The following is a 144,179-nucleotide window of genomic DNA, read 5'->3' as shown; positions in this document are numbered from 1 at the left end:
ACTTTGAATGGTACATGAGTCACCAATTTGTTTCATTAAAGCCTCAAATGTTGTGGATAAAACGGCGGAAGCAAAGTTGTACACCTTGTACAAATAACGGTATGTTTTCGAGAGCTCATCAGTGTGCTAGTGCTCAGAAACAGGGCATATATACATACTAGTTTCATCTGAAAGCCAATATGGCGCGGGCAGCCTAATATAGATTAGATTAGTACTTGTTCCACTGATCATGAATACGACACTTCGTAATGATGTGGAATGTGTCAGGTTAATATTTTTAATTTTTTTTGTGGGGGTTGGGGAAATTACCCACTTAGTATATCGAGACATTCATCTAATGAGTAGAAGAAGTTGCGATTAAGAAATTCTTTTAATTTCCTTTTAAATGATATATGGCTATCTGTCAGACTTTTGATGCTCTTAGGTAAGTGACCAAAGACTTCCGTGGCAGCATAATTTACCCCCTTCTGAGCCAAAGTTAGATTTAACCTTGAGTAGTGAAGATCATCCGTTCTGTTAGTGTTGTAGCCATGTACACTGCTATTACTTTTGAATTCGTTCGGATTGTTAATAACAAATTTCATACGCGAATATATATATTGTGAGGGTACAGTGAGATCTCTAGCTCTTTAAATAAGTGTCTGCAGGATGATCTTGGATGAGCTCCAACAATTATTCTGATTACACGCTTTTGTGCAATGAACACTCTTTTACTCAATGATGAGGTACCCCAGAATATGTTGCCATAGGAAAGCAGAGAATGAAAACAGGCATGGTAAGTTAATTTACTCAGATGTATATCGCCAAAATTTGCAATGACCATGATAGCATAAGTAGCTGAACTCGAACGTTTCAGCAGATCCTCAGTGTGTATTTTCCAGTTCAACCCTTCATCGATGCATAAACCTAGAAATTTTGAGTATTCTACCATAGCTACCGATTTCTGATCGAAGTCTATATTTATTAATGGTGTCATTCCATTTACTGTGTGGAACTGAATATACTGTGTTTTGTCAAAGTTTAATGAGAGCCCATTTGCGGAGAACCACTTAATGATTTTCTGGAAAACATTGTTTACAATTTCACCAGTTAATTCTTGTCTGTTGGGTGTGATAGCTATACTTGTGTATCATAGGTAAAAAGTACCAACTTTGCATCTTCGTGAATAGAGAATAGGAAGTCATTAATATATATTAAGAACAGCAGAGGACCCAAGACCGAACCTTGCAGCACCCCATTCTTGATTGTCCCCCGGTTTGAGAAATCACTAGTTTTTTGCATATTATGTGAAACGCTTATTTCAAGTTTCTGCACTCTTCCAGTTAGGTATGATTTAAACCATTGGAACACTGTCCCATTCATACCACAGTACTTGAGCTTATCTAGAAGTATTCCATGATTTACACAATCAAAAGCCTTTGATAGATCACAAAAAATCCCAACGGGTGACTTCTGGTTACTCAGAGCATTTAATATTCCGTTGAAAAATCGTTTTGGAAACCAAACTGACATTTTGTTAAAACTTTATTTTTACAAAGGTGTGAAGCTACTCTACAATACATTACTTTTTCAAAAATTTTGGATAAGGCAGTCAGAAGATAGATTAGGCAGTAGTTGTTGACATCAGTCGTATCTCCTTTTACATGCAGTGGTTTAACAATGGCATACTTCTGTCTATCTGGGAACATACCCTGCTTCAAAGAGCTATTACATATGTGGCTAAGAATCCCACTTATTTCTTGGGAACAAGTTTTTATTATCCTGCTGGAAATGCCATCAATTCCATGTGAGCTTTTATTCTTGAGAGAGTTTATTATCTTCCTAATTTCAGCAGGACAGATGGGTGGAATTTCAGTTATATCAAATGGTGTGGGTAAGGCCTCTTCCATTAACTGACCTGCTTCTTCTAATGAACATTTAGATCCAATTTTCACTACAACATTTAAAAAATGTCACGATGTATACACAAATCTGCTGCACAGTTGTCGACTAATCGAGATCTGTAGTCAAATCGAGTGAAGTGAAACTTTTTGGACGATACTGGAGTGTGTGTTAAGTGTTAACACGTCGCTGCTTGTCAACGGAATGATTTGGATACGTGTCAGATCCACAAATATGTGAGTGTAGTGCGAAAGAAGTGTGGATATTATTTTAATACGCTGTAGCAAAAAAAAAAAGAAAAAGAAAAAAGGAAACGTATTTATGAATGACATACAAATAAATTAGTTGTATGGAGTCTCACCTTATCGGATTTTATCCGTTTGTTGACCATGTTGTGAAATGTATATTTTATATACAGTATACACCTAAATAATAAATGCAGTACTTCTGTAACATGTTCCATAAACCGTCAAGTAGAACCATACAGAGAGGATAAACACTGTTACTGTATACGAAAATTAGCATTTGTTGTCGAATATGGAGCTCATATTAGAATAAAGAGTACAAGAAACATTTACGAAGAGAGTCGTGCTAAGGACATTAATTTTTGTTTGCTAGTACATATAAAATTCCTGTGCAGTTATAACGAAATGTTAGATTACTAACAGCTGTTACTTGTGTTAAAAATATATGTTTTCTGGGTTATGCCTGAAAGAAAGTTAATTAATACCTTTTGCAGTCTTCCCAGGTAATAACTAGGCTACTTTTCAGAAGGAACAGCCTTTGTTATACATTTAAGTTTTGGGTGTTTGGCTGCACACAGGTCAGCTTCTTTTTATCTTGTATATTAGTAATGGTTTCTGTGATCAGAAAAATGGCTTTAAAGGAGCTTTAAAGAGCACCATAAAATTCTTTAAAAACTGTGTTCCTCCTATGTTCATTCTACTGCGGTCAGATATGTTAAGAATACTTGTGTGCTGCACCTGAATAATGATGTGCAGTGTCAACACACACAAATTGTATACAGATGTAAGAAGAATGGGTAATTAACTTGACTGCACAAGCTACAAGTCAATCTTCTATTGCCAGCCACTGTGGCCGAGCGGTTCTAGGCGCTTCAGTCCGGAACCATGCTGCTGCTAAGGTCTCAGGTTCGAATCCTGCCTCGTGCATGGATGTGTGTGATCCTTAGGTTAGTTAGGTTTAAGTAGTTCTACGTCTAGGGAACTGATGACCTCAGATGTTAGGTCCCTTAGTGCTCAGAGCCATTTGAACCATTTTGAGCCTTTCACATTATTTCCACTTATTTGCAAATTTAACTATGCACACTCCACAGCTGAATGATATACTTCATTTTGTATATAAATCCAGTTCACGTGGACATTTTTCTCATGTAGCTGTAACTGATCAGTTTTTGAAAATTATAAATTTTAAGTTCAAAAAGCTAAACACTATGAAGCTTTTCTTACTCTGGTTTCCGGTTTGTAAAGCATTCTTATAACTATTCTACTGCGAGATCCTACAATTTTTTTTTTGCATCCTCTCTTTATCGTAGTACATCATCAATTTGCACAACATAATGCAAGGTCTTTGAAGATTTGATTCAGAGGTTCAAATGAGAAGAATATTGCGTATTTATTGTGCTGCACAATGTTGATTAAGAAATTGTGTCCAGGAACACCTATTTTTTGTGCTTTCAGATGTGTACATATAATACCAGTAATGTACCTGGTATCCTGTAAATAATGATGAAATAGGATACACTACTGTCTGACAAACATTAACTGTTTTTAGAAAGACAGGCTACTGTTTACCTTACAGATAATAGTGAAAGCAAATCGCTGCTTGTGCTGTCATTAGTAAAGTACATAGCAGTCTGATGTCCTACTGAGATGAGCTGTGTGTTATTTAAATATGTTTTTGATGCATAAAGGTTCTACATTTTGAATATTCCAGTAACAATTCAAAGTAAAATAAATTAGACATTGGTAACAAACGCATGTATCATTGTAAACTTCTTAAACAAGCACGTTGTTATTGTTACTGACAGCTTGGGGTTATCAGGTTCGGTACACAGTGAAATGGAATATCTGAGACCAGTTGCTACAAATAACTTCAGTAAAATTGAAATGACAGTCACTTCTCCCCAAGAAGTAGCATCCATCATAAAATCCTTAAACTCAAAGTATTCTAGTGTTTATTATAACATATCAACGAAGTTAATGAAAGACTTTTCGTATGTGTTAAGTTGTACCTTAAGTTATTCGTGCAATCAGTCTCTCATTAGCTGAATATTTCCAGACTGGGTAATATATATTGAAGTTAAGTCTCTTCACAAGGGGGATTAAGAGATCTTGGCAGATTATCGACCACTTTCACTTTTGCCAGCTTATTCAAAAATATTCAAGAAGTTTGCGTCCGACCATCTTCTTAAGCATCTGACTGCAACTAATATATTTTCCAAGTAAATGTTTGGGTTCCCTGTGCTTACCGATATAGAGAAGCCTATTTATACATACAATGTGAAGAACTTAATTCATAAGATAATAAATTAGAAGCCTACTGGCATTTTCTATGACCTATCAAAAGCCTTTGTCTGTGTGACTCTCAGCATTCTCTCAAGAGAATTAGAATATTATGGTGTCACTGGCAGTGCTGCAAAATGGTTCGAGTGTTACCTAACTAACAGGAAACAAAGGGTGTTGTTACATAAGACATGCGAATTAAGGATACACAGGGTATGTATAAATGGTGGAAAAACATATTTTTTTACTTTATTGAATTCTATAGGCTTTCCTGATTACATTGATATATACATTATAGGTTTTCAAGTGAAAAATGACCTATATATACCAAATTTTAAAATTATGGTCATGCATGCCACCATGTCCTCTTTATTTAAGAAACCAGTGTTATTTCGAATAGAACTGTGAAATTTCTGTTTCCAGTGATTATACGTATGATACATTGTACATGTTCATAACAGTGTAGGTTTCTAGTATCTGTAAATAATTATCTTTGCTAGTATTTACTTTTGCTTTGCTGAAGCGGTTTGTTCACTTGTTACTGAATTATTTTGCGCAAGTGCTACATATATTTGTGGAAATAAAACTATGCGATGCATCAAGAAATTCAGTAAAAGGAAGTTCCATGGTAACCAGTTCACAAACAAAGCAAACCACACTGATGAAAGTAACCTGTGTATCAGTTATTCAGGGAAGAAATTCGTACATGCCACACCTCCTAGTGATTCAAAATTTTGTGTTAACAATGATGCTGTTTGTAGTGGATTTGTTGTTGTGGGCGTCTTATCTTCTCTGATAAAGGAAGTGGTGAAATGTAAACAATGTGATGTTGTAGGCTGTCTGGAAATAACTTAACAACAAAGGAGCAGGAAGGGTTTAGCGTCAAAATTAGTTGTTCTGTGTAAATCCTGCAATAACTCTACCTCGAAAATTTACACAAACTAAGGTATTCACCTGATGTCTCCATCAGACTTTCATCTCTTCCCAAAACTGAAAATTTATCTTGGTGGACAAAGATTTACTTCAAACGAAGAACTAATAGGCGGAGTTGACAACTATTTTGCAGGCCTGGAGGAAACTAATTTTCGAGATGGGATCAAGGCACTGGAACATCGTTGGAGCAAGTGCATTGGTCTAGGAGGAGACTACATTGAAACATAAAAAAAGTTTCAATTATGTAAGTACTTTCTTTTCTATTGCATTCCAAGAACTTTTCAAACCACTCTCGCACTAAAAAATTAATTTTTTTACATATTTTAGCACAAAACATAACACATTGTATACAAAACCATATGAAGTTCATTCAGTTAGACAGCTCATATAATGTTCACCTATGCAAGAATCGGTAGTATACATGGTATTGGTTATTTCTATAAAGAAAGGTAATGTTAGAGGAGGGTGACCCATTACAATATCCCCTGAAAAAACTTGGAATCTGGGTGTCTACAACATTTTGTGACAAGACTATAAGGTTTGCGAAACAGTGAACAATATGATGCTCAGGATAGCATACAGATGTTTAGAAGTATCTGATACATGACATATTACAGAAAACATAAAAATATCTACTATACAAATCATAATCTATACATATACAAGGATATGGCATTTACATTGTCACAAGACAAATGATACAAGGTCAAAACTACATCATTACACCACTGAACTATAAAAATAATTACAGAGACAATGTAAGTTACTAGAATTTATGAATTTTAAGTCAATATTATACAATCAAATATTTAAAGAGAAGAGAAAAAATTTCAGACCCTAAGTGTACGACGAGTGCACTGACTAGAAAAACCCATAATGATGGGTACAAACCAGAAGAATATACTCAACTACGAGCAGGAATCAATCAGTGACATAAAGCATAGTATTCAAGGATAAGTTGACTCATGAAAGAACAAAATAATGGAAAAATATTAGGGCCAAAGTTTACGATGTGGGGACCAACCCATGAATCCAAAACTACACTGTGTACAAACCATCAAGAAAGTTCAGACACAAAAAACTGAATAAAGTTCATAATCATATCAAAAAGTTCAATTATATGCAAAGAGTAATTGTAAGAAGCATCTAGCCTCAATCAATGGCGCGTGCGCACACACACACACACGAGTCTGCTCACAACTCAAGGTCCAATCAGATATAATATTGCAATATTCAGGATAAATACAGTCATAAATAGCTTTGAATGATGACACAAGCCAGTAGAACCAAAATGAGTGTATGAAAGCAGACATTTGTACATCTTGCTGTATTGTTCATACTAGTAAATGTCTTCCATACTATCTGCCAATTTTCCATAGAAGCAACCCATGTACATAAAGACCTAGAAGATTCATTTACAATTGATTAAGAAAGTAAATACTGATTTAAAGTTACATAATGTTTTGGGAAGTCAATTCCTCCTACATGGATTTATGCTGAATAACAGTCTTTAGTAGTTTTGACTAACAATTCACAAATATCAGCCACAACACAGATCTAGTCAACAGATGTTCGAATATGTTACCCAGCACCCACAATCTCTTGCGCATTCAGTGGCCCAGCATGATGCAGCCATACAGCATTGTGGGGAGTGGATCCGCTGACAGCTTTCAGCTTCCTCCCTAGAGTTCTCATCACATGCTCCTACAGATACGTAACATTCTGTCTAGCATTCACACCAAATCCTGGAACATTGTTTTGTGTACTAAATATGCTGTCCAATACGCCCTTCACAGCACAAGAAATATGTTCTCCTTAGTAGCTTTTCAAACGCAATTAAATGGTATTTATGCCAGTTGAAATTAAAAAGGTGTTCATATATGAAACACAGATAAACAGAGGTAATGCAGTGAAAGCAATGGACTAATACGGTAATACACATAAATATGCTCAGCTACTATTCCTAATCTTTGCAGCACAAATTATTAACACATCCCATTTCAAAATTGCAAAAGGATCTACTCAATTAGTCTCAACGAATATACATATCAAATTCTAAAGCACATATCTATTACATAATATATTTATATAGTGTATCATAGATTTTAACTGTCAGTAGATAAGACATAACATTAAAAATCACATCATCTTATATACTAAATTCCAGGAAACAAAACACAGTTACATAGTCTTATGAATCTACAGATAGGTTTAAACTCAGTCAATGGATAAGCTAAAACTCTAGAAACCACTGATCTTATGTACTACATTTATGGAAATGAAAAAGACCAAAGAAACAAAAATTAGATACTTATGGATCATATCTATATGCTTTCAGTTCAGTGATATTGCATAATCCAAATGACTTCTTAGATTTTGGATACACAAGTCTGAATGCATTAGGATGTGGATTTTCATGAATTTTGAATGGTCCAATATAAATACCGAAAAATTTCTTTATCTTAGATGTCAGCACTTTAGATTTCTCTTTGGTTTTCACCAACACAGGATCTCCTATTTCAAACTTAGAAAATCTACTTTTACTGTAATATCTCTGCTTACTCCTGTCCCCCTGTTTTCTTCATCATCTCCCTCTCATTTGGTGACAGAATTTTACATGATGGAAACTCAACATTTTCAGAAATAAGGTTAGCTAATCTGCAATTAAACATGATTTCAGATGGTGAAAAACCTGTTGAAGGATTTTGTAAGCTGTTCATAATATCCTCAAAATCACTGACATAAAAGATTCAACTGGTATGATTCTTCCTACAATATTTTTTAAACAGCCTTCCAGTCTCTCTCATATCTTACTGCAGGGTTACTTGAAGGATGGTACACTGAGGTTAGAATATGCCATATTTTTGTGTGACAAACAAAATCTCTCCAAGCTTGTGATGTAAACTCAGAACCATTATCAGATAAAAGTGTTTTAGGAATACCCACCTGATGCAAATATGTTTTGAGACAGAGATGATTTGCTTACTGGTAGCATTCTTAAGAGGAAACATGTTTATGAACTTCGAAAATACATCAACCACAACAAAAACATAAGAAAATCCATTCTTAGACGAAATATCAAGGTTACTATCAGGCAGTATGTGTTACATTTAGCCTCTACTTGTTTGGTTACTTACCTTCACTCTTTAATGTCTGTCACAGCCGGTAATCTTCTACTTGACTATCCTTCCTATGCTATAAAAATAGTTTTCCTGAATCTTTTATGTGCATTTGTTGGATGCACAATGGCCAAAACTCTCATATGTATAAGTAATTAAAGTATCAATATGCTGTTCTGACCAACATAGTTTCCAATCATGTGAGTCAGTCTGTCTCTTGAATAAAATACCCTTGTGTACCTTATAATATTGTTCTGTCTTTTCTCCTCCTTTCTTAGCCAATATGCTCTTAACCTATTTCCACTTTTCATCATGATTTTGGTCGAAGTAGAGAGGATATAAAATGTAGACTGGCAATGGGAAGGAAAGCGTTTCTGAAGAAGAGAAATTTGTTAACATCGAGTATAGATTTAAGTGTCAGGAAGTCGTTTCTGAAAGTATTTGTATGGAGTGTAGCCATGTATGGAAGTGAAACATGGACGATAAATAGTTTAAACAAGAAGAGAATAGAAGCTTTCGAAATGTGGTGCTACAGAAGAATGCTGAAGATTAGATGGGTAGGTCACATAACTAATGAGGAAGTATTGAATAGGATTGGGGAGAAGAGAAATTTGTGGCACAACTTGACCAGAAGAAGGGATCGGTTGGTAGGACATGTTCTGAGGCATCAAGGTATCACCAATTTAGTATTGGAGGGCAGCGTGGAGGGTAAAAATTGTAGAGGGAGACCAAGAGATGAATACACTAAGCAGATTCAGAAGGATGTAGGTTGCAGTAGGTACTGGGAGATGAAGCAGCTTGCACAGGATAGAGTAGCATGGAGAGCTGCACCATACCAGTCTCAGGACTGAAGACCACAACAACAACATCATGATTTTGATACCTGTGGATTTCATTGCAAATTTTCAAGATCACTTTTTCCTCTTTCACACCTTTCAAGTACATAATTTTAAACTCTTTATCTCCTCCTCCAATGTTATTAGATGATTCACTTTCTAAAGATAGCCTAGACAAAGCATCAGCAACTACATTCTTTGCCCTTATTGTATCTGATTTCATAATTGCACTGCTGCAAAAACAAGGCTGAACAAGTAATTCTGTTATGGTATAGCTTACACGCCGCCAGTAGATAACATAATGCTTTGTGATCAGTATAGCTGACGACTTTGTGACTTAGTAAATAAATTTTAAATTTCTTTCATGCCCAATGTAGAGCCAAAAGTTATTTCCCAGGTGCAGTATATTTCTTTTCATATTTCTGCAATATTTACTAGCAAATGGAAGAGATCTATGTTCAATAACACCTCCAACTTCAACCTGCTGCAATAAATGAGCACCCAATCCAACATCACTAATATCTGTCATAATACAAAAAGGAAGAGACAAATCTGATCTGAACAATATTTGACTGTGACACCATTGTCGTTTGATCTCATCGAAAGCATCCTGACATTCCTGATTCCAATCCCAAATGGTATTCTTCTTCAAAATTTCAGACAAGCATCGAGCATTAAAAGCTTGGCTGCTAAAAAATTTTCTATAAAACCCAATTGACCCAAAAAATGATTTAAGCTGTTTTTTGCTGTGAGGAGTAGGAAAATTAGTAATCGCATGATTGAAGTTTCTCTTTATCAGGCGCAATTCTCTTTTCAGGTATAACATGTCCTAAACGTTTAACCTCTTGCACACCAAATTTACACTTGCCTGTTTTCAGAGTCATGCCTCCTGATTCTAATTTTGAAAACACATGTCTTAACAGATCCAAATGTTGTTCCCAAGTTTTTTCTGTGACCAGAATGTCGTCAACATACACAATTAATTTTGAACTCACTTCACTTCTTAAGACAGAATCCAGAGCTCTTATGAATTCAGCTACAGATACATCTAGTCCAAATGGCACCACACAATATTGAAAACACCTGCCTCCATACATAAATGCTGTACACTTTCTAGAATTAATTTCAAATGGGATCTGGTGAAATCCAGAGGTCAAGTCCAAACTACTCATGTATTTTACATAATTAAATTTGTGTAACAGCTCGTCTGTGTTCTCAGGATGGTCATTCTCCCTGATAAGAAATTTATGAAGATGCCTAGAGTCCAAAACAGTTCTCACTCCACCATTGCTCTTACTTACCACAACCAAAGGATTATTCTAAGCATTCCTACTTCTCTCAATTACACCCCATGTTTCCATTTTCTGAATTTCTTTCTCTACATATTTCCTTTTTGAAAATGGTATATTATATGGCGTGAGAAAGAAATGTTGATGATCTCTAAGGTAAAGTGTGCACTGATAGCATTTCACTTTCCCTGGTTTTTCACTAAATGCATTTCTAAACTCCAATAACATATTCCTAACTCGTTCCTTTTGTAGGTCATTAAGAGTTGTAGATTCCCTTACTTTAGAGTCTGCAACACTTTCAAAGTCTTGATCCTCAATCTCAGCAAAATCTATATCATCATCAAACACCTTGCACTCACCTTGGTTCACAATGTTTTGCAAATAGTTACAACTTTTCCCACAGTTTAAAATACAGAAATTAGTTTTCATGTAAGTATTACTTTTAGGTTCCAAAATAAAACATTCTTGAGCATTCCATCCAAAACAACCCTCAACTTTCGCTATCCAATCCATACCAAGTATTATACTTGCTTCCGGATGAGGATTCACTAATCATCCATGTTCATAGGTCTTACCTTATACACTAAGCATAACAAGTACCTGAGATTGTACCTATTTGCTTTGCTTACCCGTAGCTCCTCTTATCTTTACACCTACAATGGGCATTTCCACAAAATTCTTACTGTACTGGATCTTGTCTGACATACCACAAATTGGGCTACCAGTCTCAATCAAACAATTCCCTACCCACTAATCAATCTTAATGAAAGGACATCCAAAATCTGAATCCTCGTCTCTGTTATTAGACACTTCATGTAAAAAATTGATTGATTTCATCAAATGCTACATCTTCACTATTCTTACAAGGTTTTATCAACTTTACTGGTATCACAGCATTACTTTGGTTACTCATGCCATCAGATTGAACACACTGGAATGGTTCCATAGCTCAACTAACATTATTTATTACACAGAAGGAATACAAAATATATTACTGTCAAAATTACATTTCCTACTTAGATCTTTTTTCACTTCATTCCGCCAGTTTGGATACAAATTTTGACTAATCAGTGATAACTTATTCCAGAATGCACATTTATCTATGTTATCATCAATTTGGTCCCAAACAAATTTCAAAAAGTTTTTCACCTTTTTTATCTAAGCTTTACTGTTTGGATCATTACTCTGCATGATAATAATGAAAAACTGCTTTGACTGGACTGGTATTCCATGACTCTCACTTACATCATCACATACATTTCTTACCTTATCTGTATTCACAAATAACTCTGAAACTTCATTATTCTTAAACTCCACAAATACCTGATACTAATCATCATAATCGTAATTATCATAATATTCTTCCAAAATTACTTCATCAACAACATCATTCATAACACAGTTCTCGTCACCATCAAAGTCATATTCCTCACCTACATTCATTTGCAATAAGCTACCAGTCCCAGAGTCCAGCAGTTCCAACAGTGGCACGTATCAATGGTGAGCAGGTGCAGACACCAACAAGTGGCATCTCATCAGTGGTTGAGCAGTTCCAACAGTGGCACCCGGCAATGCTGAACAAGTGCAGGTAATGGTCCATAATATTCACCAGCAATAATTAAACAGTTCATCAGAGTTAATCAGCAGAAATTAAACATTTCCAAGTGGCACCCATCAATGATAATAGGTGTAAGCACGAACAACAGTTTGAATGCACACAATTTCTCTTACAAAATTATTATCAATGCTCTTACACTAAACATACAAATTATAATAAACACACAAATGATATCAGATAATTGTCATATTAACTATTACAAATACACAAATATCAGTAAACCTATAACATTTATGGGTGTCAGTGCAAGCCACAACAAACAAGTAAAATAATATTTAGGAGGTAGTTTGGTACCAATTATTTGGGATTAGGAAAAGAAAACACACTCACTCATCTTTCATCCACATATTAAGTACTATTGTGTAATTGAATAGTGTTAACTGTGTAAATATAATTCTGTAAAAATTTGATAATCAACATGTGTATCAAATAGTAGTGGCAGCAGTGTATAATAGTCAATAATAGTTAGTCAATGCCATAGTCATCATGTCAAGACCAATGTTTGCCAAGCCAAATCAAGATGTATGCTTGCTGAACAACTGTCAGTGTGCCAAGATATGCAAATACTTCCTCTCTCCAAAAAAAAAAAGTAAATATTGCTTATTGATTTAACAAAGTGTGTGTGTGCAGACAATCTTCCTTCCACCGGAGTGTTCTAGTGTGCCATCTTCATCCTTGTTCCATATAAACCAACAAAAAAAAATACGCTCCTCACTTACTTCCCTGTTATCCACCAAAACTCCAATAATCATCAGCATCACATAATCTCAATACTTCAATAATACCTCTTCAATACATTGATACATATAAACCTTATCACCAATATCATTTCAGTTCCATAACAACTCTTTCCTCTAGTCAGTCTCCCCGAACAAGTACAGATAAAATCCTAGTGCAAACTTCAGTTAATCATCCCATACAATCCGAAGACACAGTGTCCACACACAACCTCTGTGTAGTCAACCTGAGCCAAATCTTCTACTCATTATGAATTATAAAATACATTTTGGTTACCTTGTCCATCATAAAATAAAATGCGTACATGACCTCTAACAGCCTTAAGTTTGAATAACTTTCAGTAAGCAGGTGCGAGTACACAGTATTAATGATCATCTAAGAATTTGAATGAATAAACCGTAATATTTCACAGTGTGTACACCACTTCAAGAATCATGGCAAAACAGAAGCAAACATGTGGAGTATTTTTGTGTCAAGTGTCACTTGCTATTTCAATTGCTCACGAAGAATGCAGTGTAGTAACTGTCAATGGTCTAAAGCTACTGTTAGTATTTCATGTCGTCAGCTTCCTTTCTACTATAATGAATTTATACAGCTTCCATAAAACCTCCAGTTCGTGCGACTTCAATGAAGTTTCTCGTACGCATGTAGTTCATAGAATTATAACAGTTCATTTTCTTATCTTAAAATGTAAAGCACTGAGCATAAGCAAAACATGCAGTACCTAGTAAATATACCAGTAAAGTACAGAAAGTCAACAAGTGGATGCAGCACAATCCCTACAACGAGACTGCCAAGCGAACAGTCTATAATTAATACCATAGTGTAACCTAACTCTCCATGTTCGTACACAGTGTATAAGCATATCTATATACCAAATTAAAGAGCAGTTATGACAACAAAACAGAAATGTGTAAATATGCAATCCATACGCAATGCAGCAAGTATATATCTTACATAATAAATAGGTCATTAGCATCATATCAGTATAAGCCAATAAATGCTCATGTGTAATCTTAATAAATAAACATGAAGGCGCAAGCAGATAAATCACAAAGTGTAACTTACATACATAACCATATCAGCACAACTGATTAGGTGACAATTATAATTTAAATAAATAGGCACAGCAGGCACATAATAAAGAATATGACATCAGTGAAAAAGGCAGAGCAGCCAAGTGATGCATAATATACACAAGTAACAACCCTGTTCATTAATAAAACATTGTCAAAATCAGCAAATGTACGCAAGCATGTCGCTGCACAAGTAAATTCATAGAACATAAAATTTAGCACAAAGTGTAAATCCCGTAATTGCGAGCAGCAAATTACGTATAAAGTACATACCTAATTAGAAATATGCTACCTGAAAAATAAATTCAATTAATAGTTACATTTTTAGTTTATTACTTTCTTCTTCGAAATTACATTCTTCCTTAAATTTTCTCGATAGCAAGTGTTCTTAATGTCAGACACGCACAGAATTTACCTGAAGTTCGTAAATATTTTATGCAACTGTATCCTGGAAAAAACTGAACGTTAATAACATAAGTTATCAAGTCACTATACCTTTATACTGAATTTAATCGGAGAAATTAGACTGTGTATTTGTCTACGGCTGTCAGTGAGTGCTCGATCAGCTGTAGGTACGCGTGACGTAGGAAGTAATTGTTTGCGGTCAACGGCTACTTCGTGTGGCGCGCGGACTGACTGTCGCTCTGTGTATGTGCCGCCGCCAAAACACGGCGCGGCATCCCTGTATTCTCTGCGTGTTTACTTGTAACTGTTAATTTCTCAAAAGTATGTCATTCCACAAAAATTTTAACGTTCGATATATGATTCGATATAAATCACGGCCTTAGAGCGCCGTGATTTAAGAGTTTCTACTTCAACAGTGTTATCATGAATAATTTTGCGAACTCGATATGGACCGTTTTAAAGCAGAAAAAATTTGCTACGAAAGCCCTTCTCTTTGTGAGACAACCGATGAGACTTAATTAACACCTTTTGACCAACTGACAAACTTTTTAAACGACCAGGACGTTTGGCTGATTTCTCTCTTCTAGCAGCCGCAGATGCAATATTTTGGAGAGCCAGGTTCACAACTTCAGAATGCCGCAGTTTCCGTGTAGGCGGAAAAGGAACGATTTCAGAAATGCGATTTGTTGGTGCTTTATTTTTTAATATCAATATAGACGGTAAAGAAGTTGAATCATTAGGGAGGTCATTCAAAATGTTTTGAAAAATATGAAGATACTGATCCCACGTTCTGTGATTATGATGACAATAAAGATGACACAATTTATTGATTTCCTTCATCTATCTCTCTGAATCGTTAGATTGAGGGTGAAAAAGTGAAATGAAAATTGATTTAACTTACGACGCTGTAGAGTACGAAGCCAAATTTTAGAGCGAAACTGTGATCCATTATCTGATGTAACTTTATCAACATGACCCACTTCTTTAAGAAAATGTTTGATGAAAGCATTAGATACTGAACGAGTTGTTGCTTTGCGTAAAGGTGTAAAACACACATATTTTGATGTCAATCCTACTACTATCAAAATGTACGCAAAACCATTAGTACAACGAACCACTGGACCGAAAAATCGACTGCAGCCATCTCCTTTAATTTCGCTGGAATGATAGGAAACAACGGTGCTCTGTGAGAAATAGTTGGCGGCTTAGCCTTTTGACATAATTTGCATTTCGCAAGAACAAATCGAATACGTTTTTCCATATTACTGAAGTAGCATTTTCTGGGACCAAAGTGTGCATAGTAACAGTCAAGTTCACACTTCCTTCCTTAAAGTTTAAAATTGCATTATATGTATTAAGAAACTCCATACCTAATATAATTTGTGTACCGAGTAATGGAACAATAATAAAATTAGCAGAAAATTCATATCCTTGAAGAATGAAATTTAAGTTGGTCTGTTGTTTGAAATAGCTCCTCGAATTGTAGTTTTAGAAACAGGTAACACAGGACAAGCAATAGTTCTTACACATATACGAAAAACTCACTAATAACATTCAATGGGCTCTCAGAATCTAAAACCGCAGTGAACTTATTCTTACTCACGCATACTTCAATAACAGGATGTAAAAATGCGTCTACATTATTTTCCTTTTCGTCTAGCAAAATATCTGTCATGTCTTCCAAGCATACGTAGTGTAAAGTCGTAGTGTCATTACTTTCTGAACCGTCTATATTGCTGCCAGAAGCCGAAGCTACAAGTCATTGTCGATTGTTTGCGTCACGTCTTTGATTATTCGCGTCATTTCGCGGATCTATTTCTGCGATTTGGACTTGTCTCTCTGAATTTCTGTCATGTGGTGGATGCGAATTAGGTCCCTCCTGTCTGTTACATGTAAATTGTTGTTTGTGTCTGTTATTAAAATTTCTATTTTCCTGGCTATCTACATGACTACTTCTTGTGTAATTTCGACTGTCACTTCTGAAATTATTGTTAGATCTACTACCCTGGTTATTTCTGTAGTAAGAATTTATGTTGTTTTATGAATATTTCTGCCTTGATGATACCGATTACTGTTTCCGTATGATTGATCATTCTGGGAAGAATTTATGTTATTATACTTGTCTGTGTAATTTCTGTGAGAACATCTGTTATTGTTATAAGGCTGGTATCTATTGTCCTGTCTGTTTCGTCTGTCATTTTCAAAATTATCGCTATAACGTCCGTTCCGATCATTATCCCTTTTCTCTGAAAATATATTGTGATTACCGTTACTGAAAAAATTACAAGAAGTTCCGTCGTCGTTGTCATACTCAAGTTCTTGTAGCAAAGTCTGAAAAGTTTCAATGTCGTCTTTACATCTTCCGACTAAAGCAATGTGTCTTATCGAGTGTGGCAGCTTTGTTAAACAAATGTGAATTAACTCAGTCGGGCTATAAGGGTTGGAAAGGAATTGATTCTTTCAAATCATATCTTCAAAGTATTCTTCCGGCGTGCGGAACTCAGACTGTTTAATATTACGCTGCATAATAAGATTATGTTTGACTCCGTCTAGCGTGTTTTCGGACCAATATGCCGATAGAAATGCATGATAAAAATCATTTAAATTATTACAATCTCTAATAAGTGCCCGCATGCGCGTCGCCGTTTCGTTTTTCATCAATATCCTGAAAACTGCCACTTTTGGGTAAAATAGTCATATCCGGTTATTCTTTAGTGACTCCTTTTCTAGATAGAGTAATAGTAGAAGAGTTGTTTTGATAGATACAAAGAATAGTAAAAGAGTAGGCAGCAGTGCAGAAAACTAAAAGGGAAATAGCACCACTACAGCTCGGGGCCCTGTGCATGCTACGGCACATATTCACTTAGTGTAGTGAATCCCCTGAGGACCTAAATAACCACACATAAATTCCAGTGTGTGACATAGTGGCCAATTTGGCGGAAGTGCGCACATAAATTGATCTAACCATGAACATGAATGTATTTCATTATTAGATTTGCGAAAGATCCTAAATTCCGAACAGTTAAAAAGTGTTTGTAGTCAAAGTTTTCGCCTCGTGGCGACAAAGACCTACCGCGTCTGTCCCAGTCCGAATGTCGATTATTGTTAAGTTCGCGCGCCTGGCGCTCTCTTGTTGCATCTAGTAAATGAAATAAACTATTTTCTGTAAAACCTGCTGCTATCAGTGATTCTAAATTTCTTATAGTGTCTTTTCCTACGATTTCGCTTTAAATTTGTTTAACTTGCTTCGCAACGCTTCAAATTCCCTTTTAACACGTTCATTAAATTTTCCTTAATTTTCAACATGTTTATTTATGTTCTGGTACTCTTCTGTTTCTGCAAATGACAATGGAGCTGTATCATCTGAATCCCTGTCCCCATATAAACTAAGTCCTGTCAATTTATCTGAAATCTCCTCGACTCTTTCCAATAAGTCACCTATTTGTTCTTTCTGTTTATTTACGTCTTCTGTAAGTGTCGTGACTCGGGTTTCAGTATTGACACATTTAGTAGTTAACTGTTCATATTGTTGTGTTAGGTTATTTATTCTGTCATTTGGTACGGATTCCTCGATACTTTCAAATATTTCTTCCTTATCATGTGCACGTTGAAGATTTAACTCTGAAAATTTTTGTACTATGACACGATCTCCTTCTTTCTGTTCCTTTTGTCTAATTTCTATTGAAATTAATCTATTATTGTGAACATTCAAAATCGGTTGTACTTTTTCTCTAATTTCTTTCTTTAATTCATCTTTTGTGTTTTTAAAACATGTCCCTATTCGTGAGTCTAATCGTGTTTCCATTGTTCCCATACCAGTTTCTAACCGTGTTGCTAATGTTCCCATCTCTGTTTTTAATTCAGCTCCTAACTGTGATCCCAAATATAATATTGCACTCATGAACTGCTTCATATTAAATGGTTCGAAATTCTTTTCGCCCCTAACATTTCCCATAAAACTAACTTCCTTCGTCATAGCCGTAAAGCTATCTCTGTTCGATGCTATTCCAGAATCGTCTGTCGTTAATCTCGTATTCTGAAAATCTTTTGATTGTGAAAAATTTTGAACTGGTTCCAGACTATTTTCCCGGCTTATTAAATTGTTTTCTACCTCATTATTCATCATACTGTTCTCCTGTGTTGGCGAGTTCGCCATGTTAACAATTTCGTAATTATGACTATCCTTCATTTTTGCCTTTTTCATCGCTTGCATAATCATTTACAAAACATACAAAACTCGTCACTATACGAAAATTACACACAATATAACACTTTATCACCAACAATACCATCCACACGAAATGCTTCCTGACAAACACGATTAACGAACAATTAAAACCTTCACAATTGCACAAAATTGTCAAATTCATATACGACTCATCAAAAATTAAATTCTACAAAAATACCATCAGAAGAATGACAAGACAACTACAAATGTTCAATTACAAAATCTATATGTGCAATATAGACTACAACTGCTAAACTACAAATTAGTACAACAATACTACTGTCTGCTATTTTTACTATCAAAAGAATTCCAAGGGACGATCCAAAGCAGCGATCGCCACGTGCATGGGGGCTTAATTAAAAAGAAAGGATAAATGTAATAATTTTAGTAGCTGTGTGACCGGTTACGAAGTCTCATAACCGGTTGGCCCTGACTAGTATTAACACACAATAAGACTGCATAAAATATAAAAATAAAGAATGACAAGGGATTTCCATTAACACAATTGATTGATTAAGTCCCCTGCAACTATAAAAACTACGAAACAACAAAGCACAAGTGTAACTGTTCTGTGTGTGGTAGTGTGACTCAACGTACATGTATCTGGCTCAGTTCTTCATCAATACGACAAGATATTTTAAACACCATTTACAATGAACTAATTGAAAAACCAGAAATATTATAATTGTACATAGAAACGAGAATTACAAGTCTAATAAATGAACATGAGCCAGATACTTTGTTGACTGAACCTGTGACCAAGAGGCATTGTCATTAAAGAAATCTGTAATACTTTTTTTTACCTCAATATACGAGGTGCATTCAAGTTCTAAGGCCTCCGATTTTTTTTTTCTTCAGACTGGAAAGAGATAGAAACATGCGCATTGTTTTAAAATGAGGCCATGTTCATTGTCAATACATCCCAGAGATGGCAGCACCGTATGGCAGATGGAATTTTACTGCCAGCGGCGAGAATGAAAACTGTTTTAAATACTTAAAATGGCGACGTTTTCCTTACTTAAACAGCGTGTAATCATTCGTTTTCTGAATTTGTGTGGTGTGAAACCAATTGAAATTCATCGACAGTTGAAGGAGACGTGGTGATGGAGTTATGGATGTGTCGAAAGTGCGTTCATGGGTGCGACAGTTTAATAAAGGCAGAACATCGTGTGACAACAAACAGAAACAACCTCGGGCTCGCACAAGCCGGTCTGACGACATTATCGAGAAAGTGGAGAGATTTGTTTTGGGGGATCGCCGAATGACTGTTGAACAGATCGCCTCCAGAGTTGGCATTTCTGTGGGTTCTGTGCACACAATCCTGCATGACGACCTGAAAATGCGAAAAGTGTCATCCAGGTGGGTGCCACGAATGCTGACGGACGACCAGATGGCTGCCCGTGTGGCATGTTGCCAAGCAATGTTGACGCGCAACGACAGCATGAATGGGACTTTCTTTCCATCGGTTGTGACAATGGATGAGACGTGGATGCCATTTTTCAATCCAGAAACAAAGCGCCAGTAAGCTCAATGGAAGCACACAGATTCACCGCCACCAAAAAAATTTCGGGTAACCGCCAGTGCTGAAAAAATGATGGTGTCCATGTTCTGGGACAGCGAGGGCGTAATCCTTACCCATTGCGTTCGAGAGGGCACTATGGTAACAGGTGCATCCTACGAAAATGTTTTGAAGAACAAATTCCTTCCAGCAATGCAACAAAAACGTCCGGGAAGGGCTGCGCGTGTGCTGTTTCACCAAGAAAACGCACCCGCACATCGAGCTAACGTTACGAACAGTTTCTTCGTGATAACAACTTTGAAGTGATTCCTCATGCTCCCTACTCACCTGACCTGGCTCCTAGTGACTTTTGGCTTTTTCCAACAATGAAAGACACTCTCCATGGCCGCACATTCAGCAGCCGTGCTGCTACTGCCTCAGCGATTTTCCAGTGGTCAAAACAGACTCCTAAAGAAGCCTTCACCGCTGCCATGGAATCATGGCGTCAGCGTTGTGAAAAATGTGTACGTCTGCAGGGCGATTACGTCGAGAAGAAACGCCAGTTTCATTGATTTCGGGTGAGTAGTTAATACTACTGCACCAGTGGAGGCGGCAGAATAATAATCTTTGGCGCAATCTCTGGCGCTGTGACTCAGTGTAGCCACCTTTCAACGTCAAGTGAAATTGATCATGAAATTTGCAATTTCAAATATGTTTACAATGGACCTTACAAAATTGTAAATATTCGTCATTCTAAGGCTTACTTTTTGGAATTTCAAATATCAAAGAAGAGTCTTGCTATTAGAACTATAGAAGATTTAAGGAAATACAAACCTAGAGCTTGTAATAATTTACAGACATAAAACTTAGTTTGAAATACTTGTGCATTTGAAATGTGCAAAATAACAATTTTATTAGTTAGGTTTCTTGAAAGTAATAACTTATATGTATATGTTATTGATAAAGTAAAAAAGTATAAATATGGTTTTTGAAGTTTCACACAAAAATGTAACAAAAAGGACAGTGCTTTTAGAAAAAAGGAACTTGAAAATGAAAAAAAAGACAGGAAGGTGACTTGTGATGAAGGTCTCACAAAAGGTGAGAAAGTGGGTGTTAAAGACAGTGAGAGAATCTCACTGAATTCACTGTAAGTGAAGGCACAAAATAATGGGTGGGCAAGGGACATTCTAGGGTGCACAGCACTCTTTTATTTTAGAAAATTTGTCAATATAATCGTCTGTTTATTGTGAATGATTTGTGTTCAGAAATAAGTAAACAGAATGAAAACATAGTAATTTAGTCTACAACTTACCAAATTGAAAATTATGATTACCATTTTTTTAAGTGAAGGGTAAATGACTATGACGTACAAAATGTTACCCTGTGTAACCATAAACACACATACTACCATTTTATCTAAGCACATTATTTGTAATTTTTCATCTATGTATGTTATCCTGTTAAAAAAGGAGTACTACTGAAAGTAAACTAATAATTCAATGACAGTTATTTTGTCTGAAGAAATATTTCTTTGAAGTGATCCTTAAAGAATAATTCAATAAAATATGGGGCATATGTAACCTAATAGCATAAATTTGACCAAAATTATTAAAATTTTTCAGTTAAACTGTAACGCTTAAAATCGATGGATCAAAGTATCCAGGTTTTATGTTTTAAATATCTTTGAAAATCTGTTAAAAGTAAAATAATAATATATGTTGTTTAACATAACCAAAAGCGTAGTAATAGATGGTTTTTATAATTATCATGGCTGTAATATTCATAGGTTAATTGATATATATAATAATGTCGCCAAAGGAAATAATTCAGGAGACACTTTGGATTTTCAGTGTTTGTTGATGACCTTGGCACTAAGTGGAACAGAAATGCTGGGGACAGCAGTTACAGGCAGGATAACCTGGGATGTATACATAGCTCTGTCTGTCTGGTGATGTTAACATTTTTTAGAGCTAAAACTGCATAAATGAGTGAAAGTTCGTGTGGAAGCAGCATTGTGTCCATAAGTTGTGTCAAGAAATGGTGATTTTTCAGAAAACAAGAATATCCACCATTAATCTGTGATGAGATTTGGATTCAACATAACATCAAGAAAAACGGCTACTGCAAGCACCGTGGTCATAATAAATTAATAAACTCCTACTGGACACAGCGAGAACCTGTCCAGTTATCAGTCCGCTATCTACAACTAAAACTCCATAGCAGCTATGATAAACAAGGCAAGACTTTTTATTAAATCTAAGTGAATAGAAGTATCATGAATGTTACAGTTACAAACTTAATATCTCCCTGTTGAATATATTCAGTTATCCAAATGCTATGTTAAATTCAGTATATTTAAGTCACAAACTGAATCCCAATTTCCTTGACTCCATGTTTAAGTAACTTTGAGTAAATCTAAATGGTCGAAAGATCATATAAAATATTTTCAAAGTTACAGCAAAGGAAGATTGTCACAAGTGTATTGCTGGAAAATACAGCCTTAACTTTATGTGGCTGTATATAAATCTGACTGGTTGCATTGTAAATTCACTTAATGCTTTAGATTCTTGGATTACTATCACTTGATTTTCAGTGATTGAATTTTCATTATAATGTAATTGCAGAATTTAAGTATTGTAGGCATTGAGCTATGTCAGAATCTCACAGCTTGCATCCATGTCGATTCCAAGTAAATCATTGAAAATTAATTGTAATAACATAAATACATTTCACTTATAGTTAAATAATTTTCGAATGAATAAAGTTAAATTGCTCCTTCAGAAATGGCGACCAGAAATCTTCATAGAATTAGCGTCTTTTTCAGAGGACTGTCATTTGGTATTAAGACTATACCTGTCTAAATCCCATCATAGCTGTGGTGAGGATAAAACTACAAAGCAGGCAGTGAAGTGTAATATCCTGTGTTATGTGCCGAAATTATTGCAAGTCGAGCCCCCTCACCCTCATTGTGCTTTGGAGAGAGATCGAAGAGAAAAATAGTTCGCTAAAATTAACAAGATTTCTTTAGGTCATACATGGTCAGTTCTGTAAAAAATAGTGACAGATATATGATGCAGATTAAATACACTGCTTAACTCGACAAACAAAAAGGCTTTCGTTTCCTGGGCTGAGAGAGAAGTTGGAGAGCAAGATTTTTGTTTGTGACGATACACATGGCATTACAATGGCTGTAAAAAAATTGCTGGTCTCGTGGTTTAAAAGAAATACTTCCCTCGCTATGAAAACATTACAAAGTTTTACTACACATAATTCTTATAGTTTAAAAACTTTAGATGAATCAGTCACACATGGGATGGGTGGGTTCAGTTACGGCATGGACAGCAGAACATGAAATGACATTCCATGACCTTGTATTGGAATTGATAAATAGTAAGTTTTTATATCATCCTGATGTTACCAAACCTACTTTCATGCCTTGAAAGAAATGTATAAAATCGCATCAGTGTGGAGATCTTCATATTGAGAGGTAACGAAAGTAACAATACATATTGTAATATTTCATTTGTGAGTCGAATGATGGTAGTTGCCGAAAGAAACCACTACATGATCGAACATGAAGCGTTAGCCATGGTATATGGTCTCCTGAATGTCGAAGGGTACATATCAGGAAATCAGACAGTGCTGTCAAAAGGCCATTAGTTGCTTATTTTTCTGTAGAACTGCCTGCCTTGACATAATCGATTTGAACCTTGGGCTGTGAGTCTACAATAGGTTGATACGGAGATCTGATCAGTAAAAGGAAGAGAGGTAATGTTCATGCAATCTGCTGGGTGCCCACAAAAGAAATGTGACCCAGTTGCAGAGAGTATACGCTTCATTTTCATGAAAAGTACAAAATAAGAAGATTCATTTCAATGAATATGCAGAGAAATGTCTACAGAGCAGTACTGGGATGAATAGGGTGATAACTATTGAACTATGTGATAAAAAACGTGAATTAGTTACAAAATACAGCGTGTACCCACTTTAATCAACATGTAAATGTCACTACAGATTTCGGAATTAGGTTATGACATGTTTGATATGCCTGCCATTATTTGGGATGATGTGTCGCAGACGAATGATACACCATCAGTGGCCTCCTGAACGGCTGTTTTCAGTTCAGCAATGTTTTTGGGGTTATCGCTGTACACCTCGTCTTTAATATAGCCCCACAAAAAGAAGTCACTTGTGTTCAGATCTGGAGAATATGGTGGCCAATTGAAGCTCATGCCAGTGGCCTTTGGGTACCCCAGAGCCAGAATACAGTGCCCAAAGCTCTCCTCCAGGACATCAAACACTCTCCTGCCTCTATTGGGTCGAGCTCCTTCCTGCATGAAGCACATCTTGTCGAAATCAGGGTCACCTTGGATAATGAGGGTGGAATCATTTTCCAACACCTTCATGTGCCATGAATGAATATCACAACGATTATTCTGTGACTGGACATTGCACACCACACAGTCACCTGTTGAGGGTGAAGAGACTCTCGATCGCGAAATGCAGATTCTCAGTCCCTCAAAAGCGCCAATTTTTTTATAGACAAACCCATCCAAATGAAAATGGGCTTCGTCACCAAACCAAAACATACTAATTCCTGTCATGCAAGCACCCAACCGTGCAGTTTGAGCGTCCTAACGCACACCATTCAGAACTTATGACGATTTTATTTCATTAGTTCAATATTTGTCACCCTGTATGTCAAGCAAATGTTAAGTTCTTTCAAACACTCTAAGGTGAAGGTTTATTACAAAATCCATTAAGGTATACTTTTCCACTGAATAAAAGCAGACAGGGAGAATTAGAAACTGTGCTTTCTAACCAACATATGGAAACGCTCATCAGTTCTGTTATTTAGAGGTGTATGCAAATGTGTTGCTGAGTTGTAAGAGTGGTGATTTTTAGAAACTTAGAGTACATGTGTCAAAGAGTATTGCAGCATGTGATCAGGGCTAGACAGTGAGGGCAGCTAATGTATCAATTCAAAGCTCCAAGCAATATATACAATTGGAGGCACTGTGTGTGTGTGTTTTTTTTTGTAGTTGTCAGTGTCATATGTTTTCGCCATATTAGATGTTTTTTCAAAATACATGCAGTTCTATCCAATCTACTGAGCGAAGATGATGGTGGAGAAAATGGAGACCGTTTAGTTTGTGCAAATGGGTAAACTACTGTCTTTACTGTTCGATAATGGCTCACAAGTAACAGTGCACAGATGTGAAGAAATGCTGGACAGAAATAACATCAGACACATCAAAATTTCACCATATTTCCCACAAGGCAACGGTAGCAAGTGAGTGATGAAGGATGTGCTCTACCTTTTGTCGTTGTCAAAACACATCTATCCTGGGAAAACTTTATTCTGTTGTTTGAAGACATCATTAACAACTTTAGCATGAGGCTACTGGTTTTGTACCATTTGAGTTAAAGTTTGGTAGACAGCACATGAATATTATTGGTGTAGAATTTGCTTTCCCTGTGTGCCAAGTACTAACTCAGGATGAGATAGAGAAACTGGCCAGGGAGTCAATTGTAAAGAAAGAAAAAGAAAGAAAGGAAAGGCATGATGACAAGGCAAAGCCTGCCACTTTTAAACCTGGCGATTTGATCATGCAAGGATTCCAAGGAAATTAAAAGTTTTTGGTAGTTTACCGTGGTCTCTTCCTGGTAAAGAGTTCCCTGAACAACAACACCTATCGATTGGTGTATCTTAAATCCAAAGTAGTATTTGGATTAAAAATGTGTTACACTTAAAGAGGTATATTCAGTAAATGCAAAAAAGGAATATGGGTTTCTTTGTCTTCAGGAAGCTTTGCAGTTGAGTGACTGTGTGCACTCGAGATGTGTAGAACAGTTTTTTTCCTCTTATTCTACTTGCTTCTATATTCTATTATTTTCCCTCTTTGGTCATTGGGCAGTTTTGATATTGCAGGTACAAAGAGAGACGAGATAATTCTGAGGTTTAAATAACGTTGTTGGAACGAATTTATGGGCATATAAGATGAAACCTGGAAGGACATACGCAATAAGTGGTCGTAAGTTGTGGTGGATAAGTGGATAAGAAAACCCAAGGCTAAATTAGAGAGAGAACTGACAGATCCAAGGATGGCAAGAGAGCACTGGTGTGCATATGCTAGAAATGTACTGGTTAGAAAGTTGTTGTAAAGTTTCAGTTGAAAACAAAATAGGGCAAAACAAAAAGGTAACACACTGAATGTTAGATCTTTGGAGACACAAGCAACTTTATAAATGATAAATACAATATGGAACCTAATAAAAGGGACTAAACAGCTATGGGCACTGGAAACATATGTGTAGTAGCGTTTAGTCTTAGGCGTGTAAGAAAATGGACTAGACAACATTGAATGCTACTGTTGCAGATAATCGGTTTTTGGCGTTAGTGTCAAAGTAAAGGGACTGAGTATTCATGAGTGTCAAAATGGAATAGTAAATTTTTGATGAACATACATTCAAGGACTAAAGGAAGATGAAGTAAGACATATTCCTGAATTCAAAATATTTCACTCCAAAGATTTGAAAGCCTAAGATCAAAGGATTTGTATTTATTGTTGTTTTTGTTTGAGGTTTGGATAGAGACAAGGAAGGCTTTTGTTGTTTTCATGATTCGAGGGAATAGGATCAAGATGATATGAAGGCAAAGCAGGAAGACAAAATAAACTGGGTATAGGCTGCAACAAACCATTGCCACTCGAATCGGCAATTGATGACACTGAGGCACCATTGCACGGCCAAGTTGTGAGGTTTCTGAGCCTAGCTCACAGCTGAGAAAGAGACAAAGCTTATGGAAAGTCCCAGACATTGTCTGCAACAAGGTAGGAGCCGATGCCATTGTTCCACTGCGTCAGGGAGAATACCACTCAATGGTTCCACATCTTTCAGCACATTTCACTACCAAAGGAATCAACATCGATGGAGAGCAAAGAGTCCCTGTACAATTGTCCCTAACTGCAACAAACATCACCACAACCATGACAACACGTGACATGTGTTGCAATTATTAGTGCGAGTATTAGAAAGTGGGTTCTGTTGAAGAGAAGGAAGTAGAGTAGCAGGCGTAAAGAATGTTGTAGTATTAGGAAGTTGTGAACTGTCTTTGCTTTTAGTTGTGGGTTGCATCTAGTAGTTAATTTTTCTGCAGATTATTAGTGAGATTTTTTTGTGTTATAGCAACATAATTCAAGTAAGCTGATACAGCCGAAAGTCTGCAATAAATGGTAATCTAGAAATAAAACAGAATATGAAGTCATTAGGTTTTGGAAAAAAAAACTTGTGGGTTAACAATAAGATATTGAATTTCACTTACAGAGACATTATGTAGTGCAAACTGTTTTCCAGATTTTTATTTTTAAAACTCCTGTAGTTTTAAAACCATCCACTATCTCACTGACCACACTCATTTCCTAAAGCTATAGTTAAGTAATCAAGACAGTAGAGTAAGAGTAGAAATGATAGTGAAACATATCCTCAATACGTGCTTTGTTTAATTTAACACATTGAGTACCACATTGCAACGGTAACACTGATCGCCTTAAACAGCAATAGATGCTAATTTTGTATCTTTGTGAGGAATTTTTGAGAAATCTGACCATGAGATAACGAAATGGAAACATAACAATCAAACTGGGATTCGTTTCTGAAACACTCCAGCAGAGTATAACCAACAGACGTTCTCCCAGAACAAAAGCAAGTTGTAACATTACATATTAATATCGGTCGCCAGCCTAATATTAGGCATTCTTCTATCAAGTTTACATCATAAAGCAGTGTATTAAAAACATTTCACTCACTCTTGCAGATACAGTAAATTCATATTTTCTGACAGGCACATTTCCAGATAGTTTAAAAATTGCTAGTGGTCCCTCTTCATTAGAAAGGAGACAAAAGAAATATGGAAAACTATAGACAGGTTTCATTAATATCAGGCTTTAGTAAAATCATAAAAAAAGTAATGTATAATAGATTAATGAAATTCTTAGAGAAAAGTAAAATTCTCACTAATTCTCATCATGGATTCAGGAAAAACAAATCAACAACCACTGCAATCTATGATTTTATGGAAAATGCCTTGCAAGCAATAGACAAAAAACAAAGAGCCACTGGCATTTTTTTAGGCTTAAGTAAAGCCTTTGACATACTGGACCACAACATATTGTTGGAGAAGCTCCAAGTATATGGCAGTAGAGGCAATGCACTAAAATGGTTCACTTCATACTTGACGAAAAGGAAACAAAAATTACAACTAAAACATGAACTAAAGGAAAACACCAGGACATGCTTCTCAGATGCAGAAGTTCTAAATAAAGGAGTCCCTTGGGGATCCATTCTTGGGCCAATCCTGTTTCTCCTGTATATACAGGATCTAGACCTGAGCATTGAGTACCATGCAAACACTTTTTTGCAGATGACACAAGCTTCCTAATTGCAGGAAATACCCCAAGTCAGCTTCAAACAGCTATTAATAAGACTACAGAACACCTAGATAGATGCTTTGAGGGGAATAAACATAGGATAAACACCAAAAAACAACATTCCTAAATTTCTGTTTAAAAGGTGATGCATGCTGCACCAGTGTGACAAGAAACTCCAACAAAATTTCATCTTCTCCGGAAAAAAAAGTTTTTAGGCTTATGGTTTCAAATTAAGTTCAGATGGCACACATATATAAAAAAAATTTAATGGAACACTAAATAAAATACGTTACAGTCTGCATTTACTCTCTGTCAAAACAAGTTATAGCACTGTCCAAACTGCCTACTTTGCCCAATTCCACAGCATCCTACCATATGGAATTATATTCTGGGGTAATACGCCACCTAGTTCAGTCATCTTCTTCACTCAAAAAAGAACTATAATAACAATGCAACATGCTCGACAAACAGATTCTTGGAAACCCCTCTTTCAAAAGTCATCTCGCTCTTCCCTGTACGTATATACTAGAAATCTGTAAATATATTGGAAACAATTTAAAGAATGTAAATGAAAATATTCATATCCATGAACATGGCACAAAACAGAAGGTAAATTTTCATGTCCAGTCAATGAGGACATCAGCATATGAAACCTCCACAGTAAACAGCACTATACAAATTTACAATAGTCTTCTGTATAAAGTAAAAGATATATCATCATTCTTACTCTTTTGTAAACATACAAAAGACTTGAAACAAGATAGTGCAAGTACTACTGCAGCAACCTCTGTGGATAAAGCTAAAATTCGTGTATCAGCTGAAATAAGTACTGTATTCTTTGATATATATGTATATATATATATATATATATATATATATATATATATATGTGTGTGTGTGTGTGTGTGTGTGTGTGTGTGTGTGTGTGTCCTGTATCTTCTGTATCCCATAATCTGGAAAGATTTATAGGATGAATCAATAAATCAAAATAATATAATATAGCAGAAGGCAGTTCTAAGGCTAACCAAACCTTTCTTGACACACACACTAAATTATTTCTTTATACCTGTTCACACTAAAACACAGTAACTTAACCTTGCAGATAAATGTACTACTAACTTGAAAATCAGACAAACTAGTAGCCAATGAGATAGCAAACAGTGACATATCCCTCGCAACAACACACGCCTTAAATGAAAAAGATGCAACAGTTTATGGAACCAATTAACAACAAACGTGAAGCTAGTAGCACTACTGAACAGGGAAGAGCACGAAATGATTCTAATTTAAATCAGAGGGTCTGTTAATGATCATACTATATAACTTCATAGCTTAGTACAGGGTCTCTATGCCTGTACATTAACCAACTTGCATTAGAATAGTCAACATAGTAAGTATTTCTTTCTTAAGCTTTTGAAGCAATTAAACAGAATTTAAAACTATCTACACTGGCTCTGAAGGTGCCTTTGCTTTGCATTTTTATAAATTATGTAAATCACAACAAATTGTAACTCTTTAAATAACTAATGTGCTTTGACAAGCAGTCTTGCCACCTGCTCAAAATATAATTGGCTTTGCAAGTGCCAACACAACACTAAATTCAAGTTCAACCACTTTCTCACTGATAAAACTTTGTAATTTTGATCAAAGTGCATAAATGCGACATTAAATATCTTTTACATTTATGATTGAATATACTATTTTAGGCAGATTTTCAAGTAAGGCACATTATTTAAGAAAATAACTGCAGATTGATTTAAAATTGCACTGGAAATGGAGTATTTCTCAAATTATGAAACTGAACTTTAAACACTATAACTCCACAAATTAGAAAGCAATCATGACTATTTTTATAGCTGCTGAATAAGTCGTTCCGCAATAAATAAGCACACTTGGAATTAAATTCACTGAGCTAGGATTCTGTTCAGGTTTGTGATTTGAGTTAATCATGGGTGCAAGATAAGGGTTTTTAGCAACACAGTGATTATTATTAAAATCAACCAAATTTAACAAATACATGGTCCATTTACAGAGTGCCAAGTATAAAAAATTTAGTGGTAGTCCAGTGGTAGTGGTGGTGTAATGAGCAGTGGCCCTTAACCTAGTGGCGATGTAATCATGGCAATACTGTTGGCCTCATTCTATTACTGATCTTCTTGGCGTCGGAATTATATTTTTATAGGGCTCAAAAACCATGGCATGATAATATTATCACCAAATACAGCATCTGAGGCCAATAAAAACTGCTCTTAAGCCCTTCTGACCTCAAAACTCCATGAATAAGAGCTACAACGATCCGCTACTGCTAGCAAGATGTTAACCACAGCACTGATCAGCACAGACTCCTTACCTGTCACAAAGAACGAGTTGCCACTTATGCACCAACCAAACCTTTTCCACTCTGTCAGGCCGGCCTACTTCCATAGTTGTGGGGCTTCCCCACATCTTCTACATTCAACCCTATGTTCCCTAACTATGGACCAAGTCATTTACAGTGCATTTTATAACAATCCTTTCAGTAGTTATTTAAATTCACAGGTGCATGTTAAACAACATCGTTCAAAAGTTTCACATAACTGAGACACGTATACATAGATAGAGAAGTCTCATGATAGATACAACATTCTACATAAGCAGCACTACAAAATTATATAGAAATATCGATACAGATACAAAAACAGGTCAAAAATAGGTGTTGCAGAATGACTAGTGATGGATGTTCTATTGTCAGGCTGCTGCATCAGGCATTAGACTTTGTTGTGGTCACCAGTAGCTATGTAGCAATCAAAGCATTATTACTGATTGGTTCAAACTGCATTTTAATCTGACCTCCATTATTATAGGAACTAGTGGGAAAGCATAATCATATCAAAATTGTATATATTACTGAAAGTGGCATCTGATGTCACAAGTGGTTAAAAAGTGATAAATAGTGGTGACAGGCTCTTGTTCAGGACAATAAATTGTGAGTGTTGACTATAGACAGATGTACAAGATGGCACTTCAATCTCAATGGCGCAAAAAGCTTTTTCAGTGTTCATCTTATTTTGGCAAAGTCAGAATGTGGACAGTTGCATAAGAAACGACTTCAACTGGTAATTTGAAATTATCTTTGCGACCATGACAGTATTTACACCCTTAAATATTGGTAACTTAGATGAACAATGTTTATGTCAGATTGTTAAATCATGTGTCATCTTGCTGATGAGAAGTAGGACAATGTTTATTATCGTTTTGTGAACTTTGTTAATGTTGTGCTATATAGTCGCCAACACCATCATCTTGGAGAATATGTTGCATGGTTACTAAGCAGATTCAGACCTATCCTGGTGTGTTCTTTCGAAGTCCTGCACAGCAGTGGTATTTTTGTGTTCTCAGGCAGGAGTCGCTAGTAAGTTAAAAGTTTTTCTTGTCAATCGGTATTGGCAGCTACTCCATAGCCTTTGAGAATCCGTATTCGTGTGAGTTGTACCTTTGCATTTGTCTTGTTACTACTATAAATCAAACTAATTGAACATATGGCCTTAACAATATTGTTTGTTTTTACTGCAGTATCGTATTATTTATTCAATGGGGTATGACCTTTTCCTGAGTTGTGATAGGGTAATGCAAATATGACTAACGGGGGAACATTTCCAAGTTTCAGTAAACGATCTCGATGAAATTTGGTAGATGTGTGAAGGGGGCAGAGTAGTGTAATACATATTTCTTTGTTTGTTTGTGATTAAGATGATGATGATTAGTGTTGTAGGGCGCACAACAGCGAGGTTATCAGCGCCCGTTTGTTTGTTTGTACCCAGTTTCACTCTGAAGGGGGCGACACACACCGAAAGGTAATTTTCCATTTTAGGTTTAGATGGAATATGTCTGAAACGATGTATAAAAAGTGTTTCAGGTGTGCCCCACGGAAAGGCATTGGGACCATTGCTGTTCAAGTTGTATATTAATGACTTTGCAGACAATATTAATATTAACACCAGAAATTGTGCAGATGATGCAGTTATCTGTCTCTATTTTCAATGTGAATGTGAAAGAAAAATAAAAATATTGTGCACTATGCTTACTTTCATTCCATAATGTTGTTTACTGGGGTACCTCATCAAGTCAAGCTAAAGTTTTCAGAGCCCAGAAATGTGCAATACGAAATACTTGTGGTGCTAAGTCAAGAATGTCCTGCAGAGGGTTGTTTAAGGAAATTGGAATACTAACTACTGCTTCTCAATGTTTTATTCCTTAATGAAATTTGTCATTAAAAATGTATCTTTTTTTTCAAACCAACCGCTCAGATCATAGATCAATACTATAAATATGAATAGCTTTCACAAAGATTTAAAGTCATGTACTTTGATTCAGAAAGATGTTCACTGTTCAGCATTTTCAATAACACGCTAACAGTCATAAAAAATTTAACTCAGAATAAAGTTCAGTTTGAGAAGAGTCTAAAGGACTTATTAGTGGCTAACACCTTCTACTCTTTTAAGGGATTTCTTAGTGGAACCAATTGATGCTTGTATGTTATTAATAATATCACATAATGTGATTGTTGCATACAATCGGACTTCTGTACAAATTTTGTGCACTAATGTGATCATTGTAAATAAGTATTGTAAAATGTTTTCTTATTTGATGAAGCATTGCTACAATAGCCTAACAATCATAATATGCACCAAAGTGCACTGAACATGTAATATTTGGTACAAGTTTTATATCCTTTAAATGTAAATATGCTTAAGCTATTTAGTTTCTAACCAATTCCACATCTGCAACTGCAGTTTTATTTGGGATTTGTGGAGGTACATTAACATATCTGTTCCTATTTTGTAAATATTTTTGTGTATTCTTATTTTCTGACATGTTTCATATCCCAGAGAATCTCCTTATGTGGATCATTGGACCAAAACGTATCTCTAATCTAATCTCTATAATGAACTACTGCTTGAAAGAGGCTGCGTAAGTATACAGTCTGGTTGAAACGTAACTATACAGTCCCTAATAAATTTTTTGCACAATTAATTCTGTAACTGTACTGTATCTGTCATGTAATTTCTGTCATGCGTACCTTTTATTATTTTATTAATATTGTCATACAATTAAGTGTCAAAGAGTTATTCAAACTAATTAAAAAAGAGTAGGATAAATGCTGGCCTAGTGAGGGAAGTGTGTTATTGTGTAGAGCCAAAGGAAAAATTTAATGTAAGGAGTATTGTCTTTAGGAGTGTAAACCAAAAATCAGGAAAAAGAAGTCAGTGGAAAGAGTTGCTGGTACCAGTGTGATCAACTGAATCTCCACAAACAAATGCATGATAAATATGATTTAAATTTGTATCATCTTGTCTGAAAATGTAAGAAAATTGAGATTATCTCTACTTAACTGTTTCGGTATTTTTGAATAACAATGAGTTACTTAAAAACAATCTATTCCTATATGTCTACCTCTAGTAGCATATTCTCTATCTTGATTCTCAAGAAAGAAGTCATCAAAAACTACAACTGAATTATCTTCACATTCATCTAATGGAATAATTTCATCATTATTTTCAATAAAAGCAGCATTTTTTCATTAATGTTGCCTTCAATTTTTTCAGATCTTTTTATAAATAGTTGATATTTTGCTTGACCTAAACTTTTAGAATAAACATACAAATGATTATTTTTTCACTTTAACCATTCAGAAGGTAGAATATAATTATCAGTCATTAATGTTGTTTTTCTGCAACCCCTTCACCTTATTATTGAAGAATGAATAGAATTCTGTTAAACTTTATCATGTTTATTTTTTAATTTTTTTAGGATTTCTCATTTTTGGTTCTTTGTCTTTAATTTATTTACATAATTTTTTAATATAAGTGAGTAATTTATTTCAGTTGACTGATAATTCATCTGTTCTGAAACAAGATCAACTGTTTCTATAACAGAAACGTATAAAAATGTTTCACTAATTGGTTATTATTCAATTTCTGTAATGCCAAATATTACAATGAAAAGTATTAACTTATACACTAACGAGGAAATTATAGAAATTCCTATTGGACAATATAGTTAGAAAAATTTCGAAAAAAGTTCCAATCAAAAATCTAATATACACACTAAAGAAGATAAAATTTTAAATTAAGTTGTTATTGAAAGTTATATTACATTATTTATGGGTTAAGAAGATTGTATTGGTTAAATTCAGGATTCAATCATCAAAGTACTGAGCGAATGGAATAGCAATTACTAAAAATTTTCTATTTGAATTAATAAATATTATTTTTAATCTAGCTGATGGAATGATCATTTTCATAGGAAAAATAATATTATTTCTTCATTTAAACCAAATGCTGAATTTGTAGTACCAATCATTTATGAACCAAATTATCCATAAGCATTCAAATCTTTGATACTATTCAAAATTTAACAATTATTATCACTGATAAAAATGGTAATTCAATTGTCTTCAGTGGTGGTTATGTAATAGTAATTTTAAAGAGAATTAATAAATATTTTACTTAATATATCATGAACAAAATTATGAGTCATCAAAGTAGCTCATTTCCTGTTAATAAAAGAACAAGAAATAATTTAAATCTTCCTAACAAGGAGACAGAAATTAATATTAATATTGGTGATGGTTCAATTCATCCTAGTAATTCCCAACTTTATATGATCTTTGATGTTAACCACACAAATGGAATGAATTTTTTGGCATATGATGGTAAATCGAATATTAAACTAATTGATGAAAATGTGTTAAATTTGTTCAATGTGATTACAACTAAAAAAGGAAACAATATGTTATCTAGAATAAAACATCCATTTATTTCTTCATCAATTGTTATTCAATTAACTTCATCTCTATCAAATGAATTAACTATGGAAGGACATATTCTTAATAATGATAAAATTAAAAAGAAACAAAATGAAGTACTTTATCCAATAGCATTATTTGGTGGATTTCTTAAGAATTTTACACAAACAATTTGGGAAAGAGGTTTAACAGTAATTTTTACTTGGAGCTCAAGAAGAGATCTAGAAGATTTTAGCTTTCTATGGACTATTAATAATGATAATAGTACACTTCCAAAAGAAGGTAAAATTGTTGTAAAAAGTATGGAAACTCATGTCCCTGTTGTTAAATATGAACTAGAATAAGTAAGACTGAAAAATCCAAACATTCCAATTTTTTATCTTTGAACTACAAACAATTGAATTTGCTGGTTTAAATGGGAAAAGAAATTTTGAACTCCACATTACTAATTATCATAATTCTGCTGAATTTGATATGCCTTAATTTATTTTAGTTGTTTTCCAAACTAATCGAAAAAATAGTCAATGAACTGATTCTTCTTTATTCAATCGTGTTAAATGACAAAGTATTCATATAAAATTGGAAGATTGGAATAATGAATCGCAATAATTATGGAATCTTTATCCACCAAAAAACCTTCTAAACATTTACGATGCTTTAGAGATTTTAAAAGAATAACACAAATAAATAACGATGTATATATAAATCCATTCATTTTTATTCAAATTTTCCTTATCTCTATCATAAATATGGCTATAGAATGAATGTTTTAACTACACAGAAAACAGTGACGAAATTATGTGGATGTTATAATGAAAAGATAGCAAATGACACAATTGCTTGAATAATTATGTTTGGTAAAAAGAATTTAACTTATGATAGAATCATAGAATTTTAACTGAGAACTTTTAGTTGTATAACTGAATAAAAAATTTGAAATTTCTCTTTCTCCAAAAATTAAAACATTTGGTCAAATGTTAAACCTCTTTCCCAAATTGTTTGTGTAAAATTCTTAAGAAATCCACCAAATAATGCTATTGGATAAAGTACTTCATTTTGTTTCTTTTTAATTTTATCATTTGGTTAAATGTTTTAATTATTGTAAACCTAAATTTAAAAATGTTTAAAATTTTAAATATCAAAAAATTTAAATTTTTAATTTAAAAAATTACAATATTTCAAAAACTAAATATGGAAAAAAGTTTTATTACTTTTAGATAAAAAATTAAAAATTAGTCTTTCAGATTGTTACACTAGTCTTTTTAGATGGTGATCATAAATTTGAAAAAATTGTTGAACTGAAATTTATTTACTGAACAAAAGACAAAATTAAGCTCGTTCGATTCATGTTATTGAATTTGCATGGTTTATAGGATCATCAAAAAAATATTTTTTGATTAAATTTAAACTTCATTTGCAAATATTTAAATTTTTAAATGGGGGAACAGCAAAACTAAAATCTTGGTTTTACATGGAGAAATTTTTAAATGGGGAAACATCGAAATTAAAATCTTGGTTTTAAATCTAAGAATTTAAGACATATATATATATATATATATATATATATATATATATATATATATATATATATATATATATATGCTCTCATTTATCTATAACAATACTGTCTGCTTTAAATGTTCAGAAATGTAGAATTGTGTACATCATGAAGTGGAAAAAACATAGTATCCTATGACTTTAGTATCAATCAGTCAGACTTTTAATCAGCCAACTCATATGAAACAGAATGATCACTTACTCAGTCTGCAACAGTACCTAAAGGTTATTGCTAGTGTAGTTGTTTTTGCAAGCAGCATCCCATATTAACAAACCAGTCACTATACTGTCTACTTTAAATGTTCAGAAATGTAAAATTATGCACTTCTCAAAACGAAAAAAACGTAGTATCCTATGACTGTAGTGTCAATGAGTCACACTTGGAATCAGCCAACTCATATAAAATGGAATGATCATTTAGGCTCAGTCTGCAACAGTACCTAACTGCTAGTGTAGTTGCTCTTCTAAACAGCATCCCATACGAACAAGCCTGTCATGTCTTTACCTGTGGTTAGTCATACTTTAGGCGCTTGGGCTATGCAGTGCACTGTTTAAAAGGAATATCTCGATGTAGTGATAGGGTCAAGCTGCATACATTTGCTTTGATGTGCTGCAGCTAATTCGCTGCATATAATAACCTGTAGCTGTGATCCTGCAGTCAAATAGATTATCCAATGGCTGGAATTTTGAGCTAATAAAATGCACAAAAACACGAACGTTAAATGAATAGTTTAATAACAATAGCTCTATTCTAATGTCTGTAATTGATACAGATGACAGAGAACTATGTTGACTAATGTTTAGTTAAGAAAGGACATCTCAGGCATATGGGAAGTGGTCCTTCAATGTTAAATTAAAATGCAGATAGAAAATACTGTTATCAAATGCAGTAATTTTATGTTGAGAGCATCTCGAGAACGGTACCAAAATCCACAAGCTATTATCAAAGATGTGTAAAAACTAAGTTCATTTCCAAGTCACTATACACCAAATATTCACTTGCTGAAAACAGTTCACACACGATTTACAAATTAACACATGTGTTAAGATGAGTAAAAGCTCATGCTCTGTCTATCCTCAGTTCCATAATACATATGGATAAAGTTAGAGTCGTCCTCTAGAGCACATTCAAATCTATCGAAATATGAAGTCCCTTCAGAAGTATAAACTATGGAAGTGCTGTTGATCACACAGAATCAAACACTTTGAGATCGAACACCATATGCTACCTCAGACATATCTGCCTCTTTCCAGAACTCGCATTACAGTGCCCAGAATCTCTCAGTCTCTTCACCTGATAATGTCTGAGTCTCCACTTGACTCCTGTAGTATTCAGCTATTGTCTGCTTTTCCATTGGTTAAAGGTCGCCTCCACCAAAAATACATCGTTCTTAAGTTCTACAGACACGATTTGACTCAGTTTGACCACTTATCAGACTAAGCTATTATATTACAATAGTATACAAATAAAGAAATTTTATAAGTATTCAGTCACACTCAGACATTCACAATAAATATAAATAAAGATTTATCCATACATAAATTAGCTAGTATTCTTGTGGAAGTACATTCATGATAAATGATCAAAGATTGTCATTAAATATGGTTTACACAGTTATTTAGGCCTGCTTGTCAGGAGTGTCTTTTGGCACTTTTTTATATGGGTGGTGTCAGCTAATGCATGCAATTGACCACTTTTTCAATTACCATGATGTATAATTATCAATTGTAATTAATATTTAAATAAAGTTACTCACAGAATGGTAAACCGTTGATTAAATAAAAGCTCACGTGTGACAAAATGTGAGGTATTCATGCTGTATTCATTTGCTATGTAATTGTGGAGGATACAATGTTCTGATAAACATTTGTATAATGAAAAGATATAAAAACTGGAATAAATCAATAAGTAAAATAGATAGAGATATGTAGCTTGCAGAGATGATACTGAACTCTCATGAAGCGTTTAAAAGTAGTTAATTCAGAGGTTAAATGTAAAAATATTTTTTACTGTGAAATATTAACTTCTGTAATTTTGAAGCTATTGAAAATATTGTGGTGTCATAGGATGCACCTCTTTTTTCTTCGATCGCAGATGCATTCAGGTTTGCTTTAATATGTAAATGTCATTTATTGGCGAAGTTCAAAGAACTTTAACTAAGCTGTATTTGAGATTGTCTCACACTCTGCCATTTCTTGGAGCAATGTCTGTTCTCTTAAGCGACCATCCATTGTCAGAATTCCCTGTACTGGAATTTACTCACATCCAGCCCTTTGCTGATACCCTTGCACCTGGCTTGCCTGCACTGGCTGCTGTGGCCCACCCAGCCACAATGCACTCTCAGCCTTGGGGCCATGCAGCTTCTGAAGCAAATTCATCTCACTTCATACCAATTCCAAGCAATTCATCAACTCACCTACATGTATGTAACGTTACAAGTCGTGGGTGAAGCAGGCAGTAGATTTTGCTTTACTAGTAGAATGCTTGTGAAATGCGATCAGTTTGCAAAGGAGATTGCTTACATATCGTTCATATGACCTGTTCTAGAATGCTGCTCAGGTGTGTAGGATCCGTATCAAATAGGACTAAAAGGGGATATTAAATATATACAGAGAAGGGCAGCACAAATATTAACAGGTTTCTTTGAGCCATGAGAGAGAGTACACAGATGCTGAAGAAGGCAGACACCTGAAAATACGTAAACTATCTTGAGAAAGCCTACTTATAAAGTTTCAAGACCAGGTTTAAAATGACAGCTACAACCTAATATGTATTTCTCACAAAGGTATAATGAGGACAAGGTCAAATTAATTACAACAGGTACAGAGCCATTTAAATTATAATTATTCTGATACTCCATACGTGAATGGAATGGGAAGAAGTCCTAATAACTGGTACAATGGTATGTACACTCTTTCATGCACTTCAAAGTGTTTTGCAGAGTATAGGTCTGGAATTAGTGTAGAATTTTTACAAGAGCATGTGGCAACAATAACAAATGGCACCACTACCAATCGGTCATCATGTCACTTGCTGTTGTGTCACTTGTTTTTACATATGGACTCCTGTCACTAAGTTGCACTTTGTGATAAACGTGTTGTCACTTGAGTGACACAAATGAAAACTGGGTGTTCACACAGGCAACTACATTGTGTTACTAAGTCTGACATCAGTTTAGTCGCATTCTTGGACACTTAAGTAATTTAATGCCATAGCTTCTGGCACTCTATAGTGGAATTTTTTGACACTGGTCACACAGCACGCCACAAATTGTACATGTTGTTGTTGTTGTGGTCTTCAGTCCTGAGACTGGTTTGGTGCAACTCTCCATGCTACTCTATCCTGTGCAAGCTTCTTCATCTCCCAGTAGCTACCGCAGCCTACGTCCTCCTGAATCTGCTTAGTGTATTCATCTCTTGGTCTCCCTCTACGATTTTACCCTCCACACTGCCCTCCAATACTAAATTGGTGATGCCTCGATGCCTCAGAACTTGTCCTACCAACCGATCCCTTCTTCTAGTCACGTTGTGCCACAAGCTCCTCTTCTCCCCAATTCTATTCAATACCTCCTCATTAGTTATGTCATCTACCCATTCAATCTTCAGCATTCTTCTGTTGCACCTCATTTCGAAAGCTTCTATTCTCTTCTTGTCTAAACTATTTATCGTCCACTTTTCACTTCCATGCACGGCTACACTCCATACAAATGCTTTCAGAAACGACTTCCTGACACTTAAATCTATACCTGATGTTAACAAATTTTTCTTCTTCAGAAACGCTTTCCTTGCCATTGCCAGTCTACATTTTATATCCTCTCTACTTCAACCATCAATAGTTATTTTGCTCCCCAAGTAGCAAAATTCCTTTACTACTTTAAGTGTCTCATTTCCTAATCTAATTCCCTCAGCATCACCCGACTTAATTCGACTACATTCCAACATCCTCGTTTTGCTTTTGTTGATGTTCATCTTATATCCTCCTTTCAAGACGCTATCCATTCTGTTCAACTGCTCTTCCAAGTCCTTTGCTGTCTCTGACAGAATTACAATGTCATCGGCGAACCTCAAAGTTTTTATTTCTTCTCCATGGATTTTAATACCTACTCCGAATTTTTCTATTGTTTCCTTCACTGGTTGCTCAATATACAGATTGAATAACATCGGGGAGAGGCTACAACCCGGTCTCACTCCCTTCCCAACCACTGCTTCCCTTTCATGTCCCTCGACTCTTATAACTGCCATTTGGTTTCTGTACAAATTGTAAATAGCCTTTCACTCCCTGTATTTTACCCCTGCCACCTACAGAATTTGAAAGAGAGTACTCAATTCAACATTGTCAAAAGCTTTCTCTAAGTCTACAAATGCTAGAAACGTAGGTTTGCCTTTCCTTAATCTTTCTTCTAAGATAAGTCGTAGGGTCAGTATTGCCTCACATGTTCCAACATTTCTACGGAATCCAAACTGATCTTCCCCAAGATCGGTTTCTATCAGTTTTTCCATTCGTCTGTAAAGAATTCGCATTAGCATTTTGCAGCTGTGACTTATTAAACTGATAGTTCGGTAATTTTCACATCTGTCAACACCTGCTTTCTTTGGGATTGGAATTATTATATTCGTCTTGAAGTCTGAGGGTATTTCGCCTGTCTCATACATCTTGCTCACCGGATGGTAGAGTTTTGTCAGGACTGGCTCTCCCAAGGCCGTCAGTAGTTCTAATGGAATGTTGTCTACTCGGGGGGCCTTGTTTCGACTCAGGTCTTTCAGTGCTCTGTCAAACTCTTCACGCAGTATCATATCCCCCATTTCATCTTCATCTACATTCTCTTCCATTTCCATAATATTGTCCTCAAGTACATCGCCCTTGTATAGACCCTCTATATACTCCTTCCACCTTTCCACTTTCCCTTCTTTGCTTAGAATTGGGTTTCCATCACAGAGCTCTTGATACTCAGGCAAGTGGTTCTCCTTTCTCCAAAGGTCTCTCTAATTTTCCTGTAGGCGGTATCTATCTTACCCCTAGTGATATAAGCCCCTACATCCTTACATTTGTCCTCCAGCCGTCCCTGCTTAGCCATTTTGCACTTCCTATCGATATCATTTTTGAGACATTTGTATTCCTTTTTGCCTGCTTCATTTACTGCATTTTTATATTTTCTCCTTTCATCAATTAAATTCAATATTTCTTCTGTTACCCAAGGGTTTCTACTAGCCCTCGTCTTTTTACCTACTTGATCCTCTGCTGCCTTCACTATTTCATCCCTCAAAGCTACCCATTCTTCTTCCACTGTATTTCTTTCCCTCATTGCTGTCATTTGTTCCCTTACACTTTCCCTGAAACACTGTACAACCTCTGGTTCTTTCAGTTTATCCAGGTCCCATCTCCTTAAATTCCCACCTTTTTGCAGTTTCTTCAATTTTAATCTACATACATAATGTACATAGCTGCACATTTTTTAGTATTGGATCAACTGAAATCATATTTGCAGATATTATAGTCGGCGACAGCGTTAATGACCTTTGGCCATGCAGCTCACAAGGAATACTGCCATGTCAATTCGACTGAAAGCGCATATACGGCAGCTACGTTATGTTGCTGTGCCTTGTCGATGTCGCATACCGACTTGACTGAATTTACCTCACATTATAAGAAAGAGTACACTATAAAACTTAAGTCCATTGCCTATCTGTTAGACACTTGGCGCCTTCTAGGTGTTTCTGCCGTTATGAGAACAGCACAGATGTTGGTCAATTGTAGTTTCGCTCGCGTAATACACGATAGAACACTCAAATGTGATGGTAGTTTTGACAGTACGGGACGCTCCCCAAGACTGAGCACTTATTGGCTACCTAGGCAGCTGTTTACTAAGTATCCCCAGCCCAGAAACCAGAAAGTCGCGGACTATACTGTTATATGCAGGTTATGGCATTAGAGATGTGAAAAGCGTTAAATGCAAGTAAGGTGAAATTCTAAATGTGGGTACCGAAAACAAACTCCGAGCAGTGATATATCAGAGGCCACGAACACATTTATATAAAGAATAACACACGAAGACGAAAATGCTGTCTACTATGGCAAACTATGTAAATTTTTTCTGCAGGCCTGTTACTCCTTCAAGATTTTTAGAATTTTATCGTATTCGTTGATGTAGGCAGCCGAATAACTAATTTTTAATTTAATAGTGAACATAAGACTCGGGTGCTATTTCTCACATATAATCCACAATTTATATAGTGCTCGGTCTCACAAACAGTAATATTAGTTGTTGTTCTTTTAGTTTCAGAAACTGCGAAAGTGTACCTGCCGATCACTGTTTTGACTTTTTTCAGTAATAAAATCAAAACACATTGAAATCAAATAGAGTACAGCAGCAATTATTCAGCGCTAACTGCTATAGAATGCTCGCATCTCGAAATAAAGGCACCAGGGAGCAGTCGTGGAAGGCAAGTGGCGTCACGAAGTGTGGCCAAGCTGAACTTTTTGTGGCATGAAGTAAGTTAGAGCACTTCATTGGTGATACTGACAGCTGGAAACTGCGGTGCTGCTGTAGTAGGCTATTAACTATGGCGTCACTGTTGTTGCATACGTGAACCTGTCTTAAGAATCCCACTCAAAATCATATGGTCGGGAGGCACGGTATGTTGAGGACAAAATCTTATATTTGAATTTTTTCACTGTTAAATAATTTAGATGGAACTTGTTTTACTGCTGGTTAAATTGTATACACACGAAAACCTAATAAAATGGAAGGCTAACTCCTTAGATTTTCCTACTTCATGCTGATCCTGTTGACTCCACAGATATTCATGTACTGCTGTGATCATGGCTGTGATTGATTCGTTTGGTTAATAACTTTGACTTGGCGGTAAATACTAATAAGGCAGAAGGTAGTGATTAAAGTTGTTGTTTGCTGTCCTGGTTAATGTTATAAATTAATGTCGATTGTTACAGAGTCTGTTGTGCAAGTGTTTCAACTGTGATGGATAGAACTGGGAAAGAAATGTTCTTGCTTGTCAATTAGTAATTTCATATTTCGAGAGAATGGATGGGAATATGCGTTACGTACCTTGGAGAGCAGCGAGTGAAGGATCAAGGGTAAATAATAATATTGAATAATAATAACAATAGTAATACAAAATTTTCGATATTGAAACTGAAACTTTATTAGTTAGCCAATAAAATTTCAAGTATCTATGTTAATTCTGTAAGAAAATGTAAGTTCGAAATCCCACTTTCTATTACTAGGAAATTTAATCGCTCGTTTCTTTGTAAATGTCATTAACAGCGCTTTATGCATGCTTTAGTCTGACATGTAAGAATCCGATATTCATCCTTAGGCTTTCAGTCAACCGTCGATGTGTAAGATGATATAATATTGCAATTGCAAGCGTTTGGACGTAATTGGTAAGAAATTCATGACGTTGTTTTTATCACCGCTGATGAATCTTTTGTAACAATATTAATTGTGTAATATACGAACTGCTGATTGTCAGTGTCCTGTCCTGTGGGAGAAATGTAACTCATTACTAATTTATTTGTATGTTAGTTACTGGCACGTAAAATCTGAGTGTTTCAGTCTAAAGAATGCCCAGGCGGTGAACTTCTCAAAGCTTAATATGCATTCTGAATGATAAATTGCCATAATTGGCACTGTTTTTAAACTTAGATATAGGTAGCATGCTGTCTACAACTTCTCACAAGGGAGTTAATATTTTGGACTCTGCAGACCATAATATTGATCATTTCCATATACTCACTATATTGTTATAAACATATGCATAATTTTTCCACGCCACAGGTAAATTAACAGTTAACCCCACTGTCGTAACTTCAGAAGCGTGTACCAGTCTGAGACTGGCACTACCGTTATTGTTGATTTACAGTTTCATAAATTACTTTAGCACACTTTATCAACCATTCTGCAGAGTCAGCAAGCAAGTCCCTTGGATATATAGCACACCAGAGACAAAATAAGTTTAATGTGCATTAATTACCATACTTTGATGGCTCTATGAACAAAGAACCACCTGTTCAATTTAGTTTATGTTGGTGGCCTCTATTTGGAATGGAGATACAACACGCAGGCAAGTTTCGTTCATGGTGTTTGTACAAGTTGTAATAATTTTTCGGTTCTTGCGTTTTATCCTTATGACCTTCATAATTTCAAGGAATGCGTTCCAATCGACATTAATGTATTCATCTTTTGTCTGTGAAGTTGGGATTATTACATTCTTCTTGAAACCTCAGGGTATTTCACCAGTCGCATGTGTCTTGTATAACACATGGAATAGTGTTGTTACTTGATATGTCCTCCCAAGGATCTCAATAATTCTTTGGAGATGTCATCTACCCTTGAGGCTTTGTTTCAGTTTTGGTCTTTCAGTGCTCTGTCAAATTGTTCTAGAAGTATCACATTTTTCATCCCATCTTCATCTGCTTCGTGCTTGGTTTCTATGATATTGTCTTTAAGGTGAAGTTTGTTTCCTTTGTATAACATTTCTGCACATTTCTTATCTCTTACAGTCTTCCCATCTTTGCTTAACGCTGGCCTGCCATCTGAACCATTAATGTTTATAGAAAAGTGGGTAATGGTTGTTTTTTTTTTCCCCCAAAATTTACTCATTCATTATTTGAAGAGTTTTGTAAAGCATTCAGCATGGTGCCTCACTGCCAACTGTTAATGAAGGTACGAGCATATGGAATGAGTTTCCAGATATGTGACTGGCTTGAAGACTTCTGAAGTAACAGAACCCAGTGCATTGTCCTTGATGGTGAGTGTTCATCAGAGACGAGGGTATTGTCATGCAGGTCCCCGGGAAGTATGATACGATCACTATTATTTTCTACATATATAAATGATCTGGCGGCAGCAGGCTATGGCTGTTTGCTCATGAATGCGGTTCCACTGTGAATGCTGTTCTCAAACAAGGGATGAGTTAGTTGACATTAGTAAGGAGCTGGAAATCGCTGTGACTACTGTCAAAAGATTGGTAGCTGTTGTGAATCGGTGTGCTGGGAGGGCTCCCGAGAATCGTGTACCTGTGATAACTGTACGAGAGGTACCTCAGGTACTGTCCTCTCCTTTGGATCCTGTCTCCTCTGCGGAAGGTATAGGATTTGTTATTACCTGTCCAGTAGACCGCGAATAATGTGTCAATGATAGATCTAGGTGACCTGTATGTGGTGGACTGGGACCAGGGAGGATTCAGGGCGTTGTACCGACTCTGAGTGTTGTACCGATCCGCCTAACCAACAAGTTTGAGGTGCTGTCTTTCACTGAAATTGAGGCAGTGGGACTCACGTCACCTATTTTGGGGAAACCTGTATTGTCCGGTGTCAGGAAGAAGCAAACAAAAATAGGGTAGGGGTCTATTAACTGTCGGAAGTTCAGATGTGAGGTGAATGATTGTACCCCTTAGGGAAATGGCAGCAAGGGACAGGAAAGGACACAAGGAGCACTCGGTTTATATGTCAGGGGGCGTCATTCAGCATGTTGAAGAGGCTATTCTGGCAGCCATTGAGGGAACAGGGTGCAACCAACTGCAGATTGGAAGAAATGATGCTTGTCCTCGGGGCTCCGAGGTCATTCTTGAGTAATTCCAGTGACTGGCAGAGAAGATTAAGATGATCAGCCTAGCACATAGAGTTTCAACGAAGCTCACAATTTGCAGCATTGTCCCAAGAACTGATTGTGGCCCTTTGGTTCTGAGTCGAGTGGAAGGATGGAACCAGAGACTTTGAAAGTTCTTTGACAAGCTAGTCTGTGACTTCATGGACTAATGCCATAGGGTTAAGAACTGTAGGGTCCCCTTAAAGAGATCAGGTGTGCAGTACACGTCGGAGGCTGCTACTCAAGTAGCTGACATAATGGATTTTTTAAATTAGGAGACACTCCATCCAATCCAGGTACAGATAGCTGTAGGAAACCCAGAAGTATCAGTTTAAGGTTGAAAGAAAAGCCTCCAAAAGGTGAGAGTATTAAAATCCTAATGGTTAACTGCCACAGCATTTGCAACAAAGTGCCAGAGTTTGAAGCGCTCATTGAAAGCAGTGAAGCTTACATAATACTAGGTACAGAAAGCTGGATGAATCTGAAATTGATGGCAGCGAGATTTTTGGGGGGAAAAAATTTAAGTGTTCATTGAAAGGATTGGAAAATGGAAAATGGAGGTGGTGTATTTGTTGCAGTAGACAAGAAACTCAAAGCCACTGAGATGGAAATAGAAGCTGCATGTGGCACTCAGTATCAGGGCTGGGCATAAAATGATAATTGGACCCTTCTATCACCCACCAGACTCATCTCGATGTAACTGAAAAGTTAGAGGAAACGTCAACTCACTTGTAAGTAAGTTCCCCAATCATACTGTAATCATCCATCAATTAATTGGGAAAATTACAGTTTTGTTAGTGATGGGCATGATAAAACATATTGCGAAACTCTACTAAATGAAAACTCTGAAAACTACGTAGAACAGATAGGAACCTCTCTCATGATGGAAATATATTAGACCTGAGGATATCCACATCGAAATTATCAGTGACCATAACATGGTTGTGGCAACAGTGATTACCAAAGTACAAAAAGCAACTAAAACAAGCAGAAAGATAATGTTGAGTAAACTAGATAAAAGTCAGCTGTGTAATACCTCACTGAGGAACTTGAAACTTTCAGCACAAGGCATGGGCATGTAGGGGAACTCTGGATCAAATTTAAAAGAATAGTTGACCATGTACGGGATAGGTAAGTACCCAATAGAACAGTTCATAATGGGAGCAATCCTCCATAGTATACAGTCACTGTAAGGAAACTCGTAAAGAAACGGAGATTACTGCATAATAGGTGTAAAACAAAGCTTTAGGGCTGTAGATAGAGGGGTACTGAATGAAATGCGTTTAGCTGTCAAGAGAGCAATGCGTGCTGCCTTCAATAACTACCATAGCAGAATATTGTCAAGAGGTCTTTCACAGAATCCAAAGAAGTTCTGGTCACGTGTAAAGCTGTTAGTAGCATCAAAGTTAGTGTCCAGTCCATAGCGAATAAGACATGAACTAAAATTGAGGGAAGCAAAACAAGAGCTGAAATGTTGATCTCCATTTTCAAATGTTCCTTTACAAAGGGAAACTCAGGAGAATAGCCCCAATTTAATCCTAGCACCATTGAAAAGATGAATGAAATAAGTATTAGTTTCAATGGTGTTGAGAAACACATGAAATCATTAAAATTGAGCAAAGCTCCAGGCCCTGATGGAATCTCTGTCAGAATTTGCAGCCGAGTTAGCTATTCCTGTAACTATAATCTATCGTAGATCCCTTGAACAAAAAACTGTGCCCGAACAAGGCACAGGTCACACCTGTGTACAAGAAGGTTAGTAGAAGTGATCCACACAACTACCATCTAATATCCTTGACATCAATCTGTTGTAGAATCTTAGAACATATTGTGAGTGTAAACATAATTAGATATCTTGAACAGAATTACCTCCTCAGTGCCAACCAGCATGGATTTCAAAAATATGGAGCAAGTGAAACCCAACTAGCACTTTTCTCACAAGACATATGAAAGCTTTGGATCAATGCAGTCAGGTAGATGTAGTGTTTCTTGATTTCCGAAAAGCATTTGACTCAGTTCCGCACCTACAGTTATTGTCAAAAGTAAGATCATATGGACATCCAGTGAAATTTGTGACTGGATTGAGGACTTTTTACAAGGGAAGACACAGCATGCTATCTTGGATAAAGTGTAGTCATATGTAGATGTTACTTAAAGTGTGTTCCATGGAAGTGCGTTGGGACCCTTGCTATTTATGTTAAATGTCAATGACATTATAGACAATATTAATAGTAAAATCAGGTTTTTGCAAATGATGCATTTATCTATAATTCACTACTATCTCAGAGAAGCTGCTTAAATATTCAGTAAGATCTAGGTAAGATTTCAGCATGGTGCAGAGATTGGAAACCTGCTTTAAATGTGCAGAAATGTAAAATTTTGCACTTCACAAAATGGAAAAAAAAGTAGTATCACATGACTATAATATCAGTGTGTGTCTATTGGAATTGGCCAACTCATACATTGTAGGGATATGAAATGGAACGGTCACATACGGTAGGTTCCGTCTTGGATAAAGCAGATGGTGGACTTCAGTTTATTGCTAGAATACTGAGGAAGTGCAATCAGTCCACAAAAGAGATTGCTTACAAATCACTCGTGTGACCCGTCCTACAATATTGCTCAAGTCTGCAGGACCCGTATCGGATAGGACTGAGGGGGGATTTTGAACATATACGGAGAAGGGCAGCACAAATGGTCACAGGTTTGCTTAATACATGTCAGAGATATGTATGAGCTGAACTGGAACCCTCTTGAAGATAGAAGTAAACTATCCCAAGAAAGTCGGTTAATCAAGTTTCAAGAGCTGACTTTAGATTATTACTCTAGGAATAAACAACAACCTGCTATGTATCAATAACACAGAGATTGTGCAGATTAGAATAATTACTGCAAGGGCAGAGGCATTCTGACAGTCATTCTTCCCACAATCCATATGTGAATGGAACGGGAAGAAACCCTAATAACCGCTACGGTGGGGCGTACCCTTTGCAATGCACCGGGTGGTGGTGTGCAGAGTATAGAATGTAAATGTTGCTGTGGTGTATGGGGAGGTATCGTTGAGTGACTGTAGGAGGATAAAAGACAATTCAGACAAAGTTTGTAGTTGGTGTAATGAACAGCAGCTAGCTCTAAATGTATAAAAATATATGTTAATGCAGATGAGTAGGAAAAATTGACCCATAATGTTATAGTATAGCATTAGTGGTGTGGTGCACTGTTTGACATAGTTGTGTCGATTAAATATCTAGGTGTAGTGTTGTACAGCGGTAGGAAATGGAATGAGCGTGTAAGAATTGTAGTAAGGAGGGTGAATGGTTAACTTTGGTTTATTGGGAGAATTTTACGAAAGTGTAAAGGAAGATATCGGAACAATTCAGAGGTTGGCTGCTGGATTTGGTATTGGTAGGTTTGAACAACCCACACTTATTATGGGTGTGCTTCGGGAACTCAGATGGGAATTACTGGAGGAAAGGTGGTGTTCTTTTCAAGGAACAATGTTGAGGAAATGTAGAGTGCCGACATTTGAGGCTGACTGCAGAATGATTCTGTTGCCAACAATGGACATGTCACGTAAGGACCGCAAATATGACAGAGAAATTAGGGTTTGTATGGAGGCATATTGATAGTCATTTCTCCTAGCTCTATTTGTGAGTGGTACAGGAAAGGAAATGACTAGTAGTGGTGCAGGGTACCCTCTGCCACACACCATATGGTGGCTTGTGGAGTATGCATGTAGGTGTAGATCTTGTATTGAGTTCCTTTCGCATTTTTCAGTCAATAGTTCTCTAATGCTCCCTTTGATATACTCAGAAAGCACTAGTTCTTGCAGCATATCTGGTTCCTTTATCCTTAATTTCCTCTCTTCAGTCAATTTCTCCAATTTTAATCTGCAGTTCATAACGAGTAGATTATGCTCAGAATTCAGATGTGCTTCTTGAAATGTTTTGTAGTTTAAAGACTAGTTTCTAAATTGCTGTCGTACTAATGCATAATCTATCTGAAACCTACTGTTGTGTCCAGGCCATCCTGTGTAATGCAGCCATCTTTCTTATCCCAAGTGATGAAACTTTGCTCATTGCAAAATTCTATCATGTGGCTTCCTTTTTAATCGCTTTTCCCTTTTCATGTTCCCCATCGCAGTTTCATTTTCATCTCCTGTGAGGTATGCCCACACAATGCCTCTTTCGTCATGTGCAATCGCAAATGCAGAGGAATAAAAGGGCAAGCACAAAAATTTGTGGAAAAGATGCTTGTTTGCATGGGGGTTCTCGTGTGCACATGTTGCCTTATTGTGTCTCTAAATTCCCTTCTTTCCTTGGGAGATTGTGTTATGATTATTGTGATGAAAAGGTGACAAAAAAAAAGAAAGTGATAGAGAGATATATAAACAACAGAGGTACAAGAAATACAAAGTGATGGCAATGTTTTGTCTGCAAATTTCAGGAGGAGGTCACAAGGAGATTTTAGATTTTCTGCTTGAGAAACTGCAGAGATAAGGCTGGCAATAAAATTTTGTTAGCTAATGACTACATACTTGTTCGAATTATTTATTCCTCATTTCATAACAAAGCATTTCAATTCTATAAAATTTGTAATGTGGAATAATTGTAATTTATTATTTGATTGTTTTATATGTCTTTTTGCTGTAGGATTGTTTTATATGTCTTTTTGCTGTAGGAAATGCATAAGCATGTAATTACTGGCATATTTTGTTCCTGTACAATATTACAATTTGCGTCTATTAGCACCTATAAGTACTGTTGTCATGTATAATTATAATGTGTTCCATACCCATGCAATTCTCTCGCACACTGGATCAGTGGAACATGAATAAATAAATAATTAAAAGGAAAAGTGATTATTCCTGAAACTGAGGAATAATTAAGAGAATTTCTTAGTCATTATGTAAAAGGTAATTTACTTTCAATGTGTCGTATGTATTTCATCATGAAATATAATTTAGATTGACATTCTCAGACTCGACAAATGTAGGTATTTCATAGACGCCAGAATCCACTAGAATAGAGGTTGTGTTTTTCAGTTTCATATCTTTTTTCATCATCTATGTGCTTCATTTATATTTTTAGTAGTTCATTGATGAGCTGCACATACCCCATCACTTCTTTTGTTCAGATGTCGGGCTCCTTAGTTGTTGTGCCTAAGTCACCATAGCATGAATATTTGTCCGCAGTTTTCATATATGTACAATTTTCATAAATTTTTTCGACTTATTCTTCCTAGTTATCGAATTTTGAAACTTATGATTTCTTATTCTTTACAGAACCTTTATACCTAATATGTCACACTCAGGGCAACACATGTCGAATTTTATTTCAAATTATCTTCACACGACTTTTTTTCTTTGTCTGTTATCATCTATAAACTTAAGCATGCTTCCATTGGAGTCAACAGATATTGTTGTACATAAATCACTCTACAGCATAATCTCAACACACTACACAATCAAACACATATGGGCCCCAACTGCCTGTCATCTGTTAAAAAGTGCAAAGATTCCCACTGAAGGCAATTGGCAATGTGCTTTATGCATGGCCTCCATTGCCGGGAAATTACGCATGCACACATGTGCATGTGTAGTTGCACTGTTGGAAATCAATGTGCATGCGCAAAGTTGAACACAAAAAAGGCATTGTGCGGAAGCACCTGTAGGAATACAAATAATTTCTTTAACAATAAAATGGAAAGAACAGATTGGTTCAAGTGGCTCTGAGCACTATGGGACTCAACTTCTGAGGTCATTAGTCCCCTAGAACTTAGAACTGGTTAAACCTAACTAACCTAAGGACATCACACACATCCATGCCCGAGGCAGGATTCAAACCTGCGACTGAGCGGTCTTGCGGTTCCAGAATGCAGTGCCTAGAACTGCACGGCCACTTTGGCCAGCAACAGATTGGTGCTCACCACGTCAAGAAGCCATTGTCACAGGCAGACACAATGAAATAGAACATTAGAAATACTTGCAGCTTTTGGACAAAGTCCTTCTTCAGAAGTCAGTCTCTCTCTCTCTCTCTCTCTCTCTCTCTCTCTCTCTCTCTCTCTCTCTCACACACACACACACACACACACACACACACACACACACACAAACAAATCCATGGTACAACGATATGCATCTACAGTCTATGCTAACCTTTTCATGGGCAATCAGGAGGAATCCTTCCTAACCATTCAGACTCTCAAACCCCTCCACAGCTTCTCCCCCATTCGCTTCACTTGGTCGTCCTCAGCCCAACGAGCCACCTTCTTCAATGTTGACCTCAGCCTCAAGGATGCCTACATCAGTATTTCGTCCATATCAAACCTACCAATCGTAACAATACCTCCACTTGGACAGCTGCCACCCATTCCACACCAGGAAGTTCTTTCTCTACACCCTAGCACCAGTGGTCATTGCAACTGTGGTGTCAAGCAGTCCCTCTCCAAATATGCAGAGGGATGCTCTGAGGCCTTTCCAGAACGAAATTACCCTACCAGCACTGTTCAGAAACAGATCTCCTGTGCCTTGTCTTTCCAGTCACTTACCACCTCACAAATACACACTGTCTCTCCACAAAACAGCACTCCACTCATGACTATGTACCATCTAGGAAGGGAACAGCTGAATCACTTTCTCTGCCACAGTTTCAACCAACTCTCATTGTGCTCTGAAATGAGGAATGTCATACCCACTATTCTCTCATCCCTTCCACAGTAGTATTCCACTGCCCACGGAACAGAAGCAGTATCCTTGTTCACCCTTATTCCACAGCTGCTCCTATCTGTTACCTCATGGTTCATATCCCTGCAATAGACATGGATGCAAAACCTGTCCAATACATCATATCACTATTATTACTCATGTCCTGTCACAGGCATCTCCTATCCCATCAATGACCTAGGAAAGTAGCCACACAGTTTACAAACTAACCTACAACTACTGTACTGCTTTCTGCATGGGCTTGACAACTAACGCTGTGTCTGTCCGCAGAATGGCCAATGCCAACTGTGACCAAGGCAGCTAGACTATCCAGTTGCTGAATGTGGTGCTCAGCATGATGTTTTCCACTTTAATGACTGCTTCACAGCCTGTGCCATTTGGATTCTTCCTACCGATACCAGTTTCCGTAAATTGTCCAGTTGGGAACTCTCTCTACAACATATCCTTTGTTCCTGTAACCCTCCTTGCCTCAACATATGCTAGTCCCTGTCCTCCTCTTACATATCCTCTTCCTTATTCCCACTCCAGTACACACAGGCATTCATACTACCAGTACACCTACAAGTCCTTTCCTGTTCTCTAATTCTCTTCTCTCCTTTTCCCCCTCCTCACCCTGCCCACTCCACTCCCCAATCCCACTGAGTACAGCCTCTTGACTCTTCACCTAGCAGCAAGTAGCCTTCCCTGCATACTCCCACAAGCAGTGCTAGCACCTTCCCCCATCCTTACCCAGCTGCTGTCTCTCTCCTTCCCCATCCCAAACTGCATCCTCACCCCTACTACCCACTCCAACTAGACAGCTGCACCCATCAGACACAGTCACCGTTGGACCTTAGTACTCATGACAATATCTACATGTGTGCGAGTTGTTGGGTGAGAATTCTTTTTCTGAAGAAGGACTTTCTCTGAAAGCTGAAATTATTTGTAGTGTTCCCTTTCATTGTATCTGTCTGTGATTCAACACCTCCTCTATTTGATGAGTAGCCATCTATCCTCTCCATATTCCTGTTACACCATCCTAGACATTTTTTAAAATAATTTCTTTTTTCAATTAACAGAACATTCCGGGTTAATATACTGTCCCCCTCTGTGTGGAACATTTTCGGGGGGGATCATAGCTTCTTTGAGTGTCCAGTGCACCATCTGGCTCGCTGTTGACAGCAGCAAAATTTTGTTTACACATGCTTCTGTGCAATGGCGTGACGTCACATGTTTTTAATACCCGAGTGTGACTGGCCGTTGTCGACTGCAATTGTCTGCTGTTGCTACCACCCCATGGTGGAAGGCTGGTACGCATCTTCTTCAGCACTGGAATCCAGATACTCAATTTCATGGCCTCCTCCTTCCTTTCGAAATCCCTAGGTTGTTGTACAATCTCTGTGACCTCTAATTGTTCCTGTCTGCATCTCACTGTGTCATCTTCATGGTAAGTAGCAAACTGTCTGTTGCGGATTGGCAAGACAGCCAACCCACTATGAGGAAGCTGAAAGGCACGCGTTTAAACTCTCACAGGCTGGCGTGAGGTCTGGAACAGGACAAGGAATTGAGACTAGCAAAATAAGTATGTATCTTCTGGAATACTTAACTTTAATCCATAATTGGTGAATATCGCTCTTGACGGTACATGTTTTACAGCATCACTAGTAACTGGTAATGGCGCCTTGTTAGGTCGTAGCAAATGACGTAGCTGAAGGCTATGCTAACTATCGTCTCGGCAAATGAGAGCGTAATTTGTCAGTGAACCATCGCTAGCAAAGTCGGCTGTACAACTGGGGCGAGTGCTAGGAAATGTCTCTAGACCTGCTGTGTGGCGGCGCTCGGTCTGCAATCACTGATAGTGGTGACACGCGGGTCCGACATATGCTAACGGACCGCGGCCGATTTAAAGGCTACCACCTAGCAAGTGTGGTGTCTGGCGGTGACACCACATTCCTCCCCCGCAAATCGACGTACGGTTGTGGCATAAGGCTTCCGCCTGCCGTGGAGAGGACCCCATGTTGGCGTATGCGACGAGGTGGGGAGCCTAACAACAGTTGAGGCTGTGCCATCCGCACCCTGCCATTCGGACCGAGGGGAGCTAGGAAACGCCTGAAAACCTGCTTCAGGGTGCACGCCAACATGAGGTGTATGCGCCCGTAGAGAGACAGGAGGGGCGAAGGGTCGACCTCAATCGGGCCGGGGCACCCGACGGGTGAAGACGACATATGGTCCGGAGCAGGCAAGAGTTCCATGGCGGAGGACAACTGGTCAAGGGAAGCGATCGGCGGCGCGTGACCCAGGGAGGCGCCCGGCGGTTGCGGCGACGCGTCCACTGCGGGCGTCGCCGGCAGGAGAACAGGCGGCGGCGCGTCGCCATGGGGCAAAATGGAAGGCAGCGTCGGTAACACCTGGGGCTGAGGCAAGCCAGTAGATGGGTCCCCAGGGTGCTGACCGGACGGCACCGTCGCTGAAAGCAGACGGGGAGCGGCAGATCCCGTGCGACGACAGAGGCGCAGCTGATTGAGATGCCGACGCACCCCACCAGAGGCCCCCAAACCCAGATACATACCGCGGCCGAGGCAGCGAAGAATGCGCCCTGCGAGCCAACGCCGCGAACCGTGATAGTTGCGGTAGTAGACAACGTCGCCTGGGGCAAAAGCAGGTGTCTGCCGCTGCACAGGAACCTGATGCGGCGGATGTAGCAAAGACATCAAGGTGCAATGAGGGCGACCGTGAAGCAACTCAGCCGGGGAGCGACCATCTCGAGGCTGAGAGCGACACGAGGACAAAAAGAGGAATAACGCGTCCTCCCGAGAATGCGACTCTTTCAGCTTCAACATCTGTGACTTGAAATTCCTGACCAATCGTTCAGCGGCACCGTTTGACTGTGGCGAAAACGGCACGGACGTCAGATGTTGAATACCATTGGCCTTGCAGAATGACTGAAATTCTGCGGACATGAATTGTGGGCCATTGTCGGAAACAATAGTCTGTGGAAGACCTTCAATGCAAAAGATAGCGGATAACGCTTAGATGGTGGCAGATGTCATCGTGGAAGACATCCGGACAACAAAAGGAAAATTACTGAATGAATCGACGAGAACCAACCATCGAGCATTCCAGAAGGGACCAGCAAAATCGATGTGTAAGTGTTGCCAAGGGGAAGTGGCGTTGGGCCATGCAAAGAATTTCCGCGGTGGTGCTGATTGTTGTTCGGCACACACCATGCAAGAAGAGCACATATTCGTAATCGCGGCATCGATTCCGAACCAAGTACAGTGCTGACGAGCAAGTTGTTTTGTCCTCACTACACCCCAATGTCTTTGGTGGAGAAGCCGTAAGACAGAGGACTGTAACGAACGTGGGACCACGACCCTGGACTGATCATTATCAGAACGCAACAGCAAAACACTACGTCGTACAAAAAGTCTCTCCTTGTGAGGAAAAAATCGGCGAACCAGTGGATCCTCGATCCGTGACTTTGACAAGGGCCATTGCGTAGCAACAAAACGCAGAACGGTAGCAAGGACAGGGTCAGCAGCTGTGGCTGTAGCTACACTACGAAAATCAATCGGAAACGATTCGACGACATCATCGGTTTCCGAATCAATGAACATGCAAGCAAGTTTGGAGGAATCGAATGCTCTATCCTCAGCAACAGGCAAACGGGACAACGCATCGGCGTTTCCGTGCTTAGCAGTGGACCGATACAAGATATCGTAGTGGTACTGTGAGAGGAAAATAGACCAGCGAATGAATTTCTGTGCTGTACGTGGAGGTACAGGCTTGGTCGGATGAAAAAGCGATGTCAAAGGTTTGTGGTCGGTGATGATGGTAAAGTGATGACCATACAAGAAATCATGAAACTTTGTAACACCAAATACGAGAGCCAGTGCTTCTTTCTCGATCTGTGAATAATTTCTTTGCGCAGACGAGAGCAATTTGGATGCAAAGGCAATAGGGCGATCGTGCGAACCATCTTTGTGCGCAAGCACAGCACCGATCCCGAAATCCGATGCATCCACCATCAACAAAAGGGGCTTCCGGGGATCGAATGGCGTAAGGCAAGTATTGGAAAGCAACGCCGTTCAACTGGTGAAAGGCGCGTTCGCATTCCGTCGTCCAGACGAACGGAACACCCTTACGGCGTAAGCGATGTAGCGGAGCTGAAATGGAAGAGGCATGTGGCACATATTTGAGATAGTAATTGATTTTTCCCAGCACACTCTGTAGCTGCTTCAAATTCTGTGGCGAAGGAAAGTCTTGTATGGCACGGAGGTGCTCTGGACTGGGATGTATGCCTTGGGCATTGAGTACATGTCCCAGATAGGGTAAGTCACGAGCAAAAAACACACATGTGTCCTTCCGCAAGCGAAGACCATTTTGTCGCAAGACCTGAAATAATGTTCTGAGATTGGCTAAATGTTCATCTTCCGTCTTTCCAGAGATCACAATATTGTCCAGATAGTTTGCTGCAGTAGGGACCAACGCACAAACAGTTTGTAGATATTGCTGAAACAGTGCAGGGGCAGATGCACACCCGAATGGCAGTTGTTTGAATCGGTACAAACAAAGATGCGTGTTAACCACCAAGCCGCTCTGGGATTCTTCATCCACCGGTATTTGCAAGTACGCATCTGCTAGATCCAACTTCGAAAAATATTTACCCGGGCACAGTTTGTCAAAAAGATCTTCCGGGCAGGGTAAAGGAAAAGTTGCAGTCACTAGTTGGGGATTCACTGTTGCCTTGAAGTCCACACAAAGTCTCAATTTTCCGGAAGGTTTTGGCAAAATTACTAAGGGTGATGCCCAGAGAGAAGCCTGCACACATTCAATTACACCTTGTGATTCCAAATCGTGTAATGTTTTTGCGACCGCATCACGCAATGCGTGGGGAACATTGCGCGCTCTGAAAAATTTCGGTTGCTTGTTTACTTTCAGTTCCAAATGTGCTTTATAGTTCTTAGCGCAACCAAGGCCCGGTGCAAAAATGTCCGCAAATTCTTCACATAGACGAGAAACACTGGCTGAAGGCACAGTCTGGTTCACTGATAGGACCTGATTTACTATAGACAAGTTAAACAACTGAAATAAATCGAAACCAAACAAGTTCACTGCAGAAGAAGAACGAAGGACGTAAAATGATACAAGTTTTGTTTGTCCTTTGTATGTTGCAAGAAGGCTGCACTGTCCTAACACAGGGATCGCTTGTCCTGAATAACTACTTAACATTTGCGGCACGCAACGGAAGTGTGCCCAGCTGTTTGTACGTGTCGTGATTGATCAATGAAACTGCAGCTCTGGTATCGAGCTGGAATGGTATCACTTTGCCGTTAATGTCCAAGTCCACAAAAAGTTTATTGTCCTGCTGACGACCAGAGCGACTGTCTCGTGCAACGTGAACTGACACTGGTACAGAATCACTTGTGACGTGACGGGATTTCCGGCGATGTCGACGCACACTATTTGTGGGACAAACACAGTCACTGTTAGAGAGTGTGGCACTGGGCGGAGTGGTATGAACTATATGAATTTCCATGGGCGAAGCGTCGCGAGCCTGAGTATCCTTGGTTCGATTCCGATTCCGGCGCGAAGCAAAGGGCCTGGAATGGTTTTGAGCTTCCGATCAGAGCTTTTTCTGGCAAACACTTTGAACATGTCCTTTTTTTATTACAGAAAAAGCAAATAGCCTGGCGTGACGGGCGATTCTCACGCGAATGTCTAGTAGCACACCGCGGGCATGATTTCACTGCATTTGCTTGCTGGCGCGGTACACGTGGCTGAGAGCCAGGCAGCTTTGGCGCGGCCGGGCACGAGGACTTTTTACTGTTCCGTGCAGCTCGCCCGGCGGGCCGGTTAACCTGACACACGGGTGCCGAAGTTTCAAATGATTCCTGAGCAAAGTCAAGTGTGTCCTGCCGATCCAATATGTCCATCACTTGTTGAAGGGAGGGATTGACTAGTTTCAAAATCTGTTCCCTTATACGAACATCAGAAATGTTCTGTGCAATTGCATCACGCACCATAGTATCTGAATAAGGAAGTCCACATTGACACTCAAAAGCACAATCCCTAGTAAGGCCTTGCAAGGTTGCAACCCACTCCCTATTAGTCTGACCGGCCGTACGTTTTGTACGAAAGAACGTATACCGTTTGGCAACTACATTGACTGATTCTTTGAAATATGCATCTAATGCAGACAAAATTTCGTCGTAGGACAGAGTTGCTACTTCGCGCCGGGGAAACAATTTGACTATCACACGGTACGTTTGGACGCCGACGGACAAAGGAGATAAGGCTGCCGCTCATTACCTTGAATTCTGTAGGCGGCGAGATGGAATCCGAATTGGCATGACCACTCCGTCCAGCTTTCCAGTGCAGCATCAAAAGGACAAAAAGTTGGTGCAACTGCGTGTTGTGGCTGCGGTAGCGGTGAAGCAGCGGCTGCCGCATCGTTTTGCATTGCACGTTGATCCTGGACGAGCTGTCCAAGGGCATCCAGTAAGGCCTGTGTCTGCTGGTTCTGTAAGCGATAAAATTTGGAGAGTACATCTGGAGATTGTGGCGAAGCCATTACACAAGTAAATCAGGGCAGTATAGTTACGAACGCGATTTGGCCTCGTCGCCAAACTGTTGTGGATTGGCAAGACAGCCAACCCACTATGAGGAAGCCGAAAGGCACGCGTTTAAACTCGTGCGGGCTGGCGTGAGGTCTGGAACAGGACAAGGAATTGAGACTAGCAAATAACGTACGTATCTTATGGAATACTTAACTTTAATCCATAATTGGTGAACATCGCTCTTGACAGTACATGTTTTACAGCATCACTAGTAACTGGTAATGGCGCCTTGCTAGGTCGTAGCAAATGACGGAGCTGAAGGCTATGCTAACTATCGTCTCGGCAAATGAGAGCGTAATTTGTCAGTGAACCATCGCTAGCAAAGTCAGCTGTACAACTGGGGCGAGTGCTAGGAAGTGTCTCTAGACCTGCCGTGTGGCGGCACTCGGTCTGCAATCACTGACAGTGGCGACACGCGGGTCCGACATATACTAACGGACCGCGGCCGATTTAAAGGCTACCACCTAGCAAGTGTGGTGTCTGGCGGTGACACCACACTGTCTTTTCCTATATTGTTGATTATACTGCTGTGGTGGCTGTTGGCTTTGTGGCCCCATCTTGATTACAATAATGTGTTCACTATGTTAGTTGTAGTATTTCACCTACATTACAGTGTTCATATTCATCATAAGGTCTACTATTTCATCACACTTATTTGATTTTGTTTCGATAATTATGTACAAACCTGACAAGAAGGTATGTTCTTCTTGTCATCACATTTTAGTAATTCTCACTGTATCTAACATCAATCTGTGAGGACAGTTGTTTCCAAAAACCTGTTTACTCACAAAATAATACTCACATGATATTTCTGGACCCATCTATTATTCATTACACTTTTCGAGCTGTGCCCATCTTCAGATGACTTGGTGGAAAATTGGTAACAGGCATTTTCTTTTTCCTACAATCTTGCAAGATTACACAAGTGATGAATTCTTCTTGGGTTATCAGCCGAGTGATGGCTTGGTGACGACACCACCACTTGGCTGATAACTCAAGAAGAATTCATCAGTGGAATACGCCGAGAAAGACTGCAATCACATACATTACACAAGTGTCTCGAAAGAGGACATATACTAAAACATTATTGAATGTCAGAAATATAAAACAAAAAAATACGATTTAATACTTTTTAATATGCTTCTTTGGCAAGAATGTCATTTAACGCTGAAAGAAATGTAAAGTTTACTAGTCCACACAGCAAATAACTTTAAGGTCTAATGTGTGCTGCTTACAGCCGAATGATGTAGCTGGTAGATAGTGCCACATAGGGAACTTACTGACACTAGATGGCATAGATGCTGTAGTGCTGCTGTACATGGTTGATACATAGTTACAACTGGTAATTTCAACTTCTCGTCCAATATTTATACAGATTTTTGTACATTATAAAGAAAGGAGAAGTTGGCTCCATGTAGAACTTAGTTCTTTTGAGCCATGCCAGTCTACATGGTTCCCATTTCACAATAACAACTTCACTGAAGGCACATAACTTTTGATCTTGTGGACTTGCACAGCTATTGTATAAATAATGTTTTTATAAAAATAGATTGTTATAGTTATATTTGCCCTCTGCCGCCCCCCCCCCCCGCCTCCCAGGGGAGGGTGGGGGGGCTCACATCTCTTTTGTGAGTATGTGTTTGGCCACCACGGAGGGTCACAAAGTACCCGCATGGTGGTAACCTTTGACGATGCAGTGATTACACTATCAGTGCCTGAACTGGAAACAACACATGCAAGCCAAGGAGTATGTGCCTGTCATGGCTGGGACACAGGGACTCTGTGACTGGTGATGCCTGTCAAAGTAGATGGCACCAAGGTGGAAGATTCGTACTTGAAGTGAATTCAACTTTTTTCTGCTGGTGCAGTAAACCCAATATTTTTTGTCGAAAACACTGAAGACAAATTGGAGGCAGTTGAGTCTCTGGGGAAAATGTGAAATGGTTCATTATTAATTAAGTTTGCGTCTGCTGTCCAGTCTACAACTCTTCAGGCATGTGCTGGTCTACGTGACATACCTGTGACCATTGCCCCACACACAGCTTTTGAACATAGACCAAGGAATCATCTTCCACTCCAAACAGATGAGGAGCTCCATTCTGATCTTCAGTGATCATGCCTACATTTTTTTCAGACTTGCACGAAAAGGCCCCAAGGATAATCATACAGATACAAGTGCCTTTATCTTAATCTGTGAAGGGAATGGCCTCCTGGAGAAAGTTGATGTCGTGGTGTACAGGTGTGATGTGAAACCAAATGTCCCAAAGCCTCTGAGATGCTTCAGATGTTTATACTCAGGGCACATGTCATCTCACCGGACAGCAGACCCAAAATGTAGCAACTGTGGATGATTATTTCCACCTTTGTGTGTCAACTGCAAGGAACATCACCCTCCATGTTCCCCAGTTTGCCCCGTATTCAAGAAGGAACAGAAGCTCCAGGAATATAAATCTATTGACCGTCTGTTGTATGCTAAGGCACAGAACAAATATAAACACCTACATCCTGTGTATATGAGAGAAGCATTCTTCTTTTTTGGTCTAATGGTGAAAGGGTTTCCTCGTGGGATCCCTCTCCCTGGCAACCCTCGGATTGGAGGCCCAACACCAAACAATGGCTGAAGAAGCCATGGCCTGTGGGTCCCAGGGCCATCCGCTTTTCATCTGCCCCGCACTCAGTGCAGATAGCCCCTTGAACTAACCTTGTTCACCGAAGGTTACAGAGTAGGAGGAGGAGAAGAAGAAGAAGAAAAAATCGGGACGAGGTTCTTCTGGTGCTCCTGGAGGTGCCAGATTCCCCACTCCGTCTGATTCTGAGCCAATGTTTGTGAATCTAGTTCCATCCCCATGAGAGAGAGAGAGAGAGACAGTGACCCTGCAGCCTGACCAGCACTCCTGGCTCCTTCACTCCTAATCTGGCCTTAAGTCATGGGATCATTCAGTGGAATTGTAATGGGTACTGCTGTCACTTGTTGGGACTACAGCACCTTCCTTGCTTTTCTTTTGCAGTTTACTATCCAAGAAACTTACTTCACTGGTGACCTTTCTTCCAAGCTCTGTGGTTATCACACATTCTGTTGTCAGTGAATGGTATCCCCTTTGTACCTCGTTGAAGGCAGTAGCGGTGCAGGTTGCAAATGACGTCGGTGGTTACCGTTTGCACATTTACCTATCCCCAGGTATGCCACTTACTTATGTTGAATTGATCACGTTAATCCAACAACTTCCCCTCCTGCCTTTCCTCCTGGTAGGAGACTTCAGTGAACACCGCCCCCTGTGGTGGAGTATGACTTTGTGTGGTAGGGGTTTTACAATTGACCAGCTTCTCACAGACCATGCTCTTAGCATCCTCAGAGATGATTCTCCGACCTACTTCAGTACTGCCCCTGACATCTTTTCAGCTATTGGTCTAATGATCTCTTCACCTAATCTTGTGGCTTCACTACATTGGTCATGACCTTTGTGACAATGGTCACTTTCCAGTTACCCTGTCATTTCCTTACCCCCACCAGATGGGTAGATTACCATGTTGAGCGCTTCACAGATTCGACTGACCATCATATGCCTCTAGTGTTACATTTGCCGCCTTTCTGTCATATTGTGTTGATAATGTTGTGCAAGGCGTCCCGGGTGCAATCATCCATACCACTAGAACTGCTATTCGTTTTTCTGCAGGTCCCCCGTTTGTTGGCTGGTTCTGTCATGGACCAAAGACATTGCAGTAGCCATTCAGATAGGTGATGAGCCATGAAAAAATTCAAACGACATCCTTCGCAAACCAACCTTATCATTTTCGAGCAACCTAATGCTAGGGAGTCAAATACTGTGTGAAGAAATGCTGGGAGCACTGTCTCTCCTCCCTGGGAACAGATATGGCTTTCATCTCGGGTGTGGGCCAAGCTCCATGGTCTTAAAGAGTGCCAGCATTGAACAGCTTTTTCAGGTCTTTTGCTGCAGGGCTGTCTTTACACCAATTTATTGGTTCTTGTGGAACATCTTGCAACCATTTTGTGACAGCATAGTTGTCCTCTTCCTGTGTGGCCACTGTTCTATTGCGGAAGTGACAAGTTGAATACATCCCCTTATGTTTCGCTCCCTACCAAGCTGAATCTTATAATGAACCCTTAACTGACTGGGAACTACTTCAAGCTCTTGCTTTGCTCCAGGCCCTGATTCAGTTCAGTCAGATGACTTAACACCTGAATGTTCCCCAATGACAATATTTCCTCAGGATCTTCAACCATCTTTGGCTCCAAGTTGTCTTCCCCTTGCAGTGACAAGATAATATAGTTGCCACAATCCTTAAGCCAGGAAAGAACCCACAATGTCTCTTGATAGTTACCAGGTGGTTAGCCCGACCAGTGCACCCTGTAATCTGCTTGAAAGGATGGTTGCCTGGAGATTGTGCTGAGTTCTTTGATCTTGGGGCCTTATGTCCCTCTATCATTACGGTTTCTGGGAAGGACGATCCACAACCAACCATCTGTTTAGGTTGGAAACAGCGATCTGACAGGAGTTTTCTAAGCACAGACTCACTGTCACAGTGTTTTCTGCCCTGCATAACCTGTATGTAACTACTTGGTGTCATCGCATTTTACTCTCCTCCGTGATTGGTACTTTAGAGTAGAAATAGGCACACTCATTCATCCTTGGGAACTAGTTCACTAGTGATCGGTCTTTTTTGGGAACCATTCATTTTTACTCGTTCACTGTTCGTTTGTGCATAGTATATTGTTCTTATGAAAAATTGAAAATTAGTAGCGTATGTGACTGAAGAAGGAAGGCGCCCCTCTGGAGTACGAAGTTTTTATTCATTACAGGACTCTCACAAACTTGTAGATGTAATTTTCATGATTCTACAAAACCTCTCAGTTAGCCAACTGTAGCGTTCTATGGCTGATTGCTGTGAAATAGTATAAGGTGGCACATGAAAAACTGGCCCTGAGTACAGACTGCTTGCCAGTTAAGCACAATTTGTTGACCAATATGAGCAGAATAGATAAACATGTAATAATTAGGCAGCAAAGAAACAACAAATAAGCTAATACGTACAACAACTTTGAAACAATAGATGACGATTGGTGAGCGACGATGAGCAGTCTAGTGCTCGTGGCCCATTTTTCGTGTGCCACCCTGTACCTCTGAAATAATATTGTAAAAGTTACCATATTCTCTTCACAAAATGTGACATCAGACACTCTATTTTGGAGCGTGGGCTTCATTCGGTTGTAAGTCGGCCTGACTTCCATAACAATGAACATGCTGTTTTACCTTGGATCAAAAACAGATGGAAAATGACCACCCGTGTGTGCCACGCCATCTTCCTTTGCATGTGTAATAACAAAAAAACTTTCCTTTTTTATAAGTATGTCTTCTGCTGTTTATCGGAAGTGAAGTAAGCTGATTTGCCCTTTTGTTACCTCAAAAAATTTTTGTATTACATACCATGTAATTTTTATGTAATTATAAAATATATTTTAATTACCAGTCGTGGACGCTGAATAGAACTCGAAAAGAACCAAAGTCCAGAGTTCAAAAAAGGTTTGAAACAGATCTAGAATGTGCGTGCTCAGTGAACAAAATGAACCACAACCTGGTACTGAACTGTGAGCAGTTGGCAGTGGAACTGCGACGAGTGGCCACATGGAGGAGGACGAGTCTGGCCGAGGGAGACAGAGACAGACAGACAGACAGACAGGAACGGGACCGAGGCTGGAACGAGACCGCCGACGTGCCGTTGCGGGAATGAGACCGACCGTTCCCCATTTTCGGGAACTATAAGTAGAAAGCCACAACCGAAGTGAACTATGGAAGACTGTTCCTTAGAATTCATTCCTCACTCCTTCCGTTCATCTTGGTGAACTGTACCTTTGGACCTATTAGTTCGCGAACGACCCATCTCTACTTTAGAGGTCCCCTACCAAATTGTATTCACCAGTTTTTGTCCCACTGGTTACTCCAGGCAAGAGTCAGCAATTCACTCGGCTCTGCACAGGTCCAAGAGCCTGGCATCCCACAGTGCTGTGTGTTGAATGTCACTCTCTTCCTCATTGACATCAATGTGATAGTGCCATCTGTTGGGCCGCTGGTCATCTCTTTGTTATAGGTCACTGATTTTTGCATTTGGTACACCTCTCACTCGGTAGCCTCTGCTGAATGCTCCAAAACACAGTCATGCATTCCTTCCATTGTACCACAGTCCATCATGAACTGGAACTTTACTTCCACCTGGATGTTGTAACACAGCCCTGTTTATTGGACCTCCTTTCTGATGAAAAGCTGACCTGGCTGCCCCATATTTGCCACCTGAAGACTAGCTACGTGCAAAAGCTTAATGCTCTCTGCTTCCTTGCCCACACATCTAGGTGAGCGGATCATGCTAGTCTTATCTGTATTTATCAGGCCCTGGTTTTGTTACGAGTGGACTTGTTTGCCAGGTTTGTGACTCAGCAGTGCCTTCATCTATGAAACTTTCAGAGCCAGTACACCACGATGTTGTGCACCTGGCCAGAGGTGCCTTTTGGACTAGTTCCGTAGACAGTCTCTGTGCATAAGCGGGGATTTCTCCCCTTCACATGTGACGGTGCCAGCTCTTGGTTGCCTGTGCAATCGCCATTAACTAAAATTCCCTGATCATCCCGTGTATCCCATTCTCTTTACATGTGAACAGTCTTATCTTCCTGATTCCGGCCCTCGGTTAGGATTACCAGTTGGAACGTGACTCACTTCCTTTTGCCAAGATGTCCCATCTCCCCTTTCTAGAATGTGCTCCGTGCACTCCCCCTTGGATAAAGCCCGGGCCGTGGATTAGGACTGATCTCTTCCAAAGTTCTAAAGTCTCAGATGCCCTCATGACCTTTTAGCATCAGTTATGCCCACGTCTTCAAGAGTTCCGTCGCACTACTATCTTTTACAATAACGGTTGTAAAACTGTGGATCAGTCAAGATATGCTTTTATATCTCATGCCAGAATGGAATGTCATTCACTGCTAGAAACAGGTAATGAGTGCACAGCATAGAACTGCCATTAGCAGAGCCTTCCAATTTATTAAACTGACCTCACTTGACTGTGTTTTAATACATACTGACTCAATGAGCAGTCTGCGGGCTATTGACTAATGATATTCTTGCCGCCCTCCTCCCCCCCCCCCCCTCTTTGGTGTCCACTATTTGTGAACTACTCACTGACCTGTCATGCTGCCTGCTTGACTGTCTTTCTCTGGGTCCCAAGCCATGTGGGTATTCTGCAGAATGAAGTGGCTGACCATTTGGCTAGGGGAACACTTACTCACTCCTATTTGCTTTGCCAACCCCAGGTGCAGAATTATGGGTGCATATGAGATCTCTGCTCACTCAGAAATGGAACGATGTTTGGTGGGCTACTGCACCATCAAATTCTGCACAACCAATGGGACTACTGCAGCATGGTGATCTTCCTCTCGCTTCTTCCAGAAGGAACCCAGAATCCTGTGTCATCTCCGCGTAGGTCATACCAGGTTAACCCACAGGTATCTTTTGTGTAACAAGCCACCCCCCACATTGTGATTGTAGATCCTTGCAGACAGTTGTGGAATGCCCCCTCCTCCTCCTTTTTTGTCCTCCATGCTAAGTGTGGACTTCTGCACTCGTTGCCTGTAATATTGATGGATGATTCATGGATGGTTGAAATGGTTCTCAGTTCTCTGTATGAAAGTGGTTTGTATTCTCAGTTGTAAGGATTGATCTACCTCCAGAAGAAGGACAGGATGGTTCGGGATGGGATGTCTCCTGCTGTATGCTAAGCCTGGGGATCCATGATCCTACTTCCTTGTCCAGGCTCCTTTTTTACTCTGTTTTAAGTGCATTTAGATTTGGTTTGTCTCCATTCTGGTGCCCTCAATTTTTAATTTTGGGTGTCATATGTTGAACAGTCGGCACTCTTGACTGTAATGGATCAGGGTTGGGACAGCTGAGGGTGAGACGTTTCCTGTCGTATGTGGAGCCCCAGGGATGCCCACCTGCTGGCCTCACTGTCTCCTTCATCTTGCTTTATTATTGACTTTACAAAAAATGTCCATTATGTTTTTAGCTCACTTTTACAATTATGAATCTCCCGACTAGATCAGAAAACATTCTTGGAGGATATCTGTACTTCCAGATGCACCACTCTTGAATCGAGGAACAGATGATGTCGTCGTTTGGTACCAGCTGAAACAGCTGTGTATACTCTGTTCCTGTTTCAACCAGATGATACACTGGATGACTATATGAAACACCTCATCACCAATATGAAAGTAGCAAGGCAGCTGGCGTGCATATGGACCCCAGATGTCCAAGAGGAGGACAGAGCATTAAAAAGGCAAGCACTGACTAGTGATATATGAACTGGGACACATGGCATGGATTTTTACACTTGTGTGGAAAATGGGACTATCATAAAAGTTGCCAAACACTCTACTTTGGGCTGTATGTTACCCTTCGTTGCTTGTTGGGTATCATATTCAAAGTCCAGGATTGTGACCGTTCATCAAGGACACAAAAGCGCAGATATGTTGTTCGTATTCTCTGTATTAACCCCTACTACAGTCCAAAGGTGCAGGTGCAGGGACATCCAAGGAAACTGAAGGCCCACACGAAAGCCGAGAAGCTTCAACACAAGGGATTACATTCGTTGCTCATAGTAGTGAAGAGGATGTGACAACATGGACAGACTGCAAGGAACTGCCACTGCTGCCATGCAAACGACCATTGACAAGCTCTAGATCCAGGGTGATGTTGGTGGCTCCAATTGGAACTCGTAAAAAGTGTCTCTCTGTTTCTGGGTTGCTGTTCCTGCAGGAGAGGGAGCAATGTCGTGAGCTATTATGCATACATTGTGGCGTAACAGTCAGTGTCGCTGGCTGGCGTGCTGCTGGTTGCCAGACCACACCCAACCAGTAGTGATTATTTGTTATTTAGTAATTATTCTGGAAGGTTCTAGAAATTTCTGGTGTTTGCAATGTTTGTATACTTTGGAATATTAAGTGTTTGCATAAACTCCATCCGGGCATTCATTTCTGTTCTGTCTGCACGTTGGTGTCTGTAATAAATGTGCTTTTATTGCTAAATATTGTTTTTCATTGACTACAATGCTTTCAGATTTGGATTTGATTGTACTTACTGTGTGAAAATATCTTTAGGGTACACAACTTGTGAGAGCCTAATCCCAACTGAAACACAAGCTGGAAAATATAGAAAATAGTATTACTAATTTTCAGAGACAGTTCTTCCTTAATGAAGGTAATGAGCGATATTTGGAAAGAGGAGTGGGACCAGTTAATCAGAGTCTAGATTAAGATGAATCCAACTGTTGTGAGGAGGAAGGTAGGCAAAGACGAAGGAAAAAGTAGCAGATGTAGTACGAAGTGAAACATGGTGTGTTAGTTAACACAGTTTCAGCTTCACCTTATAGTTGACATAAAGGATACCGGACAGAGTGAGATGTGTAGATAAGAAAAAATAGAGAGAATAATCACTTACGAAATAGAAAGAAAGGGAAAGAAACAAAATAAAAAATGTGCATTAACAACAAAGTACCAACAACCACAATATAATAGAAGTTGCAGGGAGAGATTTATTGTAATGGAAGGTAAGTCTTGGAGGTAGATGGAATAGCAGTTTACCTGGATGAATGCATGGACTTATACAGAACTGTCTGCATTTGGGACATCTGGTAACCAGTTTCTGAGTGCACCCCACAGCATGATAAGATATAGCTGAGTGCTTGGATGTGGGCATTTGTTTTCTCCCACATAACATTAGCCTACTGTAGTTTTTCCTAAACTCCAGAGGTGGGATCTTACTCTCCCAACATTTCCTCATGCCTCATATTGTAACAACCCTAGGCAAACCTTCCATTAACATAATTCTACTCCTACAAATTTTCTTCTTATATAGATTTATGAGAATTTCTACTTACTTTATTATTTGCTCGTTACTTCTATTCATCCCCTTTCTTCTCTTTTATCTTGTCACTCTCACTGTCCCCTGATCTCCCTTCTTGCCCCGTTTCTATTTTGTAGTCAAGTTATTTTTTCCAGTTTCCTTGTCTCTTTCTCTTTTCCTCATTAGTCTCTCTTTACTTTTTACTTTGTCCCTTACAAATCTGTGTGTAACTGAGGCTGACACAGTTGTTAGTAATATGCTGTCTTTCACTTGCTCTTCTCTTTTGACACCTATTCATTCATCTTTGCCTCTCACATAAAGGGGTCCTGTTTTGACCTAGGGTCTGAGTGACCAACCTCCTCCTCCTCCTCCTCCTCCTCCTCCTCCTCCTTCTTCTTCTTCTTCTTCTTCTTCTTCTTCTTCTTCTTCTTCTTCGAGTCCCCTACAAACCCCTCTTTCCTCCATGAAGAAGGAACATACTGTTTGAAAAGGTGGGAGTGTTTTTGTGTACCTTTTTGCTAGTTAGATGGTGGTACTGGAAGTTACATCTTTTGAAGGTAAGTATTGACCAGCCTTCCTGTTTCTTCAAATTTTACCTGTCACTAATTATTGCCCAGTTCTACGGTTGTAAGTCATAAACAGTGTTTCAAATGTTCTGTACAGTTAAGGAGACCAAATTGTTTCAGGTTGAATTAGTGTGTGACATAGCAAAATCATATCATCACAGCTCCATGCAATTCAGAATGTGTCACTTGAACATGTTAAGGCAATTGAATAGTAAATGGAGTAATGGAAACCATCTACAAAGAGACTGGTGCAGTTAGTACTTTGTGTTGGAGTGCAAAAAATAAAAGCTGTTGACTGCAAGCTGGTAAGAGCACTGGATTGACAGATTTTTCCAGGTTTCAAGGTTTGTACTGCAATAGTAATCATACCATAATAAGAAACCATTTGTAAATGCCTGAAAATTGGGTAGATTTTTGTTTCTTAACCCACAGGTACTTATTACTGGACAAGTGGATTGTTACAGAGGCACCGTCATGTTGGAAGAACACAATTTACAGCTAATTGGTGAAGCTGATTCGCTGCTTATATCAAATGCACCAAAGAATGTTTTGGCAAGGACACTGTAAGCAGTTTACAATTGCTTTTAATTGTTAAATTACTAATAGTGCAAATTATAATTATTTAAATCAAACTAAGTTGTGGCCTACAGCCGCATCCAAATATGCAGGGAGTCTCCATGTGTTGAGGATGCTCACATACATGGTGACTCCCTGTAAATTTTGATTCTGCTTTAGACCAAGAATCAGCCATGGGATACTGAAAGTGACTTGTTAGTCAAAACTGGTTTAGCCAATGAAGTGTTGAGCAAATATTTGAGAACAATAATTGTTATTACTGAAAGAAATGTACTAGTTGTTGCTCTTAACCACTGTCATGACAAACGTGAAAAAGATATATAGGGCGCTAATGGGGACTGCTGGAAGATGGTATATGTGACATGAACAAAAAGTGGAAATTGAATTACACTTTTCTCATTTTGTGATATTGGTACCATTGTTTGTCACTGTAAGGAAATGATTCGTTATCAATTAATTTTCATTAGTGTTTGACAAAGAAATATTTAGGTAAAAAACTGAAGAGCAGTGGTCTTCATTTGGACTCTACAAGCCACTGTGGCAGAGAGTACACATTTTACCTGTCATTTTCTTTCCTCCTTGTTACTTTAATGGGTGACGCCCAGGAGGAGCACCTCTTGGCAATCCTCTGTATAACCCCAAATCTCTCTTAAATTGGCATTGTGGTTAATAGGTGATATTGATATGGAAGAAAATAATAAATTTCTCAAAAGACATTTTGTGATTTATAGGATGACCATTTAAATAGTAGATGATTTGTGCCAGAAACTGCAACCAGTTAATTTACCACATTTTTTAAAAGGTATTGTTTTCCTATTAGCTGAGTTTCAAGCCACTGCTGGCTCACTGTCATATGGTAGATGTTCAAATGGAAGTTTCAAGCCTATTAATTATGCTCTTCTCTCATCCTCTCAATGAATACAGCTCGATTTTCCAAAAAAAAACTGTCACACAGTATTACCCTGGCCTTGACTTCTTCTGCCAAGTCTACATCTTACTGAACATTTCCCTTTGTTTAGAACAAGCTGCCATTCATCACACCAAATAGAAATTCTATGAACATCACCCTCTGTCCTTGTACACAAAGACAATACTTACCTGTACACTACAGCATTATCAGCAGTCTCAGATTGCTGCTCACCCTACACATTAGATCATTTATTTATGTAGAGAAAGAAAGCAGTCCTATTACACTTCCATGAGCACTCCTGATGATACCTTTGTCTCTTATGAACACTACCATTCAAGTCAACACTTTGGATTTTATTACTTAAAACATATCTGAGCCACTCCAATGTTTGAGAACCCATTCCATATGCTTGGACGAGAACATTGGTAACAGTCTGCAGTAGGGCACTATTAATAGCTGTGATTAAAAGATTGATCTCGGACATTTATGAATTATTATTTCTGAACAATTTTCTTTACTCATCTCTGTTACGAGCAGCTTTCACTTCCTGTCAGCCTCTTCTGTTTTCCACTCCTTTTTCTTGTCTTCCTCCCTCCTTCCCCTCTTCCCACTTATGGTTCTCCCTCTGACAGCAGAATATAAAAAACAATCAAGTAGTAGGTATCCAACTGTATACTCTAATTTTTAAAGTAATGCCAGAACAAGTTTTATCTTGATACATAATTCCTCAGAACATAAGGCCACTCTCTGTATTTGATCTGGCGCATTAATAGGATTAAATCAGTTATGATGTTGAACCCTTAAAAACCATACTAAGATCTCATTTACGTTGTAATATGTGTATGTTAGTCGCAGTTGTCACACAGCTGAGGTGATGCATCTGGAGCACTTTGTTTTATACACTGTAATTTAGTTGATTTTCGTGTACTTCTGAGAAGAAGTGAGTTGCACCTGTTCAGTTTACAGTATAGACTAGTTTTCACTAACTTACTGTACTCACAAGTTTTTTGCGTGCGTTTTGTTGCATTATCTTTGTGTAAGCTGACTTTCTAGTGCGGTATAAAATAGAAGTAGCGTAGCAGCAGAACTTAGATTGCAACTAATGATTGTTCGGTTGGTGCTACATTACTTGTGATACAGACAAAAACTGATTAAAAATGGATAGGGACTGTCCATGTTGTGTGCAGATGCACGAAGAATTGGCCACTGTCGCAAACAGCTGGAAGCTATGTAGGCCATGATCTACAGGCTCCAGTTTGCTGCTCGTGGCCACTGACTACAGGGTCACTGACCTGAATACTTGCCGCCTGTGGAGCCTATAACGCTGGCTGAGATCCCTGAAGCTGCTGTGCCTTCACATTCACACGCCCTGGCCAGTTGACACTTACCTGATGGTGACTGACGAACAGTAGCTAGGTCGTGAATCTCTGGGTGGAAGGCAAAAATGGGTTCCTGGTGGTGGTGGTGGATGTTTCTGTGTACTGTTTTATCCAATCATTAAATTAGAGAATGGAAACAGAAGTAGTACAGTTTCGTCCATATGTAGAAAGTGTACCATGGGATCATACATATTTGTACTGTGCACAATATTATGCTACTGAACTATTTTGTCAGGTGTAAGTACTGAGGAGTTCCTTTAGGACATTGTTTTTCCACATTTGGCTGTCGTTTGAAAAAAGGTCACTGTGTTTGTACTAACTATCCTGTAAAGCTGACATTGTTTCCAGGTGTACCAGTTTTTGGGTGTTACTGAACCAATTATTTCTAAACTCTGTGTGGTAATGATTTAAAGTATTATTATACTTACAAAAGCATATAAAATATTGTAACTAAATTGCAATTCAGGGGAAAATAGTTTTGTATTTTTACTCTACATTTCAGGAAGTATGAATTAAGGTAAAAGATTTTTTTCAAGTTCTTTCAGTCTTTTAATGCAGTTTATCAAGATTCTTAAAATGATTTAAATATTGGTGAGTTGACTTTCATTGAGTATTGCTGCATCTTCCCAGATACAGGGTTTCATCAACTTCCCTTATCAAGTGTCATTTCTCCAAGTACTGTGTGGTCTCTCTAACCAAACGAATTGCCCCAGGGGGCTCGCTGCTCTTTGGCAGGTTCATGCTTGGGTACCACAAGGCCCCAGCCTTTGCAGCATCTTTTCCATGCTGCACGTCAGTCCTCTTGCCGTTCTTTTTCCTCTCCCTTTGGGAACATGTCTGGGCTGTTTTTGGAAAGGTATTTTGCATTTTTGGTTGTCAATATCAGAATAATCTCCACTGTTTTTTGTTCCTTTTCTCTTTCTTTGTTCACCTTTTCCTATCATTCTTCCGCTTTGGTGTTTCAGGTTCCTCTGTTTCTTCTCCCGTCCCATGCGTCTGATGTGTAACAAGTGGGTGGGTAATGCGTAATTCTCAACCCTCATGTCGACAGGTAGGGTTCGCACATACCCCCTGGTATAGGCCAGGTCCAGGCAGGGGTGACTGCTTGAACTACTACCTTCTCAAATTGTCCATTTGTCCCCCTGTCAGGTGTTAGGGAGGTGTGACCTGAGGTGCGCCTTGTTCTGAATGGGGTCCCGGGTTGGAAGGAGTGCACCATCGGAGAGGCTGGCAATCGTGGGGGATTTTGTCGCAATAAGCCGATCATCTTCACAGTCAGTGGCTACGAAATGTAAACAGAATGAAGCTAATGATTCAAAGACCCTCCCAGCTGCACCGCGGTTCCTCATGGCCTTTGCTACGGTAACTGTGTTTATTATTGAGAAAAGATGTTGATTCAATTGCTGGCCCTGTAAAATCCTGCTCTTGTGAAATCCTGCTCTTCTTTACATAATGGCTCTTTGCTTTCGGAGACTACTTACCTTCAGGCACAACAACTGCCTGCAGCTTCGCTCTTCCATGGCTGTCCTGTTGGTGTCGAGCCCCATCGAACGCTGAATTCTTCTTGTGGCGTTATTTGCATTAGGCTGCTCGATGGCCTGACCAGGGCAGAAATCCAAACATACCTCTCTGATCAGGTTGTCATTGCAGTCCATCAGGTGATAAAAAAAGTAGATGCCTCCTTAGTGCCCACACGCACTTTCTCACTTTTGATAGTGTGGTGATTCCATCATAGATCAAAGCAAGTTATGAAGTTATCACAGTCAGATCGTATATTCCGAACCCAATGTGCTACTACCAGTGTCATTGTCACAACCACATTCAAGAGTCCTGTTGACACCCAACCAAATGTGTATCCTGTGGTGTGGATGCTCACAAGGGTGATTGTCATCCTCCTCCCCACTGCATCAACTGCAGTGGCAACCGTGCCGAATCCTCCTGCGATTGTCCTGTGTATCTCGATGAGTGGGCTATCCAAGAGATCCGGGTGAAGGAAAAAGTGCCTTGCTCAGTTGCTTGCAAGTTGTTGGCTAGCCGGAAACCCTGTCTTCTACCATCTGGCACCTACAGTACTGTTCTTGCTACATTTCGCTCCACAAAGGACATGGCCAAGCAGACATACAACCTCAAATTCAGCACTGCGGTTGTGAAATCGCCCAGTGTCGTGATAGCATTCCTGTTTCCTCCTCCAGCTGTGAAACACACCACTGAACTTTTGCCTCACGGGGTGAAGTCACCAGCTACACAACTAGTAGACCGGAAAGGACAGAAGGAATACTCCATTGAAGACTTCCTACATCCCTGCAGCCAACAAACATCTGAGCCTTCCTCTGCCAACTAGGAATGCTCCAGGAAGTCAATCAGAGGCAAATGCTCTTCTCCTTCACCAACTCGAAGATCCTCTTCAGTGGTGTCGCCACATGAGACCCTCATGTGATCGACCTCTGTGTTGCAGGTGCATACCACCAACTGTTTTGCAGCCCTGGACTCCGCAGGCTAACAGAAGGAGAATGATGAAGCTTCTGTAGACCTCATGGAGCAGGATCCTCCTGCCACTGTACCCTGTAGCAGTGAGTCTTTAAAGGCTGGCACTTGGCAGCTGCCAAGGTGGCACCCTTTTTTTCCTCATCATGACACTCTTCCAATGTTTGTCGTCTTTGATTCAACAAATAGGATTTACGGCAGCTCCCAGAATCTCATAGTCCATGTGTTCTCTGCCTTCAGGAAAAAAAAATTGCATCCTCATGACTGCTTTGAGCTCTCATACTTCTTTCCGATCCGTTTTGACCTTCCTCCCGAGGACAGCATTCCCTCTCATGGGGTCGTCATGCTGCTCATACAGGACGACATTCATAGTCAACCCATCTCCTTGAGTATCTGCCTTCAAGCTGTTGCAGTTCATCTTTTCCTTCCTCACTTTACCTTTTCCCTTTGTACTGTTTACATCCCTCCGTCATTCGAAGTTACCCGGGCAGACTTCCTCCAGTTTATTGGGCAGCTACCTCACACCTTTCTGCTGCTCGGTGACTTCAATGTGCACCATCCCCTTTGGGGTTCTCCCAGAACCTGTCTGGGAGGTGCCCTCTTGGCTGACCTTCTCAATCAACTTAACCTCTTCTGCCCTAACGCAGGAGCACCTGTGTTCCTTCCACGTTCCCTGCTCTCAGTTCATCCCGATCCTCCGCCCCAGGGCCAGACGATGTTCACATTCAGATGTTGCAGCACCTTTCTCTTGTGCGCAAGCACTTTCTGCTTCATACGTACAGCCGCATCTGGGCAGAGGGCACATTTCCCAGGTGCTGGCATGAGGCCACTGTCATACCCATATCTAAGCATGTTAAGGACAAGCACCACCTTCTAGCTACTGCCCCACTTCTCTCAACAGCTTTTTTAGCAAGGTGATGGAATGTATGACTCGTGCCCGGCTGATGTGTTGGCTCGAGTCTCACAATTTACTAAGCACTGCGCAGTGTGGCTGTCGAGCGTGCCGTTCTGCTGTTGACCACGTCACTGTCCACCCATATCATGAATGGTCTTAGACAGAAATCCCAGACTGTGGCCGTGTTTTTCGATTTTGAGAAACCCTGTGACACCTGCTGGAGGACTGGTATTCTACACGTGGGGCTTCAGAGGCCGCAAGCCTCATTTCCTTCAGGGGTTTTTAAGAGAACCAATTTTCAAGTTACTTGTGGGCTCTGCCTTGTCAACACCTTTATCCGGGAAAATGGTGTCTCTCAGGGTTCCGTCCTGATCATTGTCCTTTGTTCTATAACCATTAACCCTATAATGACCTGTCTCCCGCTGAGCATTTCTAGCTCCCTTTTTGTTGACAATTTTGCCATCTGTTGCATTTCTCCACAGACTTGTCTCGTTGAGTACCATCTTCAGCAATGTCTCGATCGTGTTTACTCATGGAGCATCGACATTGGCTTTAGTTTTTCCACTGCCAAACCCGTTCGTATGATTTTCTGGTGGCGCAGTACGTTTCTTCCACCATCTTTACATCTTGGACCTATTGCTCTTCCATTTGTTAAAACTACGAAATTCCTGGGGCTCATGTTCAATAGGAAACTTTCTTGGTCCTCCCATGTGTCTTACTTGGGACCCTGCTGTGTGCGATCCCCCAGTGTCCTACATATCCTCAGTGATACTTCCTGGGGAGCACACGGAGCCACCATCATCTGTTTGTACTAGACACTTGTCCATTCGAAACTAGACTATGGGTGTTTCACTTATGCATCTACATGTATGCCCCTCTTATGCTGTCTCAATGCTATCCACCATTGTGGCATCTGTTTGACTTCTGGCACCTTTTACACTAGCCCGGTTGAGAGTCTGGATGCAGAAGCTGCCGAACTACTGTTGTCCTGCTGCCGTGACTTTCTCCTCAGCAGATATGCATGCCGTTTATCTGCCATGTGTGGCCATCCATACTATGCCTCCTCCTTTGGTCACCAGTATGGGGTGTGTCCTCTTTCTCTGTTATTTCCTGCGTTCACTTTCGGCACTTGCTCCGGCAGCTTAACTTCACGCTATCTGCAATTTTCCCAGTCGGTCTGAAGCCTTCACCACCTTCGCTTCGTGCGATGGCCCATGTGCACCTTGGCCTTCATTCGCTTCCTAAGGACACTACTCCAGCCTCACTTTATTGGCTTTCACTTTCACAACCTTTGCGTGGAACTTAGCGATTGTAGCTTTGTGTATACTGATGGCTCTTGGACTGACCGGGGTGTTGGGTGTGCCATCATCGTTGGCACCGATGTTTTTTGGTATCAGCTTCCGGAACACTGCTCAATATTTACAGTAGAACTATTCACCCTGTATCAGGCCACACAGTACATCTGGTGACACAGGCCTTTCAACTGCATCATCTGCTCAGACTGTGTGTACGGTACACCATCCATCCCTTAGTGCAACAGGTCCAGGAAAGCTTTCAGTTGCTCACTCGTAATGGAGCCACTCTGATGTTCATGTGGGTTAACGGCTATGTCTGTCTGACAGGAAACGAGCCTCTGGCACTAATGCCAAGGCTTGTCGTCCTCGTTTCTCAACCCACTAGTTCTTGCGTTCCCTCTGACGATCTTTTGTGTTGCCAGCTCCAGTTTATTAAGCCTCTCCCAGAAGTTTGAAACACCTCCTCTCGGCTCTTTCACTGCGAAGAGATCATTTTAAGTAGGATGTATATCAGGCACTGTCTTTCTAGCCATCACCACTTGCTAAGTGGTGCTCCCCCACCACTTGGTGCACATTATGCTCAACTTTTGACAGTCTGCCATTTCCTGATGGAATGCCCTTTTATAACAATTTACATTCTCGTTTGTGTTTGCCATCTGAGTTATTGGCCATTTTAGTCAACAACACGTGGGTTGTTGACCGTGTTTTACTTTTTGTCCGTTGTAGCAATATGGGCCATTCAATTTTTAGTTCTGGGCATCTGTTTCTCTATGGTGTACTTTATAGACCTTTCTTCACGTCCCTATTTTTTAGCTATCTTCTCTTCCGTCAATTGGGATTTGCGTGTAGTTGTTTTTAATTTCTCATTGTCTTCTTGTTCTACAGTTTTGACATGGGTGCATATGATCCTGGTTGTTTTTGTGTCCTAAAACAAAAAAAAACAAACCAAATGAAGGAATCCCATGTTGTGAAATCTAGTGAATACTGAACTTTTTTTTTTGTACACATATGTATATTGTCCTTTCACATTTTCCTTATGTTTAATTGGCTAAAATAAAAATGGCCAGGCAATGATAAATATAGGTGGAAACAGTTTCTACTTGCCAAATCAAAGTAGAGATAGGCACATGGCTAGGTTCATACACCTGACGAAGTAGAGAAAAGGATTGGAAGAAAATATACTAACGAGGAACTGGGAAAGTTACTCAAGACCCTGGGAAAGGCTAGAGAGGAAAGCAGGTAATGGGGGGAAATTGACATTGAATTTCTATCAACTGACGAGGTTTGAAGCAACAAGGTATTCGAAGCGTATGAAAAGTCAGTTGACCATTCAGAGAGTAGGGAAGACTGCTACCAAAATATTCAAGATATCTTCATTATTCGTGGATTGGATTTCTGAGCTTTGTAGAAAATATGAATTCATTTTTTCTATACAGGGTGACATAAAGTCTGGGAACACTTTCAATTATTTATTGCACAAGAACTAAACATTATATAGTTATCATACATATTGCATTTTGAAGAGAAACTCTGAAAGTTAGTGTTTTTTTTTACAAAAATTTGATATGCGAACCATGAGTGACCCGGCAGACGTCAATGCGGTAATTGCATTCTTCCCATACCCATCCCAGCAGGGCATTGTCGACTGTGGCAGTCGCTTCCCATATTCTCTCCCGGAGCTCTGCTGCATCATACACCAGATCTTTAATGTGTCCCCACAGAAAAAAGTCACACAGAGTGAGATCTGGTGATTAGGGAGACCATTTCATGAAGCAGCTGTCCCCTTCTGTAGCATGGCCAATCCACACTTCTGCACTAGCTCCAATTTGAATGGTTTCATAGACAGCTTCTGTCGATGGACTTTCTACACTGTCACTGGAGCCATTTTGAGTTCACGGGATGCACAATGCACCAATTTCTTGGACTCCTTGTGAGTGTCTCTTGTACGCGCTCCATATTCGCTTTACACTGAGACGTCTGCTTCTCTTTGCCGGGCACAAGTAACCTGTCATAACGAATTTGTTGTGCCAGTGGTAAATGGCCTTCCTTGTTGGTGGCTTCTTACCATACTTGGTTCTAAACATCTGTTGAACAGCTGTAGCACACTTGTTTTTGTCGAACTCCAACACACAGAAAGCTCACTCTGTACCTGAACTTGCCATGTTTGTGACTAGCACTTGCTATTGGCAAATCACCAAACTATGCTGTGGAGGTATACATGAAAAAAACTTTTAGGATTTCTCTTCAAAATGACTTATGTATGATATCTGTACAATGTTTGGTTCTTGTGCAATAAATAAATTAAAGTGTTCCTGGACTTTGTGTACATCCTGTACAAATTTCAAGTACACCACTTTTAATCTCATTTCGTCTTCCTGCATCAGCCTCAGTGCCAGCAACCTCCATTCTGGAATGTGCATCAAAATCGTGAGTAACTAAAGTGCTGATACCTCTCCAGTTGCAATCCTTTCTAAGTACATTTACGTACATTCCATATGCCATTACACATTGTGTAGTGGGTGGTTCTTCACACCAATAGTGTGTTTCCTTTCCTGTTCCATGGGTGTGTTGAGAGATGTCAAATTACAGTTTAAATTTCTCATTCTGCTCACTAATCTCTCTTACTTAATTCTTATGATCCCTGTGTGGGATGTACAATGGTGGCATTATTTCTTGCTGCCGTCTCCAAATTTACCCAACAGTGTTTCAGGAGAACAGTCTTTTTTCCAAAGATTCCCATTTAAATACCCCTAGCATTTCAATAATACTTTCGTATGAGCTATACAGACCTGTTATAATCCCAGCAAAGCAACTCTGAATTCAATTGACATTGGTGTTGTACCTACTTTATAATGATTCCAAACACTACAACCATATTCTAGAATTAGTCTTAGTAGTGTCTTCTATGTTATTTCCTTTATAGATGCACTGTGTTTTCCCAGACAGTTCTAACAAATTTAAGCTTTTCCATTTGCCTTCCCTAATATTGATTGCATTTCGTGTTTTCTCTAAGTATGACTCTGAAATCTTCAAACAATGTGGTGTGCACAAGATGTTCACCTCTAATTTTGTAGTCAGATACCGTACAATTCCCGTACATGCATTGCCTTACATTTAGCCACAATTATGGGAGTTGACATACATTATGCCTTATATTACACCAAGTGGATATCTTGTATTTCTGCAATTCCTTCAGATTGTTCATGAGCACAACATTATGAGCAGCAGTCAATCCTATAGTATGAATGAAGTCAAGTAATGGGAAGTCCAGATTGGAATAACAACAACATTATGAAAACATAAGATTGCTACTCACCGCATAGAGGAGGCATTGAGTCGCAGGCAGGCACAGTGTGAAAAGCTTGCTAAACATTTAAGCTTTTGGACAAATATAGCCTTCTTTGGAAATAGAAGGAAAACACACACACACATTCGTAACTCACACACATGGCCACTGTCTTCAGCCGCTGTGGCTTGACTCCAGAATGTGACCGCGTCTAACACAAGCAGCAATTTGGGGTGGGTAATGAGGATGCAGAGGCGGTATGGGAAGGGGCCGGGAGGGGGATGGAGAGCTGGTTAAGCGTGGAGGAAGATGATGTGCTTCCTTTGAGAATGTGCAGGGATGGGATAGGGCTGCTAGGTGCATAGTAGGGAGACCGTGTCAGGGCAGGAAGGGTGGGGAGAGGAGAGGAGTACAGAGGGGAAAAGACTTCAGGTGTGGTGGCGGAATAGAAGACGTGTGTAGTGCTAGAGTGGGAGCATGGAAGGGGATATGTAGGTGGAGGGCAGAGACTAGCGAAGACTGAGGCGAGGGAGGTTACAGGAATGGAGAATATGCTGTAGGGAGAGTAGCTATCTGTGCAATTCAGAAAATCTGATGTTGGTAGGAAGACTGTGAAATAGTCATGGAAGTAAAAAAAACATGGTGTTGGGCAGTTTGTTCAGCAAATGGATGGTCCAGCTGTCTCTTGGCCACAGTTTAGCAGTGGCCATTTGTACAGACAAACAGATTTTTAGTTGTCAAGCCCATGCAGAAAGCAGCTTGGTGGTTGCAACTTAGTTAGTAGATCACATGGCTAGATAGCATTGCCTTTGTTGGGCTATGAGATGCCTGTGACAGGACAGGAGTGGGTGATAGAGGGAGGATGTATGGGGCAGGTCTTGCATCTAGGTCTGTTGCAGGAATATGAGCCATGAGGCAAGGTGTTGCAAGCAGGTGTGGAGTGGAGGTGGACAAGGATATTGCTTAGGTTCAGTGGGCAGTGGACTACTGCTGTGGAAAGAGTGAGGAGGATAGTGGATATGATATTCCTAATTTCAGGTCATGACAAAAGTTAGTTGAAACTCTGATAGAGAAAGTGATTTATTTGTTTCAATCTTGGATGGTATCGCATCACGAGAGGGGTGCTCCTTTGTGGAGGGACAGGCTCAGTCTAGATGTACTGGGTGTCAGTGAAGTGAAATCGAAAGAAGACAAGGATTTCAGGTCAGACAAGTATAGGGTAATGTCAGCAGCAGCAGAAAAAGATATAACGGCAGTAGGATTTGTTATGAATAGGATGGTAAGACAGAGAGTGAGTTCTTGTGAACAGTTCAGTGAAAGGATTGTTCCCATCAGAATTGACAACAAGCCAAACCGGCATTAGTCCATGTGTACATGCTGACATCTCAAGCAGAAGACGAAGAGAGAGAGAGAGAGAGAGAGAGAGATAGAGAGAGAGATAGAGAGAGAGAGAGAGAGAGAGTAAATGGGATTCAGAAGCACAAAGGATATGCTTGAAGTTCTCTGAGGCTATAGATACTGTGGTAATGTATAGCACAGTAGGCAGTCGAGTTGAAGAGGAGTGGACATTTCTAAAAATAGTGATCACAGAAGTTGGAGAGAAAAATGTAGGTTCGGGGAACGTATCTGCGAAGAAACCATGGGTAAGAAAAGAAGTACTTCAGTTAAGTGATGATAGAAGAAAGTACAAAAATGTTCAGGGAAATTCAGAAATATAGGTCACGTAGGAATGAAATATACAGGAAGTGCAGGGAAGCTAAGGTGAAATGGTACATGAAAAATGTGAAGAAATTGAAAAAGAAATGATTGTCAGAAGGACTGACTCAGCGTATAGAAAAGTCAAAACAGTTTTTGGTGAAATTAAAAGCGAGGGTGGTAACATTAAGAGTGCAGTGGGGATTCCACTGTTAAATGCAGAGGGGAGAGGGGATAGGTGTAAAGAGTACATTGAGGGCTTTTATGGGGGAGGGACTTACCTGATGACGTGAGAGAAGAAGAAAAAGTAGTTGATAGCGAAGACAGAAAGGATTCAGTATTAGAATCAAACTTTGGAAAAACCTAAAATCAAATAAGGCAGAAGGCATGTAACATGCCATTGAATTTGTATAATGTTTGGGGGAAGTGGCAAGAAAACAATTATTCCTGTTGGAGTATAGAATGATTGAGACTGCCGATACATCATCAGATCATCAGACTTTTGGAGAAACCTCAACCACACAATTTCGAAGATTGCAAGAGTCGACAAGTGTGAGAACTGCCGCACAATCAGCTTAACAGCTCGTCCATTCAAGTTACTAACTAGTATAATATACAGAAGAATGGAAAAGAAAATTGAGGATGTTACATGGTGATAAGTTTGGCTTTAAGAAAGGTAAAGGCACCAGAGAGGCAATTCTGACATTGTGGTTGATATTGAAGCGAGACTAAAGAAAAATAGACACATATTCAAATTACTTGTCAACCTAGAAAAGGTGTTTGACAATATAAAATGGTGCAAGATATTTGAAATCCTAAGAAAAATATAGGTAAGCTGTATGGAAAGATGCGTCATAAATGAGGGTTGGAACTTTAATAGTGGCAACTATTTATTTACAGTTTGTACAAAATAGATACGTGTTTCAAAGTTGTACTGACCTGCACCAGCATTGTGTATAACCCATTGCCAGTGATGTGTAAGTCGTAGGGTACTCTTAGCAGTGCCAGTTGTGTTGACAGTTTGAGCGGTGCGGTCTATTGCCCGACGAATTTGTAGCAGTTCTGAAACGAATGCCGTGAAGTGTTTCCTTCAGTTTAAAAATCGAGTTAACCTCACAAGGGCTTAAGTCGGGGGAATGCAGTAGGTTCTATAGCACTTAGCAGCCCCACCAGTCAAATGAATCAGTAAAAGCTTGCACTGAACCTGCTTGAGCATTGTCCTGCAAAATGATGGTGAGGTCTTGCAGAAAATGTCATTTCTGTCTCTATGCTGGTTGTAGGTTGTGTTCCAAAAATGAACAGCATAGAAACAGAAGTGATGACACTTTCTGCAGGATCTGACCATAATTTTGCAGAACAATGTTTAAGCACGTGTAGTGCAAGCTGTTACCAATTTGTTGGACTGATGGGGCTGCCAAGTGCTATACCACGTACTGCACTCCCCTGACTTAAGCGCTCGTAAGTTCAACTTGATTTCTAAACTGAAGGAAACACTTCACGGCATTCGCTTCAGAACTGCTACAAATACTTCGGGCAATAGACTGTGCCACTCGAACTGTAAACACAACTGGCACTGCTAAGAGTATCCTATGACTTCCACATCGCTGGCAACAGGTTATACACAATGCTGGTGACTACTTTGAAGGTCAGTAAAACTTCGAAACATGAATCTATTTTGTACGAGCTGTAAATAAATAGTTGTCACTATTAAAGTTCCAACCCTCGTACAATATGTACAAGAACCAAGAGGGAACAATAAGACTGGCAGACCAAGAATGACGTGCACGGTTAAGAAGGGAGTAAGACAGGGACATAGTCTTCCACCTCTGTTGTTCAATCTATGTGGTGAAGAAGCAGTGACAGAAATAAAAGAAAGGTTCATGAGTGGGATTAAAATTTGAGGTAAAAGGATCTCAATGTTAAGATTGGCTGATGACATTGCTATCCTCAGTGGAAGTGGAGAAGAATTACAGTATCTGTTGAGTGAAATGAACAGTCTAATGAGTACAGAACATGGCTTGAGAGCAAATTGAAGAAAGATGAAAATAATGAGAAGTAGCAGATATGAGAACATCAAGAAACTTAACATCAGGATTGGTGATCACGAAGTGGATTAAGTTATGGAGTTCTGCTACCTAGGCTGCAAACTAACTCATGATGGTGGAGCTAGGAGGACATTAAAAAAAAAAAGACTAGCACTGGCCAAAAGAAGTCTACTAGGATCAAACATAGGCCTTAATTTGAGGAAGAAATTTCAGTCTACTAGTGTGAAGCATAGGTCTTAATTTGAGGAAGGAATTTCTGAGAATGTACATTTGGAGCACAGCATTGTGTAGTAGTGAAATACGGAATGTGAGAAAACTGGATCAGAAGAGACTCAGAGCATTCGAGTTCTGGTGCTACAGAACATTGTTGAAAGTTAGGTGGACTGATAAGGTAACGAGTGAAGAGATTCTCTGCAGAATCGGCGAGGAGAGGAGGATATGGAAAACTGACAAAAAAAAAAGGGACAGGGTGACAGGACATCAGCTAAGACATTAGGGTGTAACTTCCATAGTACTAGAGGGAGCTGTAGAAGGTTAAAACTGCAGAAGAAGACAGAGACTGGGGTACATCCAGCAAATAACGGAGGATATAGGTAGCAACTACTACTCTTGAGATGAAAAGGTTGGCACAGAAGATGAATTCGTGGTGGGCTGCATCAAACCAGTCAGAAGGTTGATGACTCAAAAGAAAAAAAAAAGTTGTTGAAAATGGAAGTGATGTTGGCAGTTGGTAGGTTCGATGAGGGATTGTGTTATGTGGGTGTCCATTGCTGTATCACTGATTTGTCTATACCAATACCTTCAAGGGGGAAGTAACAGTGGCTTAGGATGTAGATGGTCATGGTGATCTGTAACAAGGTTGGAGTTTTAGAGTCTTGTCAGACATTGGGGAAGGTAGTATTCAGTAGTAGCAAGGCCATGGCTATTGGGCATGTTAATGTAGAGGGAGGTGGCATCAACAGTGATGAATAGGATGCCTGGTGGCAAAGGAACCATAACTGTGAAGAGTCTACGGCAACAGGTGTCTTGTAGAGGAGGGCAGGTTACAGGTGTGCAGAAGGTGGTGGTCCACGAGTGCAGGGATTCACTCAGTGGAGGCACAGTAATTGGCCACAATGGGGCTTCCTGGGAGGTTAGGTTTAAGGACTAGTGGTGGGCATGCATGAGGAGAGATTTTGGGATATGCCCCAAGGTTTTGAGGGGCGACTGGAGAACTGAACTTCTGGAATGATGTCACTGTAGGTGGACATACATCTGACTGCTGGTGGAGTCCCTCTGCCAGGTAATCCCTTAAGTTCATAACCACAGTGGTGGAGCCTTTATCAGCAGTTAGGATTATAAGATCAGAACCAGCTTTTTGGTGGTGGATTGTGGTTCTTTCTATTGTAAGCTTGGTTCCCATATAGAAGGATTTGGGAAATGATGGGGAGGCAAGGTGTAACATTAGCAAATTCTGGAAAGTTAACAGGGGGCTATTTGGGGCAGTGGGGGTGAATCACAGTTGAATCGAGGAATCATCTGAGTTGGGCAAGATTCAGTATTGGTTTTGGATGGACTCTGATTGGTGGCATGGCTGGAGAAAAGGTATTTCCATGGTAGGGACCGGGAGAATGAGAGAAGCTCTTTGAGTTAAGTGTGATTGAATTCTGGCATATGGAAAAGGTCAGGTTTTTGGAAAGGATTGATTTTCTATGGGAGTGAGGCTTTTAGAGGAAAGGTTCAGGACTGTGTTTTGGGCCTATTAGGTTCTGCATTCTGTACCGTGGTGAGAGTGAGTTTCTGAGGGTGTGGTAATGTAGGTGGTCGGTAAGGCAGGGTTTGTCATCTGTGAGGGGATGCAGGGGTAGTTTGATGGGTGGTGGATAGTGTTAGCCCAAGGTGGAGTAGGTGGTGTAACAGGCTGGAGAGATTTTTGAGCTAGGGTTGTGCAAGCTGCTCTAGTTCCTGGTGGGTAAAAGTTTCAATCTGGGAGATGGGATGGAGGAATTTTAGATTGTGGAACAGTAGAATAATACAGAAGGAAAGGAGGTACTGCAAGGGGGTTTGGGCCTGATTTATATGGTTATGTAGGATTAGGCTGGTGAAGGCTAAGGACTGGTGGAATTTGAATAGATACAGGTTATTGTTGCAGCTAGAGATGAGTAATTTGATGGTCAGACCATTTGGGAGTTTATTCCATGAGCTAGGCAACAATGCAAGAACAGTAAATGGGGCTGGATTCTGGTTTGGGATAGGGAAATTTTTGTTTTGGTGGAGGTGGAAGCAGATAGGATCTATAATAGAGGGTAGAAAATGCGTAAAAATGTTTAGGGGAGGAGGGAATATCACAGGATGAATGAAATGGATGAAATATGGGAAAAAAGGTGAAAGGGAGTAGGGACAGAGGGAAAGATGAAAACGAACTCAAACTGACATGAAACACAGTGAGATCAAAGAGAAAAATAATACAAAGGTGATAATAATGGGATGCATTTCAGTGGATGGGTGTATGTGAAAAGAGTGTGCAGCAGGTTGTAAACAAATTAGGCGAGGTCAGTTTGCGCATGCTGGAATAAGAGAAGATAGAGGGAAGGGGAGGGTGCGTGTTGGTTTGGTATGGGGTTCAGTGAGTAAGTGTGATTGAGGAAGGTATGGAAAATAACACATGAAAATATGCGAGAATGAGAGAGGAAGTTTGATGAATTTGAAGGTCTAGGAATAATTATATTTGCAGGAAGAGTGTGAGGTACAAAATGTTACACCAACAGTCTGTGTGGCCACATAGTGTTGTGTGTGTATGAGACCATTGATACCATGGTTCGAAAGCTGGAGCACGTCTTCTTTCATTATCAGCCCTACTCCCTCATGGTTGACCTCTCCCCCCCCCCTCCCCCCCTTGCTTCATCTGTTTCATTCATTTTGTGATATCCACAACAGACCTAGACAAATGACTTGCCCCATACATCCTCCACTACCATCCACTCCAGGTTTGTCACAGGCATATCTTGTCCTGTGTAAGGCAGGGCTACTTGTAAAAGCAGCCATACAATCTGCAAATTAAGCTGGAACCACTGTTCTACTTTCTACATTGGCATGACAACCAGCAAGTTATCCGTGCGTATGAATGGCCACTGCCAGAATATGGCCAAGAGACAGCTGGGCCACCTATTTGCTGAACACGCTGCCCAACAAAAAGTGCTACACTTCAGTGATTTCTTCACAGCCTGCGTCATTTGATTCCTTCCTGCCAGCAGCATATTTTCTGAATTGCATAGGTGGGAACTTTCTTTGCCTTGCTATCTCAGTTAACTAAGGAAGAGACTTGGGTAGATGTAAGTGTAGTCAGTGCTTAACTGACTTTGACCAGGAAACCAACTGTTTCAAAAAAAAAAAAAGTAGAAAGTAGAAGGAAAGTTCTGGTGTTAGGTAATAGCCATGGAAGGGGTATGGGCCACATCTTGCAGGGGGAGGGGGGGGGGGGGGGGGGAAGAAAAAAAGAAACACCTAGGTGACAGGTACCATGTCACAAGTATTTTCAAGTCCAGTGCATGTCTTAGCCAAGTGTTAGAGGAAATAGGATCATTGTGAAAGGGTTTTACAAAGCAGGATGATGTTGTGATAGTGGATGGAGTGGGAAACAGTATTGATAGGGACCACGGCTACAATATTGAGTGTGACCTGGTAAAAATAGCATTTGCAACGAACCATACAAACATTGGCTTGGTTCCTGTTTTCATGCGGTATGATTAGCCCTAGTTGAACAGCTCTGTGAAGGGAGTCAGTATGGAGTTAGATCAGCTGCTTCAGGTGGCTACTTCGTCAGGCATAGGTTTGGTTCCTGTTGATGGCATATTGGTAGGTGGGACTTCACAAAACGTGGCATCCACGTGCTTAGCTGAGAGGTAATGTGCTTGTCTACATGCAGCGGGCCCGGGTTCAATTCCTGGCTGGGTTGGAGAGTTTCTCCACCCATGGACTGGGTGTTGTGTTGTCATCATCATCATCATCATCATCACCATATCATCACTGACATGCAAGTCGCTCAATGTGGCGCCACCTGAAATAAGACTAGTACGTGGCAGCCAAACATCCCTGGACAGGACCTCCCGGCCAACAGTGCCACACGATCATTTGATTTTTACAAGACATGGCCTGCATCTTAGTAGGGAAGGGAAGGGTAAATTGGCTGGGATGATAGCAAAATATTAAAGGGGGGTGGGGCACTGAAACTCATGGGAGTACCTCTTTTATAGGCTAAGATCAGTGGCCAGTGATTGAACATTGAATGAAACTAAGATTAATGAGAAGCTCAGACAGGCAGGTACTTAAAATATCACAAGAATCTCGTAAAAGTGCAGTGAAAAATAATGTTAGTGTGTCACAAGATTCTCATGAAAGTACAGTGAAAATTAATGTTAGTATATTGCATCATAATATCAGGGGATTAAAAAATAAAGTAGATGTACTCCTTGTTTGCTTAGAATATTTAGAAACATCATGGTGGAGTAGATGTACTGTGCCAGTCTGAAATTCATATAGTCACAGATATGGAAAAGGTAAATGTAAGTGGATATTAGCTTTCAGTACATGTAAGTAGAGACACTATGGACAGAGGAGGAGTTGCCATATATGTTAAAATTTATCATGGTGTGAAAAATTTAGAAACTAAAAATTTTTGTGTAGAGCAACATTCAGAAGCATGTACATGTGAGCTTGAACTAAATAATGGTACTTTTATAATTGTAGCTGTGTATGGGTTTCGATTGGGAAATTTTCAGCTATTTTTGAAAAACTTGGATTCTTTGTTGTGCTATGTGTCAGACAGAGAGAAGTGAATTGTTGTTTGTGAGGATTTCAATGTAGATTTTCTGAGTGAGTCTGATAGAAAGCTTGACCTTGAAGTATTATTTGCTTCTTTCAATTTGAAGTCCGTTATTGATTTTCCTACTCACATGGTACAGGAAAGCAGCACACTGATAATGTTTTTATAGACCAAGATAAATTTAATCAAGTAAGAGCTTTTCCTGTTTAGAATAGTCTGTCTGATCATGATGCACAGCTAGTTGTAGTATATGACATTGCTCCATACAGTAATGCAAAACAGTTCTCGAAAGTAGTGCGTTTAATTAACAATTTAACAGTTGCAAGTTTTAAGGAAAGCTTGCAACAGTTAGATTAGGATGAGGTGTACAGGGAACCTGATGTTAATTTAAAATTTAACCTATATCTTGATACCTTTGCGAGTATATTTGAAAACTGTTTCCCCAAGAAAAAAGTGAAATAAAATTGTAAGAAACCATCAAACAAGCCATGGCTTGTGTAACTCTTCAGGCTTTCCCGGTGAGATCTTGACATGTGGAATAATCAGGTCTACTGCCGGATGTTTGTGTTGCTCTGGCACAATATTTCAGCCACGTAACTCATTGCCTTCTTCAGGTGCTACCTGAGACTGCCATAGTGGAGGATCTTGTCCAGTATTTGTGCCCAGAGGGCGGTGGGTGCTCTGTTTGCCGTCCGCACCCGCCTGGCACTGCTTGTAAGGTGTTGTCTCTTCTCCGGTGCTCCCACGGACATCCACACCTGACTTGGTCGCCATCTGTGGCAGCTGTCTGAGGCCCGTCTCGCAACGGGCGCTCCGTTCGCGGTCCGCAGCTGCCTGGTGCTGCTTGTAAGGTGTCTCTTCTCCGGTGCTCCGTCGGACGTCCGCACCCAATTCAGTCGTAATCTGTGGTCGTGGCAGCTCTCTGAGGCACGTCCCACGTTGGGCATCCATTTGCAGTCCGCGCCCGCCTGGCGCTGCTCCTGAGGTGTTGACTCTTCCCTGGTGCTCAGGCGGTCGTCCATGCCCAGCTAGTCCATCATCTGCAGTCTGCAGACTGCCAGAGGCCCGTCCCGCGTCGGGAGTTGCGTTCGCAGTCCGCGCCCGCCCGACACTGCTCCTGCGGTATCACAACTTCTTGAGGAGTTTCTTGGTTCCTTTCGTTCGGCCCTGATAAGCTCCAGAGCCGGACTCCACGCCGAGCTGAGCTGGTAACCGCTGTCTTGGTTTATTAGGTTGTCTGTGACCTTGACCTCGATGACCTCCTTTATGACACTGTCCCAAAATCTTGTCGTCTGTGTCACAATTTTGGTGTTCTTGTAGTCCATTGAGTGACCGAGCTCCAGACAGTGCTCCGCTATGGCAGATTTGCTTGCCTGTCAGAGTCTGGTGTGCCTCTGGTGTTCCTTGCACCTGACGTCCACCGTCCTGGTTGTCTGGCCAATGTATGACTTTCCACACTGGCACGGGATGCTGTAAATGCCTGGTTTACGTAGCCCCAGGTCGTCCTTCACACTCCCTAGCATTGTCCCAATTCCGGAGGGTGGACAGAAGATACTCTTTATATGATATTTTGAAAGAATTCTGCTGATCTTTGCAGAAATAGGTCCAGCATATGGCAGGTATGCCACCTTCTTTGCCTCCTCTGGCTCCTCTTCTGTACCCTGTGGTTGGCTGGTAGTACGAAGTGCCCTTTGGATGTCAATTCTATTCAGTACCTCCTCATTGTCGTGTGATCTACCCACCTAATTTTTAGCATTCTTGTACTTGAACTATTTGCCCAAGTAAATTCATAAATGCGGCTCACACGAGTACATCATGCAACACACTCAACAATATCATTTAATTTATGATGTTCATAATGGCTGGCATATAACAGCATGATACCGAAAACACTCTCCGGATGACTTGTGTGCGTGCGTGCATGTCACTGTTCTTCCTTTCAACTAGATCTACTCATTTAGGTAAAGAGAAAATGGTTTATTCTGTCACAGTGGATTTACACATTGTTCTGTACTGGTAACAAATCCTGTCACTCATTTGGCCATGAAATACAATAGCAGCAATCTTGATATCTGTTTCACAATGTATGTATGCTAATGGCATTCCAAATTTTTGTAACAAGTTCAAATTTTGTTTTGTATCAGGACTTTAAGCAGATCCCTACCTTTTGGGGGGGGGGGGGGGGGGGGCGCCAGCTACGTTATCTGTGCCTGTCCCACAGTTTCAAGCTTTCTAACCTTCTATAAGACAGTCTATGAAGAATGCATATACACTGAATTAGCCACCAACGGAAGACATCTGGGTTTGAGTCCCAGTCAAGACCACAACTTCCACTTACTATTGTTGTTCATTGTAGCATATCGTCGATGCTTCAACAATACCGCGTAACGGACAAATTGCCGATTTTTCGTTTTTCAGTCAGATGATGCCATTGACCGTACGCCCATCTGCTCTTAACGCCATAATGCCGAATTTTTAATTATTTAGTACAAAAAATAATCAAAAACAATACTGCGTATGTGACACAGCAAATAAATAGATGGCAATACCGTCCAGCAGAAGCTCTGCTCACTGTACACCATGGACTTACAGGCCGTGAAAGTAGCAAGTGCAAGTGTAGTTCATTATAAAACAAAGTTGGCTGTTCATAACTTTACAATGTATAATTTAGAAAGTCGTGATGCAGTATGTTACTGGTTTGATGAAACGCAAGGTGATTTGGTTGCATTATGTTTTGCCTCATTCATCGTGGACACCCTATCCAGAACGATTAAGGAAAATCCCGGAAAGTCATTCTGTATTCTGACAGCTGCACATATCAGAACAGAAATGTGACATTATCAAATACTCTTTTAAGATTAGTAATTGATACTGGAGTATTAGTAACACAAAAGTTTTTGGAGATAGGCCATACTCGGATGGAATGTGACTCAGTTCACAGTTCCATTGAGTGCAAGCTTAAAGGACGCGAAGTTACACTTCCTAGCCAATAAGCTATGTTATCTAAAGAAGTGAGAAAAAAGCCACAGCCACACGAAGTCCATTACCTAGATTATTCCTTTTTCATCAGCCATGCAGAGAGAAGTTTGGGCTGTACGACTCAATTACGCCTGGAAGAGCTGTAAACAACACTGGTAGCAGTTACTTCTGTAAAATATCTGGGAGTATGCGTGCGGAACGATTTGAAGTGGAATGATCATATAAAATTAATTGTTGGTAAGGCGGGTACCAGGTTGAGATTCATTGGGAGAGTGCTTAGAAAATTTAGTCCATCAACAAAGGAGATGGCTTACAAAACACTTGTTCGACCTATACTTGAGTATTGCTCATCAGTGTGGGATCCATACCATATCGGGTTGACGGAGGAGATAGAGAAGATCCAAAGAAGAGCGGCGAGTTTCGTCACAGGGTTATTTGGTAACCGTGATAGCGTTACGGAGATGTTTAACAAACTCAAGTGGCAGACTCTGCAAGAGAGGCGCTCTGCATCGCGGTGTAGCTTGCTCGCCAGATTTCGAGAGGGTGCATTTCTGGATGAGGTATCGAATATATTGCTTCCCCCTACTTATACCTCCCGAGGAGATCACGAATGTAAAATTAGAGAGATTAGAGCACGCACGGAGGCTTTCAGACAGTCGTTCTTCCCGCGAACCATACGCGACTGGAACAGGAAAGGGAGGTAATGACAATGGCACGTAAACTGCCCTCCGCCACACACCGTTGGGTGGCTTGCGGAGTATAAATGTAGATATAGAAATACCAGCGTAAATGTGTAAAGTCATGCCGAGAGACTGACAAACAAATACCGCGTAAGTAATAGATCATGGCATAAATACCGAGACAATTCCGCGTATGTGCTGTAATTAAGCTTTCTAAAGCGTATTTTTTTGTTTCACATTTTTATTTGATCCAATATTTCCTTGTAGTGCTAAGATACAAATTAAGTGTTGCTGTGAAATGTATTAAATATTTTAGACAGTTTTTTGCCTCTCGTGTAAAATTCTTATTTTGCTTTTTCTGCAGTATTGTTTCTTCACAGACGATATGTCTCTGAGAGTAGAAAAAATATAATTGCAGTTTGTGTTCTTCCTCCCAATAGCAAAACATCATAATTTCACAGCAGGGACCTCGCTACTATAGGATACTAACTTGCTGCCACTCATCTGGTCTCACCTCACAGTGATTTGTGCTTCAGTTGCCTACCTTATTTCACTTCCATACCATTTAGGCCTACCACTTGCTTCCTTGTCGTAACTGCCACAGTTTTCCATTTGATTTGCTTCTTCTTCTTCTTCTTCTTGTCAATCACTTACATTTCACCATCTTTGGTGCTTCTGTGCACTACATACTACTTATTTACTCTTTTAATTAATTCTCTTTCAGTTAATATTAAAAAACTAATTTTATTCAGTTCCACACTAAAAATCCAGAAAAAATGGTCATTGCACATGACACCAGATACTAGAATAGGTGAACTCCACTAAATTGCTAGGGGCTAATATTGACAGGAGGCTCAACTGGGAACATCATGTGACCCCTCTGTGGGTCCGGGGGTTAGAATAGGTCAGAGGTATTCCAGCCTTTTGTAAGAGGCGACTAAAAGGAGTGTCTCACATTTTGGCCTTTATGTGATGGTCCCCTGTAGGGTTTGACCTCCATTTCAAAATTTTCCTGAAGAGCAAGCCAATTGGGGAAGGGTGCGTTACATGGTGTCTGAAGATGAGGTGGAGATTGTGGTGTCCACTAAGCTGGGCCCTAAGACACAATGGATGATGATCGCACAGGTACTCATCAGGTGGCAGCAGGTGACTCTGAGGCGTAGGCTGACTCATTGAGTGTTTCGTGCCTTCGCAGTCTCATGATCACGTAATCCACCAGTGGAATTGCAGCAGTTTTTTCCACCACCTGGCTGAGCTACGGTAAGCTTTACACCTGCTTTCTGCATTGCCATGCAGGAAACCTGGTTCCCGGCAATGCGGACTACTGCCCTCCGCAGCTATAAGGGGATATTACAGGAACCATAGCGACTGTAATAGAATGTCAGATGGAGTTTGCGTCTGTGTCCTGAACTCAATATGTAGTGAAGATGTGACTGTCAGGATAAGGACGATGCAGGAAATAACTGTGTTCAATGAATATCTTCCTCCAGATGGTGCAGTACCCCTGAACGTATTGGCTGCGCTGATTGATCAACGCCCTAAACCTTTCCTACTTGAGATTTTAACGCGCATAACCTCTTGTGGGATGGTGCCATGCTTACTGGTCAAGGTAGGGAGGTCGAAAATTTACTGTTACAACTCGATCTCTGCCTCTTAAATACAGGTGCTCCCACACATTTCAGTGTGGCACATGGCACATATTCGGCCATTGATTGCAGTCTTGGCTTTTCCCACCTATCCACTGGAGAGCATGTGATGACCTATGTGTTAGTAACCACTTCCCTATCTTCCTGTCACTCCTCCGGCATCGTGCCCACAGACGCCTACCCAGATGGGCTTTATAAACAAGGCAGACTGGGAAGCCTTCACCTCTGCTGTCGCTCCTGAATCTCCCCCACATCGTGCCATCGATGTTGTCATTGAGCAGGTCACTACAGTGATCGTATCTGTGGTGGAAAATGCGACCCCACGTTATTTAGGGTGCCCCCTGTGAAAGACAGTCCTTTGGTGGTTGCAGGAAGTCGCTGAGGCAATTAAACAGAGTCAGCAAACTCTACAGCGACATAAGTGGCACCTTTCCCTAGAGCATCTAATAACCTTAAGCAGCTCCGTGCTCGCGTTCGCCAGCTTATAAAATGATGGAAACAGGAGTGTTGGGACAGGTATGTGTCGACCATTGGGTGCCATGCGTCACCTTCCCAAGTCTGGACGAAGATCAGACATCGTTTTGGGTACCAGACCCCAACAGGTGTCCCTGGCATTAATATCGATGGTGTGTTATCTACTGACGCAAACGTTATTGCCGAGCACTTTGCTGAGCACTATGCTCGAGCCTCTGCATTGGAGAACTACCCCCCAGCCTTTTGCACCCTCAAACGGCGGAGAGAAAGGAGCTCCTCAGTGCCCTTGCACTTCGCACCAACACAGCTCCTGGGCTGGATTGGATCCACAGTCAGATGATTAAACATCTCTCGTGTGACTACAAGCGACATCTCCTCATCATCTTCAACTGGTTCTGGTGCGATGGCATCTTTCCATTGCAGTGGCAGGAGAGCACCATCATTCCAGTGCTCAAACCCAGTCAAAACCCGCTTGATGTGGATAGCTACCAGCCCATCAGCCTCGCCAACTTTCTTTGTAAGCTGCTGGAAAGTATGGTGTGTCGGTGGTTGGGTTGGGTCTTGGAGTCACGTGGCCTACTGGCTCCATGTCAGGGGTGGCTTCCGCCAGGATCACTCTACCACTGATAATCTTGTGTCCCTTGAATCTGCCATCAGAACAGTCTTCTCCAGATGCCATCATCTGGTTGTCGTCTTTTTTTACTTACGTAAAGCATACAACACGATCAGGTGACATCATATCCTTGCCACATTGTATGAGTGGGGTCTCCAGGGCCTGCTCCCGATTTTTATCCAAAACTTCCTGTCGCTCTGTACTGTACTTTCTGTGTCCAAGTCGGTGCCTCCCATAGTTCCCTCTGTATTCAGGAGTATGGTGTTCCACAGGGCTCTGTATTGAGTGGGTCTCTATTTTTAGTGGCTATTAACGGTCTAGCAGCAGCTGTAGGGCCGTCAGTCTCACCTTCTCTATATATAGATGACTTCTGCATTTCATACTGCTCCTCCAGTACTGGTGTTGCTGAGCAGTGCCTACAGGGAGCCATTCACAAGGTGCAGTCATGGGCTCTAGCCCACGGCTTCCAGTTTTTAGCTGTAAAGTCGTGTGTCATGCATTTCTGTCAATGTTGCACCGTTAATCCAGAACCAGAACTTTACCTTAATGATGATCCACTCACTGTAGTGGAGACATATCGATTCTTAGGACTGGTTTTCGATGCTACCTCGCCTTCGGCAGCTTAAGCGGAATGCTGGCAGCACCTCAGTGCCTTCCTCTGCCTGAGCAACACCAAATGGGGTGCAGATCGTTCTACGCTGCTGCAGCTCTACAAAGCCCTTGTTCAATCCTACCTTGACTATGGGAGTCTGGTTTATGGTTCAGAGGCGCCCTCAGTGTTGCGTTTACTCGACTCAGTGCACCACTGTGATGTTTGCCTTGCGACGGGAGCTTTTAGAAAGAGTTCAGTGACCAGTGACCTGGTGGAGGCCAGAGTCCCTCCATTAAAGATTTGGCGAACAAAACAGCTCACCAGTTACGTTGCACATGTTTGTAGTTCTCCTGCGCGTTTGAATTACTGTCTCCTTTTCCCAACTATGGTGGTTTATCTCTCACATCGGCGACCCAGGTCAGGGCTTATGATTGCAGTTCGCGTCCGGTCCCTTCTGTCTGAACTGGAGTCCTTCCCATTAACACCTCTCCACCTCCAAGGTGTACATCTCCAAGGTGTACATGTAGGCCGCAGTTTCTTCTGGACCTTCTGCATGGCCCTAAGGACTCCATTAACGTGGTGGCTCTCCGCTATCACTTCCTCTAGATTCTCGACATGTACTGGGGCCGTGAAGTGGTTTGCACCGAAGGCTCGATGGCTGATGGCCACGTAGGCTTTGCATATGTTCATGGAGGACATATTGAACAGCATGCCTTGCAAGATGGTTGCAGTGTTTCCACTGCAGAGCTGGCGGCCATATCTCGTGTTCTTGAGCACATCCGCTCTTGCCCTGGTGAGTCATTTCTCGTGTGTACTGACTCCTTGAGTAGCATACAAGCTATTGACCAATGCAACCCTTGCCGTCCTTTGGTAGTGTTCATTCAGGAGTCCATCTATGCCCTGGAATGGTCCCATCGTTCAGTGGTGTTTGTGTGGACCCCAGGACATGTCGGTATCCCAAGCAACGAACTTGCCAACAAAGCTGGTCAAACAGGCTTCGCGGAAACCGCTTCTGGAGATGGGCATCTTCGAAACTTACCTGCATTCTGTCTTATGCCGCAGGGTTTTTTGGCTTTGGGATGCGGAATGGCATAACAGTACGCACAACAAACTGCGTGTCGTTAAGGAGACTGTGGATGTGTGGAAGTCTTCCATGTGGTCCTCTTGCAGGGAATCCGTTGTCCTCTGCTGGCTCCACATTGGCCATACGTGGCTATCGCATGGTTACCTCCTTCGTACCGAGGACCCACCTCGGAGTCGCTGTGGCTCATAAATGACAGTCGTCCACCTCTTGCTGGACTGCTCTGCGGCAGACTTTTAACTTTTCCAGCACCCTACCTTCGGTGTTGGGAAACAGTGCCTCAACAGCAGCTTTAGTTCTACGTTTTATTCGCGAGGGTGGGTCTTATCATTTGATCTAAGTTTCAGTGCATGTCCTTTGTCCCTCTATGTCCTCCACACTAGTGCTTTTAGGGTGGAAGTTCTAATGTGTTGCAGAGTGGTTGGCTTCTCCTTTTTATTCTCATGGTCAGCCAGCCATGGTAATCTGCTCTCTTGTTTTGATCTCTTGTACATATTTCTTGCATCTCTCTATGCTTTTCTCCTTTCTTCCAGCTGTGTTATGTATATCTCGATTATTTTACTCCCACCCTTGTGGAATTATTTTAATCGGAATGAGAGACTGATGACCTAGCAGTTTGGTCCCTCTCTTCCTCTGTTAAACCAACCAACCTGACTCTAAAAAGGCTGTCATCAGCAACTTTTGCTTTAATAATCATGGCTCATCTTGGTGACATCACCATTTTAAAATCAGCTTATTTTGGGTATGTTCAGTCATTAATGAATTACGGCATAATCTTCTGGGGTAATTCACCTGTCCCAAAAAAAAAAATCCTGACAGCTTAGATGAGAGCAGTGAGAATTGTGTGTGGGGTTTCTCCACAAACCTCATGTAGAAAACTCTTCACACTGTTAGGAATACTGACAACGATAAGTCAGCACATATACACTCTGATGAATTTTGCCATTAAAAACTGTGCTCAATGTGAAACAAATTGTCGATACAAGAACTATAACACTAGAGATAAAGATGATCTCCATTTTGAACTAAAAAATTTTTCACTTGTACAGAAGGAAGTAAAGTATGCTGCTATTAAGACTTTTAATGTACTGCCTATTATGTGTACGTACAAGAGAAAAGGAAATGGTATTCAGATGTATGTTAAAGAAATACTTGCTTGTCCATCCACTGTTCTCCTTAGATGAATTCTTTTCCAGAAATAACTAAAAGTTCCCATACACACTTTTAATGTACTTCTTGAATAAAATGATATATCTTGTTATTCAGTAACTAGATGAAAGATTCAATACTATGTTAATATTAGACAGTATATTACAATACTAGATAAATGTTAGCTAGTAAATAAGAAAAATTGATACTTATATTATTTAAGTTGTTGTACTATGTTATTATTATTCTGTAGTATTAATTGTATCTGTATAATTGTATTAAGGGGAGCCGAAATGATCCATCTCCTCCATGTTAATTTTAGCAAATAGAAGGAACATTTTTTCTAAAACTATTAAACATATTGCTCTGAAATTTGGACTACAGGTTCAGTGAATATTTCTCCACAAAGTTATAATGCCATGTTAAGAAATATTTATTGGTTTTTGTTTTACAATTTTTTTAAACAGATGCTTATTTTTTTCTCTAAAATTTTGCACTTTTTCTTCTATAACTCTTGAATTATACAACATTTTTGTACAATTTTTTGTAAAAATGAAGGGAAAGAAGTAAACAATATTGCGTATAAATTTCATTGATATACTGTTAGTAGTTTCTTAGAAGATGTTCCTCAAAGATAAAAATTTTAAAGTTATGGGAAATGGCTTCCAAAGTTTTTTGATACATTCCTGCCCCATATGATGGATTATCAGTATCCTCTTCTTTTTTCGAGTGTTAGTTTCCTTTTCACTGGTATTTTCTTCCCTTTTGCTGCATGTTGTAGACTTTTGTCTCTTCTTCTTGCTCCTCTTAGTCTTTCTTCATCAATTACGCCCATTGTGGAAATGGTGTTGTGTCCTAGTTGGAAACCTAAACGTTTCAGCACATCACATTTGGTAATGTTTGCTTCATTGTATATTGCCACTGCTTCATACACTGCAAAATGCAATGTTTTTATCTGTACAAACTCTCTTTTGGGAATCCTAATCCAAATTAAGTTATTTACACTTTCATTTGGATTTTGTGTTTTCACATGTAAACACTTTTCCAATAAACTTGGCTGTGACAAATCTCTGAATATGGGCTTAATTACATCAATTACAGCATTTGGCAAACTGTTTTTATGGGCATATTCCTTTCCTGATTGGTACTTACACCATGAGTCATCACCTGTGGGGCACAGTGCATGTTGTGGGTGCTTGTTTGTGATGCAGTATGAAAAAATAATTCCCATACTGCTCTCCTCATATGCTAATTGCTTTTTGTATTTTGCCTAATTGCACACCCATAATACCTCTACACTCTATCAATTGCTTCATCTGTGAATCTTCCTCTTCCTCCTAGGGTCTTACCATCACTAAGCTTCTGGTATCCTAATTTCTGCTTTAGTTTGTGCAAGCGAGCCCCCATGTGCTTCTGCACATGTCCATTGCACTTCTGTTTTTTAATGTGAATTTCATTGCCATAAGGTTTGAGTTCTCTACAGCTTTATATCCCTTAGAATCACCATCTCCTAGATTGTTAGTGTATCGTACATTATACCATTCCTGTGATCGGGAAAAAATTGCTTTCACTCCCTCTACTTCTATCACTCCACCCGTGCCGTGAAAATTTGCTTCAGAACTTTCACTAAGTTCGTGCTTGGTATTGCCCTTACATCTACAATGTTTTGAGAGAACAGCAACATCACTTACTTCGCAACTGTCTCCACTGGCAGCTGTCGCAACTCCATTTAGAGATATATGACCTCTACGTTGCCATGATCCATCTAAAGTAACAGTTAAATCTCTACAATTCCCATTATCTGTCACAGCTTCTTCAAGTGCTTTCTTCATTGTTGCTTGAGCAATATCTTCAGCAGAAGATCCCACCAATTCATTATAAGATCCAAACTTGGTTGGTGGATTTGGCAAGTTCATAATTCCACATAATTGTCCCTGCAGCACTGCCCTTGCCAATGCAATGCAGGCCGTACACTAGCCTAACATTTATATCATACACCTTCTATCATGTTCATTTGGAGTAGTTGGTAAAGCAGTCTGAGCAGCATCTCCCTTCGAAACAACAAAATATTTCTTCTTCCGCTCATTGTGCCTTTTCTTAAACACTTGATCGCTGAAATGGGGCTTATTGATATCCACAAACCAAATACATAAAACAGGTAAAAGCAAAATTCGTCAAATACGCAAAATTGAACAGCTAAACAACACAAAGCAAACTCCATAAGTTAACACACATGGTATAGTGTTTATGTTTACCGATATGAACAGTCACTTGTCACAGAGATAAAGCCATAAAACGTTGGAAAACAAAACACTTCTAATTCCGCAAAGATACCCTGCTTGCAGCCAGTGAGTGTTGTCGTCAGAGATGACACACCAAGTCGTTACAACCGTTTACGTGGCGCGTCAGCTTTGCAGCAATAGAAAACACACTTAGAATTCACTTAGAAGGGTGAAACTGGATTTGTTTTCTTCAGAAAACTCCAAATAATTTTATAATGAGAAAAAAAGTTAATTTTGTCATTTTCATTGTTCCGGCTCCCCTTAGCGTGTTCCACATCCAAGCAAATTTCTCGCAAGTGCGGATCCATGGTATACATCTACATTTACATCATACTTCGCAAGCCACGTTATGGTATGTGGTGGAGGGTACGTTCAGTACTATTATCTGATCCCTCTAACCATGTTCTACTTACGAATAGTACATGGGAAGAATGCCTCTGCATTGGCTCTAATTTCTCGAATTTTCTGCTCGTGGTCAATACGCGAGATGTATGTGGGAGGAAGTAATGTGTTGTTTGACAGTCTTTAAAAGTGCTGTCCCAAAATTCCAGTAGTAAATCTCTCCATGATGCACAACGCCTCTCTTGTAACATCTGCCTGTGGAGTTTGTTTACCACCTCCATAACGCTCTCTCGCCAACTAAACGATCCCGTGACGAAACATGCCGCTCTTCATTGGATCTTCTCTATCTCCTCTATCAGTCCTACGTGATAGGGATCCCAGATAGATGAACAATACTCAAGAATCTGGTGAACAAGCACCTTATAAGCCACTTCTTTCATGGATGAGTTACATTTCCTTAAGATTCTTCCGATGAATCTGAGTCTGGTATCCATTTTTCCCACTATCTGTTTCATATGATCATTCCACTTACTGTCACTGTGGATGGTTATGTCTCGATATTTTATGGCAGACACTGTCGCCAGCTGTTTGTCTCCAGTAGTGTAGCTGTACAGTAGTGGATTTCTTTTCCTGTGTATGCACAGTACTTTACATTTATTTACGTTCAGGGTCAACTTCCAGAGTCTGCACCATTCATCAATTCTCTACAGGTCATTCTGCAAATTCTTACTATCTTACGGCATTGCTACTTCGGTATCGACAACTATATCATCTGCGAATAGCCTTAAGGAGCATCAGGCACTTTCTACTACATCATTTATATATATTGTATGCAGCAATGGTCCTATCACACTTCCCTGTGGTAATCCAGATATTGCATATACATCTGTTGATTTAGTTCCGTTAAGAGTGACGTGTTGAGTCCTGTCCGCAAGAAAATCTTGAATCCAATCTCAGGTCTGCTCTGATACGCCATAAGCTTGTATTTTTTTTGTTAAGCGACATTGCAGGGCAGTGTCAAATGCCTTACTGAAATCAAGGAACACATCAACCTGATAGCCGTTGTCCACTGCGCTGTGGATCTGAATCAAATGGTTCAGATGGCACTGAGCACTATGGGACTTAACATCTGAGGTCATCAGTCCCCTAGAACTGAGAACTACTTAAACCTAACTAACCTAAGGAGATCACACACATCCATGCCCGAGGCAAGATTTGAACCTGCGCCGTAGCGGTCGCGCGGTTCCAGACTGATGCGCCTAGAACCACCCCGGCCAGCGTTCTGTAGATCTCATGGAGGAACAGAGCGAGCTGAGTTTCGCAGGATCTCTGTCTGCAGAATCCATGCTGATTTTTTTATAGAAGAGATGTTCATTTTCCAAGAACGTCATAATTCTTGAGCATAAAACATGTTTCATAATGCTACAACAGATTGATTTCAACAAAAACACTCCGTCTTCAGGCCACAAGTGGCCCATGGGGACCATCTGACCGCCGTGTCATCCTCAGTTGAGGAGTATGGTCAGCACACCGCTCTCCCGGTCGTTATGATGGTTGTCTTTGACTGGAGCCACTACTATTCGTTGACGTCAACAATATAGGTCTATAATTGTGTGGATCTGTCTTACAGGCTTTCTTAAAAATGGGAATGACCTGCACTTTTTTCCAGTCGTTTTCCTTTCGTTGCTCAGGCGATCTGTGATAAATTACTGCTAGAAGGGGATCAAGTTCTTTCACATAATATTTATAGAATTTTATAGGTATCTCATTTGGTCCTGAAGCCTTTCCACTACCAAGTGATTGTAGCTGCTTTTCAGTTTCACGGTCAGTTATCTCAGTGTCTGCTATTTCGATGTTCGTATGACGATTGAAAGGAGGGACAGTGCTACGATCTTCCTCGGTGAAACGACTTCAGTAGACCGAATTCAGTATTTCAGCCTTCTCTCTGTTATCTTCTGTTTTGGTGCCAGTGTGGTCGCTGAGAGAATGAATACATGATTTTGACCCACTTACTGATTGTACATACAATCAAAATCTCTGAGGATTTTTACTCAGGTCGGTTGACAATGTCTTACTTTCAAAATCATTGAACGCTTCTCTCATTGCTATCCTTACTCTCATTTTTGCTTCGTTCAACTTTTGTTTGCTAGCTAGGTTTTTACTTATCTTTAATCTGAGATGAAGTGCTCTTTGTTTATGTAGCACTTTCCTAACAAGGCTATTAAACCATGGTGGATCTTTCCCATCTCTTAAAACCTTACTTGGAATATACTTGTCTAATGCATATTGAATGATGCATTTGAATTTTTTTCATTTGTTCTACACATCTTTGTCCTCATCGCTGAATATTTGATGCTGACTGCTGAGATATTCTGAAATTTGTATCCTGTCACCCTTGCTGAGCAAATATGTCTTCCTACTTTTCTCAGTACTTCTTGGGTATCCATAGTCATAGATGCTGTCACCGTCTTATGATCACGGAAACCTTCCTGTACATTAACTGATTCGATAAGTTCAGGCCTGTTTGTTGCCAGGAGGTCTAAGACGTTACCCTCACAAGTTGGTTCTCTAACTATCTGCTCAAGGTAATTTTTGGACAAGACATCCAGAATGATGCCACATGATTCCCTGCCTCTGGCACCATTTTTGATGGCGTAACACTCCCAATCATACGTGGCAAGTTGAAGTCACCCCCTATTACAATGGCATGATCAGGAAAATTACTAATGATTTTCTGTCTGAAGCACTCTACAACTACAGGTCCTAACCCAGGTGGTCTATAAAAGCATCTGATCACCATATTTGACCATTCTTTGAAACTCAATTTCACCCAGATTAGTTCAATTCAGAATCCATGACAACCTCACTAGATTTTATCCATTTTTTTACTGCAATAAACACGTTGCCACTGTTGGCGACCAACCTATCCTTACGATAAACATTCCAGTCTGAACTTACGATTTTGTTGTTGTTGACGTATGGTTTCAACCAGCTTTCTGTTCCCAATACTATCTGTGCATTATAACCTTCAGTAAACGATACTAATTCTGGGATCTTTCCTTGGATGCTCCCGCAGTTTACTAAAATCATATTAATCTTTCCTATCTCTGATCTGTGAGGACCAAGCTTCACCGAGGTCCATGTGACTGATTTAACAGGCAAATCGTCTTTGCTTCCAAGGGAGGGGTTCTCTAACCTGGAAAAGCTCTAGTTGCACTTCACATGTACTCCGCTACCCTAGCAGTTGCTTACTGCATGTAGTGCATGCCTGATCTATTAAGGGGACCTCTACAATTCTGCACTCAATAGCAGAGATCGAGAAATTCGCATCCAATACCATCGCAGAGCCGTCTCAACCTCTGCTTTAGACCTTCCACTCTGCTCCAAACTAGAGGACCGTGATCAACCCTGGGTATGATGGTACAAATAGACAGCTTAGCCTGCAACCTGCGTGTGTTGCTAGTTGCCTTCATCAAATCAGCCAGCTGCCGAAGGGAGCCAAGGATGGCTTCAGAACCCAAGCGGCAGGCATCATTTATGCCGACATGTGCCACTACATGCAGACGGTTGCACCCAGTGCGTTTGATAGCTGCCGGCAAGGCCTCCTCTGCATCACGGTTGAGACCTCCTGGCAAACAACTGATGACCACAGCAGTTAAGTCCCATAGTGCTCAGAACTTTCCGGCAAACATACTGAATGCGCACTGGAATTCTTTCCCGTGTTGCCTGATCTCCCTCCCTGAGGCGCTCCATCACTCGCCTAACATTGTTGTTCCCAATGACTAGAATACCCACCCTCTGTACTTGTCCGGACTGGGTTGAAAAATCGACCACTGGCCCAATGGGAGACGCATCTTGTGCTGGCTCAGAGTTATCATGAACACTGGTTGCACCTCTTATTAAATAAATAAATAAATTAAGTAATTAATTTGTCTTCTCTGTTTTGTATATTTCCGACCTGCTCTTAGTTTATTCCTGACTTGTTAACTGTCCTTTATGATTTTTAAGTTCTCTAGTTATTAAATTGTTTCTTTTGGTAAAATTTTTTAGTTGATTCCCTCTTGTCTTGTTGTGCTGTGTCTCCTGTGACCTAGAGTCTTTGGTATTTTTTCCTAATTAACTCTTGGTTGACTGATTTGCTGCTACTTTATAGGTAGAATTTTTTTTCATTCTTTATGTATTGGTGATTATAAATAAATTTCTTCTTTCAGGACCAACCAACAAATCTTAGGCAAAGAAATGAGGCAGCATTCCTTGTTGAAGATGATGACAGTGACACCATTTTTGTGCAGGAAGTAGGTTCACAATTGAGTCAGCTGGAAGAACAACAGCAAAGGTTGGAACAACACTCAGAAAATGCTAGAAATGTTAACGACAGGCCATGAGAGGAAATACACCCATTTGAAGATGAGTACCAGAGAGAAGTGGAGATGATGGACATGGAAGATGATATAGAAACAGTAGAACACCAGGCATTGTTTGCTATATCCAGTAAACATACTGTTTCACATAGTCAAAGCAGTATTTCTAAGAGAAAGAATTGAGCGAATGATGGCATTGTGGTAGAAATAGTGCTGCTCAGAGATTATGACTTTTCCTTAATGTCTCATTTACTGGTCTTGAACTGACTACAGAACTAAACCGAAGGCTAGAAATTGTAGAAGTCGTAAAGACTACCACAAATTTGTGTAGGAGTGCAAGCCCAAGAAGAGAACCCGAGGTTATACCTCATTTAGATGATTTGGATGTCTCAGAGTTTGTTCATGCAGCCTGGTCTGGGTGATATATGCCATGATGGTGAATAATTCCTATAAACTGCAAAAGGAAAGTGCAGGCAAGTTCCAGACGCTGCTTGCAATGACAGTGAACTTGAAAGATGAGAATCAAGCAAAAGTCAGTTCCTTTTTTAGTAGAGGCTGTACTTCAACAAACAGACAACATTCTGAATTATCCAAAATTGATTTTCATGCTGCTGTTGAGAAACATAGTGAGGAAGAGCCTAGAACAGCTCAGATTTCACTGCGACATGGTCATGAGTGTTTAGGAAACTTTTTTTGGCCCATTTGTTGAACCTGCATTTGAAGACCACAGCCATCCATCCATCCATCCATCCATCCATCCATCCATTCATCCATCCATCTCTTCTGTTAGTAATATTGAGGAAAGTGTCTGGTGATTGACAGGAAACCATTTTTTTATATACGACAAAGAAAAGTTGCAAAACTAACTACAGCTGCTGTGTCCACTGTGAAGAGGTTTCTTTTGCCTTTGACATCCTTTCTCAAGACAAAATTTGATGGTTGGTATCTGACCATAAAGCTGTGTGATGGATCAGCAACATTGGAAGTTCTGTTTCCCTCTAATGTGAGTTTAATTTTATTTAATATGTAGAAACTTGAGTTTCTGGAAATGTAAGCAGTTTGTTGCCGAATATGATTTCTCTTGAGAAAAGAAACATTTTAGTGTGTAAGATTAGAATATTTCTATTAACTTAATTTTGATGCTATTCATAAAGTAACCTGAGATTGGTTAATAAAAGTAAATAAATGCTTGTAGCTTCATAGTGCTTGTGTAGTTGGGAAACGACTATGAACATCATGTTGCATCAGACAACTCTGTTGCGTTTGTCAGTAATGTGAGCAGCAAATGATGTAAATGGACAGTTTTATTGCATCTCCCGCCAGCTGTGAGGTACCTTCTGTCATTTGCTTCCTGCAAACAGTAGTGGATGCTGCTGTAATTCAGCGGTGATTGTGTCGTGTGTATGGGGATTGGGTGAAGAGGGATGCTGTTGTGAGGGAGTGGTGCAGAAAATTCAAGGCAGGTTGCATATATGTGTGTGCTGAAAATGACATTCAGATGTCACTTATGAAGTTGTGCAAGATGCTGACGAAATTGTACGTGCATAGGGTTTTATGCTCGCTGCTTCTGTGGCATTCGGTAAGTCATATGTGCCCCTACGGGTGGTGCTAAATGGTGAGCATCTGAGGGAGCTCAGTACTCATTTGCTGGGTACGTGCTTGGCAAATCCAGGTTTCCTGAGTTGGGGCTGGTGAGTGCCACCAGTTCTGTGTAAGTGTAAGCTGTGGGCATGCTTCTGTAACCATAATGTTGCGCAACGATGGAACATTGTGCATCATGGCATCACAGGAAATGGGGATCTCTGCTTCACTGCCTGGCTCGCAAGGATGACAAAAACTTCTATAAAAATCCTCAATCTCAAGGAGTGCTGCATGGCAGTAAGACACATGGCTGTTGTGACGGAACAGTCATAGCAGGCAACCTCTGGGCAACCAGCTGCATCTCGCTTGTAAAAGCTTACCTAGGCATGTGGGGCTCTGTCTAGGTGGACCCTTGTGTCCTTAAATGTTTGTGGGGTGGAGAGACAATTCTCTTACTTACTCGTATCAAATGCCATTGTAGTGGATGTACCAGTGGAGGCCGTGAACAACCAATTTAACAAATGGGCTTATATTGTCAGTCCTCTTGGTACAGGAATTAATTCAGATTCTTATATTTCTACTAATGGAACACATGCTGCTAGACGTAATGTGTTTTTAATAGTTGAAAGAGGGCAGCTTTGAGAAAGTTACATCTTTATACATTCAAAAGAGTTTAGAAGCCATTACTGGCACTTTAAACTCTGTAAAAAAATGGGCGCTGTTGGTTGAAACTTATGTAGTCTGTCCAAAATTACTTTAGGATTGACACTATGGCGAGCAAGTGGAAATGTGGAACAGAGGGGCCACGTCCCATATTAACACATGCGTAATCTTAACATTTCATTCAACTTGTGCAAACAGGTAAACTATTCACTTTATAAATATGGAAATTGTATCAGTGTGTTCTGGAAGAATTACACTACATTTTGATTTTAGTTTTATCAGCGAGAACAAATTACCAAGACTGTATAAGGACAGTTTACGAATGTGTATTTTCTTACGATGTTGCTGAGTTTATGACATGCGGCAAACTTTTTTTGTTATTGAAGTTAGGTGACTACATTATACAAATGAAATCTTAAGAATACATCATATTGTCATATTCAAAACCAGAACTCTGTCGGAGATCTCTACTGTAAGATAATTTGAGTTAAATATGACGCTCAAGTGTCAACTATGAATCAGGTGCCTGTATGGTTTTAACACGAGAAACAGATCACTATAAGATTGTAATGAAACTGTTGTAAAATTTTCTGGTCCACCTACTTAATTATAACACAACAAAAAATAAGATGAAGCATGTTAGAAACGTGGTGGTAAAATGTATCTTAAGTAGGACAACCTCTGGTATTAGAAAGAACAAAAGTGACACAAGTAACAGAGCCTCTGTATTGCAGCAGCCGTATTGTAAACAATAATACTTGTTTTGTGCGATATGTACTGAATTTCTTATATGAACGTCCTTTGGAATTAGTTGCTATTAAGGCCTTCTTATTAAAAATTCAAAACTAACGATGATATAATTTTGTTATGTAGACACTTATAAATTGTGCGTGCCAGACATGTAGTGGGATCCGCCTGTGCTCCATTTCTACAGGGATAATGGAAAAACTCCACTGATATCACTCTCATTGCTATGATGGATTCTTGAAGTGTTACTGTCACTGTTAGTGTTTAATGAAATTATCATCTCCTCCACTGAATTTTCAAAAAGAGCTTCATTCAGCCATGCTCTTTCCATGATGCTCCTCATATATTTGATGGCTTTTCTCCAATCTTCAGCGTTGATGTTCGTTACAGCTTCTCTTGTGTGCGCTTTGACTGCAGTGAGAATAATTTATTGTTATTCCTTGCAACATAACCTGTAATTTGGGCCAATATTAACTCTGTTGAATTGAACTGGCAGTGGTAAGGTGAGAGCCTAAGAACTGTGTAATCACATTCTTTTGCCAGTTCATTGATTTTGTGTAGGGCACTTTTATAAGGCCACCATTTACATCAGTGTTATGATGCTGAAGCCAATCAATCATCTCCTCCTCTTAGTTTGTCAATGTAGATGCCTTGTCAACAACAACTAAAGGGTAAGGAGCATTCTGTAGAAGAATTTTTGATGGTTTTCAGAGATTTGTTATCAGTGAATCATTGCACCACTTTGTAGATGTAACATGGTTCATTTTTTTGCCATAATCTTGTTTTCTTTGATTTAAAAAGCAGGAGACTGTTTGGGAGAAAACTTTGTGAGATGCCTACATGAAGAAGAATAAATGTGCCCCCCTTGCCAGAAGGCATTGGTGTTGTCCATTTAGCTGTGTTGTCTGTCCATCCCTGCTTGACAATGTGACCAGAATTGACCCACATTTTGTCAAGCCACACCAATTCATTAATATTCATGCTATAGATGTCCCTTAAAAACCAGCATTGCCATGCAGCTATTTTCTCCCACTCCATCAACAACCTATGGCCACAGAAATTTCCATAGTGAAAGCCAAGATTGTGTCAAACTGTGGACAAGGATGTGCGACTGCGTTGATAAAGTCCTCATTCTATAAATGTGACCAGTAACTTCCTGAGCATCGGACTCCCCTTTCTGCAATAATAATCATGAAAATGACGACGAATTGTGTCCTCTGCAAACAAATCAGTATCAGTAACCCGTTTATCCATTTGATGTTTTTCCCGGGGATCTTAAGTTTCAATGGTTCTTCAGCTTCCTTTTCTTTGTGGAACATTTCCATCCCAATCTTCACAACAGTGTTTTATTTATATTTAAAGCTGCAACTGTTCTGTCGATTACTATGGCAACGGAGAGCAGTGGGCCACCATTAAGTTTTGATTTCTGAAAGTAGGCAAGTAACACGCAAACCATTTCTCTCAACTGCCCTCGTATGGCAACCCTGTGACCAAGAGAATGATGTCCACTTATTACTTCCAACGACCTTTCTACTGATATTGTTCAGTACTACAAAATGATTATTGGTAACAATGATTAACAGTATCAGCAAATCAAAGAATTAACTTCTACACCCATAAAAACACACACATAGAAAGTCATAGGACACAGCGATCACATAGGGCAGCAAGCTGGCTGCAACTGAAGCCCACTGCAAGCAGGAAGTGTTGTGGTGTGGGATAAATGTTCTACAACTTCAAGGATGTACTGCAGCTGCAGGTAGTGCAGTTTTGGCAAAAAGTGGCCCAGCCCTGCTGTGTGGGCTTCCCCTTCTGCCAGTTCCATCCTCACTGTCAATCCTAAAGCAATTTTGGACAGACTATACTTTCCATCTAGCAACAAACATCCAGAAAGCAAAATGCCTTGGGGAATATGAAATCAAAGTGGACCTACACAAAGCCTTGATCTAGAGCTATGGTGTAATCATGCAGAGATATTGCAAATGTTCCAAAGGAGGAAGTGAAAATTGAATATATTCACAAAGGTGTCGTGGGCATGCAAAATATAATGACAGGAGTAGGTAGCGAACTGGTCGAATCATATGCCAACGTATCAAGGGTAGACTGAAGTCCCCACCAACTATGATTGTATGAGTAGGGTACCTATTTGAAATAAGATTAGAGTTTTCTTTGAACTATCCAGCAACTGTATCATCTGAGCCAGAAGGTCAGTACAGGGAACCATTTATTAATTTATTCAGGTTTTCAAGTATGTCTTCTACCCATACTAACTCACTGGACCTAACTACTTCAATTTCACTAAGGTAAACTACTTCTGACAGCAATAAACAATCCATCACCAAACTGCACATAATTTATCCTTTCTGATCACAGTTATGTACTTCGTAAAAATGTTGATTGTACTTATTTCTGGCATTAGCCATCTTTCTTTACCTATAACGGTTTCAGCTTCAATGCTTGGAGCTGTGGTTCTTCCCCAACACAGCTATGACAATTCATGACTAGAAAAACGATTGTCCCTACGTCTTCCTTCCTGTATTGCCCTGCACAGTTTTAGACTGATGCCCTTTCTGTAGTTTCCCGAGACCCTCAAAAAACTGCCCAATCCTCTCCACACAACCTCTGCTACCTGTGTAGCTGCTTCCTGTGCGTAGTGGACCCATGACCTTTTAATCAGAACCTAGAAACCCACACAGAATCTGCAGCCTCCATGGTCGCAAAACCTTGTGAGCCTCTGATGCAGTCCCTCCACTCAGCTCTGTACCAGAGGACCACTTCTATTGCAGACACTCCACTTAGCTGTGTACCAAAGGACCACTTCTGTCGTCTCTGTACCAAAGGACCATTCCAGTCAGCAATGCTACAATTGGTGAGTTCCATCTTCATCTTGCAAGCAAGACTGGCAGTCTCCGTGCGAATTGGTATGGGTGGAGGTTATACTTAACAGCCGAACTAAGTTAATAATTGGCTCCTTCTACAGACCCCCAGACTCCGGTGATATAGTTGCTGAACAGTTCAGAGAAAATTTGAGTCTCGTAACAAATGAATATCCCACTCATACGGTTATAGTTGGTGGGGACTTCAACCTTCCCTCGATATGTTGGCAAAAATACTTGTTCAAAACTGGTGGTATGCAGAAAACATCTTCTGAGATTGTCCTAAATGCTTTCTCTGAAAATTATTTTGAGCAGTTAGTCCGCAAACCCAAGCGAATTGTAAATGGTTGCGAAAACACACTTGACCTCTTAGCCACAAACAATCCAGAGCTGATAGAGAGCATCATGACTGATACAGGGATTAGTGATCACAAGGTCGTTGTAGCTAGGCTCAATACCGTTTCTTCCAAATCCACCAGAAACAAACGCAAAATAATTTTATTTAAAAAAGCGGATAAAGTGCCACTAGAAGCCTTCCTAAGAGACAATCTCCATTCCTTCCGAACTGACTATGCAAATGTAGACGAGATGTGGCTCAAATTCAAAGATATAGTAGCAACAGCAACTGAGAGATTCATACCTCGTAAATTCCTAAGGGATGGAACTGATCCCCCGTTGTACACAAAACAGGTCCGAACGCTGTTGCAGAGGCAACGGAAAAAGCATGCGAAGTTCAGAAGAACGCGAAATCCTGAAGATTGGGTAAAATTTACAGACGCGCAAAATTTGGCTCGGACTTCAATGCGAGATGCCTTTTAATAGGTTCCACAACGAAACATTGTCTCGAAATTTGGTAGAAAATCCGAAGAAATTCTGGTCGTATTAAAGTACACAAGCAGCAAGACGCAGTCAATACCTTCGCTGCGCAGTGCCGATGGTACTGTTACCGACGACTGTGCCGCTAAAGCGGAGTTATTGAACGCAGTTTTCCGAAATTCCTTCACCAGGGAAGACGAATCGAATATTCCAGAATTTGAAACACGAACAGCTGCTAGCATGAGTTTCTTAGAAGTAGATACCTTAGGGGTTGCGAAGCAACTCAAATCGCTTGATACGGGCAAGTCTTCAGGTCCAGATTGTATACCGATTAGGTTCCTTTCAGATTACGCTGATCCAATAGCTCCCTACTTAGCAATCATATACAACCGCTCGCTCACCGATAGATCTGTACCTACAGATTGGAAAATTGCGCAGGTCGCACCGGTGTTTAAGAAGGGTAGTAGGAGTAATCCATCTAACTACAGACCTATATCATTGACGTCGGTTTGCAGTAGGGTTTTGGAGCATATACTGTATTCAAACATTAGGAATCACCTCGAAGGGAACGATCTATTGATACGTAATCAGCATGGTTTCAGAAAACATCGTTCTTGTGCAACGCAGCTAGCTCTTTATTCGCACGAAGTAATGGCCGCTATCGACAGGGGATCTCAAGTTGATTCCGTATTTCTAGATTTCCAGAAAGCTTTTGACACCGTTCCTCACAAGCGACTTCTAATCAAGCTGCGGGCCTATGGGGTATCGTCTGAGTTGTGTGACTGGATTCGTAATTTCCTGTCAGGAAGGTCGCAGTTCATAGTAATAGACGGCAATTCATCGAGTAAAACTGAAGGGATATCAGGTGTTCCCCAGGGAAGCGTCCTGGGACCTCTGCTGTTCCTGATCTATATAAATGATCTGGGTGACAATCTCAGCAGTTCTAGTAGGTTGTTCGCAGATGATGCTGCAATTTACCGTCTAGTAAGGTCATCCGAAGACCAGTATCAGTTGCAAAGCGATTTAGAAAAGATTGCTGTATGGTGTGGCAGATGGCAGTTGATGCTAAATAACGAAAAGTGTGAGGTGATGCACATGAGTTCCAAAAGAAATCTGTTGGAATTCGATTACTCGATAAATAGTACAATTCTCAAGGCTGTCAATTCAACTAAGTACCTGGGTGTTAAAATTACGAACAACTTCAGTTGGAAAGACCACATAGACAATATTGTGGGGAAGGCGAGCCAAAGGTTGCGTTTCATTGGCGGGACACTTAGAAGATGCAACAAGTCTACTAAAGAGACAGCTTACACTACACTCGTTCGTCCTCTGTTAGAATATTGCTGCGCGGTGTGGGATCCTTACCAGGTGGGATTGACGGAGGACATCGAAAGGGTGCGAAAAAGGGCAGCTCATTTTGTATTATCACGTAATAGGGGAGAGAGTGTGGCAGATATGATACGCGAATTGGGATGGAAGTCATTACAGCAAAGACGTTTTTCGTCGCGGTGAGATCTGTTTACGAAATTTCAGTCACCAACCTTTTTCCGAATGTGAAAATATTTTGTTGAGCCCAACCTACATAGGTAGGAATGATCATCAAAATAAAATAAGAGAAATCAGAGCCCTAACAGAAAGGTTTAGGTGTTCGTTTTTCCCGCGCGCTATTCGGGAGTGGAATGGTAGAGAGATAGTATGATTGTGGTTCGATTAACCCTCTGCCAAGCACTTAAATGTGAATTGCAGAGTAGTCATGTAGATCACTTCAGCTAGCCACCTGAAACCAGAGAGAATCTCTTCCAGTCATACGTGACACACTTTGTTGGTACCGACACGAGCCACCACCTTTAGTTGACTGCATTCTGTGCTCTTCGTGACACCTGGAAGCACTCTTTCCACATCTGGAATGACTCCTCCCAGTATGTGGACTCGCATTTGGGAGGACGATGGTCCAAACTTGTGTCTGGCCATCCTGATTTAGGTTTTCCGTGATTCCCCTTAATTGCTTCAGGCAAATGCTGGGATGGTTCCTTTGAAAGGGCATGGCCGATTTCCTTCCCCATCTTTCTCTAACCCAAGTTTATGTGCAGTCTCTAATGACCTCGTTGTTGGTGGGGTGTTAAACACTAATCCCCCCCCCCCCCCCCCTCCCTCTCCATCCAGTATGCACACAGAGGGCATACTGGTTTCCTTCCACTCCTTGGCAGTCATAATATCCCTAAGTGCCCCATTATCTGCCTAATGTAGCTCCCAACTACCAGTTAACACATCCTTTGTTACTGCCAAGACCATGTGGGCTGAGAGGCTTTCTATGGAATAGGACGAGTGCATCTGTCTCAGGGACTTTGTCAGCCACAGATAACGTCCAAAACCTGTTTGTCAGATGAACTGAGGACACCCTCCAATCATCACCTCAGAAATTCTTTCGCTGCCTGCCATACCTGGGAATGACCTCCCTTTCAACCAAGGGTGAGGCATCCACCTCAGTGTGGACAGCACATGGGGCTATAGTGCATCAATCAGGGAACGCGAGTCATGATGGTTGCCCCTTGGATCTCCACGTCTGGTCCTCCACAATGATGTCCGCTGGCTGCAGCTTCAAGCTATGTGACTGAAGCAAATGCTGCCTGTAGCTATGTGTGAAGGGTCAGCAACTCAAATTGCTTCCGAACAGAGGAATCACAGCTCTTGTCCATACTAAAGATGGTGAAAATGTGCTCTACACAGTTAGTACATGCAGAACTGCTCCTGAGAAATACACAAACACATGTGACATTAATGAGTTTAAACTAAGGAGCACAGAGGAAATTTGAAATATGTTGCTTCTTAGGAGAAGCTGTGTCAATCTCGCAGATGAAAATGGTGTCCTCTGATGTGCTACTGCAGTGACAAAAGCTAGCATGAGAGTGGATTAGTCTGACCGATGGTGCTTACAGGGCCAGCCCATACCCAGTCCCTGTGCTGTTGCTAGGGAATTAATGGTCTTCATCTGGCGGCAACCAGCTCGTTATGGTGTCAGGCATGTAAGTTCCTCGCTGCTCCCAATTAATTAGCATATCGTACTGTTGCTTGTTCAGCTGTGGAACACATTTTCATCAGTTGTCCAACAGCAACAAAGCCACTTGTGATCTGCGTGAAGCATGTTGTGGAGTTACTTGATGTGGGGCAAATACAAATCCAAATCCAGGGTTTTAACTGACTGCCATCCTGGTTACTGAAAAGAACCAGTCATTTTAGATTGAATGGAGTACAAGAGAGGCTGAACTTCTGCTTATGTTTTTAATACATTATTGTATGACATTTTAAAAGAACAACACATCTGCATAGCTGTATTCATGGATGGGTCTGAACATGGGGACTCTCTTGGCTGCTGTGCTGTTTTCACTGATGGTGTTCCCAAGATGTGATTGTCCCAAGACTTCACTCTCTTTGATGCAGGATTATACATGATCTTACTGGCACTTGAGTAGATGAGATGTGTTGTGACTGCTATATTCCTCATCTGGTCATATTCCCCAAGTGTCTTTTTACTCTCTACAACACTTGTACCCAGTAGGTACCATAGTGGGGGATATCCAGGATGTCTTCCACGTACAAAGCTGGGAAAGGAGGTGTCTTTCTTCTGTGTACCAGGGCACAGGGGTATCAAGGGAAACTAAGTGGCAGATGTAGCAGCTAATTAGGTGTATCCTGACATTTGGATAACTGTGTGCAGTTGCCCTGCATGCTATCATCTTGCTTTTGAAGTACATTGATGGTAAGAAGAGTGGCTGAACTGACAGACAATAAGCAGTGTCTGGTAAAGACTGGAACTCGGCCGTAGCATACCTCCTTCCAGCCAAGCTGACAGGATGAAATCCTTCTCACTCATCTTTGGATAGGCCACAGCCCTGTGATGCATAGCTTCTTGCTCTGGTGTGAAGGCCCTTCAAGTGACTGTGGCATGCAGATGACATTGTGCCACATTTTACTGTGTTTTATTGTTAGGACAAGTGGCAGCAGCTTGTTTGCTGACAGATTTTCTCTCTTATTTTAACTGGCAATCAAAGAAATGTGATAAAACTTTTAAGGTCAAGTTTTTAAAGTGTTGTCAGGGTGGCCGGCTCATCTACGCTTTTAGTAAGTGAGCTACCAGTAGCATTTCCATGTGTAATTATTTTAGCTTCTGTCTTATGTTGATTGTGTTTGAAATGCCAGTCTCAGGACAACTGCCCATTTTAAGTTTATTCTAAAGCATGGGAGCTAGTAGGATTGTTTGCATGACTGAGGGAGGTTGGGAGCAGGTGAAACACGATATTTTGAATACGGGCTGTTGATGAAGAGCCTATTGGTAGGATGGTAGTAACTTAAAGAGGGGCACCTAACAGAAGCCGATGTATTGAAATCAAAGATAAAGACCAAGCTCAAGGAACTTTCTGATAATCAGGAACCCACTCACTGGGAATTCATCCCCCCTGGCTATGCTGTGACAAGGGTGTTCTACATGGAAGTCCTTGAGTGCCTGCTTGCAAGCATTCTTCAGACCCGAAATGCAACAAGCTGGTAAATAGTCTACCACATAACAGTGAACTTACCCACAGCTAGTTCAGCCGGCAGGTACATTGTACTTTCAAAGGGTCTGAATTTTATGAACTTTCAGTACAATTTATGTAGGTGGTCTGTAGTGTAGGATCCAAGTTTTCAGTCTCGACAACCCTGAGCTAGCTTGGAGGGAACAGAAAAACAATGAAGTTTTGCTACTTTTTTCTGTTTATTCTATAAATTTTTCCCTTATACTGGACAAGTGTATGTTCGCATCATAGCTTACCAAGCTACAGAACATGAAACGAATGGCAGAATTCTTATGTTGCCAAAGAAACTGTAAGAAGTTCAGGTGTTAGCATTATAATTTTAATCATAAAACTTTTTGAAAAGGTGTGCTTCTAATTGTCAAAGCTTAACAACTTCATGAACACTGTCTGCTCCTAATACAAACTCATTTCTTACCAGCTAAGTGTGTAGCTAAAAAATTAAAATTACTCTGAATGAAAAAAAGTAACAGAATACGGAATCACAAAAAAATCAATGGCTTGACCAATTTAGTCCGTATGCTAGACCAAAGCAACCATTAACTTCTTTGTTATCAATGGTAATGTGATCCGTTAGGCTTTCCCTGTCAACCCCCTTTATGCAGCAAGTGGATGCGACACTACTTCAGTCCCTTTTTGGGCAAAGGAAGAAGAAAGTCAGCACCATTTACAAAAACATTCCATCAGTTTGGAGCTGGACACTAACAAAAGGAAAGGTGATCCTCATAACTGTATCGAAAAATGAAACTTCAGAAGACACAGCACAGGGGCCTGGAAAAGAATGGAGGGGGCCAGGTCCTAATACTCTGCCTTTTGGCACACACTTTTGTGGCCATGCCTGAAAGATGCTCTCATTCTTATGTAAGTAAATTTTGTTGGGTACCAAAGAATAGGTAGCTGCTGAGGCAGAGAGAAAAATAATTAGAAGCACACATAGTATTTATGTAACATCATCTACTTAACTTTCTTCTGCAAGTCCAAATAGTATTCCACACTAGACTGTTACACAAGTATCTTGAACATAAACAATCACAATAACAGAGTGGGAATGTAGTAATGCTGCAAACGCTCTAATTCAGTTCCACAATTAGACTGGCTGGTGTCAATGCGATATCTTCATGGGCTGGCTCGGTGGTGGCACTATTTGTGCATACACCAGATGGTGTGTTTATGAGCTGGCTGCAGATTGGCAGGACAGTAAAGTATGTTACTGCCAACCTCTGGACAAAGGATACTCAATGTAGTGTCAATAATGTACGAAACTACAGATGTTATTTTGAAAAGAAGCTAATGCCTCAGCATTTCCAGGATATCTATGTTTTCATCCTGGATGGTAGCACTATCATAATCGTCAGTCTCTGATATCCTCTGAACTGTGGATGATGGGCAAACAGGCAGATTTCATAGACTTCTAAACAGCATTTGACACCGTGCCCCTCTGCAAACTGTTCACAAAGATATGAGCATATGGAATAGATTCCCAGATATGTGAGTGGCTCAAAGACAGTAACAGAAGCCATTATGTTGTCTTTGTCATTGAGTGTTCATCAGAAACAAGGGTATCATGAGCAGTGCTCCAGGGAAGTGTGATAATATTACTATTATTTTCTGTGTACCTAAATGATCTGGCGGACAGGGTGAGCAGCAATCTGTGGCTGTTTGATGATACTGCGGTGTGTGGTAAGGTGTCATTGTTAAGTGACTTTAGGAGGATACTAGATGACTTGACAAAAATTCTAAATTGTGTGGTGAATAGCAACTAGCTCTGAATGGGGGGGGGCGGGGGGAGAAAGTAAGTCAAAGCAAATGAGTAGGAAAAGCAAACCCATAATGTTAGAGTTCAGCGTTAGTTAAGTAGTGCTTAGCAGAATAACATTAGTATGTGAGGACTGTAGTAGGCAAAGTGAATGGTTGACTTCATTTTTTTGGGAGAATTTTAGAGAAATATGGGTCATCTACAAAGGAGACCCCGTATAGGGACTGATGCAACCCATAGTTTAGTACTGCTAGAGCATTTGGGATCTGCACAGGGCTGATTAAAGGAAGACCCTCAAATCAATTCAGAGACGGGCTGCTAGATTTGTAATCGAACAATGTGGAAGTATTACTGGGATGCTGTGGGAACTCAAATGGGAATCTCTGGAGGAAAGGCGATGTTCTTTTCAAGGAACACTGTTGAGAAAATTTAGAGAACAGGCATTTGAAGCTGACTGCAGAATGATGCTATTGCAACCAATGCACATTTCATGTAAGGACTGCGAAGATAAGAGAAATCAGGTCTTGTATGGTGGCATATACTGTATTTTACGGACTATGCGACGCACTTTTTTCCTTCGAAAAATTGCCTCCAACATTCTAGTATGTCTTATACTTGAAATTAATATAAAAAAATGTACATTATTTGATTTAACATTCCCACCAGTCTTAAAAATGGCCATGTATTCGATGTCACTGGAAACCTGTCTCTATCTGGCAACACTGGATTCAACTGGCAGCAGCAGTGCACCGATGTGGCGAACATAAGTTGCAGGGATTCAAAAGCTTGCAAACATTGTCTCCCTCCCACCCCGGCATCACAAACCCATAACACTGTCTAGCCTATGATGCGTCATTGCAGTCTGTGATGCCAGTGAACTTGAATTGAAAGTGATGTGTGTTATTGGTAACAGTACAGTATTTTTATTAGTAGCTAGTTTGGTAATGGAAACGAAAAAGGTATTCACATGATGCGGCCTATAAAATGAAAGTAACAGTGTATGCAGAACAATGTGGAAACAGAGCAGCTGAATGGCATTTCGACCCTACACCAACAGAGAAAAACATTTTGCAATTGGTGGGCTAGTAAAGAAGAACCAAAAAAAAAATTAGGAGGACTACATAACTATGCAAATAGAGGACTGAATGCAAAATGGCCAAAACTAGATGATGACGGATTGAAATGGATTCAAGGACACAATTGAAATGGCAAGTTTGCACCACAATGAAACTTTACAGATGTTAAGAGAGGAGTTTGTTGGTGCTACTGGTTTATGAAGCATTATGGACATAACATGCAAACAATAACTAAAATATCTTAGAAAATTCTGTAAGATTTGAAGAGAAAATATTATTGGGCGAGGAATTCCGCCTTATGCAAGACACCTTTTTTCTGTTTTGTTCCACCCAGATGTGTTTCAGCACTTTTTGTGCTGTCTTCAGTGGGTTATTTTTTATTTTCTAACTGTAAAATTGTTGTTGGATATTAACATTTGGTGAAACTTATGGTACATAATATTTCCAGTTGTGAATGAATAATTGTTGTAAGCTATGATACATAATTTGTTCATAATTGAGATACTTATTAGTGACTTGATGCACTGCATGTTGTTTATAACATTATGTCAAAGTTATATTTATAGCTTAATTGGCAAATCCCTTCCATACAGCCTAGCCACCCATGGCTGTTGCATCTGTAGTGACGAGCGGTCTCTCTCGAAATATGCTAAGGGTCTCACTGAGGTCTTTATAGTTTGTAATTACCCACCCAACCCTGTACAAAAACAGATCCCCCACACCTTAACTTTCCAGTCACCCAACACCTCTCAAAGCCCCACCGTCTGGCCACAGAGGAGCATTCCCCTCATGACTCAGTACCACGCAGAACTGTAGCAACTGAATTAACAATTTCTGCCAGGGTTTCGACTACCATTTGTCATGCCCTGAAATGAGAAATGACCTGCCCACTATCCTTCCTATTTCTCCCAAGGTGGTATTCCAATACACTGAAGCTACACAGTATCCTAGTCCATCCATACACAAGCATTGTTCCCAACCCCTTGCCTCATGGCTCATATCCCTGTAACTGTCCTAGATGCAAGACCTGTCCCACACATCCTCCCCCTACCACCTACTGCAGTCCAATCACAAACATCACCTATCCCATCAAAGGCAGGGCTACCTGTGAAACCAGTCATGTGATCTACAAGCTAAGCTCCAGCCACTGTGCTGCATTCTATGTGGGCATGACAACCAGGAAGCTGTCTGTCCACAAGAATGGCCACGAACAAACTGTGAAAGGAGGTTTACTGAATTGTGTATGTGGGAACTCTTTCTGCAATACGTCCTACTTTCTTGTAACCCACCTATTGTTGACCTTTCTTAGTCATTGCCCCTATCTGTCTAGGCCCTTCCCTGTTCCCATTCCAGCACTACAGAGCCCTCTATTCTGACAGTGCACCCATCCTTTTTCTTCTCTCCTTCTCTGCTATCCCCCTCCCCTCTCTTTCATCTAATCTCCCAACTGCACCTAGCTGCTTCATTCTCCACCTTGTATCTGCACATCCCCAGCAGTACTTTACCGTCCCCCACACCTACCATGTTATCGCTCCTCCTCCTTACCCCCACCCAGTTACCTCTCCCATAATGCCCTGCTGATCTCAGTCTGGCTCCAGCTGCCTGAGACTGTGTGTGTGTGTGTGTGTGTGTGTGTGTGTGTGTGTGTGTGTGTGTGTTTCCCAGTTTTGACAAAGGCCTTGTTGGCCGAAATCTAATTGGGTGACTATCTTTTTGTTGTGTCTTTCTGTGACTCAGCATCTCAGCTGTGTAGTGAGTACTAACTATACTCTTCACTATATTGTTACAGTCCAGCCTGGATTTTACATTGTCTGAATACAGGTTACACATACAAAGTCAAAGAAGGGTTATGCAGGAGTGGGTTTAATAAAGAATAAGAAAATATGAATGCAGGTGAGCTACTATGGACAGCACAGTGAACACATTATGGCAACCAAGATAGACACAAAGTTCACACCTACTACAGTGGTACAAGGTCACATGTCTGTTAGCTCCACACATGATGAGAGATTGAAGAAATACATTATGAGATAAAAGACATTATTCAAATAGTTAAAAGATGTGAAAATTTAATTTTGGCGAGGGACTGGAATTCAATAATAAGAGGAAAAATAGAAGATGAATATGAACTGGGGGAAAGGAATGAGAGAGGAAGCCCTCTGGTAGAATTTTGCACAGACCGTAATTTACTCATCGTTAAAACAAAGAAGGTGGTTAACACAAGAAGGTTGCAGATGTGGACGACACCTGGACACACTGGAAGGTTTCAGACTGATTATATAATGGTCAGACAGAAACTTCAGAACCAGATTTTAAATTATATGACACATCCAGTGGTAGATGTGGACTCTGACCATAATTTATCAGTTATGTACTGTACATTAAAGCTGGAGAAATTGGAAGAAGGTTGGAAATTAAGGAGATGGGACTTGGATAAGTTAAAGAACCAGAAGTTGAGAGCTTCAGGTGGAGCATTAGGCAATGGTTGACGAGAACAGCTGAAAGGAATCCAATAGAAGACAACTGGGTAGCTTTAAGAGATGAAATAGTGAAGGCAGCAGAGCATCAAACAGGTAAAAAACACAGGATAACACAAGAGATATTGAATCTAATTGATGAAAGGAGAATATTTAAAAGTTCAATGAAGAAAGCAGGCAAAAGGGAACACAAAAATTTTAAAAATGAGACTGACTGAAAGTGCAAAATTGTGATCAGGAATGGATAGAGACCAGATGTAAGGATTTAGAAGCATATTTCACTAGGGGAAAGATAGATGTCGCTGACAGGAAAATTAAAGAGGCCTTTGGGGAAAACAGAAGCAGTTGTGTGAATATAAAGAACTCAGATGGTAAAGCAGTACCAAGTAAAGAAGGGAAAGCTGAAAGATGGAAGGAATATATAGAGGATCTGTACATGGGAGATGAACTTGAAAGCAATATTTTAGAAAGGGAAGTGAATGCAGATGAATATGAGATAGGAGATAAGATACTGTGAGAAGAATTTGGCAGAACTCTGAAAGATCTGAGTCAGAACAAGGGCCCGGGAGGAGGCAACATTCTGTCAGACTTACTGGTAGCCTTGGGAGAGCCAGCCATGTCAAGACTCTTCCATCTGGTGTGCTAGATATATGAGACAGGTGAAATACCCTCAAACTACAAGAAGGGTTTAATAATTCCAATTTCAAAGAAAGTAGTTGCCGACAGGTGTGAAAATTTTCAAACTATAAGTTTAATAAATCATGGTTGCAAGATACTAACACGAATTCTTTACAAAAGAATAGAAATACTGGTAGAAGCAGACCTCAGTGAAGATCAGTTAGGATTCTGGAGAAATGTACGGATACATGAGGAAATACTGACCCTACGGCTTATCTTAGAAGATAGGCAAACTGACATGTATAGCATTTCTAGACTTAAAGAAAGCTTTTGACAGTGCAGTGCCTGTGTTATTCTGAATAACGAAGCAATTTTTCCATTAAATCGCAAATGGGAACGGCGATCAGCTGTAGAATAGAATGACGACAAAATTTGTGCTGGACCGGAACTTGAATCCAGCTGCTTATTGTGAGCAGTCCTCTTACCATTTGGTTATCCGTTCACAACTCACGGCCAGACCCAAACTTCCATGTGTTGTCAACCATGTGTCCACATACTGTACTCATACATTGATTATGTATATTCCTGTACAGACGAGACATTTAACTTGAAAGTCAGTTGCACATTGTTGGCAGATAAAGACTATATTGAAGTGCCTGTGTTATTCCCGGTCTGGCACAAATTTTCATTGTCGTCATTCCATTATACAGTTGATGATTGTCCATACTCAAGGTTGTGAATATATTTCATGTGTTTCATAACAGCCGTAGTTGCTGCAGTGTGTATTCCTTCGGACATGTTTGCATGTCCAAAGGAACATTGCATCATAATTCGAAATAACACAGGTACTGCAATATTGTACTTACCTGCTGACACCAGGCAAGCAAATTTCAAATAAAATGTTTTGCCTGTACAAGAACATACCTAATAGATATACAAGTATACAGTTTGTAGACACAGGGTTGACGACATATGGAAGTTCGGTCAGGCCGTGAGCAGTGCACAGATAACTTAATGGTAAGGAGACTGCTCATGGTAAATGGGAAATCCAAGTTCGAGTCCTGGTCGTGCATAAATTTTCATTGTTGCCATTCATTTCTACAGCTGATGGTTTTTCACATTTGCAATTTCGAATACATTTAATGCTCTTGAGAATGTTGACTATGCTCTCTTTGAACATCAGAAGGTAACAGGAAGTGAAGAGCTATTTACGATTTGTACAGAAACCAGACAGCAGTTATACGAATCAAGGGGGATGAAAGGCAGGCAGTGGTTGAAAAGGGAGGGATACAGGGCTGTAGCCTATCTTCAGTGTTATTTAATGTGTGTATTGAACAAGCAGGAAAGGAAACCAAAGAAAAATTTTGAGTAGGAATTGAAGTTCAGGGAGAAGAAATAAAAACTTTGAGGTTTGCCGATGATGTAATTCTGTTAGAGACAGCAAAGGACTTCAGAGAGCAGGTGAATGGAATAGACAGTGGCTTGAAAGGAGGAAAGAAGATGAACTTCAACAAAAGCAAAACAGGGTTAATGGAAAATAGTCGAATTACATCAAGTGATACTGAGTGAATCGGGTTAGGAAACGAGACACTTAAAGTAGTAAATGAGTTTTGCTATTGGGGCACCAAAATAACTGATGATGGCCGACGTAGAGAGGATGTAAAATGTAGACTGGCACTGACAGGAAAAGCATTTCAGAAGAAGAGAAATTTTTTAACATCAAATATAGATTTAAGCTTTATCAAGTCTTCTCTGAAAGCATTTGTCTGCAGTGTAGCCACACGCAGAAGTGAAACATAGATGATAATCAGTTCAGATAAAAAGAGAATAGAAGCTTTTGAAATGTGGTGCTATAGAAGAATGCTGAAGATTAGATGGGTCAGTGGCGTTAATAATGAGGAAGTACTGATAGAATTGGGGAGATGAGAAATATATGGCACAACTTGATCAAAACAAGGGATCAGTAGATAGGGCACATTCTGAGACATCAAGGGATCACCAGTTTAGTATTGGAGGGAAGTATGGGGGATAAATATCGTAGAGGGAGACCAAGAGATCAATACAGTAAGGAGATTCAGAAGGACGAAGGTTACAGTAGTTATTCAGAGACGATGAGGCTCGCACAGGACAGAGAGTAGCTTCAGGAGCTGCATTATATCATGGAGAGCTGCATCAAACCAATCCTCAGACTGAAGACAACAACAACAACATATAAGTACATATGTAATATATAAAAAGGAAATGTTGTTACTGAAAACCTCAAAAAGTTTGTGACCAATTTACTTCAAATTTTTACAAGATACTATAACAAACATTTGGATGGGCATAGGCAAGTAGCCTATATATTTTTGTTATACATCCATATATGCGTGTGGAAAATCCAGGATGGAATCTAACGATATTGTGAAAATGATAGTTGTTACTCAATTATACCGGAGATGCTATTCGCAGATAGGCACAACAAAAAGACTGTCAGAAAGAGAATGGAAATACACACACACACACACACACACACACACACACACACACACACACACACACACACACAGTGGTGGGAGAGGCAACCAGGTCGTGGGGGTAACGAGAAGGCTGGGGCAAGGGGATGGTAGCATGGTAGGGGTGGGGGGTGGTAAAGTACTGCTTGTAGTAGTGTACAGGGACAAAGTGAAGAGAGGCTAGTGCAGCTAGGTGCAGTCGGGAGGTCAGATGGAAGGCAGTGGAAAAGGAGAGAAGTAAAAGACTGTGGGTGCTTTGGTGGAAAGAGGGCCATATTGTGCTTGAATGGGAACGAGGTGGGGGCTAGATAGGTAAGGACAAGACTAGCAGTGGTTGAGACCAGGAAGGTTACGGGAATGTAGGATACATTGCAGGGAGAATTCCCATCTGCGCTGTTCAGAAACGCTGGTGCTGGATCCAGATGGCACAGGCTGTGAAGCAGTCATTGGAACAAAGAACATCATGTAGGGTGGTGTGTCCAGCAGTGAGGTGGTCCATCTGTTTCTTGGCCACAGTTTGTCAGTGGCCATTCATGCGGACAGACAGCTTGTTGATTGTCTTGCCCATGTAGAATGCAGTGCAATGTTTGCAGCTTAGCATATAGATAGTGTGACAGGTTTCACAGATAGCCCTGCCTTTGATGGGATAGGTGAAGCTTGTGACTGAGCTGTCTTTGGTGGTGGTGGTGGAAGAATGTGTGGTACAGGTCTTGTACTGATTCCATTACAGGGATATGAGCCATGAGGCAAGGGATTGGGAGCAGGGATTGTGTAGGGATGGGTGAGGATATTGTGTAGGTTTGATGGGCGGCGGGATAACATTGTGGGAAGGATAGTGGGTGGGACATTTCTCGTTTCAGGGCACTACAAGAGGTAGTCGGAATCCTGGCAGAGAATGTAATTCAGTTGCTCCACTCCTAGGTGCTACTGAGTCACAAGGGTAATGCTCCTCTGAGGCTGGACGGTGGGGCTTTGGGAGTTGGTGGGTGACTGGAAAGATAAGGCATGGGAGATCGGTTTTTGTACAAGGTTAGGTGGATAATTACAGTCTGTGAAGGTCTCTGTGAGGCTCTTGGTATATTTCGAGAGGGACCGCTCGTTACTACAGATGTAACAGCCATGGGTGGCTAGGCTGTGTGGGAGAGGTTTCTTGGAATGGAATGGGTGGCAGCTGTTGAAGTGGAAATATTGCTGATGGTTTGTAGGGTTGATATGGATGGAGGTACTGTTGTAGCTGTCTTCGAAGTGGAGGTCAACATTGAGGAAGGTGGCTTGTATGGTTGAGTAGGACCAGGTGAAGTGAATGGGGGAGAACCTGTTGAGGTTTTGGAGGAATGTTGATAGGGTCTCCTCACCTTCGATCCAGATCATGAAGTTGTCATTAGTGAATCTGAACCAGGTGAGGGGTTTGGGATTCTGGGTGTTTAGAAAGGATCCTCTAGATGGCCCATGAAAAGATTGACATAGAATGGTGCCATGTGGGCGTCCTTAGTCATACCCCAGATTTGTTTGAGGTAAGCCTTCAAAGGAGAAATAATTGTGGGTGAGGATGTAGTTGGTAATGGGGACTAGGAAAAAGGCTGTAGATTTGAAATCTGTTGGGCATTGGGAAAGGTAGTGTTAGATAGCAGTAAGGCCATTGGCATTAGGAATGTTAGTGTTCAGGGAGGTGGCATCAATAGTGACGAGCAGGGCACCATGTGGTAAAGGGACAGGAACTGTGTGGAGAGTCGGTCGAGGAAATGGTTGGTATCTTTTATATAAGAATGATGGTGAGGCAAAGGTCAAGGTTGAAGGTGTTGGTCTACGAGAGCAGAGATTCTTACAGTGGGGGCACAGTAACCGGCCACAATGGGGCGTCCTGAGTGGTTGTGTTTATGGACTTTAGGAAGCGTGTAGAAGGTTGGAGTGTGGGGAGTGGTAGGGGTAAGGAGAGAGGTGGACTCCGGGGAGAGGTTCTGCGAAGGTCCAAAGGATTTAAGGAGGGACCTGAGATCCTGTTGGATTTCTGGAATGGGGTCACTGTGACAAGGATTGTAGGTGGATGTATCTGACAGCTGGACAAGTGCTTATGCCAGGTACTCTTTCCGGTTGAAAACAACAGTGGTGGAGCCTTTATCAGCAGGTAGTGTTATAAGGTCGGGATCCGTTTTTAAGTGGTGGTGCATGTTGAGGGATTTTGGGAATGATGGTGAGGCAAAGTTCAAGGTTAAGAAATTCTGGAAAGTTAACAGGGATGATTTGGAGGCAGTGGGGGTGGATCATGGTTGGACGGAGGAGTGAACTGAGTCAGGCAAGGTTCAACATTGGTTGTTGGTTGTGTCTGATCGGTAGGGTTGGTAGCGAAAAAGTATTTCCACTGTAGGGGCCAGGAGGAGAGAAGGTCTTTAACAAGTTACCGTGAGTGTAGTGGAATTCTGGCATAATTGAATTTGGGAGTGGGGCAAAATGTGAGGCCTTTGGAAAGGACTGATACCTGTGCAAGGCTATGGCTTTTGGAGGAAAGGTTCATTACTGTGTTTTGGGTCTGTTTAGGTTGTGGATTCTTTACGGTGGTGGGAGGGAGTCTTTGAGGGCATGGTAAATGTAGTAGATCTTTGAGACAGGGCTTTGTTAGCTATGAGGGGATATGGGGGAGGTTTGGAGGTTGTCATAGCAGTGGTGGATAGTGTTAGTCCAAGGTGGGAGATTTTTGAGGTGGCTTTGTGTATGTTGCTCTAGTTCCTGGAGAGAAAAAGTTTCAATGTATGATACGGGAATAGAGGAATTTGAGATGGCATAGCAGGAGAATTTTGTGAATGGTGAGGAGTTACTGCAGGGAGGTTTGGGCCTGATTGATGTTGCTTTGCAGGACTATATTGCTGAAGTTTAAGGATTGGTGGAATTTATGCCATCTCCATTTATACCAACATCCCTTAAGTCAGTGACCTTACTGCTATTGAACACTACTGGGTTCACGATGTACACTCACTATACACTGTGATACACAGTCATATCACCAACAAATTCAAATTTCACCTCAATTCCACGACCATGAATCAAAATAGACAGGATATCGTATTTTGGCAAGTTACACAAATTTCACCTCAATTCTACGACCATGAATCAAAATAGACAGGATATTGTATTTTGGCAAGTTACACAAATGTCGCATACGAACACAAATAGGTTTATCATTATAAAAAATTTGCAGACGTGTCACTCCTGATTGCAGCCTATGATTGATTGATCATAAAATGTCCTGTTGGCAATAACATCACAGGGCTTTACAAAACACGTAACCCTACCTTCGTATCACCATTTTTATGCACAGAGTTTTTGGAAATATTAACAGTGCATGCTTACTGCTAAAGACCAAATACTCTTATAAAAAAAGGGAAGAAGAAGAAGAAGAAGAAGAAGAAGAAGAAGAAGAAGAAGAAGAATTGAATTTCTGAAGTGGATATTAAACCAGGAATGCAGTCACTACTGACAAGAAGAAGAAGAAAATCAAGAGAATGTTTGATGGAGTTACTGACAATTTTTGCTCATCAGAAAATTATGTGAAGCTTGTGCAAAAGATAAAGTAATATGGAAGCAATTTTCTGATGTGAGAGAAAAGGCAAGAAGACCATCTGAAATAATATGTACTATCTGTGGAGGGACAGTGCCCTAACATTGAATGGATACACATACTACATTAGAGTATTAGTTGATTCACTGAATTTTGTGTAACCTGTTGAATACATTACATGTCAGAGGCTGCAAGGTCCACAAGAATGTGTGTTAAGAAAATGAAAATCAGTTCAGGTGAAAGTGTCAAGAATAAGATGTGATAAAGGTAGTGAGTATATGTGTTGAGAGTTTAAGAATTGGTGTGAAGGAAAAGGAATTGTGTCAGATTATATTAGTCCTTATAGTCCTCAAGTCAATGAAAAAAGTGGAAAGACTGGATCTCAGGCAGGAGCTATGATTTTCAGTAGCAAACTGAAGAAAGAGTTATGGAGAGACGCAATACTCACACTTACGTATTTCATTAATAGGAGCCCGACTACCAGTGAATATGCTGTGTTTGCGAAAAAGTGGTTTTGGAGAAGTTCACATCTATCAAGACTTCAAACTTTTGAATCAAGAGCGTGTACCAAAAAATATAGGTCACTTGAAGAAACTAGATGAAAGAAGTAATCTGTACAGTTTTTGTTGTTTATGCTCCAAATATCTACAGACTGTTTGATGCATAAAGAAGAAATATCATTGTCAAGAGAAGCTTAACTTGAACAGTGACAAAAGAATTTGTATAGAAAAATTTTGTTATTGGTGAAGTATCAAATGACACTAACAATCAAGTAAACAGTATTCAGAAGAAGAAGAAGAAGAAGAAGAAGAAGAAGAAGTAAAAAATGGAAGAGAAGCAAATTAAGAAGGGTGAGGTTGCAATGAAGAAGGAGGAAACTACAATTTTAGGCACCGAACCAGTTTGAAGAAACATTTAAAATAGAAGATTATGAAACAGCATTACTTTCATATGGAGAATATATTGCTGGTCCAGGTAAAGAAAATCCGATAAAAGCAACAGAAGAAGAATGCAAAATTAGCAATAGGAAAAGAATTCTTGACAAACAAATAGATCTTTAAAGTCAAGGATAATTGTTGATACAAGGCCACACTGGCTGCCAGGTAGTCAAGAAGAAAAGAATTCGGGTGTCAAGGAATTATTCAGCCCAGTTTTAGATACCTCTTCACTAAGACTGTTTGCTTTGGCAGTAGAGAAAAATTTCCATATGGCAATGTTTGATACTAAAACAGCCTTTCTCTATGGGAAACTGGATGAAGAGATTTTCATGAAGATAACCAAAGGATACAAAAAAAAGGTGGAAACATTTGTTTTGAAGAGAGCTCTGCGTGGACTTAAACAAGCCCCATTGAGATGAAATAAAACTGTGATGGATTTCCTAAAAACAGAACTACTAATAGGGTATTTGACTGTTTTGTGGAAGTTGTCTAAAATGGTAAATTATTGTGGAATTGTGGTTTATTCATCTTATGACATATATTTGCAATCCATTTCATTGGCCTGTAGCAGAAATGTGAGACTTTAACAATACAGTTACAATGATCTCTGCTAAGGGAAAAAAATTGTGACACCAAAAATAATTAACATTGTAGGAAAAGATAGATTGCTACGTACCGTAAAGAAGACACGTCAAGTTGCAGACAGGCATGATTAAAAGACAGTCACATGAAGATACTCTGTTGCGGCTTTTGGCCACAGCCTTCGTCAATAGAGAGAGTCAGTCTCTCTCTCTCTCTCTCTCTCTCTCTCTCTCTCTCTCTCTCTCTCACACACACACACACACACACACACACACACACACACACACACAGAAGCAAGCACACTTTATGAACACATGACAGACAACTCTTGGGGCAGAATTCCGTGTGTGTGTGTGTGTGTGTGTGTGTGTGTGTGTGTGTGTGTGTGTGTGTGTGTGGTTCCTGCTTGGAGTTTCCTAGTTTTGATTTTTGCCAAAAAATAATTAATTTAGGGTAATGAAGTTTTGGGAATACATTTGTCTAGGTAACTTATTGAAGTGATTAATATTGCAAGATTACAGGTTAATGTAAGTGTGAGATAAGCCATTACAAATGTGAAATGCGAAATGCTTGTACTTTTATAACCATTGTAACTGCAAGAAAGTTGAATGCAAGCAGTCAAACATGCATGCATAGTGTTGTACAGTTTCTGGATGTCAGTTTGTGGCATGGGCTTCCATGCCTGTTGCACTTGGTCAGTCAATACAGATAGGATTGATGCTATCTGTGGATGCTGCTGGAGTTGTCCAAAGATGACTCATATCCTGGTAATTGAGCAGGCTGAGGCAACATGTTGACAATCAGTAAAGCATGTTTGGTTACAACAGCAGTGTGTGGGTAAACATTGTCAGTGCTGTTCATGAATGGCAGCACAACACGATGCACCAGATTGATGTACAGATTTGCAGTCAGGGTGTGTGTTATAACCACAAGAGTGCTCCTGCTGTAATACAAAATTGCACCTGCACCATAACTCCAGGTATAGGTCCAGTGTGTTTATCACACAGACGGGTTTATAACAGGCCTTCAACTGGCCTCCTCCTAACCAACACGTGGTCAGCACTGGCATTGAGGCAGAACCAGCTTTCATCAAAAACACAACAAACCTCCACCCCTCCCTCCAATGAGCTCTTGCTCGACATCTCTGATGTCGCAAATGACGTTGATTTGGGGTCACTGGAATGTACACTACAGGGTGTCTTCTCGGAGCTGTCCTTGAGGTAACTGCTTTGTAACATTTTGTTGTGGTCACTGTGGTGCCAACTGCTGCTCAAACTGCTGCTGCAGATGCGCCAAATCCATAAGCCAAACATGATGGTTTCCTCTCTTGGTAGTGCCACATGGCAGCCCAGATTCCAGTCTTCTTGCAAGTGTATATTCTCTTGATCACCGCTGCCAGCAATCGTGTGCAGTGGCTACATTTCTGACAAGTCTTTCTGCAATATTTGCAGAAGGAAGATCCAGCTTCTCATAACCACGTTAGGTGATCTCGTTCGAACTTGGTGACCAGCCAACTAGTTGCATAAGTTTAATGTAAAAGCCTTAACTGGGTTTTGATACCACTAAGGGCATCCTCTTCAGTAGGAAGTCACCAATAATGTATTATATCACTAAGGGTAATGTATTATACCACCAAGGGCATCTTCTTCAGAAGAAATTCACCAATAATTCATTATAGATGACATCCTTCTGAAGGAGATACTCCTAGTGGTATCGAAACCTGGTTAAGATTATAACATTTAACTTATACAACTAGTTGGCTGTAAACTTTATATATTGAAAATTTATTTACGGTTGCTGCTGTCAGCCATTTTCAAAACTTCAGACTCTTTGAGGTGTTGATAATGGCGTCTTTGTCACCTTAAAGGCATTCATGACAAATATCAACTCACTACATCCAGTCTCAAAGGAACTAATACTCAAAACCATTACATACACGTATTTAAAGCAAACCTGATTTGCATCCTCATCCTCATGGTGTGACTGGTGCAAAATAGACATTATCTTTCAGATATAGAAACATGCTTACCAACTTCCGTTTGTCGCACGACTCCTGCTTGGTGTCGCAATTTTTTTTTCTGTCAGTGTGTGTACTAGTAAATACTGATGTAACACTAAAATGATGTTTGTTGAGATATGTTAACACATTGTATCCAGCTCAAATTTTCACGTCATCATGCAAGAATTCATCCACTAAGTAATAAAATTTGCATCAGTGCCTGATATAACTTTCTTTTACAAGGGTGGTTTGAAAAGTTCTCGGAATTAAATAGAAAAAAGTGCTTACGTCACTGAAACTTTTTTTAACCCTGGTTCGGAGTAAATGTGTATCATTGGTGTATCCTCACAACCAGTGCCAGCAGGTGGCACTGAGGCATGACCTGCGTCCTTGGTCCCATCATGCCCGTATAGGATACTGATAGCATGATCCTCCAGTGGAACTGTAGCAGTTTTTTCTGCCACTTGTTTGAGCTAAGATATGTTTTGTGCGGTTTCCTGTTTTTTTCATTGCCCTCCAGGAAACTTGTTTCCAGCAATGCCAACCCCTACACCTTGACAGCTATTGGGCCTATTTTAAAAATTGCACTGTTTGTGAACAAGCATTGGGTGGTGGTTGCACATAAATTCTGGACTCTGTCTACAGTAAACACGGTCCACTCAGCATGACTTTGGAGGCTGTGGCCGTTGGTGTGAAGTCATGTCTGGAATTTACAATCTGTAACATGTATCTCGCTACCTATGAAATGTCCCAGAACATGTTGTCTCCACTGTTTTCTCAGCTCCCCCACCCGTCCTAATATTGGGTGGCTTCAGTCATTGCAGCTGTTTGTGGGGTCGAACTAGGCCGCAGTAAAGCTGTCGAAAACTTGCTTGCAGACTTGATCTTTGCCTCTTAAATACTGGTGTTCCCACACACTTCAGTGTGGCATGTGGGCCTTATTCAGACATCGACTGTTCCATTTGCAGCCCAGGTCTCCTCCCATCCAACCATTGGAAAGTCCATGATGACCTCTGTGACAGTGATCATTTTCCGATCATTTTGACCCTCCCTTGGCATCATTTGCCTGGGTGTCCACCCAGATGGACTCTCTCCAAAGCTTATTGGGATACTTTCACAACTGCTATCAGTTGTCCAGAGCACAACTGCAGCTATTCTATTGGCAGCTGACTCGGCGATCCCTCTCCCTTGGGGTCCCCCTGTCAGAAGGCAGTACCTAAATGCACCCCCGAAATTGCTGTGGCCATTAGAGACCTCAGGTGGACTCTCCTACACCAAAACAGCATCTGTCAGTGGGGCATTTCATTTCTTTTAAATGACTGTATGCCCAAGTCCGACATCTCATAAAATGACAGAAACAAGACTGCTGGGTGCGGTATGTAGCTACCATTGGACCATGTACATCTCCTTTGCAGGTTTAGATAGAGATATGATGCCTCTATGGAGGACATAAGTACACTGTGAGTGTATCTGGTATCGTTGTGAATGGTGATGTCTACACTGATCTAGACACTTTCGCTGAACATTTTGCTTTTCATCATGCTTGGGCCTCTGTGTCTGAGAATTACCAGCATGTATTTTGTGTCCTCAGTCGTTGAATAGTGACTTCATTTACCATTTACTACTTGTCACCGGGAACCTTATAATGCCCTGTTAAATGAGAGGGAGTTTGTCAGTGCCCTAGCCTGTAGACCCTCATCCCGCCAAAGCTCCATGGTCATCCTGAATCCACAGCTAAATGATAAGACACTTATTAGTAGCCTGCTAACATCTCATCCTTACCAGTGTCAACCGCATCTGAAGCGAGGTTGAGTTCTCATCTCAGTGGCAAGAAAGTGTGTTTGTCCCAGTACTGAAAGGGGTAAACGACCCCTTGATGTGGACAGCTGTTACCCAATTAGCCTCACTAATGTTCTCTGTAGGTTGCTCGAATGTATGGTGAGTCGACAGCTGTGTTGGTACATTGAGTCTTGGGGTCATTTGGTTCTGTTCTACTGCTGAAAATGTAGTCTGCCTGGAGTCAGCTATTCTGTCAGATTTTGCCAAGTGTCAGCATCTTACCGATGTTTTCTTTGATTTAGGGCTTATGACATCACATGGCATCACCAAATCCTAGGTACTCTCTGTCAGTGGGATTTCCGGGGCAGACTCCCAATTTCTGTTTGGAACTTCTTGTCTCTCCTTACTTTGCGGGTTCAAGTTGGTGCTTTCCACAATACCCCCCATATGCAAGAGAATGGGGTCCCACAAGGCTCTGTAGTGAGTGTGCCCCCTTTTTGTAGTGGTTATCAAAGGTCTAGCTGCAGCTGTGGGGTCTACAGTGTCACCCTCCCCGTATGTTGACGACCTTTCCGTCTACCATTGCTCTTCTTCAGTGAGTGTTGCAGAATGTCTTTTGCAGGGTGCCATGCAAAAGGCACAGTCCTGGGCTCTCACCCTTTGCTTCGGATTTTCTGCCGCCAAGAAGTGTTGTGCACTTCTGTCCCTGTCATACTGTTCATCCCCAGCCAGAACTCTCCCTCAAGGTCTAAGTGCTCAATGTGGCGGAGTCTCCTCGTTTTTTGGGACTGGTCTTCGATGCCCAGTTGACATGACTTCCCCATCCTCACCAACTTTAGCAGAGGTGCTGGTCACAACGTAATGCTGTTTATTATCTCAGTAACACAACTAGGGTGCAGACCACTCTATACTTTTGTGACTCTACAAAGCTCTGATCCTGTCACATCTTGATTATGGGAGCCTTAAGTATTGTGGATGCTTTACCCAATAAACCAGTGTGGGGTCTGACTTGCAACTGGTGCCTGTCGGACCAACCCTGTGAACATCCTACTTGAGGAGGCTGGCATCCCTCCTCTACTTATCAGATGCCGGCAACTGCTGCCCAACTGTTCAGTAAGCAGTCACTGCTCTGCTGCATTTGAACTAACCATGTCCTTCTTCCTGGTAAGGAGATCTACTTCCCACAACAGAGGCCAAGGTCCTGAATCATGATAGCAGTTTGCCACAGAGTCTGAGCTCTGAACTGGCATCTTTCCCAACTGCCATCTCTTCCCAGGGAGAAATTGTGTATGCCCCCATAGTGTATACTCTGTCATTGGATCTACCTTGATTTCTCCTTTGGATGAAAAGACTCAATAAGACCCTTTGGTTTTTTGCTGGCTGTTCCTGGCTGTCCTTGGTGCATTTCCAGACTCAGAAGTGGTATATACTGATGACTCTGTGGTAGACAGATGAACTGGTTTTGCTTACATGCATGCGAGATGCAGTGAACAACGCTCCCTGCCAAATGCATGCAGTTTTTTCACTACAGAATTAGTGGCCATTGCTCAAGCCCTCAGCCACCTTTGTTATTGCACTGGCAAGTTATTCTTAATTGCCAGTGACTTGTTAAGTAGTCTTCAGGCTGTCAACTGGTGCTACCCTCAACACTCATTGGTTGTGATTATCCAGGGTCACCAACATGAGCTCAGACATGCTGGACAGTTTGTCATCTTTGTATGGACCCCAGGTCATATTAGGATCCCAGGAAATAAACATGCTGACTGGTTGGTCAAGTTGGCTACTAGGAGGGCGACTTTGGAGATGAGGGAACGTGACCTTTGGTTACTCTACACTGACAGTTGTTGGAGGCTTAGAGTGTAGATTGGTGTGCCATTGTTTCACCGAATAAGCTGAGAACCATTTCGTTTCTTCATTCTTCTCGCACGGAATTTACTGTCCTCTTTTGGTTCCTCATTGGCCACACTTGGCTGACCCACAAACAGATCCTCTGACATGAGGATCCAGCCTACTGTCAGTGTGGTGTCTGTCTCACTGTGGCCCACACCGTGCTGCACTGACCTAATTTGGTCACCTTACAGCAAAACCTTAAATCTGCAGACATGCTACCTCTGCTGCTAGCGGATGACACCAAAGCAGCTGATTTGATTTTATGTTTTACCCGTGAAAGTGGTTTTTACTCCTCTCTGTGATGTTGAGCACATTAACCTCATTGGCTGCTTGAGGGATCGGAGGAGTGCCTCATCACCTGCTCCAACTCAAGAGGCCCATGGCTGCTTTTGGTCAGTTGTCCGACCTGGCTCGCGCCCTTCCCACCTTTTCTAATCTTCTTATTGTTTTACACCTGTTGTTGGTTGAGAGACTCGTCGGTTGGTTGAGAGACTCGTCGGTTGGTTGAGAGACTCGTCGGTTGGTTGAGAGACTCGTCGGTTGGTTGAGAGACTCGTCGGTTGGTTGAGAGACTCGTCGGTTGGTTGAGAGACTCGTCGGTTGGTTGAGAGACTCGTCGGTTGGTTGAGAGACTCGTCGGTTGGTTGAGAGACTCGTCGGTTGGTTGAGAGACTCGTCGGTTGGTTGAGAGACTCGTCGGTTGGTTGAGAGACTCGTCGGTTGGTTGAGAGACTCGTCGGTTGGTTGAGAGACTCGTCGGTTGGTTGAGAGACTCGCCGGTTGATAGATAGACTCATCGTCAATATTCTTTATCTGAGATTTTATTTTGTCCATATTGGTAGTTTTCTTGTCAAATGCTGTGTGTGTGTGTGTGTGTGTGTGTGTGTGTGTGTGTGTCTCCAGTCGCGTAGCATGTCCCAGAGGTCTCAATTTGTTTTCTGGGTGGGAGAACTTTCCCACATCCACCTTTCTACCCCTTGCTCAATTTTTCTTGTTTCTATCTCTTAGCTTTCTTGATTCTTGGATACAGTCGAGTCATTGGACATTGTGTTCTGTGTCCTTCTCTGGGGATTTTTCCCGGCTTGACGCAAAAAGGATTAAGGGACCAATGCCCTCCTAGTTTGGTGCCTTTAACCCCATCAATCCATCCATCCAAATTCAGAATTTATCACCTTCTTTTAACCATTTAACGACTTTGAACCTCTCCCCATACCAGTCAGTCACCAATACTCTCTGACTCACTCACTCTGCCATTCGTATAAAACAGTCTCACTAACAGTGAGTGGTATCTTTTCTCGATAGCCATAGTGTTCACACACGTTAAGGCTTGTCAGATGACAGTGTGGCTGCCATATCGTCGTACAAACATTGTACAGTGCCATATTTGCACTTGGTGGCCAAAATTGGAACTAATTTTTTCCCAGCATAAATTGGTTCTACATAACACACTAGCATGTCTGCTTAGTTTTTATCCCATGTGATAATTACAGACACACTGGCTGTCGGTGAATACCTACACTTTGTGACCATCTGGTATTTCAAACAATTATTTCTGTATACAAATGCTTATTGAGCTCAGTTTTCGTCTTGTGATTCCTGTAATGTCACTGGCTAGCATGCTGCTCTTACTGTCGTCAAGCTCATTCACAGTGATATCTTGTTTTGCAATTTACATTTTGGAAAATGGGTTACAAATGGTGTGCAGTACCACGTTATATAAACACATCTGTAAAGGCTCCTGAAAAATTGTTTTTGGAAGTTCCAAAAATATGCATAAAGCATGGTTGCAACTTGCTCGTAGAAATCCAAATGAGATGATGGTCACTACGTGTGTTTATTTGTGCGAGGATCAGCTTGATGTGAATAAACACTCCAAATGAACATGCTGTTGCTTGTAGCGAATAGGTGGCGTGCTGTACTTCTACTGCAATGTTTGCAAACTTGATCCTTATTTGGACCAAGTTCCTTTTTTATACTGCTGCCTTCTTAAGTTTACTTTATCTTTCTTTAACCCCTAATCAATTTGAGTGAATCACAAGGATAGTGTAAGAAACCGTATTTCATGTCTTGTGTAGCTCTTATTGTGAAGACTGAGAAACCTCTTAACAATTTCTGACCACATTATTCTTCCCAAATAAGTCACTGAAGACAACAGTTTGCTACTTCCAACTGTCTCTATTGAGCCAGTTGTAAAGCTATATGATTTTGACAAAGAGAAAATTTGAACACTGTTAGGAACCTACAAGAAAATGTAATAAGACACAGCATTATGCTGAAATGGAAATTGCTTGAGCACTTTCAAACCACAGTGCTTCAGCAGCAGTGAAGTGTGCAGTAGAGCAACAGATTTAAAATTCTGCCACACAAACCGAATATTTTATAAGACATAATTTTCCAGGTGTTTAAATTAATGACCTGGAGGAATTGAAAAACTGCAAGCAATATGTAACGTTGGTTAAGGCTAACATGACGGTGCTCCGCAGTTCCCCATAAGTGTTGTAAAAATTGCAAAAAGAGATACCTCAAAAACAGTAGTATTTCTGGCAACTTCCACGGCAATTAACAATCAGAAGTATCTTCAGAATGAAAAAGTTTCCACTGTGTTTTTATTGTGCAGGCTTCCACAAGTTACCCTGGAAAACCTTTTCAGCCTAGTCTGCTCAAATAAACCTGTTGCAGAATCCCTCAGTTTTAGGGCAATTCTGTGACTTATTGCTGTGTCACAATACTTGTGTTCCATTTGCTATGTGATGCAATTTTCACATTTCTTATTTAAGTAACGTAGAAATCGTGAGGTTTTTTAGAAAAACTGGGTGACCATAAAAACATCGACTTTCAGAAAGTTTCCACTGTAAGCTATCAAAAATTCCTTTCCATTGTTACTTAAAAGTTATAAATGTACTTGCCACCACTAAATACCTAAACTATTCGCAGCAAAGGTACAGAAAAACACTAGAAACTTCGGCTAATACACTTATAACACACGTATAGCTTCATCTTACTCCTAGCCTGTGACGTCGTTAGAGCTTTAGCCAGCAGGAGTGTTTTCGATCACATGACCAAATCTTGAAATTTAATCAGTTTAAAGCTTTAAATAAATAAATAAATAAAATTAACAGAGTTTTGTGAGAATATTGACTGAAAATGCTATTTAAATGTTATAATAAATCAGAATAACAACAATCTGAACCATATGTTAAACATACGAAAATAACCTATTCAGATTGGTGCATATTCAAATGTGTAACTGAAGATATAGCGGAGATGGTGAGTCACAGATAGGCTCAACAAAAAGACACTCTCAATTATAGCTTTCGACCGTTAAAGCCTTCGTCACCCCCCCCCCCCCCCCCCCCTCCCACACACACACACCTTAATGGCCGAAAGCTATGATTGTGAGTGTCTTTTTGTTGTGCCTATTTGCGACTCAGCATCTCTGCTGTATGGTGAGTAGCAACTTTCCTTCTCGTAATATTGTTATGAGGATGGTTTGAAAAGTTCGCAGAATGTTGTCAATATATATGACACTACCAGTGTTTTGGTCCCTATTGCAGATGACCTTCTTCAGGGTGTTTCAGTGATTAAGTACTAAGGAAAGAAAGGTATGAAAGCAAAGGACATTCATGCCAATTTCCAGAATACACTGGGGTCTCTGCTCCTTCATATTCAACTGTTTCCAAGTGGACAAATGAATTTAAATTTGGTGAGGAGAGCTTACATGATGATCCACGCAGTGGTCGACCTAGAGGTGTCGCTACTCCAGAAATCATTGCAAAAGTGCACAAAATGGTCATGAAGAATCGCCGATTTAAAGTGCGTGAAATTGCTCACGCTTGCCACATGTCATGTGGAAGGGTATACCACATTTTAACTGAAGAATTAAAAATGAAAAAATAATCTGCAAGATGGGTGTCACGACTCTTGACGCTGGATCAATTGCACCTGCTTAAATGTGCTGTTGCCATGGCAAAATTACATGAACTAAGGTTGAATTGTTGCCACACCTGCCTTATTGATCTGATATGGCTCCGTCAGACTTACAACTCTTCCCAAAACTGAACATTTTTCTTGGTGGATGAAGATTCACTTCAAACGAAGAATTGATAGCAGGATTAGACAGCTATTTTGCAGGCCTGGAGGAAGCTCATTTTTGAGGTGGGATCAAGGCACAGGAACATTGTTGGTCCAAGTGCATTAATCTACAAGGAGACTACATTGGGAAAAAAAAATCAGTGAGGTAAGGAATTTTTTGTTTATTCCATACAGAGAACTTTTGAAACCACCTTCGTATATTCCATCCTGGATTTTCCGTTGTTTGATTTACGTAACTGAAGAAATGTACATGGCTATTCATGTTGATTACATCATAATAGGAAAAGAATTCGAGGAAACTTAAAACATACTGAACAACCTTAAGAAATATTTTGAAAAGAAAATCCAGATATGTTTATGTATGGAGACAATGAGGACAGAGAATGGGATATTTGTTCATTAAGGATAGTATGTGAAGATTGTACTGGAAAACTTCATTGTGGCTGACAGCAAGGCCATGAAGACGTCTTTCGCTTCAGGGAGAAGAAAAGTAAAGAAAATCAGGAAGATCCATATCATGAAGCCATAGGAAGTCTTTTGTATTTGTCATGTAAAAGCAAACCAGATCCAGGATTCATTGTTTGTTGAGAGAGCAATCTCGCTGAAGACCCAAAGAAAATGGACTACCACAATTTCAAGAGCTCTCTGACATACTTACAAGATTCCAAGAATTAGGGACTCTCCTATGAAAGGGAAGTAGTAGTAGACATACATACAAGATTCCAAGAATTATGGACTCTCCTATGAAAAGGGAGTAGTAGTAGTAGAAGAAGAAGAATATGATTCTATTAATCTAAATCTGTATTGAGATGATGGCTATAAACAATGCATAAAGAGACATGAACTGTGTTCCCAGTAGTTGGTTTTTCAAAAAACGGAGTGTAATAACTACATCATCAACTGAAGCAGAATACATTTCTGCAGCAGAGTGTACCAAGGAAATAAAATGCATCAAAAATCTACTACAAGAGGTAACCAAAAGAGGAGTGAAGACCATTCTACTTGTGGACAATCAAAGTGGTATAAAAATGATCGAATAAGGACATTTAGTTAGACGAAGAAAACATATAACTGTGAACCTCCACTAATGAGTAATACAGAGAAGCAACATGGGGAAGGCTTGTTTGAGATACAATATGTAGTACAGAACAACAACTGGCAGACATACTTACCAAAGCTCTGCAAAAGTCGGAGTTTGAGAAATTTAGAAATGCTATTGTGAAACAATTACCATAACTTCTTATTTGCAAAATATTAAGTGTTAGCTATGAGATCCACCAAAAGATTGAGACTTATGACATACATTTATTGAAAACATGCATATTTTAAGGGCAGATGTTGAGAATGTTAGAGTTGATGAAACACAATGTTTACTGTATGTTTTTTAAAGGCTGGCAACCAGAACGATGAGCAGAATGTAAGGAATTGGTCAAAGAGAGGATATAGAACAAAAAACATCTAGTGAACTTACATCCGGTAATGCATGGTTTGCATGCTAGAGACCATTCATTCAGTCATACAGTGTTACAGAGACTGCGGTGTAATACATACTGTACCATGCAGCCACAATTACAGTTTGTGTTGAAAATGGTTTCCATGTGCCTCAGCTCATGCTTGTACGCACCATAGCGTGTTCTGTCTCACCTGTTCGATCCATTGACAAGGGAAGACATGATTGAGATGCGTCTAGATGTTAATGGTGAATTGGGTTGGAGCACCATTGTGTAACAGGACTGATCCCAGTTATCCTGTCCCACACATTCCGGCTGCACCAATGCTGATGATTTGCTGATTCACTGTCGTCATACCATGGGGGTTCTACCTACTGTCCCGCAGATGGTTGTTATGAAAGTTGGGAGATACCACTCTGCGTGAAGGTGGCCTCGTGTGAGTAGGATGGATGACACAAATCCCACAATTGTGGTTGCTTGGTGAAGAAACCAGTGACAGAACTGCTTCCAGTGTTTAAAGACTGTCACTAGTAAGTGCTACAAATGGTGTAAGTGGTGAGGGTAGTAATGATTGTTCTGCAGAATGTCTCACAGGGTCATCTGGCTTACTCTGTACTGGCGGGCCAACTACCTGGTACTGACATGGCGGTCACCTTCCACAGTGTTAATCACATTTATCTTCAAGTCTGGTGTTCAAATGATTCGGGTACATCCTTCGTGATTCCCTGCTTCCTGAAATGACTGTATCTCAGACAGTCGGAGAAACACTGTTGCAAACATTGAATACTGTGATTGTTGTCAGCGGGGATTGGTCTCCTGATAAAAACCTTGCTGCCTGCCGCCCATTGTCATTTGTGTTTCCGCAGGTAAACGCCATGACGGCAAGCTCTCGATTCAAATACGGAGCCATTGTGCACGACGCTGTATCACATTCACTACAAGGCGAGTCAGCAAGAGAAATGAATCAAACACAACATTACCTGTTACTATGGCAGGAGAGCGCACTAGGGCATGAAGTGTGAGGAACAGTACCACCCTCTAGGAGGAAACCATGCGTAGTGTAACTGTGGCTGCACGGTACAGCGCATATTAGACTGCAGTCTCTGTAATAAAGTATGATTGAATAAATGGTCTCTAGTGTGTAAATCTTGCACTTCCAGACACAAGTGCATTAGACCTTTTTTGTTCTGTATCCTCCCATCGATCAGCCCCTAGAGTTCGTACATTGAGTAAAAAATCACCCTGTGTATTTCAACCGTAGATTTATTTTTAAAAATGATAACTGTGTAAAGTAATACAATGTGTTGTCACCTTAGATTATTTGATTAGTCTCTATGTTAGTCTTAAAATTGACAAGTCACCTATGTCACAGTCTTTGATTTTATGAGGCATATTATGTAATATTAAAAATTTGACTTGATTTTATGCCACTGTAACGCAATGAAATCTTGTAGTTTATCAGCTGAGTGTTAAAATGTTGCTTGGATGCTGTGTAGCCAATTTTCCTACAGTTCATCTTTCCCTGCAGAAGCAAGTAAGAAGTGTGCTAAACATTGCTTCAAGATGATGATGTCACTTGCCTGTCAGTAAGATTTAATCGAAGAAATTCACTGAGAAAGACTGGTGTCTGTGTTTCACCCCATGACATGTTCATGGCTTCTTCTTGTCTCTCTTTTTTTTTACAACAATAAACACAGCATGTACTGAAGTGCAAATGCACATGGCAAATGCACTTGGGCAGTATGTGCAGACAATAGTGAAGATGTGTTCATTCTATGTGTGTGGCTAGTTTTGATGCCTATTTCGCTGTTCACCTGTCCATACTTGCTTGTACTTGAGAAAAGAGGTGTTGTGTAGATGTGGCTTGAGGAAAATCTTCTTTGACTTTTGTATTTCCCTCTGAAATGAATATTTTCATGAAAAACTTAATGTTCGTAAGGAAATGACATTTGCGTAATTAGTATTGTGAATTGAGGGAAGGTATGCTTCACATGGATGTTGAATCAGAAATTTAATGTTGGGGTATTCAACATAACCACAGTATTCAATGTTTGCAACAGTGTTTCTCCGACTGTCTGAGATACAGTCATTTCAGGAAGCAGGGCATCACGAAGGATGTACCCGAATAATTTGAACACCAAACTTGAAGATAAATGTGATTAACACTGTGGAAGGTGACCGCCATGTCAGTACCAGGTAGTTGGCCCGCCAGTACAGAGTAAGACAGATGACCCTGTGAGACATTCTGCAGAACAATCATTACTACCCTCACCACTTACACCATTTGTAGCACTTACTAGTGACAGTCTTTAAACACTGGAAGCAGTTCTGTCACTGGT

At 40.4% G+C, this 144,179-nt stretch overlaps 1 long non-coding RNA gene across 1 annotated transcript; it reads left to right on the top strand.

Annotated features, from left to right (window-relative positions):
* Positions 1-43,810: 43,810 nt before the first annotated feature.
* Positions 43,811-106,870, top strand: LOC124777676. Its single transcript, XR_007015763.1, has 4 exons — positions 43,811-44,012; positions 70,439-70,662; positions 70,751-70,881; positions 105,734-106,870. It is a non-coding gene; the product is annotated as an uncharacterized LOC124777676 (long non-coding RNA).
* Positions 106,871-144,179: the final 37,309 nt, after the last annotated feature.

The sequence above is a fragment of the Schistocerca piceifrons genome, chromosome 2, assembly GCF_021461385.2.
Source record: "Schistocerca piceifrons isolate TAMUIC-IGC-003096 chromosome 2, iqSchPice1.1, whole genome shotgun sequence".
Lineage (NCBI taxonomy): Eukaryota > Metazoa > Arthropoda > Insecta > Orthoptera > Acrididae > Schistocerca > Schistocerca piceifrons.
This window is presented reverse-complemented; position numbering and strand designations above follow the sequence as displayed.